At 41.3% G+C, this 144,179-nt stretch overlaps 3 long non-coding RNA genes and 1 other non-coding gene across 4 annotated transcripts; 3 read left to right on the forward strand and 1 right to left on the reverse strand.

The window, feature by feature from the left end:
- Nucleotides 1–10,038: 10,038 nt before the first annotated feature.
- On the reverse strand, nt 10,039–55,719 carry LOC116568899. Its single transcript, XR_004276774.1, has 3 exons — nt 55,467–55,719; nt 12,161–12,233; nt 10,039–10,157 (listed from the first exon to the last, which is right to left on the reverse strand). It is a non-coding gene; the product is annotated as an uncharacterized LOC116568899 (long non-coding RNA).
- Nucleotides 36,023–36,130, forward strand: LOC116569743. The gene has a single exon (XR_004277172.1). It is a non-coding gene; the product is annotated as a U6 spliceosomal RNA (small nuclear RNA).
- An 8,462-nt stretch (nt 55,720–64,181) lies between the features above and the next one.
- LOC116569304 lies at nt 64,182–73,804 on the forward strand. Its single transcript, XR_004276971.1, has 3 exons — nt 64,182–64,354; nt 67,875–67,942; nt 73,642–73,804. It is a non-coding gene; the product is annotated as an uncharacterized LOC116569304 (long non-coding RNA).
- Nucleotides 73,805–73,864: 60 nt separating this feature from the next.
- LOC116569306 lies at nt 73,865–75,580 on the forward strand. The gene is made up of 3 exons (XR_004276972.1): nt 73,865–74,149; nt 74,418–74,738; nt 75,429–75,580. It is a non-coding gene; the product is annotated as an uncharacterized LOC116569306 (long non-coding RNA).
- The last annotated feature ends 68,599 nt before the right edge of the window (nt 75,581–144,179 follow it).

The following is a 144,179-nucleotide window of genomic DNA, read 5'->3' on the forward strand; positions in this document are numbered from 1 at the left end:
AACTTTACCTGGGTTGAGTACCCTTCCTCTATATGTCCAGCACCTCACACTTCCTGTCACACTATAGTGGTGGCCTGTGGGATTGCGTCCCTTACTCTGCCAGCTCTATGGGTGACATGACTGCTGTGAGCTTGCTCACCATTGTCTACCTGCCGCTCAATGAACACAATCACATACATGGATCAAAGCAGAAACATTTGATGCTATGCTATGAATGGACAGTAGAACATCAACATGTCAAAATTCCATGTCCCTGTTTCCCAAATGTCCTTTAACATACACGTTATAGTATTTAAAATGGTTCTTGTGTGAGTACGAACATGCGAAAGACAAGAGTCAGAAGGTCAGAAAATCTTGAAAAGAAACTTTTTCCCCCTCTTTCTAAAACACAAACTGTAGCAGGGAAGCACCTGCTGTCTGCTCTGCTGGGACCCTTCTTCTAGGTCCTCTTGTGGAGGGATAGGATACAGCCATCTTACTGGTTCTTATGAAAGAGATGGAAGAAGTAACATCACTTCCTAAATAGAGAAGTGCTGGTTTGACTCCCTGCAGAGTCTGCTTCCCTTCAGACAATGTCCAGAATGTTCCAGAGAGAGGCTTATCTGTCGGCCAGGTCCCAGCGTGAGAAGAGCATGAAGCAAACTTCCCAGTCCGTGGGAAATGGACGTGTTCTATGAGTAAGCAATTAACCTTTGTAATGTGAAGTCATTGAGATTTGAGGGTTGTCTGCCATTGAATTATAGCTTAGCTTATCCTGATTGATACTCTGTGAGACAAACTTTGCTTCATTCTGCCACAAAGAGAGACAGCCATTGAGCTCTAGAAACTTGAAATCTAAGCACAGGAAAATCAGCTCTCTAAAAACAGAATAAAATGTAAATGCTCAAAGATGACAAGAGGAAGCACTTCCACGGAGCCACTGTGCGACCCAGGTGGAAAACCATATAGCCCTCTCTCCTGTGGCTTTCACTCAGAGGGGGTTAGACCAACAGTTTTGCTTAACAGATTAGTAATTGGACACAGTTCTTGAATGTAACACTGGGGCCTTCTAGACACTTCCTATTTAAGTCCAGAAGTTGTAGTATTGACAAAAAAGGATGTGGCCCATGGGATTACTTTAGCATTTTTTTTCCAGCCCTAAATGCCAGTAGCTAGATTGATACTTATCACTTTCTGAAGTACAGGCAGTAAAAATAAGAGTTGTAAATGTCAGTTGTGATGTGTGTTTTCTTACCTCTGATGATTCCCAGTGGAGGAAACCAGTAGACTCTTAATATGGAAGTTCCTTGCCTTACCCAAGGCCCTTCGAGGACCTGCATTAATTGGCAGCTTTCAGGGACTCTTTAGAGGAATGCAGCTCCAAGATCACTACAAAGTACCAAGCTTAGTGTTGAGAAAAACAAGATCTGAGCATCGGCTTTGTCATGCTGAGTTAGGATACCATGGAGCCAACTTTGAGAATTTTGGTGAATTTCTTAACTTGGACCTCAACCACCTCACTGATAAAATGCCAGATTATAAGGATTGTTGTGAGAAGTGCATGAGATAAGGCCTACGAGAACTCAGAGCTATCTAGGCTCAAAGGGATTAACATCTTCACTCCTAAGCTTCATTCTATTGATCGTGTCCCTGACTGAGACTGGCAGCTATCAGACAGCATTCGGACAGAGCTCAAACTCAACTCATTTTTTAAAAATCTCGAAGGCTGATTACCAAGCAAGGGCCATTTTGGGTGTTGGCTCAGGGAGTTCTCCCATGAATAAATGGGAACAGTCCACCACATAATCAGCCACTGGTATTCATGGCCAAGCCTCGGGCCACGAACTCTGGCAATACCTGTCACTGTGCAGTTTGGGCAAATTCTCATTGGCACCTTTGGTCTTTGAGAGGCATTGGCCCACAGCCTTCCTGGTCTTAGAGCTTGGCGCCTGCGGATGATGATGCGCCCTACCCACAACAGAGCATTTCTGCAGCACAGATGCTCGTAGGCATGATGCTCATGTTTTAGCTGAAACTTCTGGCCCTGCCTGACGACAGCATAGGAAATCATCAGTCAACTCTCATCAGGTTCTGACATTCACTGAGCCAGGCCAGCTAACAACGGTGGAGCCTTACATTTGAAGCAGAAATTGTTTCTAAAAACCGGATTTGGGATTAGCATTAGTAGGTGATGGCAGGTGGGTCTTTAGCATGTACTTCAAATCTTTGTAACTGAGTATTTACAGATACTCGGAGAGATTATCTAAGAAGAGGAATGATGGGAAAGAGACTTATAGTTTACTTTGCCCTCCTTCATAACTCTCGTCCCGAGGCTTTATTGAATCCAGTGGGGGGGGGGAGGATCTCTCCAAGAAATTTTTGTTGGGTCTTTTACATTTGCTTCACCTAAAAATTCCTATTCAAATATATTCTAGAAGAGAATTAATTTCAGGTTTCCTTTATATGTGTGGAGCAAGATAAGGAGAACATAATTTGGAATTCTCAGTCCTTACATACAAAAGTCTAGCATGTACTTATTTTTTTATTTAGAAATCTACCATTTAAAAGAGAATTTGCTTTTTATGTAGGATAGACTATTTTCTCTCCTTTTGACTTTGAGGTCCCCAGTCAGTTAAGGGGGCATTTCCTTCCCACATTTATTGAAAGCTTACTATTTGGCAGGCACTTTGCCTATGCCATCATATTCAAGACTCCCTGATAGCTCTGTGAGGTAGGTATTTATCCTCGTTTTACTAAGAAAAAAGTAGCCCAGGGAGATTAACGCCTGGGGTCACTCAGTTGGTGAAGCACATACACCATATGCTAAGTGTTCGTCTCTGTGATGGTAAAGATCATTATTCCTTATAAACACAGCGTTTTTGATCCCCTTTATCTTGATCCCCTTTATCTACTTCTCCCTTCCCTCACCCTAGGTGAATTTTATGATCAGAAAAAAAAATTGGTTTCCATTTTGATAAAAATACAAACAAACAAACAAACAAAACAGGACGTCTGGGTGGCTCATTCAGCTAAGCGTCTGCCTTTGGCTCAGGGCATGATCTCAGGGTTCTAGGATTGAGTCCTGCATGGATTTCATTACTCAGCAGGAACCCTGCTTCCCCATCTGCCTGCCGCCCCCCACTGCTTGTGCTCTCTCTCTTCTCTCTTTCTCTCTCTCTCTGACAAATGAATAAAATCTTAAAAAAAAATAAAAATCAACAGACCTCTGGGGAAAAAAAAAAGATAACCCACAATTCTAGTTTCTTCCTTGGTTTTAGACTTGGAAGGCAAGTTACTGAAGACACAAATGACAGGATATAAGTGTCTATTCTGTTATCTTATCCAAGTCATTTAACCTGGGCCTTATTTCCTTGCAGGATTATTATAGAAAACCAAATAAGCGGGTATCTGAAAGCACCTGAGCTCTCATCAGGGGCTATTACTCACTGTCTCTTTTGCAGGCTTTAGAAGGAACATTTTGTTTCCAGAGCTTAGAACTGACAACCAGAGTTTTACAACTAATACTAACAACAACAACAACAACAAAATCCTGTCCAAACCTCAATGGCTCTTCATTACATTAAACAAACTGCATGGGCAAGAATCTCAGTATTTTTAAAATCCTCTTCTAAATATTATCTCCATCTATTGAGATGATTAGAGGACAATGAACGCCCACACCCATGGCGTCTGCATTCTCCAACCCCCACTCATTTGTTCCAAAATTTCTTCTGTATCATTTGTACAATATATATTATTCAGCACACTGTTACATTAAAACCACAGTAGACTCATTTGGAATAGGAATATAGACAGAAGCAAGAAAATAGTCTCATTCTCTTTCTCTCTAAGAGCTTGTCCCAAAGTCTCTATTGATTATAAAATATTAACGTCCCAAGACATCTCAAATAAAAATAAATCTGACTTTATAACCAAACATAAATATCGCAATGGAAAAATTGAGTGTGAGGCTGTACAGATGGGCAAAAGTTAGAGCTGTGAGTCCTTGGGTGATTTTAAACTCAAAATGATCAAAGCCTTAGGTTTCTCACTCTTGGGTCAGGACTTTTATTTTGTTCCACTCCTAGATGCAAAAAATAATACAATTTAGATAGATATTTTATTTAAAATTCAACTATAGCAATAAATTTCTCTTTCAAATCTGTTAGACTAAAAGCTGACTGCCCTCTGGTGGGCTGTTACTAAAATATTTAGCACCTCTTCAACGGAATTGCTTTATAAAATACAGCACCGCACCACAAGACTATTTTACATTCAATTCATGTAAATTACAAAATTACTTGGGAAAAGGACAGAACTTTAAAAAGTGAAATACTCTTTATTAATGAAAAAGCAAACCATAACTTGCATTTAGCTCCTTTCTGACTTCTAAACTTCTTTTTCCTTTAGGTGTAAATTTATTTTCGTTTCAAGCTACAATTAAAGTGGTAGAGGCCAAGCAAACAATTTTTGGAATTTCATTTTCATTTCTGATGTAGCTGCATTTCTGAGAAGGATATTTTTTTCAGTTGTTAAAGAATGGAAAGAAAAATCAAGTGTTCACCACATGTGGGTTCTATTTCCTGTCGCTGCTTAAGTGTAATTTTGCTGTTTGAAAGAAAGAAGAAATAGAAGTAAGATAATTATATTCTTGGCCAAAAAAAAAAAAAAAAAAAGGAAAATTGGTTCAGAAAGAAAAAAAAAGCTAAAAAGAACTATGTCAAAGTGTAAGAGCTAGGATGGTTATAAATAGAAAAGCATATTTAGGGAGTATTGATAGGACATTTGGGCATTAAAAAAACAAACTCCAATGCTTTCAATCTTGTAATACAACAGGATCTCATTCTCCTCTGTTTGCAGTTCCCCCCTAACACACCAGCTCCAGTGAGCTGACATGTCAGGCATGCCAACTAACTGAATTTTTTAGTCTTCATGTAGCTATTTGGATTGTTTGTATTAACAACCTCTGAGGCATCACTGGCCTCATTTTGTCTGACCATTAGCAGCAGCTTAGAATTCCAACTCACATTTGAAATTATTTCTTCAGCACATATCTCATACAAACAAATCATATGGAGAGTATTTGAATTAACAAAGTTGTTTCAAATAGATAAAGATATCTATTTCAAACAGTTAAAAGTCAAGAATCAGCAAACTAGTTCAAAAAAGAAACTCAGAATTTTTCCAAGGAAAATGAAAAAGAGTACTGAGCAATTAATCTGGTCAATTTCATCAATATCTATAACACAGCTGGAAAATTGAATTTAACATTCTCCCCTCCCTTTCTTGGTAACACTGTTTCTTGGCAATGGCATAAAGATTAGTTTATTAACTTTCAATTTCACTTCACATTTGCAAATGGAATCTTAAAAAAAGAAAGAAAACTCTCCCTTTGTAATAACGGAATTGAAGATTGCAATCAAAATACTACATGAGGTTAATTTTGTGGTTGCAAATACCCAGGTTTAAGAGCAGCCAGAGGAGAATTTAAATACATTCAGATCCCCAAAATTCAACCTCTCAGGCAGGAGATATTTGAAACATGCAACAGAAACTAGAGTACATTTCTCCAAAACAGTCAAGACTATCACACAATTTAAAATGTTACCTGCAAGTATTTTGGGGCATGTCAGTACTTTTCAGGTTTGCTTTTAAACTGATTAACATATGAAATGGTCTTAAAATGTAAAGATGCCACCTCGTTGAGATTTTCTACCCAACCGCCCTCCCCAATCCAATACATAGAAAACGGAAATACAGAAGTGGTGAATGCCCATTAGTGAATTACTAATTACTAATTACTAATGCCCATTAGTAATTACTGAATTACTGCTTTAAAATTATAATAAAATTTACTGTTTTATAAGAGCTTGGTTTAAAAGCAGTAACAGCAAACCAGGCTATCCATTTTTTTCTTCGCCCTGCAGAGACAGCACTGGAACTAAAGGCTGCTTCTCAGTGGTTTTGCTTTCTGTCCCCCTCCCCTTCCTCACCCCCCACCCCACCTCACCCCACCCCTTCAGCCTGAGGGAATTAGAAATCTTCCTGTTCAGTTGACTTGTTGGTACAGTTTTTCATTTAAAAATTATTTAAATGATAGAGTCTTGGCGTTGAGATCATTGTTCATGCCAAGTTTTCAATTCGGTTTCAATAACATGTGAATGGAATACACCCGTGTGTAGGTGAATCTATGTCTACACAGAGTGAAAAAAAAGTCTTACCTAGGCTAGCAACTCCAGGTACATAGAAACTGAATATTTAATGTGTCTAAGTGTAAATATATATAATCCTACAACTGCCTCTGAACTTGCAATCGTCTACACTCTATCAATGCCCATTAAATCAATATTTTTATAGTTTAAAACGTGACTTTCACATCACAGATGTGTACCGGCTAATTGCAGCTTTGCGACTTCTGATCGGAAAACTGGTTGCAGCCTCTGCTGCACATTCCTTTTTCCATCAACAGAGGGCACTCTGTCGTTTGCCAAGGAGCTCAGCTATGAGAGGGGCTCAGGGCTGGGAGTGCAGCATCTGACAGATGAGGTTTGCACAGAGTTTGTTCCAATAACAGGCAGAAGCTCTTGCAACTGGTCAGTGTATAATTTATTGGAAATGCTACTGATCACTGAAACAACATACCTGAATGAAAGAGAACCCCGTGATTTACAAAAGTCGGATGCAAGTGACTTTTAAGTCACTGGTGTGTTATTATCTGAGTATCACCCAAATGGTTAGTATTAGAAATCATCATATGCATAAAACCCAGATGCAAGCTCAAATACGAGCTCACCTTGTAAAGAGAGTGACAGCTTTATTTATACTGCCTGCCCTCGCCCGTGTGCGGGAGTGTCTTTAGCGTGGTGGTTTCAGTACAACTTAAATATATTATAGCTGTTTTATATTTGATCTAAGAAAAATGAAATAATTCCTCATATGGTAATCCATCTGGGTCATAATTGACACATTAGAGCGGGTCTAGCTTTTTTTCTCTGCCACAGGTTATAGAGAAAATTTCAGGTGCTGGTGCTATTAATTTTTCACCAGTCAAAGGCACTAAATTTAAACTGAAAACTTGAAAGAATGAAAAAAGATGCACTTCAAGAAAATTAGATTTTCTCGGGCTATTTGTCCAAGATCTACATTTACTGATATGTAATTTATTAGATGCTTCAACGCAACGAAGTAATCATAACCAGGTGGTACAAGGACTGCATTTTACTCTCCGTGGCAGAAAAGTTTTACAGATGTTTTAGAGCCACTGTGAAAGCAGCAGTGAGAAATCCTAATAGACACCAAAATCAACATATTTGACAGAAGTGTGTGCATTATCACGGCCCATTATTTTAAATGAGAGTATTCTATCTCAACAACTGGAATGATACCACAAATAATAGAATAAATGGGAAGGTAAAAGTCAAACAGCATGACAGAAACTGCTTAGACTGAGAATAAAAAGAGCTTTTTAGGATACAGATGTGTTTTAAAAATCCTCGTATAAGAAAACATGCTCCATTATCACGGAAGGAAAGAAATGCAGGCTTTCTTATGCCAAATGTATGTTTATGTAATATTAAGGAAGATGAAGCAAATATTTAACAGCTAGGATACTGCCTACAGCTAACAATAATTCCTTTATCATTTACCCGACCAGAAGATAAGTGCCGTTTTCCTTCTTCAGCAAATATATTTCCCAGCAGCTGTTTCAACATTTATAAAGACCATTTCCACTGATTGCCAAATAACCATAAATTCATTTATGCATATTTTTGCGTTGGAGGCATAAAAATAATTACATGTCTGATTAAATCCACTTATGCCTTCATGTCTTACTAAATCTATAATAGATATGAATTGTTACAACGTATTACATCAAAGTGCATAAATAATACAACGCAGATGTAGAGTCCAGCTCTCCTACAACAGAACGTGGGGCAATAATTTACACAAACACAGTTGGGGTACCTTATTAAGAATAATTTATTTTAGAAATTGTTATGGAATGTCTGGCACATAAAAGTAGGACTTGAACTACAAAACTGAAGAAACTGTCCGTGTTTATGATGGCTTCACTATCCTGAAATACATATTAAATAATTACGGTGGTAAGCTTATCGTTAGAAGAGAATCATTAAGCTGAAACTCCACTTCTTAATATGCAAACGGCGGGAAATCACATAGATACTTGCGATTTTGCTGTATTCCTGAGGTCTATTAGTTGCTCCTCCCACCAACCTCCTGCCCACCCCCACCCCATCACTCCATCCTCCCCCACCCACCTCCTCTGCCACTTGGAACCAAGGTAATTTAAATGATTACAGTATTTGGAGCAAGGCTCTAAGGGACTGTTCAAAGTTAAGAATTGCAACGCTTAGAAACAACAGTTTGGTTCCACTCTTAACTCCCTGCAATAGAGCTGGAATTTTGCTTGCTTTTGATGGAGACTCAGCTTATAATAACTTTAATCACATAATATTTAACCATATTTGTTATACCAAAACACTTGGTAACACTTCATTTTGAGTGTCCCAGCATTATTAATTCATTTGGTATTCATTGTAATAACACAGATCATAATGAACTCATTTGGTATTCATGTGGATGTCTTAAGGACTTCCATAGGAATTCTATTGCATTTCAGCATTAATTAAACACACTCCCTAATTTCCTCAGGAAAACAGGAATATATTGTATTTCTGAAGTACTATGTCTTTCAAAAGCACATACACAGGACTGTTTATTAAGTTATACAAAGAATTATCTGTGCACGCCTTTATGAACATAACATTTTATATGAAGAACAGCTAACACCAAAATCAGTGTCTAGATTTTTGTGGATCATGATATTTTCTTAATATCGCCATTTCATGAATGCACAGAGAAGTAGTATTTACAATCACATTTCTTTGCAAAGGAGAAAGCAACCCTAATTTCCAGAATCTTAAAGATGGATAAGGTCTTTCTCTAAAGACAAATACACAAATAACAAATGCCCAGAGAATGAAAGCCATCTGAGCAGACGGAGCTTTGCTTAGGACCTTCCCGGCCGCACCCCCCACACACCCCTTCATTTCCCAAATCCCAGCGATGCCCATGGCTCGTGGACTTATATCTGCTATTGTGTATGCCACTTGTGTGATGTCATTTATTCAGCAAGGAAAAAATACCAGCCCTCATCAGCATCCTGAGATGGCAAACAAAGTGCCTTATCAAAGAATAGTACGAAACCGTTTTAAAGTGAGATCTCCTCCAACGTATTAACCTTCTATCACATCAACTTTTCTAAAGTTATACAGGCTCTTAATGTGTTCCTAAGAGAAGCTGATCCCCAACCCCATTTCTACCCCAGAGACCAATCGTGTTTCTCAGCCTCATCTGACCTTTTATATTAAAGAAAAATGACACAAGATTTGAGAGAATGTGAGATCCTGTCAAGAGTTTCAGCTTGAAACACCAGGGGGTTCCTATGTTAACAGGAGGGGGGTTTTGTTTGTTTATTTGATTTTGGTTTGTTTTTTGGTTTGCCACTTCTCTGGAAACTGAAATCAGGTAGCAGCGTTAGGAAGTAAACCCTTATGGGGAGCCACATTTTCCCCCCACTTGACTGCATGGTTTCCAGGTGGGTGGGAAGGGTGGTAGGGAGAATTATTTAAATCCTAAAGCATCTTAATGTGCCTTAAAATGGAAATCTCTAAATACCACTTGAACCTCGGCAACAATTGTTCGTTATTTCTCCGTTAGGACAGGCGCAGACAAATGTGGCTTAAAGTATGACATCTTTACCAGGGAAATACTTTTTCTCAATGCTGTGATGGACATGTCACAGTTCTAACACTTCTATAAGAATTACAATTTTAAAAATATTTTAAAATAACACTAGTATCGCACTGTTTCAGAACAGAAAAGGAAAAGGAGGACCCTGCAGTTAATGAAGACATCTATTTTTCCGGTACATTTAGATATAATGCCATTATTTTCAATGAAACCCCATGCAGTGAGAAGAGAGAATTCACTTCTCAATTCTAATGCAGTAGAGGAGACAGATCTGGTTTTCTTCTCTCATGGTTTGTAACTCCTGTTACATTTAATAGGAACTGTACATCAAGGCGTGGGGGAGAGACCGCCATTCCTGTTCCACAGCCTGGAGAATTACGGGCCATTCAGCATCTCCCTGACACCTGGATACAACAGGACAGGTTAAAAATGTTGCCTCCTATGGATTCTCGGCTTTTGTTCCTTTCAGCATTCAAGGCAGATCCTCCACGCACAAAAAGTACTTCAAAGGGATGCATTTATTTTTGTGTTTGTTTGTTTGTTTTCAGCTCTGCAGTTCTCTCCCTGAGAACAGTTCGTATTAATCTTTGCACTGAAATATTTTTAGTATGCCAAGGCCACTTACCTTGATGTCGCCTGTTTAATAGTGGTAAACTCTGTTTTGCCACTGGTGGCAAACAGTTTAACTAGAAACACAAAATTGCTGTCTGCTTAACCTCGCCCCCCCTGCACCACAACCCTGCAAGTGTCTCCTCCTTGTCTAAGAATAAGAAACTACCACTATAAAAATCTCTTCCTTTGAGCTGTCTCTAATGAAACTTCCTGATTCCACTTGTTTCCCTGAGCTTTCTCGGCAACAATTTATTCTTTCTTTCTAAACAGACCTTTAGGTATGTGAGGACGTTTGTAAATTATATGGTACCGGCAATATCATGAAATATCATGACTACAGTTTATAGGCAGATGAAGGGGGATGAGTTGTAACAAGAACAAATTACACAAAATACATTGGGGAGGAATGGGAGAGCATGGAGCCAGCAAAATTATTAAACTTTAAGAGGGGTACTTAATGAGGACACTAAATTAAGTGACCTCTCGAATGGACAGATATAGCCAATGAGATTCTCAGGAAATTATCTTCCATTATCTTACAAAGAAAGGAGGGGACACAGTATTGCAGGCCAAGATCGGAAAAATACAGGTGAACCAAATATTAGGATGTCAGGCAGTTCATTGAAAACAACTGCCTCTTTAGAATCTTCCTGAATGTACTGTATAAATTCATGTGCTGGTGAGAAGAACGTAATATATGGTTTTGGGCCAGACGTTTTAGGCCTAATTTTGCTTTTTGATAAGTATGTCTGGCCAAAAGCATAAAGGTGTATATTGTCTCTGTAATTAATACAAAGTTATGAAGAATATCAGGAACTGGAAAATCAGTCATGGGCTAGAGAGTCCCCGCTTCACCTGACTTAATCCTGTTGGTGAAATGGGGTGCTCATTCCAAATGACCACAGATGTGGCTGAATATAAATTAGAAAATACAGTCATATGTGTATGAATATGTGCATGTGTATGCATTTTGCTCATGGGTATCTTTTTTTTACTGAGGTAGAATTAACATGCAGTAAAATACACAAACCTTGCATGTTCAACTCAATGAATTATTGCTTATATATACCACCTTGTGACTACTACCCAGATAAGTATCTTCATGACCCAGAAAGTTCCCTCCTGCTCCTATCCAGTCCATACTTCCCCAGAGCTAACCACTCTTGACATGTCAGCAGAGATTAGTTTAGAGTGACTGTGAACTTATAAACATACACACATATATATGAAATCACAGATACATGCTCTCTTGTGTTTGGGATCTTCCAAACTCAAAATGATTTTTGCTTTGTCACCATCGTTGATTATTAAGGACTGAGAGGGTTGGGAAAAACAAGGTAAGTAACCATGAAAACATCCAACAGCCTCCTCTCTCCTTTCTTTCTTTATATTTATTTATTTTTTTTATTCTCTTCTACATCACTAGAACTCAGATGTCAGGAGTGCAGGTTCTGCCATCTCTCTGGCTTAGAATTTTAGCTCCCTCACTAACACCTATGTGAACTCGGGGACCTTAAAATTGCTAAGCCTTAGTTTTCTAATTAAAAATAATGGGATTAATAACTAATCCACATAGGTAGTTGTGAGGGCTAAGCCCACACCAAGTGCTCACTATAGTTTCTGGCCATTCAATGATAACATTAAGATCAGTCTACAAAATATTCTAAGTCAAAAAAAGAAGAGCTCTTTGTTGGGCTGCTCATGAAGAGAACAGACAGAAGGATTGTGACTTCTAGGCTTAGAAAACAATGGTTCTATTAAAAAAAAAAAAAAAATCAGCTCCAAACTGCCTTACCTCATCCAATTAGGGCAAATAAGGTTGCTGATAGGAGTTCTTTCCCAGGTACCTCTGTGTCATCATTAGTTATCTGTAAATAAAGGAAACACTACTGATAAAAATTTATTTACGTGGATTTCTACAATTACCAATGTGTATTTGAGACAACCACCAGAAAGAACGGATAGATTTTAGAATTAGGAGGAAACTTAAAAATCATTCAGTTTGCCCTCATTTTATAGAGGAGGAAACTGGAGGAAGTCAGGTGATTTACTAAAGATCAATGAATAAGTCAAGATTTCTGCCTCATACCCTGGGCAATGGTTCTCAAAGCTCTTAAAACATTAGCCACTGGGGGCACCTGGGTGCCTCAGTGGGTTGGGGCTTCTGCCTTCAGCTCAGGTCATGGTCCCAGGGCCCTGGGATAAAGCCCGGAACTGAATCAGGCTCTCTGCTCAGCGGGGAGCCTGCTTCCCTTCCTTTGTCTCTGTCTGCCTCTCTGCCTACTTGTGATCTCTGCCTATCAGATAAATAAATAAAATCTTAAAAAAAAAAATAGCTACAGCATCGTTAATGCTGATGGAGCTGGTTAGAAATGCCCATTTTCAGGCCACACCCAAGAGAAAAAGAAACTGGCTACCTTTCTGTCCCTTGAGAATCTGTGCTAGCAAGCCCTCCAGGTCGTTTTTACCTACTACCACTGGAACCTTGCTCTAGGGCTTTGTATTGTGTGGACTAGTGGAATCCACCTCACAGGAAAGCTGGTTAGAAATGTAGACTCACAGACCCCAGGTCTACTACATTCCACATTAATAAGATGCCCAGGTGACACGTATACCCATGAAACCTAGGAAGCCTTGATCTACATTAACAGCCAAGATCAGAACCATCTGAGCCTAAACTGTCTACCAGAATCTATGCTGCTTTCTGCCATCAGAGCCCACGGACCCTAGCGAGCCCCTTCCAGAGGATCTGCCAAAACAACTATATTAACACCCAAAATGAGTGAGTTCCTCCTGTGTGTCAGATCCTGTGCTAAGCAACCTTTGTGGAGACATTTATGCTTCCAAATCCTCTAATACAGAAATAATGATGTCCTTACTAATAGACTATTCCTCTATTAAGAAGAAGAACTTCAGAGTTCTTCCTCACCCAAGGTCATGCCATTAGTAGATGGATGAATTCAGGTAAAATCTTGGCTCTCCTGGACCTTTTCCACTACTCTGTTCTCCTGAGACTAAGTGGCACAGTAATTACCTAAACTGGGACATGTTTATCTTTCTGAAACCAGTTTTATTTTACAGAAATCATAAAAGGTCCAAGGGTGCCCATGGATACCTTGAATATTACTAGTGATCATTTTCTTTACACTTTTTATTTATTTGAGTCATCTCTACACCCAACATGGGGCTTGAATTCATGACCCCAAAGTCAAGAGTCGCATGCTCTTCTGACTGAGCCAGCCAGGCGGCCCCCCATTGAGTTTCTGAGAGATTAATGACAGCTCAAGGGGAGTAAGCCAGGCCAGTGCTTCTCAAACTCTGTGTAGTGAAGGATTATTCATTCCCCCTCCCACCCCCCGCCACCACAATCTGTCATATACCGATATTTTTGTAACATACAATAAAATGAACAGAAAAATAAGTTTAAAAGACACAAAACAGGCAAGACAACTTTTAAGAAGATTCAATAGATGTAAAGTTACACTGCCAAGTTGCTATAAAAATTTCTAAAGGCAGGCGCCGGGGTGCCTCAGCTGGTTAAGGAACTGCCTTAGGCTCAGGTCGATCCTGGAGTCCGGAATCGAGTCCCACATCAGGCTCCCTGATTACCAGGGAGTCATCTTCTCCCTCTGACCCGCTCCCCTCTCATACTCTCTCCCTCTCTCTCACTCTCATGCTCTCTCAAATAAAAAACCAAACCAAACAAAACAAAAAACCAATTAAAAAAAATTTCTAAATGCTTATTCTCTTTATCTGTATTATACTGTTACAGACCAGTAACAGTTTGCAGGCCCTTACGGTTCCAGAAGTACACTTTGAATAGCAAGAAACTAGGCAATCTACAAGTCAAAATTAAGCTATACTCCAGACCAGTTTTAAATAACACAAAATAGGTAAAGTGAATCCTAAGACTCTATTATTTCCATCCCCAGAAAGGTATGGAAGACCATTAATACTTTTTCTCAACTCAGCCCTACAAAAATTATTAACATTTCTATTTTGCAGCATTCATTCATTCATCCAATAAACACTTAATGACAATTGATTAGGGGCCAGATTCTTGGATTAAAAAGCTGATTAAGATCCAGTCCCTATTTTTAGGCACTCACATGGTCGTGGGTAATAATAATTCCTTTCTGTACATTGTGTATTTATCTCTCTATCCACAGGTCTATATGCTTCCTCTTAAAAAAAAAAAAAAAAAGAAAAAGAGTATGAAGTGACTTACTTCACAGGATAATGAGATAAGATAGAACCAATGAAAGTTTCATGTTGTATAGTTTTTTATTAGTATCTCATCCTAATCTTGCCTTTTTATACTGGTGGTGTAATTAAAATAGGTCTGTGTCCATTTTAAAAATGAAAAAACAGGTTCAGAGGGATCGCCTCATGTGCTCAAAACCATGCAGCTTATGCAGGGCAAAGCAGGGAATCAAATTCAGGTTCACTGCCTCCAAACCTAGTGCTCTGTTCACCGCACCCTCACCAGGGTTTGTTTTTTTGTTTTTTTATTTTTGCCTATGGTCCTTCATCCACTGTAATCCTTGGCTCTGCTTTGAATACCTGTCCATCCCCAAGGGTTATGATCTCATGACCTTCCTGGAGGTGACAAGGCTTTTATTTTACCTGGCCTTCCATCTACATTTCTGTAGCGTTAAGGGTCTTTTCTCTTTCTCAAATTCAGATTTAACTGATCTATGTCTTAGTCATTCTGGAGCTCATACTCTGCTGCATGCCAGCTCACCAAAAAAATTTAAACACATGTTTCTACCTATTGGTATCCAAAGGCGAGTTGTATTCTTTCTGTCTGGGGGAAGACCTACTTAAAATGAGGAAGGAGGGGAAGTTTGTCTTCATTACTTCTCTCTTGGTGTGGTGTCTTTATCTTCAAATCAATGACCTACGTGTGAATACCTTTGTTTTCATTCCCTTACTAAGGTATTTTCTCAGAGCATTCATTCATGTAAAGGTATAATGGCGGCTAGCCACACAAAGCATGTTTGCATTTTGTTTTCTTTACTATTGTATTGCCATAGCTCATGCCTCTCATGTGGTAAGTACTCAGTATTTATTGAATGAATATTAAATGAATTTGTTATTTGGTACAAAGAAACCTTTTTTTTAGCCCTAGAGGACTGGCAGAAACAGAAACAGAAACCAATATGTAAGTTTCCATCATTGGCACCATGTTCAGAGCTCTCGTGCTTTTTATTTCATTCATGCCTAACTCATTTCTCTCCTGACTGCTGGTCTGCAAATCTAGCCTCTGTACAACTGTCTGAATGATGGCTCTATAATGTAATTCATATGTGATTATGCCACTTCCTTGCCTTAAATGTTTTCTGTATCTTTCTATTGCCTTCTGTTTATATTCTAAAAAACTTCATCAGGTGATATTCAAGACATCAGCGGAAGCAGAAAGAGGTGACCAAGGGTGGGGTTATTTAGAAAATGCAACAGATAGAAATTGGGACCCAGCTGGATGAGGGGGTTGAGGAAGGCAGGCATTGGTAGTGATGTTAAACATTAAGGTGATGAGGAAGGTACTAGGAAAAAGCCCCACTGAGAAAAACCCATTTACGTGTCTGATCCTATTTTCCCACTCCCCTCTGCCTCTTCTCAAAATCTACAAAGCCCAGAGAAGTTCCCTGAGACTCAGCTTTCTGCATGATAAGGAAGTCAGGGGTGATAAAACATAATCTGATGTTAAAATATCACTGGGTTTCACACTGTGAGGGCAATGAGACCCTTAAAACTATGTGTACTATGTATTTTTTCTGTAAGAAGAGGGATGCATGGGAAGAAAAGTTACTCAGATGGTGTCTCATTTCTTTGTGGATGTTGGGCCAGTTTTAACTGGTCCAACCCAGAGCAATGGGTGGTGGAAGCTATCAAGAATAGAAGAAAAGTCCTGAAGGACTGTCTGCGGCCAAGGAAAAGGCACAGAGAAGTAGAAACTGTGGAGATGAAAGGCATATAATCTGGCATCAGGACCGGCTATGTCCTCTCTACCACTTATTAACTGGATGATCTTGGACAGTTAATTAACCTGTTACAGCTATAAAATGAAAATGATATTAGTATCTACCTCACAGACATATAAGTTAAATAAGATTTTTCTCAACACAATGCCTCCCTAAATGCCCAATCAATATCGACTATTACTATGATAATCACACTGCTCAACAATAGAAAAACCACAGTGGTCTCTATGGCATACAAGCAGGCTAACTTAAACTTCCAAAACACTTTGCCATCTAGAAACACTCATCTTCCAAGATTTCCACATGGGATTCGTGTTCAGTATGATCTTTGCCTCAAACTGATATAACGGAGAGAAAAAAGAAATAGTTAATATCCTTTTCAAACAGCTGGACCCTGGGATCATGGCCTGAGCCAAAGACAGATGCTTAACTGACTGAACCATCCAGGCACCCCGACAGATGTTTTCTGAAGCTCTGAGACAATGGCTTCATCTACAGAAGAGTGGGGGCCAGACAAGCTTGCATCAGAATCATTGTTAAATGCACATTTCTGGGCCTCAACCCAGATTCATGGATCTGGGGTGGGACCATTTGCAATTTTTAACAAGTTTCTAGAAGTGATGCCAATGATGCTGGTCTGGAACCACACTGTAAGAACCACTGCTATAGAACGGAGAGGTCATTCCCTAGCTAAAAAGAGTTTCAAAGTATAGGCTCTTCTGGATGAGATGTTAGTATTATTTTTAAAATGTCCTTTTCCTCTTAGAACACCCTCTATTTATGGGCACTAACATGTCAACCCACATCATCAACATATCCCTTTGCCCATTGTCCTCCTTGGCAGTTTAGTTGCCTCCATTTTTCTAGCATCCCTACTTCCCTTACAGAAATCTTGCCAACACATTTTTGGTTAGTGCTTTGGATGCTTTGTATTGTTTTTCTTGCTATGTCATATTAGAAGTTCTGCATGTTTTATAACTGAATCTTCCTTTTGCTTTTGCCTTTGACCTAACAGTTCCCCCCAGAAGTCCTTGCCCATTTTCTTATGTACAGAACATAAATATTCCTCACAGAGCTAACTGGAATGGTATACTTCATCAGCATTCACTTACCACCTAGCACACATATATTTTTAATCAAAAGGAAAACTGAAAAAGAAACTACCAGCACTCACACTGATCATTTAGGTTATGTGTAAGGAACTGACTTCTTTAGCAAGTGTGATAAAGATTTTGCTACTGACTTTGCTTCTATCAAGGGATACTTGGACTGAAAACCTACTGAAATTTTTTACTTTTTATATTTTGGTTTTTATGTAAATCTTCAGTTAGACTCTGCTATGGCCCAGTTAAATACTGATTTGCAATAATATCCCAGTGAGATCCCCCATTGTGTCCAATTTTGTCTTTTAATTTTTAGAATGGCCAAATACAATTTTTAAAATATTGCTCAAGTAGAAATATACAGCCAGTAATAAGAATCCTAGTCAATCTGCCTGCCTCTCTGTCTGACTGTGTTCGCTCTCGCTGACAAGTAAGTAAAAAAAAAAAAAAAAAAGAATCCTAGTCAAGTTTTTGCTTTAACTTGATTTTGCTCTCTCCTTTCAGTCAAGAAGAGGAAATGGGTACTTTCATTTTACTTACTACAATTGATGGTCTTTTTTACAACTGTGAAAAAATGAACAGCTTGCCATATTCATCAAAGAGAAATCATGGTGCCTGTGTGTTTGTGTGTGTGTTTGCGTGTGTCGTTAAAAAATGCTGCATCTGCGCTACGTGCTACTTAACCACAATGACGGTGACTAGCATATAATAAAGATTACATTAATTTGTGCTCTGCTTCAGAAAAGTGAGCATTTAAGTCAGCTCTACCGATTCAAAGAATAGGTCTCTTTCCTAAGAAGGCAAAGAACGGAAAAATAAAAACTCAACTCCAAAGGAGAATTAGCACAGAGGATGATCAGGTAAACTGGTTAAAAGACAAGCATAAATGTCCTATCTCTTAGCTAAATGTCCAGACAGGTGGTTTTATCCAGTCACTATACTTTGAGTAACCACACTCAGGAATAAAGACAATGCGAACTGCATAGCCCTTTACAAAATGTGGAAAAGGTGGGGGAGGATTAAGCAAAGATAACTCAGCAGAGAGAGGGTTTGGCTGGAAAAAAAGGAAAGGAAGAAAAGTTTCAAATTCCCCTTTCCTCCTTTTGGCTTATGCTTCAGATCCCTCGTGAATGAATTTGCCACCCGTACAATTTGAAAATTTTTTTTTCCACGGGTATTAAGCCATTTCAGATTATCTCAGGCATCAAACTGAGTTCAAATATTCTAAATAAGAAGATTTTCACATTTAAAAATGCTTTCCAAATGGTTGTCTTAAAAAAACATAAGGATTCCCCCATATTTTATAATATCTAGGAGCATTTTTTTAAAAAGATTTATTTTATTTGACAAAGATCACAAACAGGCAGAGAGGCAGGCAGAGAGGAGGAGGAAGCAGGCTCCCCCCTGAGCAGAGAGCCCAATGCGGGGCTCATTCCCAGGACCCCAGGATCATGACCCGAGCTGAAGGCAGAGGCCTTAACCCACTGAGCCACCCAGGCACCCCTCTGGGAGCATATTTTAACCTGTAAGTTTGGTCAAGATCGATTTTAGTGATACACTCTTTGATAAGAAATAGGACAGTTCCAGCACGCTTGTTTTCGTGGTAGAATAAACTGGTATAAATCTATGGAGAGTGGTTTATAGTAGGCATTAAGAAAAAACTGGATATATTAACATATAAATTTAAAAAAAAAGAGGAAAAAAAAGAAAGAGTTGAGCCTAATCTCTGTCTCCTATTCTGAGAGTCTAGATACCTATCACAATAGTCCTTAATAAAATCTTCCTTACTATTTAAAAAAATAAAAAAAGAAAAGAAAAAAGTGATATAACCTTTGACCTAGCAATTCCTCTTTATGCATCTAAGCTATATATACAGTTTCACATGTGTGCAAAGATACGTGTTCCAATGATATTCACTGAAATGTCATTTGTAATATTTATCACTTTGCTACTGATTATAAATTGTTTTACCCATCCAAAGGAATACTATGCAGCTTTTAAAACAAACTCCATATATGTTGATACAGAATGATCTCAAAGAGATATTCAACTAAAAAAAACAAAACCTGCATGTTTATATTTGGTTTACATATAATACCTCTGAAAGGATATAGAAGCAGGTGGTACACGTGGTTGGATCAAGGAAGGTGTTAGGGAAGGCAGGGAGCCCGAGGTGGGGTGGGGGAGATCTTGCACCATTCTCTTTGGGGTGTTTTGAATATAATATTCCAAGCATCTATTTCCTATTCAAAATGAATTAAAAATTTTATTTTGTTAGATTTTATTTATTTTGAGAGAGAAAGAGAGGGACAGGGAGATCATGAGCAGGGAAAGGAGCAGAGGAAGAGGGAAAGAGAAAATACCAAGCAGATGCCCGCTGAGTGTGGAGGAGCACACACCAGCTTTGATCTCATGACCCTGAGATCATGACCTAAGCCAAAACCAAGAGTCTGTTGCTGAACTGACTGAATCATCCAGGTGCTCCATCAAAATGAATTAAAAATTTTAAAAGCTCATGGAACCTCAAGTCACAAAGAAACCTGAAAGTGGATTAAACCAACTTATTTCAATGATTTCAGTAAACTAAGAAGTGAAAGTCTAAATCTTTTACTTATCATTAAATCACTTACTGTTATTAATTGATTACATAGAGAATGCAGAAGTCTTACCCTAGGCCAGGCAAAATCAGGGCTGAGAGGTATTTCCTTCTAATGGCACATTTCTCAAACATACATTTGAAGAACTAAAATGGACCCAGTCTGCTTTTCCTGACATGCTTAGTAAGTCTGAAGTCTGTCTGTGTAAGGTAAAATAAAGGAAGCTTTGTAGCCATCATTAAATGTCCTCATTCTAAGATTTATGGCCATAATTGTGACAGAGCAAATGATTTTTTTTTCCTGGCAGCAAAAATAGTCTTAAAAAGACTAGGTATTGTTTTTTCTTTTCCAAGCAAAGTATAGATACCCCCCAAATTACATGGTGTCACAGAGCATGCCATACTTCAAAAAAAATGATGCCCTACCTCTTCAATTTTATTAAGAAAAGTACACAGTTAACTCTTTCTGTCTCTGATGAACTTTGTTATAGAACAACATTCAGTTGGAAAGTGTTTTCTGAAACTGACTCATTTTGTAGTTAAGTAGATTCTGAAGTAAAACAGGAACGTCATATCAATAGATATAAATCCTACAACTGTGGCTGACCATTTCAAGGTTTTTTATGTAATTACTGGTGGAGGGAACAATAAGAAATGTAGAGGCTTTCTACTCTACTGAATAACTGACAAGTTGGTTATTGATGAACTAAAGGCAGGGGCCATGCCATTTTCTGCATTCCTATTTGCACACACTAACATTGTGGGGTCCATGCTTCTCACTCACTCACTGATTAGGAATCCATCTTCTTTATTTGGTCAATCAGTCACCAGCCACTGATGTTACTGCTAGGTGCTGGGAGATCCAGAAGTTATAAGGCAGAGCTTCTGTCCTCCAAGAACTTAGAGGTGAGTGAGAAAGGATGGGTGGGGGGGGCTTTGGAATGAACACAGAAAGAGATAAATGTAACGCCATGTAGTAAGTATGATAAGAGAGAAAAACCCTTCGGAGCCCGGAGGAAAGTCATCTAAATCCTCTTGAAGTATGCATGGATTTGCATGTCTAGAGAAGGTGGAGTGGAGAGGATCCAAAAAAATTATCAGGAAGCTGTGATAGTTGAAGAGTTTCAATGATATATGGAGGTTTGCCGGGGGGGGGGGGGGGGGGGGGGGGGGGGGGGGGGGTGTAAGGGAGAAGCACAAACAAAATTGTAGGGGGAGAATACAGCTCTAAAAGGATACAGAGTTAAGAAATACCAAGGTGAGAGCAGGAGTGGAGATAGCTTCAAGCAGTTCAGGACATATAGTGAAAGGCAGAAGGGAAAAGGTAGGTATGAGATGGAAGCAGGGTCCATTCAGGAGATTTCCAGCAGACAAGATGATGGAATAAGGTTGAGCCATGAGAAAAATGCAGTAAGAATCCCACACATGGTTCCCTGGAAATCTACTTACTTCAGGAACAGCAAATACACCTCTAGATGCTAACTATACAATTTGGGTTAGGAGGGGACAGCTAACATAATAAATTGAGACGATGATAACAATCAGGTTGCTTTGCTCATTAACTGGAACTTTAGAAAAGAAGAATATTTCCTTGGTAGAAACTATTGATTGGGGTGCCTGGGTGGCTCAGTGGGTTAAGCCGCTGCCTTCGGCTCAGGTCATGATCTCAGGGTCCTGGGATCGAGTCCCGCATCGGGCTCTCTGCTCAGCAGGGAGTCTGCTTCCTCCTCTCTCTCTCTCTGCCTGCCTCTCTGCCTACTTGTGATCTCTCTCTGTCAAATAAATAAATAAAATCTTTAAAAAAAAAAAAAAAAAAAAGAAACTATTGATTGTGTGGAATTGGCTACCACCCCCACAGTGTGCATCTGGCCAGCAGAGTTCACAGAAATGTCATCGGTCTGAAGTCTGAGGGTGTTATCACTAGATAATGATTTTCATTTGGCAACCCTCCAAAATATCTGGATTTTTCAAATAAAAAAAATTGAGCAAACTGTAAGTGGGAAAATTCCTTATTAATACTAAAAGTAATTGTGATAAGGGTAGGATAAAATGACATGAAGGGAACATGTATTTGTGCTTTTGATGTACTTTTTTAATTGTGGTAATATATATTCTGGTAAAACTTCCTGCAGCCTCTGTCTAAAGCAAGGTAACTTGGGCTTCCTTACAGCATGGTGGCTTTAAGATTCCAAGAGAGCACAAACTCAGGCTGTCTAAGGCCCAGGACAGACTTTCCGCTGGTCTTCATTGGTCAAAGCAAGTCACAAGGTGAGTCCAAGACAAGGGTCAGGGAAGTCAACTCCACCTCTTGGTAGAACAAGAGTGACAAAGACTTTGAGGCCATCTTCAATCTACCACAGTATTTATGTTCAAAAGTATGAATTTATGTACCTAAAAATAAAACAAAACAAACAGAAAACCACTTTCTATATCAGGTTGTCTGCAAGGATCACATGCTATTCTCAGTTTCTTCAATAAAATGATCTTTCCATCATGCTGAGGGTCGAGGGATATGGTGAGGTGGTAGCTTACTGGCATGTACTGTCAAAATGGGCATGTTTATTTTTCTCATTTTAAGCTTCCTGATGATACTGTTGTCTTTGTTTTCTATCTTCTGCTAGGTAGACAGTTATTCACCTATTGTATTTTTTTGCAGTTACTGGGAAGGCAGAAATTTTGAATTATATAGTGACCTATATTAAATTAATCCTGAAACCTCTGTTTCTCTCATTCTTGAGGTCATAAAAAATACATTTTGATTCAACATCCTCACATATGTTTAAGACCTTAGTGGTCTCTTACTTTTCTGTGGCCTGTCAGAACTCCAATTCCAAATTTTTACTTCATTTAAGGTTATAAACCCAGCTTACCTTTATACATCATTTTTTAAAAAGATTTTATTTATTTATTTGACAGACAGAGATCACAAGTAGGCAGAGAGGCAGGCAGAAGAGAGGAGGAAGCAGGCTCCCCGCTGAGCAGAGAGCCCGATGCAGGGCTTGATCCCAGGACCCTGAGATCATGACCTGAGCCAAAGGCAGAGGCTTTAACCCACTGAGCCACCCAGGTGCCCCTATACATCATTTTTAAAAGATTTTATTTATTGATTTGAGAGAGAGTGAGGGCTAGAGAGAGAAAGAGAGCACACGCAGTGGGAGAGGGAGAGAGAGAAGCAGACTCCCCGCTGAGCAGGGAGCCTGATGCAGGGCTCGATCCCAGGACCCTGGGACCATGACCGGAGCAGAAGACAGACACTTAATCAACTAAGCCACCCAGGTGCCCCTATACTATATTTTCAATTACTTGAATCTCCTGTTTCAATAATAGTTCTAGGTTTCTCACTGAAGTCTGTGATTACAACAGTTTAATTTTCTAAATTTTACATTGGTTTCAAAGAATTCTTCCAGTCTTTTACACTTGATGCTGCATTCTTGTATTGTTTGTTTGCTTATTCATTTATTTAGGTCAGCTGGATTCACCTTCAGGTATCCTTCTTGGGAAGGACATATACGGTTATGTCCTTTAACCCTTGACTGACTGTCTGCACAGCCATGCCATCAGAGTTCATATAAAATTCTTGCTTTCCAACCTTTTATAGCTTAAAATTCTATAGATATTAATTTTTTCTTCCTTTCAATCATGTTAAAAAAGAGAAATTTGAGTGTTCTTATTGTTGCTTCTTTCTGAAAATAATACATCCTTCTTGAACTTAGGTTTTAAAAATTATTAGTGTTTATTTAGATACAGGTCCTTTTTATAATTTTGCCTAGATTCTGATAAGTCCCTTTGAGTTGTGATTTTATTTCAACTCAAGAAAATGTCTTCTAATACATTTTGACTATCATTTCACAAGTATCACTCTGGTTTTTGCATTTGGAAAATTATTATGTGTCTGATCTAAAATCTCTGTCTTCCACATTTTTTCTCATCTCTCTTACTTCTTTGCATTTTTTACTCTGCTTCTGGGAGAATAACTCCCAAACACACTGTAGTGTGTCCTCCACAGTATGAATTCAGATTTGAAAATTTTTTATGCTATCTATAAACAACATCAAAGCAAATTTATACTTTCCATACTAATTTGAAGGGATACAGCACCCTGATGTTTACAGCAGCATTATCAACAATAGCCAAATTATGAAAAGAGCCCAAATATCCTTTGACTGATGAATGGATAAAGAAGATGTGGGGGGTGTGTGTGTGTGTGTTCAGCCATTAAAAAAAAAAAAGAGATCTTGCCATTTGCAACAATGTGGGTGGAGCTACAGAGTATTATGCTAAGTGAAATAAGTCAGTCAGAGAAAGATAAATATTATATGGTCTCATGTATACATGGAATTTAAGAAACAAAACAAATGATCATAGGAGGAAAAAAAAGAGAGGTAAACTGAGAAAAAGACTCTCAGCTACGGAGAACAAAGTGATGGCTAACAGAGGGGAGGTGAGGGTCGGGGGATGCATGAAAGAGGTGACAGGGATGAAGAGGTGTACTTTTTGTGATGAGCATCAGGTGTTGTATGGAGTTACTGAATCACTATATTGTACACCTGAAACTAATTATACTGTATGTTAATTAACTGGGATTTAAGTAAAAGCTAAAAAATATTTACACTTTTCCATCACTATTGTGATTTTTTTCTACTTGCACTATTTTCTTATTTTAGCTATATTTGTAGCTCTGACTTTACCACAACTTGATTTTTCCTGAGGATGCCTGCTTTTTTTCAGAGATTTTTTTTTTCTTTTTGAATTCTTTTGAGGGATTGAATAAGAATCATCTCTCATTTTTACCACCTTATTATGTGATACGTCAAGCTCTTCTTCTGCATCTTTGGGGGCAATATCCTCCTTCCCTTAAGTGGCAATATTGATTCACCTTCTTTTCCACAAAAATGATTTGCCAGATTACTAAACTGCAGCAAGAGAAAATAAAGTAGAGGCAGAAAAAGGAAAAACAAGGACAAAGACCGTAAACCGATCTAAGGGTAAAGCTATATAAAATGACTACCCCAAAGGCCCATGTTCATCTTGGTATGAGTACGCTCCTATTTGGACCATCCCTATAAGCAACAAATGGCAATACACCAGACACTACCCATAAACAGAAATGAACAAAGATTAGAAGATACTCAGTTCCTCCAGACACGAAGGACGAGGAAGAAATTATCCTGAAGGTCCCACATACATGGTACTATGCACCATAATGACCAATGTCCTCAACAGTATCTGGAAGGGTAGTACATGACCAGTGATATGAGCCTACTGACATGGGCTAACCACTTCATGCCAAAGGCAGTTCAAGTACAGAGATTGTGCTCTTTGGCAATTATATGGAGTATGATTGCTCTCTGCTCACAACTAAATTTAGAATTATACCTTTAGAAGCTCTAACCACGAATATGGTTGACATTATGAAATTACTGGCATCTAGCAAAAAACACAGGACCGCAGAAAAAGGGCACTTTAAAACTATTCTATCTTTATGAGCAGAATGAAGCCTCTTCTTAGAAAATAATTTACACCTATTTTAATGTATAGAGAAGTGGGACCAGAAGCCTCAAAATTCTACTTCTAGATCTTAGCTAAAACAATATTAGCACGGAAATCCTTAATGCAGGTAGGTGTACTCCAGTACTCAAGTGAAGCCATAAGACCAGTTCAATTGAACACATTGCTTTGAGCAAGGCTATCTCCTCATGTGTCCTATACAAAAAATTGCTGCCTAAATAGATATAAAGCAACTAAGTAAATAAAACAGAGAGTATGATAAAAAATACTTCAGTATTTTTAGTTGTCTACTTTAGTTGGCTTTAAACTAATCGAGAGCCATTTAGAGAAAGGATCAGAGAGGAGAGCCTGAAGTCCATTAGGGAGACACCTTGATCATGGCAATGAGGTCGTTCTTATCTTTTGTATATTTGAAAACTCTTTACCTTTTCCAACAGGACATTCTCCCCGAACATACTAGACAACAGCTGAAATGGCTCCCTAAATCTTTGCAGAGCTTTTGGGAGTCTCTTTTTCCTCTAACTTCGGGTTCTCCTATCTGAAACACCAGAAATATCACAAGAACCCACTGGTTAGATCGTTAGCCTCTAAGTATTCGTACACTTTCTGGTTCTGTGTTCTTGGGTCTGTTTTCTTCAGACAGATCCCAAGATCATTTGTGAAAAAGTTTTTTTTCCAAACTGCTTCAAGAAGCCTATTTGTCAATAGGCAAGACTGTCTCTCCTGAAGATTTGAAGCCATGATAATCCTGACTGGAAGAAGTCAATGGGAAAATCATCCCATGTACTTTCCCCACAGGGGACAATGAAAGACAGAGGTAGGGAGGGAGAGAGGGAGGGGGAGAGAAGAAGATATAATAGTGGACAAGGATTAAGTATACTTGTGTTTGAAGTACTTCACTGTGCTTGAAGGCTCAGTGGGTTAAGCCGCTGCCTTCGGCTCGGGTCATGATCTCAGGGTCCTGGGATCGAGTCCCGCATCGGGCTCTCTGCTCAGCAGGGAGTCTGCTTCCTCCTCTCTCTCTCTCTGCCTGCCTCTCTGCCTACTTGTGATCTCTCTCTGTCAAATAAATAAATAAAATCTTAAAAAAAAAAAAAATCTTAAAGGACACTGTGCCACCCAAGGTAGCAGGAGCAATAGGGTTAAGCTCACAGACTGAGTATAAGGCTTCCCCTACAGGCAGCTTCCTGGAGACTCTATAAAGCTAACAGCAAAGGGGTAGTTTCCCCAAGAGGGAAGCCTAATACTATTTCCCGCCGCAAGGCTCCCAGTTTGCACCTTTGAGAAATCCTTAGCTATATACGAGCACCATGATTCCACTATAGCTAACCTCGTAATAAATAAAACACCTATTTGTTTCCCCTGTTAGAATGGGGTGTGTGTGTGTGTGTGTGTGTGTGTGCGCGCGCACGTGTGTGTGTGGTAGAGGATAAAATAAAATCAGCTGATTTTTCATACCTTTTCAATTGTCAATGCAAAATATGGTAGAAGGCATCTAAAGGTAATCCAATTATCCCTTTCCCTCTCCAATGGGAAGATTGTTCCCGTGTAACCCGACCCTTGCGACAAAATGCGAATGAAATGGTACACTTTAAGGAGGCATCTTCTTCATCAGCCTGTGAGTACATGCCGGGGCTGATGAGGACCTCAGCGCTGAGGCCGCTCCCACATCGAGGGTGCTTGCTGCTTCAGGGTGTATTTCAACACTGTGAACGTGGTTCCTATTACGTGACAAGATGACAAATACCATCCAATGAACCACAACACATAAAAGGGAAAAATAACATTTTCTCACCTTGGGAGGGCTTGAAGGGTCCATCTAGCTGCAGACACCAGCTTATATTATTTTGCCAACAAGGTTTCAACCCGGAGTTGGGTTTAAAGAGCAGAATTTTAAAGGAGGAGGAGGCTGAAATAAAATGAGGTTTTCTCATGAAGCCAGCCTGGGGCACAGGAGATGAACAGTGATAAAATATTCAAAAGCTAACTTTCTAAATGAGGCTTCTCGGTTCCCCCTTCTTTAAGTGTATTTCCATAGATGCATGGGTGGAAACCTTTTCTGCAGCCAGAGTAGCTCTCAAAATAAGAGAAAGTCAAGGAGTGTTCTAACAAATAGGTCTTCAAATGTCTGTCTCTCAGTCCAAACTGTACCTGGGCATCACTTACAGGCAGATCTTTTTTTTTTTTTTTTTTATTGTTTCTCCAGGCTGCTACCAGATAAAAACTTAACCATCGTCATGATCAATAGTCATTTTGTGAGTTGGCTCCACTCACCGATGCAGGCTTGCACCGCAAATCTGTGGTCCATCAATCGAGCCCCTTCAGCATGCAAGCTTGACTGAGTAAGTGGGTTTTTCACAGCCTGATCAAACAAATAGCATCCAGAATGCTATTTTCTCCCATTTGGAGTTTGTTTAAGCTCAACAAGTGCCAAGGGAATATAATGGACCAAGTGGTAGCAAAATCAGCTACGGGAGGAATGCCTCCTTTGAAGTCCCTGTTCTTAGAAGGGGATAATATGGGATATTTGTAAACTTCAGAATAAATCTGGGGGGACAGGGCTGGTCAAATTGTATTCTGACAAAAACTCAGTACTACTTAGCAACTGTGATTTTAAAAATGCACTACTTTAGCTCCAAGGCCAGCTCTACCTCTGAGACTAATTTACAGCAGAGTAATATTCGTATTGCAGAATGATTAGATCTCAGCTGCATGGAGAGACAAGGGGTGACACTGAGCTCTGGAGGTCCCATTTTGTGATCCACGGGTAAAAGGAAATTCATGTAAGGCCAGGAGAAAAGGTTCATATTTCAGAGTGTTGGGTTTTGCCTCTATAATTATGGCAAATTCACCCATTTTCAGAGCTTTCTCTATATAGGTTTTACGTTTTTGGTTACTTCTTTGTGATTGCTTATTGAAACCTATGAAATAGTTTGGAATTCTAAGTACAGAGAAGCACTAATTTAGTGCACAGGTTCCAGGCTGCACAAATTGATACCCTGCATTTGCCTGTCGTTTTTTGACCTTGGATGAGTTACTCAACCTCTCTGAACCTCAGTGTTTGCAGCTGTAAAAAGGATCATAACAGCAGGGCCACAGAGGAGCGCTGTGACAGTGAAATGAACTGACACATGCACAGCTCTCAGCACGGCACCTGCTGTGTCAGCATCATCTAGGAAACGATAATCCCTGTGAGATGGGACAAAAGTAACCTTGAGGAATCTAGTGCTTGCTGAAGATGTGCTTCTCCCACGTGAATTAAGTAAAAACAACCTAATGGTCCAATTGCCCAATGCCACATTTTCCCCATGCTTGCCTTTCCTTGTTACTTTTCTATCATCCACCATTGCATCGATCTCCACACAACCCAGGGCAGGACGGTTCTGTAAGAGGAAGAGCAGCACGGGGAGCTGGTGGGGTCCCCTGAAGATGAGGAGAGTGAACAGATGAATCAAAAGAAACTTGTTAGCTGGCTCAGTGTAGAATGCTCAGGAAATGCTCAGATGGTGTACGCTGTTGTTTGCTAAAATACATTTTTTTCTATTATGTGAGATATCAATTATTAATTTCTTGGCCATGATTAATACGGTGCATCAAGGGATGAGGACAGGCATGTGCCTGCATCAGCCTTACTCCCCACACATGCACACCCATGCATGTGTGCACACACATGCCCAGAATTTCCCTCTGACATTAGTCTCCTTACATTTATAATAAATTCTGCCCTCAATTCTGCGGGACATTGCTGGCCAAAGGACACAGTTGCTAGGTAAGTGTCTGAGGCAGTGACAGTAGCCCCTGGACTCAAACCCCGACTTGCTGGTGCTCTGCCGTCTTCTGTGAAGGAAAGAACACGTCCTCTGCATCAGTGATTGAAAAAACTTCAAAGAAGGGGTTGGTTAAAAATGAGCATTTTAGTAAAAAATACTTGCTATTCCTCTGTCACTACTCAAGATAGGAAGATGTGGAGTCAATTTAGTGAGCTTCAACTGCAGCTGACTTTGGAAGGAATAATATACTCGTGTCTCTTCGGATGCATATCGAATAGGGAGCTTTTCCCATGGCTGGGATGGTGCAGAATGCAGCCTGGTCAGATTTCCACGAGCAGAATAACCCCTTAAAACAGGAAGAGGCAAAGCCTGAGATTTTTCTAAGACTGGTGATGTAAAGCTTCCCACTTCATCTCTAAAACATATGTGGGCGGTTCTCCCTTTTCGTCATTTTCTTGTCAAGCTCAATGCCAGGAAGAGGTATGAAAAAGGCCCAGTGTTGGGAGCACTCTTCCATTTATTAAATGGGATGCTGCCCATTTCATGAATCGTTGAAGAAAGCCAATCAGATCCTGACAAAAATTTAAAAAGTTGTTTAAAAACAAGGAAAAGGGTCATGCATGAAAGGTAGGCAAGGTATGTACGGAGATTCCAGAAGTGAGCAAAGGCCTGGTGGTGGTGGGAGCGGCTGGGGAAAGGACAGAGCAGACACAGTCTTCCTCCTCAGGGTGTGCACTGCTGGCTCTGAGATGGCAGGAAGGGGGGGGGCCCTTCAGAGAACCAGACCATAATGGCCCGCTGAGGGGGTCTAATTAAAATGAGCACCACATTGAAAAGTGTCACTCAAAGTCATTAGTTGGCTCTATTTCAGGTAGACCTTTGGAGAAATGCCCCTCATGTGCCTGAGGCCTAGACACTAGGGTATAAGGATGTTTTGTTCTCTGGGGGTGTGCAAGTAGTAAACAGACTGGGAACATCTCAAGCAGGGTACCTGAAAGGCCTCTTTTCTGAAATGACTGGTCTGTTTTCAAGGAGAGAACGTGTAACACCATTAAACAGCTCCTCTTCTTCCTAAAATTCTCATTTTCTTTCTGTATTTCTATGAAGGAATAGGCAGACACTTGCCCATCTGTGTTCTAAGGGAGGCCTAAGAACATGGTATTTGGCTGTCACCACAGCCTTTAGTTCTGCCTTGGGTTAAACAGAAAGAGAAATGAGAAAATCTTCCCCTCCTCTGGAGTGAGTATCCCATGGTGACAGCCAGGGCTTAGAGAGAAAACCTTTGGGACTCAGCAATGTGGTCAAGTGTCCTATGTGAGCCCCAATGAGCATGACTGTCTGGGCAGTTGAAGAATCCCACCTCCAGGCAGAGGACAGGAAAATTTTCAGGAATATCTGGCTTGGCAATCGATAAGGAATGGAGAGAAAATAAAACTCTGCAACTGGTCTCAGTTCTTGCCCTTGGTATGTCTATTGGAAAGCAATCAAAACATTGTGTGAAGCTTTACTGAGTGGTGGGGCTGAGTCTAGAGACCCTATACACTAGGTCATTCTAGAATGGCACCATCTTGGGAGGCCTGGTCAGGACATCAGAGAATAGCTGGCAGGTAAAAAAACAAAAACAAAACGCAGACATATACATGTATAACCTAGGGATGGAGGACTCTACCTTTTTACCATGAATATACCCTCATTGTAACTCTACTGAGTAATACAATGTAAAACATCACCCACACAGAAAGAACAAAGTCTAAAAGTTTCTTGCTGGGAACTGGATACATGAGAGAACTGCTGGTAATGTACATCAAAAGGAAAATGGTGCTCACAGGGGAAACACTGGTTTAGGGATAACCACAAAACTCCACTACTTTCAAAGCTCTCCTTCCATCTATGTCTGAACCAGTACACAGTTTCGTGTCACTCAGACTTGAAAGGAGAGGCTCTCAAGAATTGGGGGCACTGAAACATTTTTAAAGTTTTTATCTCATCTATTTGTTCAATTAAGTATTTATTTATAGCCTAAACATGTGCCAGGCACTGTCCAAGAGCGGGGGATTGTACGGTGAACAAAAAAATACAACAAAAAGAGAAATGAGAGCTCTGCCCTCATAGAACTTATATTTTGGAGGATGTCATCTGGGTGGCTCAGGCAGTTAAGCAACAGCCTTCAGCTCAGGTCATGAACTCAGGGTCCTGAGACTGAGCCCCGTGTTGGGCGCCCTGCTCAGTGGGGAGACGCCTTCTCCCTCTGTGTGCGTGCTCTCTCTCTCTAATAAATAAGCAAAATCTTTAAAAGAACTAAATAAAATAATCATACTAAGAGAAAATTTCACCCTTGGTTAGTGCTAGGAAGGAAAGGAATATTATATTGTGTGGTTGACATAGTCTGGAGGAGAAAGGGAAGTTACTCTGAAGGAATAAAAATCCAGAGGAAGGGGCACCTGGTGGCTCATTAGGTTAAGCCTCTGCCTTCAGTTCAGGTCACAATCTCAGGATCCTGGGATGGAGCCCCGCATTGGGCTCTCTGCTCAGCAGGGAGCAGGCTCCCCTCCTCTCTGCCTCTCTGCCTACTTGTGATCTCTCTCTGTCAAATAAATAAATAAAATCTTAAAAAAAAACAAACCCAGATGAAGTCTGAGGTAGGAGTTGGATTATTTAGGTAGAGAGGCAGGGAGGAAGGGAACAGTATACGGAAACTGTTTGTGGCAGGAGAGGTCATGGCCCACTTGATGGAGTGTGGAGAGGCCGGGGCTGAGGAGAGTAAAGAAGCATCTGGCAAGGTAGGTCGGGATCATGTAGGGCCTTGTAGGGTAACTATATTGTTTGATCTTAAATTAGTGGGAAGCCTAGAAATATCACCATCTTTTAAAAACTGTTAGTGCCATAAAACAGGGCATTCTTTTTTTTGTTTGTTTAAGATTTTACTGATTTATTTGAACAGAGAGAAAGAGAGAGATCACAAGTAGACAGAGAGGCAGGCAGAGAGAGAGGGGAAGCAGGCTCCCCACTGAGCAAAGAGCCCGATGTGGGGCCCGATCCCAGGATCCCGAGATCATGACCTGAGCTGAAGGCAGAGGCTTTAACCCACTAAGCCACCAAGGTGCCCTGAAACAGGGCATTCTTAAATTTTCTAAAGCTAAAGACCCCAGAAAATGCCGACTGTTTCCAGAAAACAGGCTTAGTCTCAGGGCTGCCACACATGGCCCTTGAGTTGCGTGCAGCCATCACAATTTACTCTTTTGTGACTAAGTAGGCTTCCAAGAGTTGTGGGGATAGGGCATCCTTGGTTAGATGTTCTTGGATCAGCAGACAGGGTTGTTTTCTCTAAATGGAGAATCAAAGGACACACTTGAAATTGAAAGTGGTGTGAAAGGAATCTAAATTGGTTAAATGTCAGATACATCCATGATTTATGTCTCCTTTACATCTCATTGCTGATAAAGCTAACACTCCTTTATTAGTTGGATGTGTGTGTGTGTGCGTGTGAGTGTGTGTGTGTGTGTTTGCAGGTAAGAAAAAAATTTCAGGGCAAGAAGACTGTAGGTCCATTGCCTTACTTCTCCTGGCACAAGGTCAAGGAAACATGTGACCTAAGAAAAATGTAAATTACATGCCATACACTAAGCAAACTATTTTTTTAATTATACAAGCAATTCATACGACAGAAAAAGTAGGAAGTTCATGCCACCAAAAAGGAGAAAATTGCAAACTCCCAAATCTATTAATGTTTTTTCCCTGAGTTTACATACTTCTAACATTTCTAATATACCTGTATTAATGCATGAATGACGTGTTCATTTTTAATAGAAAAACCAATTCTGGGGCACCTGGGTCATTCAGCCCATTAAGTGTCTGTCTTTAGCTCAGGTCATGATCCCAGGGTCCTAGGCATGCGAAGTTCTGGCTCACGCTAACTCTTCTTTTGTGAGAAAAGAATCTGAACTGTGGGACACCTGGGTGGCTCAGTCAGTTAAGCGTCTGTCTTCGGCTCAGATCACGATTCCAGGGTCCTTGGATTGAACCCCATGTCAGGCTCTCTGCTCCACAGGGAGTCTGCTTCTCCCTCTGCCCCTCCTTCCACTCTAAATCTCTCTCACTCTCTAATTAAATAAACATAATCTTAAAAAAAAAAAAAAAGACTCTGAACTGTGGTTATTTGACAGATTTGCATATAATGCACATATCCATTTCCCAGGGCTGCCATAACATCACAAACTGGGTGGATTAAAACAAAAAAAAATGTATTGTCTTACAGTTTAAGAGCCAGGAGTCTAACATCAAGGTGCTGATAGGATTGGTTCCTTATGGACACTCTGAGGGCAAAATCCATTCCATGTCTTTTTCCTAGCTTCTGGTGGTTGCCAGCAATCACTGGCATTCCTTGGCTTGTCAGGGCATCACCTGGGCCTCCAGTGTCACATGGCCTTTCTCCTTGCATGTGGCCCTCTGTGTCTCCTACCCAGATCTGCTGTTCTTTTCTCTTGTGAAAACATTAGTCAGGGGTGCCTGGATGGTGTTCAGTTAAGCATCTTACTCTTGGTTTTGACTCAGGGTTGTGGGATCAAGCCCTGAGTCAGGCTCTATGCTCAGCATGGAGTCAGCTTGGGTTTTGTTCTCCCTCTGCCTCTTCCTCCATGGCCAGTTGTGTGCACACACATTCTCTCTCTCAAATAAATAAATCTTTAAAAAAATAAAAATAAAAACAAAGCAACACCAGTCATTGGCTTCAGGGCCTACTCCAGTCCAGAAGGACATCATCTTAAATGGATTATATCTCTAAAGACCCTCTTTATAGAGAAGGTCACATTCACAGATACCTGGGATTAGAACTTAAACATATCTTTTCAGGGGGACACAATTCAACCCACTACACTTAGTCCCATGTGTAATAATTTATATCACTCATTACTAGCAACATATGGGAAAATTAAAATTGCAAAGCAGTTTTTTTTTTTAAAGATTTATTTATTTGACAGAGAGAGAGAGAGCAGGAACACAAGCAGGGGAGTGGGTGAGGGAGAAGCAGGTTCCCTGCTCAGGAGCCCTATGTGGGGCTCGATCCCAGGACCCTGGGATCACAACCTGAGCCGAAGGCAGATGCTTAAGCAACTGAGCCACCCAGGCATCACTAGCATATTATTTTCATTAATGATCCAAGGATTCTACCTGCAATTCTCTACCCTATACCAAAATTATTGAATACTCAGAACAAAACAAAAGGAATCCTCTCCTCTAGTATACTATGGAGAGACCCTAGGCCAACATCAAATAAAATCTGGAAAAGAAAAGGGCAGAGAACAGATTCATGAGTCCTAAGAATATTATCTTTGTGTATTAACTTATGGATGAATCAATGTATTAACTTAAGGATGAAAGTGCAGATAAGAATATCCTGTATTGAGTGAGCTTTGATTCTTAGCATTAAGAAATACCACAGTGCACATTAAAAAGCAAAACAAAGAAGTTACCTATATTTTTAATAGAATTAGGATGAAAAGGCTCATCTTTCTGGGTGGGATTTTTTTTTTTTTAAAGATTTATTTATTTATTTGACAGAGAGAGATTACAAGTAGGCAGAGAGGCAGGCAAAGAGAGAGAGGAGGACGCAGGCTCCCTGCTGAGCAGAGAGCCCGATGCGGGACTCGATCCCAGGACCCTGAGATCATGACCTGAGCCGAAGGCAGCAGCTTAACCCACTGAGCCACCCAGGCACCCTGGGTGGGATGTTTTAATATGAAGTCTGGTTTTTCTAAGATTTTGAGATTTAGTATAATTGCTGGGAGCACAAATCCAGGAAAATATACTAAGATTGGGCCTAATCCACACTGAATTCCTATATATAACTAATTTCTCTGTAATTTTTATACAAAATTTTTCAGACATTAAAAACTTTCTGTAAAATGGAGTTCTGCAAATTGAACCACCTCTGTCCCCAGATTTATACTGTACGAGATGAAATGCTATATGATGACAGCTATCATCATGGGGGGCATGAGATTAGGAGAGAGAAGACCTGTGCTATCCCAGGGGATCTCCTTCATGGATTTTCTCCTCTGACCTTGATCCTGTGATCTCTCACACAGTCCCCACTTTTTCTACCCAGTCCAGGCCCCACGTCCACTGTAGCAGAACTCATTCTATTCAACCACTTCGGCAAAAAAGTTATCGACTCTTTGAACCAAGCTCCTGGTGTCGAGAAGTGCTGCTGGGGAAAGATAAACCATGCAATGCCAGGGATGGATGGAGCTGAGCAAGTGTACAGTTTCCTCCCTCACCTAGGACTTCTGGGTTGACCTGGGATGTCTCTGAATGATCCTAGTCAAGGTGCTCACTTGCTCTACACCCGTGTAGAGAGGAGTTGCTTTTGTGCAACACAGCCCAGCACGAGAATTCATTCCCAGGTTCGCAGGATCTCTTCTCTAACTAATTCAGGTGATATTAAATAGGCTGAAATGTCGTTACAATCTACATTCAGTGATCTTAATAATTATAAAATATTCCATTTGGGGGGAGTGCTAGTAACAATTGCAGAGGGAAAGAGCTGGCAAATTCGGTCATCAACGTCGTACAGTAAATTGACAATTCCTTTTATGTGGCTGTCACAAACCGCATGTTAAAATGGACCTCCGCAGAAAAGTACTGAAAAGCCAAGCTGTGGTTTGAAAGTACCTGTTTATTGATGTTTAAAGCTGGCCTGTGCTTGCTTCAGCAGCACATACACTAAAACTGGACTGATACAGAGAATAATAAACATAGGACCTGCACAAGGACAACACACAAATTTGTGAAACATTATGTATTTTTTAACTGGAATTTAGATAAAAATTTTTTTTAAAAAAGAGAATTTTCCAGTTTGATAAGAGTAAAATAGGAACGAAAGGGAAGGAAAGGAAAAAAGCAAGCAAGCCAGCCTAAGCATTAGACTTCCAGTTTGTTTTGGGGTCTTACCATTGTTTGTCCTTATAAACAGTGACAGGTGTGAAGGAGTAAATGTCATGGAGCTGTTTAAACACACTCACAGGGCTCCTTTTCCTTTCTGATGGGCAACAGAGAAAATTACTTTCTATTGCTAGCACTTGAGATTTCACAGTTGTGTCCCCCCTTCCCATAAACCATTAATAATTTTTTGTTAGATTGCATAATTTATAGTATCAGTTGTGAATGCATAATGTAATAGTATATACTGAAGGGTAGTCTTCCTTCAAATAGGTTACTGAAAATGAAATAAATACCTAGATTAAATTTCCATACTAGGAAGAGAGAAATGAAATAATTTGCTGAGTTGCAAAAATACGTAATAGACATTGTGGAGGTAATCTAAGTTCTAAAAAATTACCTCATTGTTCTAGTCACATCAGATGGTTTCATTCTGAAAGCAATCCCTAAGAAAAATGTTGTGATAATTACTGAACAAAAATATTTTTTTAAAAATGAGTTGAAAAATAATCTCTCTAAATATTAATAAAATGAGGCCAAATTAGTTTATAACTTACAGTGTGATGTGGAAAAGTGACTGTATTTATTTTAGTGTCTGCTCTTGTGAAAGAAGGGGCCACAGAATCTTTAAAATACAATGTAAGACCCGGAAAATTTTTGTTTATCTTCATATTTAACCCTAAACTTTAAGAAAAAAGATTACCAGAGGATTACTTCAATTTCTAGAAATTTGTTGGTACTTCTAGAGATTTATTTGTAGATTTTCTGCAGTTGTAAGAAATGCAATTCATGTTTCCTATTAAGAGGCATCTACTAAAATGACTATCTGTTTTTTCCAAACAACCATCTGCTCCTTTCTTGTGCCTACTATAAATCAATAACATTATTTAGTATTTCTCCTTTTGCTATGATTATCATATTTTTCATGGATCCAAACCCCTTATTTTACTAAACTGTTGTCTTCCTGAGAAACTATCAAACTTCAACTGTGGGATTGGTCCTAGACCCCATGGGAATCCCAAATAGAATTTTAATTTTCTGTAGGCACCAGGCACCATTTGTCATTTATTCCTCCAAAATGATTCTGTTTTAATTACAGTAACAGGATTATGTTTATCAGGACATGTGTTATCTTCTTCAGTGGAAGCTTACTTTTTCCCCATTAGAAAGGGAAGAAGACAGGAGTAAAGCAAAGAGATGGAAAAACTACGTCAAGGACAGACAGTGGTGAAATTTAAGGTTGGGTTAATGACTTTGATGCTTTTAAAATAAGCATACATCGAAATCAGTAGGGGAATCTGATTTGTAAAAGTAACAAGTTTTGATGACATTTATAAATGAACTCCATAAAATTCTTCTTTTTAGAGCCACTTATGATCTTTTGAGGCTGTTTTTGATACATACATATTTACACTTTCCTCATAGTAAATGTTTTAATACCCTCCATTTGGTTAGGAGATGCTCTTAAACATACAAAACACTTTTGCCTAGATTGTTTATTTAATGTGACTTGCAGAAAGTGTAAATCATGAACTATTTGATGGTTTAACATTTTCCCTTATTTTGAGGTACTAGTAAATAACACTAACATCATCATCACCATAATTAATACCCTTTAAGATGGAACTCTAGGGGAAAAAATTAAATGCTGAATTTATCTAACTTTTTTACTCTTCCTAAACGTCAGGCTGATTTACAAAAGCTTAGTAATTTTGCTGATGTCTGTCCATGTCTATAAATTCACTCCATTTCTAAATTTAGAGATTCTTTGCTAACATGATTAAAATATTTCCTAATTTGTTCTCCTCATCTTCTTTGGGCTGTGCACAAAATAAAAGGACTACAAACCCAAGCCAGAGAACTCATTCGTAACCTTGATAAGCTTCGTAATGCTAATGTTGTTTTGATAGAGAAAACCACAAGTAATGCAAAATAGCAGCCTCCACTTCCCAGTACAGGTGTGTAATAAGCGCATATAATTAAGCCAAAGATACATAATGGTTTGTTGTTGGATACGCATTTACAACAGCTGACTACGCTCTTAATGTGTGGTTCATGAGTTAGGTAATTTTCTTATGTCTCCTCTCCTTGAACAGAATATTCCTCATGGACTCATATACAAAATGATTCTGTGCCTTTTATACAGTAGATTCCCACTGCTGCCTGTAATTTAGCGTCTTTGCCATATCAGCATTACCTAAAGATGATTAAAAAGAGCATGTAAATTCACAAACAAGTCATTTTATTCTTCAACTTAAATAATTTAGAAATGCCCCCCAAAAGGAAAGTTATCAAAATGTAAGCCTTTCGACATGGTTTCCATCTTAGTGAAATATATCAAGCGTGCATTTAATCACTGTTATGCATAAAATATGGTTTATGGCTCTGCTCTATATATCACATAAACTTCTTTGTATATTATGAATCTCAGTCCTTTAAAGGGCATAAAGCAAATAGGAAACACAAGTAAGGGTTTTTAAAAATCCGTACAGATACAAGCAACCGTGCATAAACTACTTGTAGTTATTTTTAATTCTGTACTTCCACTGAGGTTTTTTTTTAATAATGCAAAACACGTCCACACATATATTTATATAGTCCTGGGGTTTTGAATTGGGCAGACTAAAAATAAGAATGATGATTCTATACTAATAGTGCGTGAATTTCTTAATTTTAAACACTTTTCATCCTTTTTCTCCTTTCCACTGGGATTCCATAAAACATGATACTGTAAAGAAACATTATCCTACAGGCATAACCAAGGTGAGGCTTACTGCTTTGTACTGGAAATGGTCAAAAGAGTCTACCTACTGAGATTGATAATGTGGAAAAAAATAGATAATGTAAATTTGTTTTTTATTTTTAAAAAGGTGATATCTCACACACATATTGAACTATAGTGTGTGGCAAAAATGGTCAGGATAATATCTGAGCTCAATAGCATTTTCCCATAAATTACTGTGTAGGTACCATTAATCATTGTATTCAAGTACGATGTATGGCCTGCTTAATTCAGTTGGTTCTGATTTGCACATCATTTCAAAGAATGCAAAAAAAAAAAAAAAAAACTAGAAAAGTTTTACTTTCCACATTAGCTACACAGCTCATCCTCTTCTAGTCATATATCGGGACAGAAGTAAATAATCAACCTGATTTCTTTGGTTGACTTTTAAAGCCCTGTTTGCAATTAATTTTAGGCAAAAACATTACTTTAATTAAGTGTTTAGCATGAGGAATGGAATGGAATTCAGTCCCAGTACAGTCAGTTATTTCCGTTGTGGTGATTGTTATTTTGATACCTCACAAAATAAACTAGTCATTACCCCCTCTTCTTGAGTATCTGTGAATGCATGTGTGACTGTGCCCTGAGTGTGACTGCTTATATGTGTGTGCGCACGTGTGTGTGGGTGTGTGAGTGTGAGAGAGAGAGAGAGGGAGGGAAGGGGGCAGTATGTCTTCATCCTATATTTGTGGTTAATATAAGAGGCATGGAGTGTTAAGTTTCTTTCAAAAACAGAAATCACCAAAAGGGAACTCCCATACTTTTCCATCACCATGGAAAAATCCACCACTGTTTCTAGCCTCTCTCTTTCTCCTGTTTTCAAAGACCACTGAATTCAGATGTGTTCTGGTTCCCATTTTCCCCTTTTCATTCTCTAAGAATCTGGTTATTCCTTAATGTCAGAGTCTCCTTCACTCTCTCCCCAGAAATTGTGTTTTTAATCTCTCTCACTAAAGGACTCTTTCCATCAGCACTCAAGCATATTCTCATTTTGGTCAGATAAAAAAATCCACCCGACTTTAAATTTCTCTCCAGGCTACCCCTTGTATGTTTTCCCCCTCAGTATTTTCTTTTTTTTCTTTTTTAAGATATTATCTCTTTGACAGGGAGAGAGAGATCACAAGTAGGCAGAAAGGCAGGCAGCCCCTCAGTATTTTCCACAAAAAGTGATACTAATGCTTCACCTATCAATAACTTAGCAGCTAACTCTGATCCAACTTCAGCCCCTACCTTGTCACCAAACTGCCCTTAAAACTAAGCTTCTTCCTTATTCTACTGAGCTATTTTGCATGCAATCTTCTTCATCAATGTGGAAAATTCCAAGAATGGCTGAGCAAGGTATCTGATACTGGAATATTTAAACTCTAACTATATTCTGCAAAAGCCAGGCTAAGCAACAACTGCTGACAAAGACAAATACCATATGATTTCACTCACATGCGGAATTTAAGAAACAAAACAAAGAGCAAAGGAGGGGACTTGAAGAGAGGGAGAGAGAGAGAGACTAAGAATCAGACCCTTCAGAGAACAAAACTGATGGTTACTGGAGGAGAGGTGGAAGTGGGGATGCATGAAATTGGTGATGGGGATTAAGGAGGGCACTTGCTATGATGAGTGCTGGGTGTTGTGCAGAAGTGATAAATGACTACATTGCATGCCTGAAATTCGTATTACACTGTATGTTAACTACCTGGAATTTAAACAGAAACTTTAAAAAAAAATGACCACTGAAAGTTAGGGTGAGACATGTAAACGTCAAGCAACAAGAAGTTCACAGACACAAAGTTTTGTCCTTGGCAGAGGCCTCTTCATTTTGTCATTCTTGAAGGATCAGGTGGGAACTTTCTCAAAGTTTCTAGCAGATGCCAAGAATGCAAATTTCATTTCAGATTAAAATCAGTAAGCATAAATACTGATATAAAATGAAGACTGATACCAAAATAAAAGTATTTCTATTACAAACTCATTGTATAAAGACCAGAAAATACAGATTTAGGAAAAAAAAGTTCACATGATCTGTCCTTCAGCCATTCATCACTATGGTTAACTATGTTTTACTTTGAAACCTATGGTTATAAGTTTTAGCTATGTGAAAATGCAAATATAAAAAAATTTTAATAGCACTGTATGTTGCAAATGTTTTATACCTTGCTTATTGATTGGATAACTAATATATTTGAAATATTTTTCTATGTTAAAGATTCATTTTTATAACTTTTTATTATGTTGCTAATATATTTTAAAATGGAATAATATTGTCAGTAGAAAAGTATACATTATCCAGGTTTAACAAGTATTGATATTTTGTTATATTAGCTTAGACTGCTTCAGAATGACATCACAGATAGGGCTGAAGGCACTTATTTAGCTTTCCCCAATCTTTGTAACCTCCCTTACTTCCTTTAAGTGTAGATTTTCCATTTGTATTTAATTCTTTTACTATATATGTATGCATCCATAAAATATATAGTGTAGCTTTGTGTTTTTATTTATTTTTATTTATTTATTTATTTTTTAAAAGATTTTATTTATTTTATTTGACAGACAGAGATTACAAGTAGGCAGAGAAGCAGGCAGAGAGAGGAGGAAGCAGGCTCCCCGCTGAGCAAACAGCCCAATGCGGGGCTCGATCCCAGGACCCTGGGATCATGACCCGAGCCAAAGGCAGAGGCTTTAACCCACTGAGCCACCCAGGCGCCCCGCTTTGTGTTTTTAAATGTATACAATTGATTCTAGGTTTATGTACCTTTTTTATACTTCTTGCTTTTCTTGTTAATCCTGTTTTTTGTTTTGTTTTGTTTCATTTTGTTTTGTTTTGTTTTAAGAGACAGAAGGAGGAGGGGTAGGGGTAGAGAGAGAAAATCTTAAGCAGGTTTCCAAGCCCAGTGCTGGAGCCTGATGTAGGGCTCTAATACATGACCCTGAGATCATGACCTAAGTGGAAATCAAGAGTCAGACACTTACCCAATTGAGCTACCTGGGCACCCCATTAATGATATTTTTGATGTTTGTGTTAACATATCAGGATTTCATTCATCTTACCTGACTTAGAGTTTCTAGTTATGTGAATAACAGATGTTTCTACATCATTTTAATTGACCGCAGAGTATAATAAATTTAAGTGTACCACAATTCCGTAAACCATTTCAGTCTTTAGATTTTATACAAATTTGTGTAATACTATGTAAATCTTCTAAGAATATGTTTATAGCCTTACCTTTGGTTACACCTTTCATTGCTTTCTTGCTGAGCCAAAAAGTATACATATCTTAAATTTTTCTCTCTATATTTCCAAATTATATATATATAAAAGTATATAAATTTATGACTCTATTTTTACACTTATAAAACAATGAATAAGAATACGTTTTCTTTTCCAGTTTGTTGTATGACACACAGACTTATAATTTTAATTTTCACCTACTTGATTATTAAAATATAGCCTCTATCTTCCTTTTTAGTCACTTGTATATCTTTTGAAACTTCTTTGGGTATGTCCTTTGTCCATTTTTCTATCTTGTGACCTGTTTCTTCCCATATATTAGGATAATACTTATAATCTCTTTGCCCTACTAACTATGTATCATTAAGAGTTCAGAAATTCAATGATTTTTTTCCCCATCTTTTCTACCTTGGATATACCATCTTAAAAGCTGTTTCCTCACACCTTAAAAACCCCAATTTTTACACGAAATGTTCATCTCTTTTCATAATGTCAACATTTGAGGACCTCTAATTCATTATACCTGAGGCCAATATAAACAGATTATTTCCTTAGCTTTGTATTTGTTGGGTAATTCAGAAAGGATCCAGGTCAAGGTTAACTACTGAGGAAGGTAGGAGTTCCCTCATCATTTTTTCACAGCTTACTAATTATTTGTGAAGACTCTGAAGATATGAACCTGGTATTTAACCTTCTATCAGGGGAGCAACTCTTGAGAGCCAAGGAAACCAGCTACCAGGAGGTCTTGAGCACATTTCGTCTTGACCCCTTTACTCCCATTCTGTACATGCCTTTGGACTGAGAAACTTAAATAATAATAATTTCAAAAACGTAATATTTTGACATAGATAGCTTTCATGTTAGAGGAACAATTTCATAGCCTTTTTTCCTGTCTTCCTATGAGAGGGATTCAGACATAAGGAAACATTTCACTTCTCTCTCAGTCCAATAATTGCCTCATAATTTTTCAGACAAATCAGTTTATGCCTGTACATAAACCTGTCCACTGCTGAGGATTTTCAGTGTATAGAAAAACAGAAGAAATTTTTCAGAGGTAGAAGTGCCCTTTGGAAAATCAGTGGCCTTGTGACCTGTTAAAAAAATTCAAAAAGATGGAGTTGGGGTTTTAGTTGATCTTAAAAGTTTTATCAGTCATAGAAGAGCCTGAGAAGGCAGCAGAATAGGAGGACTGTAAACTCACCTCATCCTGCAGATACAACTAGGTAACATTCACATCAGTGTCGATAACCTAGAAACCAACCCTAAGACTGGCACAACAATCTCCACAATAAAAGGGAGAGAAAAAGCCACAGTGAAGAGAGAGGAAGGGTGGAGACAGTGGGGAATTAAACAGACCGTGGCCATCCATGGGGGCTGGGGAAGCCAGAGACATGGAGAAGGAAGAGAAACAGACTATCCCAATATGGAGTCCATGTGGGAAAATGAATCCCCTCAACATTTGGCTTTGAAAGAAAGAGGGGCCAAATTTCATGAGTTCTTAAAACCCGTTCTTTATGGCCTAGAACTTTAAAAATCAGCAGGACCGGCTCTGGGAAAGCCTGAAGGACGCAGGAAGCTGAGTCCCCATCCTGAGAGAGATACCATGACAAACAGCCTGTGGAGATACAGCAGAGAAGCAGCAGTTTGAGAACAGCCTGGGGCATATGAGAAAGAGAGTGGTTTACTCATTCTGGAGCATGTCCCACCAGGGCAGAGGCAGGGATCATGGAGGGACTTTTCTATGAACAAAGGAGCTGGCATAAGCCATCTCCCTCCTCCATCCCTCAGCATAAACATGGCCACCTGCAGGAAAGAGCCCAGTGAGGGAGGGAGGGCATTCACTACCTAACCGCTTACTCCAAGCCCCGCCCCCACACTTTGGCAGAACAGTTTCTCCCAGTCACGTCTGCCTTAGTCTTGGCCCTGCAAGTCCCCCGAGAATACCACTGCAAACCTTGCCAACACCGCATCTCCCAACCTGAGTGCTTTGCAGGGTTTTGGTCCCTGAGGCAGTGGTAGCAGTGGTGGTAAACCATGCAGAAGCATGAGCTGTACCTTGTTAAAAATGTGCACCCCATTCTGGCTGGGGACCAAACACTTCCCACGACAGGCAACGCCTCTGCAGATGACTGGACTAAAGGAGAAAGCAGCCAGGACACAACAGCAGAACACATGCAACCCTCAAAGAAGACAGTACCTAAAGCTCCAGGTTCTGGTGAACAGGGAACACTGCATTGCTGGGCATTAGAGGATCTCTTCTTAAAGCCATTACTTTCGAGAGTGGGAGACATAGCTGACTTCTCTAACACAGAAACAGACACAAAATTAGACAAAATGAGGAGACAGAGGAATATATCCTATATGAGAGAACGGGACAAAACCACAGCAAGAAATTGAAGCAAAGCAAATAGAATATGCCAGATAGAGAATTTAAAGTAATGATCAGGGGTGCCTGCATGGCTCAGCTTAAGCAGCTAACTCTTGATTTCTGCTCAGGTCATGATCTCAGGGTCATGAAATCAAGGTCCTGTGCTTAGCACAGAGCCTGCTTGGGATCCTCTCCCTCTCTCCTTGCCCCTCCCTGGCTTGTGCTCATTCTCACTCTCTCTCTCTAAATAAATAAAATCTTTAAAGTAATGATCATAAAGATACTCACTGGACTTAAGAAAAGAATGGAGGACATCAGTGAAATCCTTAAAAGATAACCAATCGGAGGTGAAGACCACAACAAATGAAATTAAAAACACACCAGACGGAATAAATAGCAGGCTAGAGGAAGCTAAGGAACAAATTAGCACTCTGGAAGAGTAGTGGAAACAACCACAAGTACCAAAATAGCAGTAAATACACAACTATCAATAATGATTTTGAATGCAAATGGACTAAATGCTCCAAAAGACATAGGATGACAGAATGGAGTAAAAAAAAAAAAAACAACCCATCCATAAGCCTTGTATAAGACTCATTTCAGACCTAAAGACATATGCAGATTTTTAAGTGAGCAGATAGAGAAACATTTATCATGCAATGGATATCAAAAGAAAGCCAGAATAGCAATACTTATATCAAACAAAATGGACTTTAAAGCAGACTATAACAAAAGACAAAGAAGAACGCTATCTAATCATTAAGGGGACAATCCAACAGGGAGATACAATTGTAAATATTTATGCACCAAAATACATAAAATAGCTATTAACAAAAGGAAAGGAAAGTAACTGATAATAATACAGTAACAGTAGGGGGTTTTAATGCCTGACTTACATCAAGGGACAGATCAACGCAACATAAAATCAGTAAGGAAACAGTGGCTTTGAATGACATACTGAACCAGATGGATTTAACAGGTATAATTCAGAACATTCCCACCCTGGGGCACTGAGTGGCTCCATCAGTTAAGCAGCTGCCTTTGGTTGGGTCATGATCCCAGGGTCCTGGGATCCATCCCTATGTCAGGCTTCCTACTCTGTGGAAAGCCTATTTCTCCCTCTCCTATGCGCCTTCTCCTCCCCACCTCCCAACTGTGTGCTCACTGTCAAGTTAAGAAAAAAACAAAACAAAACAAGGAACAGTCTAACCTAAAACAGCAGATTACATATTGTTTTCAAGTTCACATGGAACATTCTCCAGAATAGATCACGTAGGCCACAAAACAAGTCTCAACAAATCAAGAAGATTGAAGTCACACCATGCATCTTCTCTGACCGTAAGACTTTGAACCTAGAAATGAATCCAAGAAAAAATCTGAAGAGATCACAATCAGGGAGGTTAAATAATATGCTACTAAACAATGAATGGGTCAACCAAAGAAAGCAAAGAAGAAATGAAAAATTACATAGAAATGAAAATGAAAACACAATGGTCTAAAGTCTTTGGGATACAGCAAAAGCAGTTCAAGGAGGAAAGTTTATAACCATACAGGTCTACCTCAAGAACAAGAAAAATATTCAATAAACAACCTAACCTTATACTTAGAGGAGCTAGAAAAAGAAGAACAAACCAAACTCAAGAGCAGGAGGAGGAAGGAAATAATAAAGATTAGAGAAGAAATAAATATATAGAAACTGAAAAAACAATGTAACAGATCAATGAAACCAGCAGCTGGTTCTTGGAAAAAAATTACCGAAATTGATAAACCCCTAGCCAGACTCATAAAAAGGGGAGAGAGGGAGAGAGAAGTAGGAAGGAAGGGAGGAAGGGGACTCAAACAAAATCAGGAATGAAAGAGGAGAAGTAACAGCTGATACCACAGAAATACAAATGATTAGAAGAGAATATTATAAAAAAGTATATGCCAACAAACTGAACAACCTAGAATAAAGGGTTAAATTCCTGGAGACATAAAGCCTATCAAAACTGAAGCAGGGGGGTGCCTGGGTGGCTCAGTGGGTTAAGCCGCTGCCTTCAGCTCAGGTCGTGATCTCAGGGTCCTGGGATCGAGTCCCGCGTCGGGCTCTCTGCTCAGCAGGGAGCCTGCTTCCTCCCCTCTCTCTCTCTGCCTGCCTCTATGCCTACTTGTGATCTCTCTCTATCAAATAAATAAATAAAATCTTTAAAAAAAAAAAAAACTGAAGCAGGAAGAAATAGACCTATTAACCAGCAATGAAACTGAATTGATAATCAAAAAATTCCCAACAAATTAAAGTCCAGAACCAGATAGCTTCATAAGCAAATTCTACCAAACATTTAAGGAGGAGTTAATACCTATTCTTGTCAAACTTTCCCAAAAAATGGGAGAGGGAGGAAAACTTCTGAATTCGTTCTATCAGGACATCATCACCTTGATACCAAAACCAGATAAAGACATCACAAAAAATGAGAACTACAGGCCAAGATCTCTGATGAACATAGATGAAAAATCCTCAACAAAATACTAGTAAGTTGAACCCAACAATACATTAACAAAATCATTCACCACAATCAAGTGGGATTTATCCCCAGGAGGCAGGAGTGGTTCAATATTTGCCAATCAATCAATGTGATATGTCATATCAGTAAGAGAAAGGATAAAAATCACATGATCATTTCAACAGATAACAGAAGAAGTGTTGACAAAGTACAACATCCATTCAATATAAAACCCTGTGCAAAGTAGGTCTAAAGGGAACATACATCAGCATTAAAGGTCCTATATGAAAAACCCACAGCAAACATCATCCTCAATGGGGAAAAACAGAGAGCTTTTCCATTAAGGTCAGGAACAAGACACAGATGTCCACTTTCACCACTTGTATTCAACACAGTACTGGACTCCTAGCTACAGCAATTACACAACAAAAAGCAATCAAAGGCATACAAATTAATAAGGAAGATGTAAAACCTTCACTATTTGCAGATGCTGTGACACTATATATAGAACACCCCAAAGGGACGCCTGGGTGGCTCAGTTGGTTAAGCAGCTGCCTTCGGCTCAGGTCATGATCCCAGCGTCCTGGGATCTAGTCCCACATCGGGCTCCTTGCTCCGCAGGGAGACTGCTTCTCCCTCTGACTCTGCCTTCCACTCTGTCTGCCTGTGCTCGCTCTCGCTCACTCTCTCTGACAAATAAATAAAATCTTTAAAAAAAAAAAAAAAAAAAAAAAGAACACCCCAAAGACTCCAGCAAAAAACTACTAGAACTGATAAATGAATTCAATAAGGTAGCAGGATATAAAATCAATGTACAGAAATTCATTGCACTGCTATATATGAATAATCAAGCAGCAGAAAGAGAAATTAAGAAAACAGTGATTGGCCCCCATCCAAAGTTGAAGGCTTAAACAAAGCAAATGAATGGCTTTGGGATATCTGATATTACATATTTAATACACACATAAATATATTGAAACATGCAATGGTACTTACATCTGCCCATGTATGTTTTAAACATATATTTTGTTAGATATGTCATATCTATCAACAGAAATAGTTAAGTGTAGTCACAGAGGTACATTTAAGAAACCTTGGCTTGAGAAGCAAAGTCAGAATGCCATCAGTGCTAAAGAATCTGTGTGTCCACTTCTCAGCATCAGGATACACAAATCTTTAAATCATTCAAGACAGTTCATTTTCTTGTTCCTATTGATCTCTGGAGATGGTGGTATCTTGGACTCCTTTGGGAGAATAATATGATACCTCTAACTGTTCCCCTATGCTTGGGAAGAGAATCCTTGGAGACATGAAAATTTTCTTCAAATACATTTCTCTCCCTTTTTAAGTGAAAAAGCTCTCCTTACTCTCCAAAGTAAACTCTCCATAATTCAAATTTAATAAAAAATTGTCTAAGTTCAAAGCTGAGGGCTACTGAATTGTCCTTCCCTCCATGGAAGCTTTAGCCAGTAAAGAAAAATAATCACCACCCTATATCAATCTCAGTTTTCATCAATTTTGAATATGGAAGATCCTTAGTAATGCATTCCTCACAAAAATCCCACAACTTTCCTTGGTCAGCTGTCATGTGGCAGATCTTTAGATTTCTTGGGCATTGTTCCAATACCAGGCTATGAACAGAGGAGCTAAATCATAAGAAAGGCATATCTTCATATGAGGTGAAAGACTTACTAATAATTAACTTCAACAGCCTGTCTAAAAATCTAGTGGTCTGTCAGTCTCTGGAATTGTCCAAGCAAAGGCAGAATGATCTTACACTGAGGGTGTTGTAAGAACACTCATCGGTTAAAAAGTTGAGTGGGACAGCACTTATATTACCTTCCACTATAAGCTTTTATGACTAAATGGATCAATTATTTTAAACTTTTCTTATGAGAGCTAGCTATCTTGTATTTCTTCAACAATCCCAGTTGTCATTTATAAATTTTTCCAAATTATTTGCATATATAATATAAATTTATAACATATACATATAACTGATAAGCAACATTTAGCAAACACTATATATTTGAAGTCACAGACTTAAAATATTTGATAAAGGACCAAGAATACTCAAAGGAGGAAAGACATTCTCTTTAATAAATGGCACCAGGAAAACTGGATAATCAACATGTAAAAGAATGACTCTAGAACCTATCTCACACTACTCACAAAAACTAGTTCAGAGTATATTAAAGACTTAAGTGTAAGACCGGAAACCATAAAACTCATAGAAGACAAAAAAACCTTCTTGTTGATGATTTTTTGGATAGGACATCTAAAGCAAAAGCAACAAAAAGCAACAAAAGTAAAAACAAACCAGTGGAACTACATTAAACTAAAAAGCTAGAGCACAGAAAAAGAAATGATCAACAAAATGAAAAGCACAACCTAGGGGATGGGAAAAAAGATTTGCAAACCATGTATCTGATAAGGGGTCAAAATCCAAAATACATAAAGAACTTATAAAACTCAATAGCAAAAACCAATCTGATTAAAAATGGGACCTGACTAGACATATGTATATATATATACATATTTCTATGTATACACATATATTTATGTGTATACACATATAAATATATATACATATACATATTTACTTACTTACTTACTTATTTATTTTTAGCACGAGAGTGTGCATGCACGCCAGCGAAGGTGAGAGAGGAGCAGAGAGAATCTTGAGCCTGTTCCAGTCAGCACCAGCCTGTTGCAGAGCTCTAATCTCACAACTGGGAAATTATGACCTGAGCCAAAATCAAGAGTCTGATGCTTAAACTGAGCCACCCAAGTGCCCCCCAAACTTTTTTTTTTCCCTGTAAGTAAGCTCCATGCCTATGGCAGAGCCCAACACTGACTTTGAACTCACCACCTCAGATCAAGAGCTGAGCTGAGATCAAGAGTTGGATACTCAACTGACAGAGCCTCCCAAGTGACCCCCAAATAGACATTTTTTAAGGTAGATATACGAATGGCCAACAGACACACAAGAAAAGGTGATCAACATCACCAATCTTTAGGGAAAGGTGAGTAAAAACCACAGTGAGATACCATCTTATGCCTACTACAAGGACTATTACTAAAAGGAGGTAACAAATGGTGGAGACAATGTGAAGGAAAGAAACCTCTTGTGAACTGTTAATGGGACTGTGAATCTGTTTTAACTTTATAGCATAGTCTTTTTTTTTTATAGCATAGTCTTTTGACTGTACCTTTTTTTCATTTTTTTAAAAATTTAAATTCAACTAACTAATATATAATATATTATTGGTTTCTGAGGTAGAGGTAAGTGATTCATCAGTCTGGGTAGGGGTCACCTAATCAGGTAAGTACTTAAGGGGGACTGGGCTCGTCTTAAAATCAGGAAGCTCCATCTTGATTTTTTTTTTTTTTTTTTTTTAAGTAGACTCCTTGCCTAGCATGGAGCCCAAAGCAGGGCTTGAACTCATGACCCTGAGATCAAGACCTAAGCTGAGTTCAAGAGTCATACGCTCAACCAACTGAGCCACCCAGGTGCCCCTGCCATTTTGCTGATCTTGAAGGAAAAAACTTCATGTTTTAGAGGGAGTCATGTGGCAGGAAATGACAAGTAGCCTGTAGGAGCTGAGAATGACACCCCCCCACCCACCCACCGAAGCTGGCAGCCACTAATCTATGGAGAATTAGTCCTACAACTGCAAGGAACTCAATTCTGCCAACAATCTCATGAGTTTTGAGGAGGGAACCAAGCCACAGTGACTACAGTCCTAGCTAACTCCTTGATTTCAGGTCCCTGAGATCCTGAGCAAAGGACCCAGCTAACCTAGCTCCTGACCCAACGAAACTGTGAGCTAGTAAGTCAGGGATGTTGTAAGCAGCTAAATATATGGCAATTTATTAGGCAGCTATAGAAAACTAAATACAGCCACTCTCCAGTTTCACCTGGAAATATCCTACCATGTACCAGGACCTGGTTTAAATGTTTATCTCTTTCGTGTTTGCCCTGATTTCCCCCACCCAAAAGTTATCTTTCTCTAAATTTCTACAGGACGTCTATTTCCCCTTTGTGGCACTCCCCACTTTTCGTACAGCCATTTGTGTAGATCTTCGTTCTCCCTGGGTGTAAGTTCTGTGAGACCAGAGATAGCCTTGCCATCACATGTATGCATTATATTTTGTACAATCACTGAAACAACTACTCACTTGTCTTCGGGTCATTACTGCTCAGGGATCTAAGAGTTAAGCTTCAGGCTTCAGCCTCACACTCATTTTCTAGTGCTTCTGAGCAGCTTCACATGACTTAGCCTAAGTACAGAATTTGGTGACCTAACCCTCCCTCAAACCATCATCCAAAAGGCTAATTCTTTTGTCAAAGAGTCAACAACGTGTAAGTTCGACATATTTAAAATCCAGAGTTGAAGGTCATCAGACACAGATTTCAGAGTGGGGAAATTTACAGATAAGCCAGGTAACGCTTGGAGCCCCCAGGGCAGGGCTGGCCTGCTGCCTGCTGGACAGACGCCAGGTTTGGGGCAGCCAGTTGCTCTCTCCACACGTGTCACTTCCTTTTTACTAAAACCGCAGCTTCTCCCACCTGTGTGTGCTCACGTGGATTTAAATAAGAAATAACCAGGAACCCAGGCTCGGAAAAGAGCTTCCCCGGCAGTGGAAGCATTACGGCCAGAGTTGGTTAATTGAAATCATGCATCGAACTAAGTTGCCACTCTGATGCGATCTGACAAAAATGATCATAGGATAAAATTGCCTCTTGCTGATCCCCACCTATCTTCCATTTCAACTTGCAGCCAGATTGAAGCAAACTGCTCCAATTTACTGCTCCCGACCTGCTGATAATGGACACTTTGCCGTGCACTCTCCCTTCATTACCGCTCAGGTCAGGGCTGTTAACAGGGACTCTTGCCACTTTTGACAGATAGTCACTACCAAGATGAATGGTGGTAGCCACATGACCACTTAGAACCGGGCCTTCCCTCTCCAGCACCTTCAAAATGCCTTTAAAAAGAAAAAAAAAATAAAAATAAAAGACCGCACTTCACTGTTTAACTCTTTATTAGCTAGGAGAATCAATAGAAACCAGGCAACTGTGACCTCGTGATTCCTTTACTGTACAGCCGCAGATATTCCAAAGAAATCATTTAACAGCATTTTAAAATGAAAGTTGCTAGTGAGGCTTCCTTTGTACATTTTCCTCCACTGGGGGATGGAGACTGGGCTGTACCTGGAGTTCTCTATGTGGGGGGAGGGAGTCATTAGCCCAAAGTCTCAACTGGCTAAATCTGATCAAGAAGTGGCTACTTTTCTGAGTTAAAATTGGCTTGTTTCATAATGATAAAAATGATTTGTTAGAGCAAATAGGCTCTTTTTACTACCACAAAGACAAACGGAACCCGAGAGGCCGGTACTCTTTCAATTATTTGCAAACAGCCATTTTTGAAAACTTTTTAAGGACAACATATCTAAGTTATTCTCATATTTAGAAAGAAAAAAAAGATGAGAGAGGAAGGCATATATTGGTATCTTATTTCTTTAATAGATTACACAAGTTCAGGTAGTGTTAATGACTAAGTTTTAAGAGCACGCTAAAGGGGAATGCAGCACACGTTTTATGTTCCTTAAAGCTCTTAACTTAATTCTATGTATAAACTATATATGCAACTGGTATAGAATGCTCTCGTTTCTAATTCTTGATCTGCTCATCATTTCTCCATTTGACCAACAGTCAAATGAGAGCTCCGAACTCTTATTAGATTTGCACTGTGTTGTCTAATTCACTCTGCCTCATGAAAGCAGATGAACTATTAAATACCATAATCTGTTATCCACCATTAAAATTAATTGATTTTTATGTCACTTTAGAACTAATGAATTATTTAGAGACAGTCTCATAAACTACAAAGCATAGTGGGAAAGCTCTTCTATTCCCTATCATTTCTAGTTAGGTTGAACAGTCCTATGCCTTCGCTAGTTTTCCTTGTAGCAGAAATCTCAAAAACATAGCTGTTTTCAATAATTACACTTCATGGAGAAGAGCCACATTTATGGAAAAGGTTTTGAAGATGTGGATGATGCTTAACATTACTCTGGGAGAGGTTTGTCATATGGACAGATATTTCCAGATTCAGTTTGGTGTTGCCATCAGGATAATATAATCGGAATGGACATGCTATTAAGCAGAAATAAAACCCTAGCAAATAGTAATAATCATAAAAATAAATACATGGGTAATATTTTATTATGTTGCCTGAAAAAAATCTTACTTGATATTTTGGTTCAAAGATTGCGTAGCTATATTACGATGATAATAAATCATGGTTATGGAAAATTTATTGTGTGCCAGGCACCATGCCAAACAATTTCAACATGCATTGTTTCATTTAATCCTTAAACGTTCCCACGACACAAGCTTTATTTTTGTCCTTATCTCAAAGATAGGGAAACTGAGGCTTAGAGAGACCGAGCACCTTGTCCCAATTCACAGAATTAACAAAAGGAGTTGGCATATGAACCACAGCAGTCTCATGCCAAAGTCGAACTCCTAAATGTTCTACCCTGCTGCCTCTTTCTTCTCAATGTCACTTTATCACTTGGTGAGAGAGGTCATTAACTGTTCACCATTTTTATCTGTTTAATGTTTATTGAAAGATAATCCTTTCACTTGCAAACTGGTTCAGTCAATGACAAAAATTCTTGCTTTCTAGAAGTATTTTCCAATACTAGTAAAATTGCTCCGTGTAAATTTTAGGAAACTAACAAAGCTCTGTGTTTAGTGGCACTCCTCGTCCCCCACTGTGACATGAACAGTGGGCAGAAGGTATCGGTAGGTCCACGTGCCCTGCAGAAACCTTGAAAAGCGAGTGAAAAGGAGGACCCAAAGCATTTAAGGACGGCTATTGTGATGAGCTCCGGCTCTTGTAAGTGATGACTCACTTTCTACACCTGAAACTCATACTGCACTGTATGTTAAGTAGCTGGAATTTAAAAACTTGAAAGACCAAGGGGGGAGAAAAAAACCCAAAGCATCTCAGGCTGAGTGAGGGGACCATGTATCTGCTTTGTTTGGAACTTCCCTGTGTTTTGTTCATGGTCCTGACATAATTATTAGAAGAACCCCCTTTCTATTCTCAGCATTGTCTCAGTTTGATTAATAAGCTAGAGGGCTACCACAATTTTAAGACAGAAGTTATTCCGCTTATCAGTAAATTCTGCTGTAAACCACCTCTACCATTCCCACAGAGCTCCTCCTTGAGTGAGCTGTATTTCAGATCGGCACACCGAACATCGGGAGGAGTAGATAGATGGACCTGCTTCACCGGACTCCCTACCCTTTGCTCTCATTTGCTGGTGGTTGGCCACTGTGACGGTTTTTTGGTTTTTTTTAAGATTTTATTTATTTATTTGACAAAGAGAGAGAGAGAAAGATATCACAAGTAGGCAGAGAGAGGCAGAGAGAGAGGAAGGGAAGCAGGCTCCCTGCCTAGCAGAGAGCCCGATGCGGGGCTTGATCCCAGAACCTGGGATCATGACCCCAGCCGAAGGCAGAGGCTTCAACCCACTGAGCCACCCAGGTGCCCCTGTGACGGTCTTTTTGATACACCAGCTTCCCTAGGCTTGAGCAGAAACAGGAGTTGCTGTGCAGGTGTTTGCAAAGGTAGTTAAAGGCCATAATCATTGGCGGTAACTAAGGGAGGTGAGCCCCCCAAATCTGGGGGCACCCAATTCAATCAGCTGAAATGCCTTAAGGAGCAGATCAGAGGTTTCTCGAAAGGAATTCTGCCTGCGGACCACAGTGTCACCAATGCCCAGGACTTCCCTATGGATTTCAGTCTCACCTCGCCAGCTCCTGTAATCAGAAGCTGTAAACCAACTCCTTGCACCAAATCTCTTAATACGTCCGACCTGTGGGTTCTGCTTCTCTTGTTGAACCTGACTGATACTGATAGCCTAATGCCCGGTGAGCTCTCCTTCAAACCCTTCGCACACTCCCCCTGGCTCTTCCTTATGCCTGGGTCAGGCCAGGGGCTCTCTGCCTCCCCTCTCTCCTTAGCCAGCCGCCAAAGCCAGATAAATCTTCCTAGATCACTAATCTCATAATTTTGCATCTCATCCTTTTTAAGGGCTGGTACACCCCCAAGCACGGTACCAGACACTGACGACACAAAGATAAACAAAGTATTACTTCTGTTTTCCAGGGTCTCACCCCCGTATCACTCCCGAGCCTAAAACTTGCAAAGTTCCCTCCCTCCAGTGCTTGAAGGACAGGGGAAACTACCCAGCCTGGCAAAGCAGAGCCAGCCGACTTCCATCTGCCTCCCAAGACTCTCATCACACAAATGCCTAAGGCCTGAGCTTACCTGCTCCCCTCACGGCTTCCCACGAGGCAGGGCGTTTCCCGCGTCTTTGTTTTCAAGTCAGTGTTTTGTTGTCCGAGGGGACACCGGCCTCTTTAAAGCAGAATGAGTGTCAGAGAATGGGTTCCAAAGTGTCTGGAAGGTCTGGTGACACAGGAGCCCACGAATCGTCCTTCCAGGACAGCTCTGAGAGTCACAGCGCCAAACCGGCCCATCATGGAAGCCGCTTCCGGGCCACAATCCGGAAGACGGAGAATCCGCCGCACGGGGGGAACGAGACTTTGATCTTAGGCTCAGGAAGCTGCTGCTCGCCACCGCCACCACGTCTGCCTCTCCGCTCCGGTGAAACCAGTGGCTGGTCACGGAGAGAGCGCTACAGCGAAACCAACCTCCTCAGGAGGAACTTGCTGGCGGAAAACTGGTGAAGCAGCGGGAAGATGGCTTCCTCCTCACGTCCGCCTTCACGTCTGGCGTGAGCGCAGCGCACAGGCCCTCGGAACAGCAGCTGCCAGGGATTCTGGGAAAACAAGGCATTTAGCTTCCCAGCTGCTGGGGGCACGAGAAGGCTCGCCCGAAGGAGGTTAAGGTGAAAGCCGAGTTGCCATCCCGCATTGCCCCTCACCGTTGTTGTTCATCCACCCCGGGAAGTTTGTACGCCCATCCTCCTCAAATAAGGATTATCAGCTTTAGTAAAAAGTCTTCGGGTCCTCAGGACGTAGCGTGATTTCTAGCCCATAGAGGTGTGTCAGATAGATATCTGTTCAATAAATGAATGAAACCCACCTTATAATTTATTTCTTTATTGACACAATCACAGTGATAAATTATAGTTTATCTTAAGTAAATCTTTTCCAACAAATTATAGGAACCGTATGCCATATGGTGCCCAATATAACACATACATGTGGAAGACACTCGATAAACGTTTCTGGAATGGATGGGTCAAAGAACAGTGTCTGATATGCATACCTCAAGAAGACCTGTAAAACCCGCATCAGTGTTCCTCTAGGACACGCAGTCATTGGACTGTAAGGTAATATTCTGCATGTTATAGAAGCCCATGATATAAATGTTGCCTCTGTTTATATGTTTTGTCTCCTAAGAATTATTTTTATTGGGTGTCTCTTCCTCCTAAAATTGCAGCCTAGTGAGAACTAATTTTATACAAACGTGATATAATTTTTCAAATTAATATACTTCATTTTAAAAGACTAATGACAAGGAAGATTTGTGTAATAATCATGCTCCTGATCATTTATGTTTGCAGTGAGGAGAAAGGCGGATAAAACCTAAAATGGGAAAAGTCAGGGGCACCACTTGACATGATCGTAGTGTGACGGTCTGTATGTTTGTGACCCCTTAAAATTCACATGGTGAAATCCTAATAGCCGGATGTGATGGAATTAGGAGCTAGGGCCATTGGGAGGTGATTAGGCCATGAGGGTGGAGCCCTTTCTGAACAGGACCGGTGCTTTTATAAAAGACACCCACAGAGCGCCCCAGTCCTTCCTGCTAGGTGAGGACACATTGAAAAGTCTGATACTCAAGAGGGCCCTCGCCCAACCCTAACTTGGACTTCCAGCCTCCAGGGCTGTGAGAAACAAGTTTCTGTTGTGTATAAGCCAGTCGGTGGTATTTTGTGAGAGCAAGCTGACTGGTCCAAGACACATGTCAAATATATAAAAAATGCCAGAAAGAATAGAAAGATGGCCTTTGCAAGAATGGGATAAATTCCTGCGAGAGAGGCTTGCTGTTAGAACCCATTGCATCCCCCTGAAATTCATCCCCACACACGTGAGGTGCTTGTCAGGCACACACTGTGCCTCTGGAGAAACTTTGAACCAGCTGAAAAGAATGTTTCAGTATGGGACAGTTTGACGTATGTTGCATCTGTACTGCAGACGCTGGAATGAGTCACGTGGTGTGCCGCCCATAGGAGAACAGGCAGTGTCTGACGTTTACCTTCTGTAACCTACCAGAATGCCTCAGAAAGCCATCTATGGCTGGGTGGGTTGTTCCTGAAAAGGTTAGTGAATGGTGTTATTCCGTGTATTAAGTTAGGGATATCACTATGCTTTCCAAGAAGTCTTCCCACCAGTTCCTTAGAATCCCTTCATTAACTAAACCTATTTAAATTTAATTAAAAATTATATATTTCTTTCCTATTAAACCGAAACTGCTATAACATTATGCACATTTTCCAAAACATGTTGTGTTTGAGAAATTTTCTTTGCAGTAACTTCCCTTGTTAACATTTTCATGACCATAGACGAGTCTCACCCTTAATGCTGCAGTTTCTCGACCCTGGCATTAAGAGCATTCTGGACCAGATCAGTCCTCATGTGGGGGTCATTCTGCCTTTCGGGATGTTTAAGAGCAACCCTGACCTCTACCCACTAGTTGCCAGTCACAAATCCCTTCTCTTTCTTCTCCCTCCACCCTACTCAATGTGGATAATCAGGATATTTTATAATGTGGATATTTTTATTCTTGCCAGTGTCCCCTGGTTGAGAATCACTGCTTCACCTCCTTAAGGTCAAAGTTCTTGGTGATCAATAGCCTTTGCTAGAAATCAGAACAACCAAGGATGTATCTTCAAAGAATTAGAGAAAAATCCTTTTTCTTTTTTTCTTTTCCTTTCAGTAGGCTCCACAACCAATGTGGGGCCTATACTCACCACCCCGGCATTGAGAGTTGTATGCTGCACCAACTGAGCCAGCCAGGCACCCCTAGATAATCATTATTGCTTTTTGTGCGTGTGAGATGTAACACCCTGCATGGTTATTTAAATCAGTTTAAAGTGACATAAAACATGAATTTTTCCATTATTTTAGAAAGATAATTCTGAGTTGCCTGGGATCACCCCCAGCCCCCCTTCTTCTGCACTAGATTACTATTTAACTATAGAGATTAAAATCTTTAGAATTTACATTTCAATACTCAATTTATATTTCAATACCAAAGGTTTACTGAACTGTCTGCTTTTGATCTTCCCTTAAAACTGAGCTAACTCCTGAGGGGCCTGGGGGCTCCGTAGGTTGGGCAGCTGATTCTTGATTTCGGCTCAGGTCATGATCTTGGGGTTGGCTGTGAGATGGAGCCCTGCCTTGAGCCCTGAGTTAGGCTTGGTGATCAGCGGGGAGTCTGCCTCTCTCCCTCTCCCTCTGCCCCTCCCCCTGCTCCTACTCTTGCTCTCTAAAATAATCTTTAAAAAAAAAGCAAGGGGCACCTGGGTGGCTCAGGGGGTAAAAGCCTCTGCCTTTGGCTCAGGTCATGATCCCAGGGTCCTGGGATTGAGCCCCACTTCGGGCTCTCTGCTCAGCAGGGAGCCTGCTTCTTCATCTATCTCTGCCTACTTGTGATCTCTCTCTCTCTATGTCAAATAAATAAATAAAATCTTAAAAAAAAAAAAGCAAAACAAAACTGGGGCACCTGGGTGGCCCAGTCAGTTAAGTTTCTGCCTTCAGCTCAGGTAATGATCCTAGGATCTTAGGATGGAGCCCTGCATCAGGCTCTCTGCTCAGCAGGGAGCCTGTTTCTCCCTCTCCCTCTGCCCCTCCCCTTTCGTTTGTATTCTCTCTCTCAAATTAAAACAGACAAACAGACAAACAAAAACTTGAAGAAGAAACTCCAACAAACAAAGACTGAGCTAACTCAGGGTAGTGAGTGTTAGTTCATCTTTCAGGCTTACATAGAAGGAAAATACCACAAAGTGTACAGGAGGCTGGACCCTATTTAAAAATAGAATAGAGATATATTTAAGTTGCATTTTCTTTGCCCTTGCTTCTCTAGCTCCAGAACTAAAGATTTGAATCTCGGGTGGGGGGAGGGTGCGGGAGGTCAGTCATCAGCTTGAACAAACGTCCCAGGAGTCAGATCATTTGACCCTTAAGGGAATGGGGCTGTTCCACTAAGGTTTTCCCTCCTGGTGCTTGGGCACATTCCAAGCTGCTCATGGTTTCATGACTGTGTTCTTGGTAGCTCTGGTTAAGACTTCCCAGCTTGCCATCCTCTCTACCTTTTTTTGCTTAATCCCAATCTCTTTGTATTTTAGGTTTCCTGTCACAAAAAAGACCTCACATACTGAATCTCTATATCTTCCTTTTAAAACATGTTCCTCTCTGTTGTTTTAGAGGAGGCCCTTGTGGTTCCTTTTTCATCCATTTTCAATTACATAGACATAATTATATCACATGAGTACAAGGAACCTGTATTTTTTTTTTTTTTTCAGTGCTTCCTAAGGGAAGTTGGGGCTCAGCAGCACAAACATTCCCTAACTGCGGCCTGAGAGCACAGCCAGGAGAATGGGAGGACAGTCAACCAAAAACTACTGAAGATTCCTTTGTTTGTGCTAGAAGAGTATGTCATAACCCACTGGCCACAAGGAACACACCTGAATGACCCAATTCCTTCCTTTCAGCCCTTATAAAAGAAGTTTTTACTGTTTGTATCCTGGGCTAAAGTAGTCTATGATTTCCTGGATTCCCCATATTGCTTCCTGGCAGTGGTTAACATTCCAGCAATTTCCTTATCGCTGTGATAATTCCCACAGTCTCCGGGCCTGGACTGGGTGGGGAGTGATCTGTCCCCTGACACTGAACGCAGCTGAACCCCCTGAATCCAGGTGTGTTTAACGTAGATCTCAGGCAGTTACTAACAGGATCCACAGGAAACCCTGGGGTTGTGCCGTCCACACTGAGGCTCTTCCGATCCACTTCATCACCCACAAAGCCAGTCATGGGTCCTTCGTGGATCCCATCATGTGGACTGGCTTCATGCACAGGCAAGGGATCAAGTCTGTCTTCAACTCGTCTGGTCATCTCAAGGAGTGATGAGACTAAGCGTGGATCCAGAGGGAAAAGAAGCTGGAGGTTAATACAGTCACACACACACACACACACACACTGGCCATCTATTGCTTTTATTGCTTTTATGCTTTTCAGAGTCTCAGCTAAAATGGATCCAGAAAGAGCCCCGTGATAACATACCACAACATTGATACAGTAAAGAATAGGCTGGTATAAAAATGTCTTTGCACGTTCCCTGGCATCCCCTCATCCTCAGTGGGGCTGGGATGTTTGTTTTGTGAAAGGTTTAATTTATTATATTGACCACAAAAAAAAAAAAAAAAGTCTTTGCAAAATCCTGCATTCAAAGCCCAGAGACCCATGATCTCCAATTGTTTTTGGCCACAAAAAATAGTTTTATGCTTAGACTGGCCACAGAGCCTCAGAAACAAGGGGATTAACACTTTATAGCCTCCTGTGCTAAAGGGCTTCAAAGTGAGCCTCACAGCTGAGAGGGGTCAGGAGGCATGACGCCTGTGGGTAAGGAGCATTTCTCCAGGATGAGCTATGTTGAGGGAGGTGTGCTAATTTTTTGGGTCTTTTCTAGTAAGGAAGGTGGATTTAGATGAGTTTGGGAATTGCCTGTGTTGCTTTCTAGATGGGTTTGAGAGTTACCATCCTATGAGCATTACTGGGAGGTGAAACGTTCCCAATTCCTTTCAAATCCCCCTTGGATGGGTGCTTAACAGGAACCAGGTAACCATGGAGGCCCAAGGCTTCCTTGTACTTGATATTTAGGAAAACCCCTCTCCCTGATTCCTTAACGGGGAGTTCTTAGGTTAAGCTGATGTGGAATTGCTACAGCAAGTATTTATTGACACATACAAAGGTCCAGGTGTTAGAGATACAGCAGTGAACACAAAGAATCAACTCTACCCTCAAGGAGCTCGAATTCTAATGAGAGGGCTAATAAGGTCCAATATTTTGAGACCTCGCTATTGGTCAAGTATGGGTTTAAGCACTTTATTTGTATTATCTCAATCCCCACCACAAACCTATAATGTCAATACTATTATTATTCCCAATTTGCAGGTGCAGATATTGGGGCTCAGCAAGCTAACCTGCCCAGACACCTTGGCTGGAGAGCCAGCCATCTCAACCACTATCTGATCTTCCAGGTCAGAAGATGGGCTTAATTGCAGGAGGAATTAGAATGGCAAGGCAGAGTTGTCCTTTATGAGTTTGGAGACTGGTGCCAGTGTTTTAATGCCTAAATGCAGTCCTTTGGAGCAGCAGTAAAGATGGAAAATTCTCATGCACACTGCACCTGTGTCCACGAGAATGCCATGGAGAACAGGCTCCCTTGTTCTCTCCTGATTCAGGCCAGACAGCACTCGCTCTGCCTGTGGAAGTCAGTCCCAGTGAAACTCTTCACCAAGGAATCTAATCTGTTCATTCTGTGTTTAGGGAGTCAAGCTTTTGTTCCTTCTGAAGCCCAGCCTCACTCAAGACACCCTCCATCCTGGAACCTGTTTATCAGGAAGAAGGCAGCACGGCAGCTCATAAAGTTTTAGGTCACACAGCTCCCAGTGGAAAGAGTCCAGGAGAGAACACTCCCTAGCTAAAAAAACGAAGATTTGCAGTGACAAGGTGATGAAAAGCGAATCACATGTGCATAAACGAAGCCACCCAAACATCCACACACCCGCTTACCCATTGCCTACCCCACAACAACAACAAAACCCACAAAACTGGCCACACACAGCCAGATGTGTAAGTTTGCAGTGAGAACAAAGGCAGCCATAAATATTCCAAGGAGCCAATAAAAAGAAGAAGATGAAGAAGAAGAAGAAGGAAAAAAAAAAAAAAAACAAAAAACCCAGGAGTGGTTAGCTATCCACAGTAATGGGCTCCATAAAAGCTTTTATTGTTAAGAGAGTTACTTTACTAAGAGCTATGTGAAAAAAGTCGAACGAATGTGAAAAATTGCATGCAATAACCTGAGCTTGAAGATGATTATCAACCTCTGAGTCTTGTATTTTGGAGTAAGTCAGTGCCGCTATTAGAAGATTGCCATTGTAGTTAAAGAAAAGCTTGTTTTGTACTTTTCTCCCCCTTCTGGGTAAACAGAGAGTCAATACAGGCTTCTCCTCTGTGCTAGCCCACTTATTTGAACAATTATTTTAAAGACGTAATCCAATCTTACCATCTTTCTGAAAGTGCAACTCTGGTGAAATTTTCCAGCAGAGTTCTACACACACAACTTACTAAAACAAGAATTGAGTTATTTCCAGCCTGTATTCCTTCCCTCCCATCTGCCCTTCACCCCCACCCCATTCTTTAGCCATCTGTTTGTTTTGTCATTGGCTATTGACAGGATAGTGGGTGACATTTAAGGGAGTGGACCCATCTGCACTTCAACCATTCAAAGGCTAGCCAACTAGAATGGTAAAAAATGGATTTTTTTTTTTTTACATTATTTTCTTAGACTATCTGTGTGGTTTTTCTGACCTCAGTATGAAATACCCTGCTCTACCCTTGCCTCAGCAGATAGACGCAGTACAGCTTTCCAAAATGTTGGTGTAGGGGGTGAAATGTGGGAAATTTATTTAGGAAATATTATCATTGTGTAGATATTAACGGTTGATGTTTCTGAAGTTCTATTTTATGTCATTAGAATAATCTGGGACAATAACAGCTTTATTATTGCTTTGAGTTTACCCTGATGGAGCGTTATCGAAGTTCTAATTATATATGTCGGACATGTAACAATATGGTGTAGACTCTGGAAGTTCCAGATAAAATTAGGACCAAACTTATTTGATCAGTTATCAGGCAGATGGCTTGAGTGCCTTCAAACAACTCTTGTAAATACTTTTAAAGCATTTAGATAGAATATGTAACAACTTTCTTTCACAGGTGATCTAATCAGCAAATGGAATTCCAATAAGTGGCACCTTAACTTACCTAGGAACCACTAATCTGGCTTTTTCTTCCTATCGGGGATACTTTAGGACTCGCAGCCATTCTCAGTGCTCACACAAACCAGATCAAGGCAGGGACCCTGACGGTTAAGTTTCATTAGCTCCATAGGAAGTCCCCCATTGACTTGTTGCTTTGTGTTGCATCAACTAGAACAATGGTAGAAAGACAGAATCCATATACACCTTCCATGTGGTTGAAAGTATGTGGGAGGGAAAGACATTGATAAAGATTCTCCATCCTGTTGATTTCTTTCTACAACAAGCACATAAGAGTGCATGTGCACGGAGTCTCTTGCTTACCACAAATACTAGAAGACGGGTGAAGAAGGGGAGGTCGGTGGTAATAAGCACTCGGACTAGATCACCAAGCTCTATCAGGGAACGCAACTCTTCTCTTCCTCCCTCCTGGATCTATCTATGCATCCTATGGAAGTACCTTCAGTAAGTATTGTGCGTATCCTGGATATATAAGAAGGTAAAACCAGTAGAATTTACTAATGGTTTGAATATGTGATAGGAGAGAAAGAGAGGAGTCAAAGAACATACATTTTTTTCCCTGAGTAGCTAGAAAGCTGGAGTTGCTATTTCCGGGGAGGGGAGAGCTGGGGGAGAAAAACTAGGTTCGGGGGGAGGAGTTCCATTTTAGACATGTTTGATCTCCAAAGGGAGATACCAAGTTGGCAATTGGACGCACAGACCAGAGTTCAGTGGGAAAGGCTGGGAAAAATGGTGAGCTAGGAAATGCTTAACAACTAGTGCCCCAGGGTGGTGGTGGGCCGGGGAGGGGGGGAGGGGGCTTAGTATGTCATGTTACCAACCTAACGGTACTATCATTAAATACAGATTTGGGAAGAAAGGTGCTCTTGTGAGCTCAGGCGAGCTGGCTCAGGCATATCACAGGGAAGAGAGTCATAATGGGGGAGTTATCAGGCTGTAAAAGAGCCTTGAGAGTGAACAGTAGCTCTTGGGGAGTGAGGAGAGATAAAGTGAAGATATTTAAAACCTAAGCGGTAGCCTTAGAAGCTAATGAGGAAACAAAAAAGAGGAGACCAGGAAGGAAACTAAGAAATGTTTTAAGGAGAAGGGAGTAGACATCTGTCAAGAGCTACTGATGGGCCAGGTAAGATGAGGACTGAAAACAGGCCTGTGGGATCAGCTCTGTCACTCCAACAGCAGCAGCTGCAAAGGGGGTGGGGGAACAGAAGCCAAAGATACCCACCCTCACCTTCTCGAAATAGCAACAGCTGGAGGCAGGGTAGCTTTGGCAGCTGAACCCTGTATTAAAATCTTGAAAATGCACTTTGGGCCTTTGAATTAGAGTAGATTTCAAAATCACATGATGTCAGGACCGGAAAAAAAAATCTTGATAGGTCTCTTGGCTCAAAGTGGCTCAAAGCCTTAGGAGGAAAGAGGGAAAGGGACGAGCCTCTGTTCAATAATTTGAAAAGGTATTTTAAAATCACTACAAAGTCCTTTGAATTGTCTACTGTTTCTTGTGATTCTGTGAATAAAAACCAGTCCTTTCATTCAGGCTCACTGACCAACAACTTCATTTAGCACTGCAGAGGTGGTACAAAAGTTTGTGAGGGCATTTTTGTCTCAGAGTCTAAGCAGGTGTTTCCAGCTCCTGTGTTACTCTCATTGTCTTCTTGGTTACCTCTCATTCTTGCACAATGTTTAGTACCACAGCGATGAGAGACATCTGGGATGCATATTATTCACAGGTAAATACGGTCAGTGTTTCTCTCTTGTAGGCCATCCGTCTCTTATCAAAGCTATTTTTTTATGCAGTCTGGTTTCAGGGGTAGAACTGATTTTCTTTGGCACAGCTCTTTGCTGGCCCTCATTTGATCATTCATTCATTCAAAACACAGTGGAGTGGAGTGGTTGTGGGGGAGGGACTGGAGAGGAAACATTTTCCAAAGGAAGGCTCAGCAGGGGCAAAGATAATTCTAGAAACTAAATTCAAAGTAAGGTTGGATCATGCAGGTGTGGTATTATTGGTGAGCTGTGAGAATCAAAAGATAGGCTTCTAAGGACCGTGTACGTGATGCGGGAAGGTGAGATTCTTCTTCTTCTTACCCCTCTTCTCTTCCTTCTTTCTCCTCCTCCTCCTCCTTCCCTTTCCCCTTCTTCTTCTTCTTTAATGGAGACGTTATTTCAGAAAGAGTGAGATCAAGGGCCCTTACCAGTGAATAACTTGGGAACCATTAACCCATCCTATTATCTCCACTTTGCCGCATCTTCGAATTCCTTCATATAGTTTGATTTTAATTTTTCTTAAAAAACCATCTCCCCTGTTGCCCTTCTCTCCAGAAAGAAAGAGGTCATCAGTCCTTCAAGAGTTCTTTTTTTTTTTTTTTTAAAGATTTTATTTATTTATTTGACAGAGAGAAATCACAAGTAGATGGAGAGGCAGGGAAAGAGAGGGAGAGGGAAGCAGGCTCCCTGACGAGCAGAGAACCCGATGTGGGACTCGATCCCAGGACCCCAAGATCATGACCTGAGCCGAAGGCAGCGGCTTAACCCACTGAGCCACCCAGGCGCCCCCCTTCAAGAGTTCTTGCCAAACAGGCAAATCAAATCAGGCAAACCCACACTGGAGCAATTTTCACCTCGCCGGGTGTGTATTCTCAGGATTTGGCTGGATTTTTTAAAGTAATTGCCAAAAAGAAGGAACCTCTCTGCTGGGTCATGAAATGAAACTTCAGTCCTGGATTTTCAGATTATAGGGCTTCATCCACTTAGAGGCAAATACAATTTTTTTTTTTTTTTTAAAAAGGTCTCTGTAGACACAGCTTTTGCTGCTAAAGGGCTAAGGATCATGTGAAACAGGTGTCAGGGTAGAACTGATACATGGACAAATAGAGATGACAGGGAAAAGTCTTAGAGTTTAGCAGGCAGTCACATTCTGTTACTGATCGGTTGATTGATTGGAAGAGGTCAGACTTCACATATTTGCACAAACAGCACGATATGTATAAACTACGGCAAGTCACAATTGTGTTTCCATCTATACCTGTGCCAGACTGTGCTGTATCTGAAAACCCGTTGTCAGGCCATGGGGCCATACAAATATTGAAATGCATTATTCTATGAATGGCAGAGAGCAATGTAAAACACAGAAATCCCTATCCGTATGAACTGTCTATGCCGGTGGGGACGAAGACACAACAAACTAAGCCACTCAGTTACACACAGTGTTAGAAAATGATGAGCGGGGAAAAAAAAAAGAAAGAAAGAAAAGAAAATGATGAGCAGAATGAAGGAAAATCGAGCAGGGAAGATGACAGCGACTCAAGGGACACGATATGCAGTTTTAGCTTTTGCATACTTATTTTTGAAAATAAAGCTAGTGTGACATAGCAGTTTTGATTTTTTTTTTTTTAATTATCTCAGAAACACTTCCTGTTTGGGAGCTGTTTGTGGGGACTCCTGCATGTCCCAGAAGGGGAGCCCTGTGGCCAAGCAGGGCAGAACAGCCCTTGGCCCATCCCAAGGAGCCCGTGAAGGGCAGTGCTCACTGGGGCTGCTGGGTTTGGGGGCTGTGACCACCCTTCCACCCCAGAGCACATAGGTTGACCTTTGCCCTCAGGAACCATGAGCAATGAATGTGGATATGGACAAAACAGCCTCAAGCAGGAACAAAATCTTCACCTTTCTCTGCCTTCTCTCTGGGTCAGACTCAGGAACCTGGGTGATAATGCGTATCTTGGGGAGGGAATTTAGGGTGAGATAATTACATTATTTTAGGCTAAGTGTTCCTTTCTTTAGAGAATGGGATCCCCCAAAGCAATGGCTCTCTGGTTAAACAGCTTACAAATCACTTAGGGATCCTGCTGTAAAGGCAAATTCCTGGCCAGGTCTCCAGAGATGTTCAAGTCTGTGGGTCATTTTTCCCACCTCCCTAATGTCATCCGGACATAGGGACGCTTCTCAAACTGACTTTTGAACCCTGCTGCCTCAGGGAAGAGAGAAGAGCTCTAAAAGTCACTTTCTCCTTGACTGGATAGGTATCAATCTTCAGGTTTCCTAAGCAGACTCACCCCTTGCTTGGGGACAGAGGGATGGAGAGATGGAGAGATGGGAGGGGCAGACAGGGGGAGAGAAAGAGTGAGTTCTCGGGGAGAGGGTGGCAAGCAAGAGAAAGAAAAAAGGAAAAGTGAACTGGAATGTAGACTCAACCTCAAAGGACGAAGGGCAGGGAAAGAATGTTGCTAACTGGGACTGCCCTGGCTTGCGAGACCTAGTGTCGCACAATAAAGATGGGATTTCAGAGATAAGCAGCTTCACGGAGGTTTGTGCTGATTGATATGCTTCATTGTGTTCTAAAGATTAGAGAAATAAGAGAAATACAGCTTGATAATTAACGAACAGGAAACCTTGAAAACACAGGACAGGCAAGTAGATTTATTAAAAGCAGTCCTGACATGCCCATTTTTCAGAGTTCAGTGTTTCACCAGCAGAATATAAATTAAAAAAAAAAAAATCCAAGATTTATTTTTATATTTCACACACTTGGTTTAAATGAGAATGCTTTATACCCGAGCTGTATCTACTTGGCCATGGGAACCTGTTCCATGAAACAGCTACAAGACACTAGACCACATCTCATTTCTCCCCCACCTGATATTTTCCAGCTTACAGTCTACACAAAAGGATGTAGTAATGCACTGAAGCAAGAGATTCAAATGAACAACAATTCCAGGTAAATAAAGCCTAAGAATAGATGTATTTTCTAATCATCTTAACTTTTTTTTTTTTTTAAACTTTCTTTTGCAATCTTCATCAATCTGCTTTTGCCTCTTTTTTTGAGAGAAATACGCACACACACACACTTATTTATACACAGGTGTAAATGACTAGTAATGCTTAATATATTAAATCTCCTACAGGAGTTCACTTTTGGACACAGTTCAAGAGGACTTGTATGAAATGGAAAAAAAAAAAAAAAGATGCTGAGCAGCACGTTAAAAAGTCACTGATCTGGTGCCGGAATATTTTCTTGGGCCCAAAAAATCACATCCCTCTCTTCTTTCTCCAGTCAAGCAGTTCAATTATTTCAGCTCCGGGCTCACGGGCTCCCTCATTCAACTCATTTACAAAACACCACATCCCTGATAAGAGAAACTCTGAACTGCTTCCAGCAGACACTTTTGCTCTTCCAGGTCTATTGGAAAATGGCAGTGGCACAAAATGAAACAAAGAGACCAGTACGCAAAGAACTATGACCAAGAAACTAAAACTTGGAATCGAGTGGCTCAATAACCCCGAGAGGGAAAACTTTGAACATACCTCAAGCCCTAATGGGGCAGGAAGGCTGAAGGCTTCATCATGTTAGACGACACAGGGTCATTTGTTGCGCCACAGTCAAATATTTTGTTCATAATGAGACCTTATTGGGTTTGGTTGCTGTAAGCTTTTCAGCTTCTAATTATGGTGTTTAGAAGACAATGGAGACAGCTTAAAATAATAAGAATGCTGCTAAAACTAGTAAGATTGCTGCAGTGTTACAAAGAGAAATGTTGGCTCTCTGTGTATAGTATACATTTAACCTGTCAGCAAACACAGAGCGTTTTACAGGTGAAATGTAAAGGGATGCATTTAGGAACCATCACAAGAATGATGAGCTTTTTCATTCTGCTTTCAAAACGAGCTGCTTAAGTTATAATACTAGTTTAATATAAATTAGAGTTTATCCTTTTGAAACCACTTGCAATTTGCTTCTGTTAGGCCCCGGGTCATTATGATGCAAAGTTAAAGGTTCCTGGAACATAATGTGATTCAGGCCTGCGTTCTTGTTGCCATGTCCAATTCAGCTGAAAATGAGAATTATAGTGAGAGCATTTCCTGGTCTTTGACCCTTCCTGTGAGCTTTTTAAAAGCAGGGTTTATGCAGAACACTAACCTCATTCTCAGACATTCAGTTCCAACTAATATTAGCTGTGTTAAAACTCTTAAGTAAATTGAAAACTGTTTAAAAATACCTCATTCCAAGTTTAAAAACAGTGGGCACTTACCTTCCGATTTCCTGCCTTCATATACAAAAAGATTTGCCTGCGAAATGGAATATATTTAAATGTTAACAAGGGCCTCTCTCTTTTCTCTCTCTGCCACAAATGTAGTCAGGCGCCACAAAGAACGGTTGTTTTAAAATCTCCAGATGTAACTGACAAGGGAAAGACATATTATAGAACAATAGGAAAATAATCCAGAATGTGTATGATTTATATGCCAACCTCTGTTGCAAGGACTACAAAATAAACTAATTTATTTAATCTTGACAATAGCCCTATTCTTGGGACCCCCATTTTGCCGATTGGGAAACCAAGGAACAGAGAGGTTGAGTAACTTGCCCAACAGTCACACAGGCCAGTAACTCTCACACAGAGGGAGATCTGAATCCAGGAGAGCTGGCTCCCGAGTGTACGCTTTTAACCCCTGACTCTCCTGATGAGGATGCTAGCCAGATTCGTGGGGGTTGGTATGGAACAGAAAAGATACTTCTAAAACAACTTCCATGACATACAGGTTTGGGGACCACCCCACCCCCGCCATGAACAACTAATTCATGAAACAAGCAATAAGTTGAAAACGTTTCTTTCTTATTTTTAACTGCAGATCTAGAATTGAGCTCAGAATACACACAATTTGATTAAAATTGGGATACTGGGTCAGAGCAGGACTTTTTTCAAGACTGTAATATTACCTTAAGACCCTGGTGGGTCTTACTTAGTGATGAAGGTGGACAACAGTAAGGATCCATACAAATGCCCGCCAGTAAGTTTATATGCTCTTCCCACCCTTTATCAAACTGAGTGCATATTCTGGGGACATGTCTTTCGCAGGATGTCAGACATTGGTTGAAATCATCAACCACGAGATGACAGATCTGAATGGATTCAACTCTTGTGTTTTAAGATGCAGTCTGAAAAAAATCAGAAAAAAAGAAAAACCAAGGGTCCAAACCACAGCACACAGTACCTGTGAACCTTTGGTTCGCTAAACACCTGTCCTGAGGCTATGCAAAGCAGCTAATTGGTGTGCGTTCTGCTTGCCAATCAATCAGTGCAGAGGATTTGCAAAGGGAGGTGAAAATCCCCTGAGGCCCCGGAAGCTCCAGAACATCAAGGCAATGAATAGACCCCCAGAGGCTTTTCACTGCGAAGTGTAAAGAAGAACATTTTCTTCTCTAGCCAGTGCTGGGCTGAATGAAACGACTCAAATGACAGAGTCCCCAGGGATTCTAGAGGGTATTATAAGCCTAGAGAACACTCCCCAGAACAGGGTAACAAGGACACAGAATTACGGAGTGTCCCAGTTGCACCCATATTTACAGAGTGATTAGCTTGAGAAATTCTTGCTGTCGGCAAATAAGATGACAGAGACATCAGCCCTGTTGAAATTCTACATGAAAACCAGCTGTGGGAATCAGGAGAAAAACTAAGTGTCTAGAACAGAGGGTCAGGGATGCATCACGGGACCACCAGACATACCTCTCTGTCACCTCTTTCTGTTGGGCTGAGAGCAAAGAAGTCTTGGTGCCAAGGTATTGACACCCCCACGTGCCTGTTATTCCTGCTACCTCCCACAGGCTGCTGTAAAGAAAACATTGCAAAGGCAGACCGTGGAACTTGGGAAGAGCAGGTTTGGGGAGGAGAAAGGTCAACAGTTAAGGAAATAGACATGAGCGGTGGAAAGTGAAGCCATGAAGAGGAGAAACATTTTTAGGAATAGCTACATAGTCACACCTTTATAACTCACTTAAGTTCTCAGAACAGCCTTGGGCCAGGAGTCGGAGAACTTCAATTCTGTCCCAGGTCCAGGACTTCAGGGTGTGACCCTGAGAAAGTCACTTCACTTTTCTGAGCCTCTGTTTGCGATGAACACCATGACGATGCCAGGTAGCAGCGTTTTAAAGTGATGACATATTTTACAAATGTAAGTGTGTGAGGTTGGGTTCTGGGAAACAGATTTTGAAGGGAAGGTTATGAGGAGGAAGTTTATTGGAGAGTCTCAGGTCAATACCATGGGGGAGGCAAAAAGACAGGACCATGCCCGGGGAGGAGCTGAACTGCAGAGCAGGGGCAAGACAGACCTCGGTCAGACGCATTTGCTCTGGAACTGGGATGGCTTTCAGTAGCCCCACACTGAGGCAAGGGGCCTTGGGGGAGGGGTGCAGAAGGTAAGTAATCTGGGGAGACAAGGGCAGCTGTGATATTATGAGCTGAACCTAATCCTAACCCCCTGACCCTCTGGGCCACAGTCCACCCACGCCCCAACATCAACAACCCCCCCTCTCCTCCCATGGAAGTCCCCTGTGCCGCAAAAATTCCAACTTGACTCCTCCCCTTCACTGTTGTCACTCTCCCTCCCTCACCTAGGCTTTAGCTCCCCAGACACCTGCTCCCACCCTCACCCCTCCTCCCTGCCCTGGGGAGGAGGAAGAGGGAAAAAAGGAAACAGAACCACATCCCTCGTATTATATAAAGAGCTGCCAGGAGACAAAGGCAGTGTGGTTCTTACGCTCCACAAATCAGCCGGACTTTCCAAAGTCCACACTTTCCAAAGCCCACAGGGAAGGAGCCTCATCTTGACAGAGGTCACTCTCTGAAGCCAAGGACAAAATTAGAGAGGACTCCGCTGAGAGCTGCCAGCGGGCAGGACAAGCAAGTGGCCAGGAGGACCAGTGTCTGAGTCATAAGAGAGGTGGGAGCCCTGGAGAGGCAGTACCGAATCCAAGGCAGGCATGCAGACATTAGCATCTCCTCCTCGAGAAAGGTTTACACTGGGGGAAGAGGAAGGCATTGCACCAACTCATGACCATGAAGAAGAGGCCTTTTTAATTTTTTAAAAAAGATTTTATTGGGGCGCCTGGGTGGCTCAGTGGGTTAAGCCTCTACCTTTGGCTCAGGTCATGATCCCAGGGGCCTGGGATGGAGTCCCGCATAGGGCTCTCTGCTCAGCAGGGAGCCTGCTTCTCCTCATCTCTCTCTCTGTCTGTCTCTCTGCCTATTTGTGATCTCTCTCTCTGTCAAATAAATAAATAAAATCTTAAAAAAAAATAAAAAAATAAAAAAGATTTTATTTATTTGTTTGACAGAGAGAAAGATCACAAGTAGGCAGAGAGGCAGGCAGAGAGAGAGGGGGAAGCAGGCTCCCCGCTGAGCAGAAAGCATGATGTGGGGCTTGATCCCAGGACCCTGAGATCATGACCTGAGCTGAAGGCAGAGGATTAAGCCACTGAGCCACAGGTATCCCTAAACTTAAAAAAAACAAAAATGATTTTATTTATTTATTTATTTGACACACAGCGATCCCTAGTAGGCAGAGCAGCAGGCCAGCAGGTGGGGTGGAGGTGGCAGTGGGAAGTAGGCTCCCTACTGAGCAGGGAGCTGATGCGGGACTCCATCCCAGGACCCTGAGATCATGACCTGACCGAAAGTAAGGCAGACACTTAACCGACTGAACCACCCAGGCGCCCCAAGAAGGAGCTTTTAAATCTCAGCTTGCACTGACCTTACTTTACCTTCCAAGGCCTTGGTTTCTTTGGCTGTGCAAGTTGCTGTGAGCCGTCAAAGTGCCTTTTCAAGTCTTGTGAGTAGTCTGCTTTCTACACTGCATCTTAGAAAGATATCTACCAAAAAAAAAAAAAAAAATCTACTAGGCGCAGATAAGATCTTTGTTTCTCTCCCCACTTTAAGTCTAAGTTGTTATTGGTGCTTGTCCTCAGGAAGTGTGAGAGAAATGACAGCTTGAGGAAGGTTTAAGATTATTCAATGGGAGTATGGTTGAGAGAGTCAGGGTAATTTCTGAAGTTGTGTTGGCAGTCAGTTTGCTTAAGAAAATGTTTTAAAAATATGTCCAATTTTCAGTAATCTTGAAGAACTGGGGCTTTGTATTTTGAACACATAAAAAATACATGCAAAACAATACGTGCTCATTATAACAAACCTCATTATCATTCCTTCGAATTGGTAGTCAAATTCTCCAAATTTGAGTCTGTGGAAATCTGAACACTCTTGTCCTGGACTTCTAGATGAAATGGATGTCCCAGAAACTCCTCTCTTTGGGAGGAAAGGATTTCTTCAAGTACAGGTCATAGTGCCTTCATAATATTGTGCTTAGTGACTTAAAATTGAGCTTGGGTCACTGGCCAGCATAGGTGTCTTTCTTTCAAGTTCTCAAGGAGAAACTCACTTTGTGTGAACTTGAATCAGAGAGAACAGTGGGGGAAATTCTGTAAGAGGAACAGAGCAGAGAATGGGGGGTGGAAGGATTAGGAAACTGTATTGGGGGGGTCAGAATGAGAACAGCAGAAGGGGCCATGGACTGAAGTGATCATAAAGCAGAGCCCTGAGAAACACAATTACCTCCATTTTAACCAGTTGGTCTCCTCTCCTGTAGCTCCTTTTAGAAGAAGAGAAAGATGCTGTCAGCACCAGCCAGGACAGGTGTCGCCCAACCCATTCTGGAAACTGGGTGGGCAGCCTGCTGTTAGGCCACCCACCATTTCCCTCTGAAGCCCACACTGTTGGTCCTGGACTGAGCCAAAGACAAAACATGCCATCTGAGGCGAGAGATGAAGAAAATGAGAGCAATGCAATCAAATCTTAGTGAGACACAGCCAGGTATCTTCATCTCACCGAGATGACAGTGCAGTGCAGCAGAGCCTATGAGAAGCAGGACCACGCCAGACGTGACTGGTCTGCTCCACTGGTTGGCACAGCAGGCTTTGTCACGGACCGCAGTGGATGTTGGGACATTGCCCCATGCGCACTTTACAGCATCTTCATTCCTGATGGGGCCTGGTAATCTGTGAGAAATGAACTTCAATTGCTTTTTCTGCGAGTGCTGAAAACTTACTTTTACATCACTGGAGGGCCCTGGCAAAGCACATGTCAAGGACCTGCAGGTCAGAGGGACTGAAATAGCAGCTGTGAAATGAACACTTGATACTGTATATAAATTGAATGATCAGCTGGGTGATTTTAGAACTACCTGGGTGGAATTTATGTGTCTTCTGGATGAGATGATGGTTCTAGGCCAGTGGGAGTACCTCTGACACACAGTACAGTAATCAGTGCGACGGGGGAGGAGGGCTGGGCGGGAAGAGGTGGGTGAGTGGCTTGACCTTGACCTTGTTCTTTTTCACCCCTCTCTTCTGACTGGTCTTTTCTCAGGGAATGCTGAAACAGACGGAGCAGGTGCCTCCTTGCGGTGTGTGAGCTCGGGAGATGGCTCAGCATTTGCTTTCTGTGATGGTCAAGTGCTTCTTGACATCCAGGGCCCTGACAGTCTGGGAGATTCGGAGTGAGTTTGCCAATTCGCAGCTTTTACTTGGAAAAGCAAATCATGACCGAGGACCATCAAGAAAAGAATTCCCAATATTCACATGCTCAGCTCTGATCTTCTCATTTATATCCTGCGTTTTCAGACACAGAGAGCAAGATTAAAAAAAAAAAAAAAAGTGCCAACAGACATTGGAGACACAAGGCCAGTGGGTGAGACTGAGATGAATACACACGAAACAAGAGAGAAGGATGAGGGAGAGAGAGAGGGAAGGTATTAAGGAAGAAGGGAAGGGAAGGAATGAGACATAATGAAAACATGGAGGGCAGAGGGAAGAGGAGAGGGAGAAATGGAGAGACACAGATAAAGGGAGACAGAGATAGGGAGAGACGGAAGGAAAGGTAAGCAAGCAAGAGGGAAGAGCAGAGCGACAAAGAAGGGCTTCACCAGCTGTGGTTCACACTGTTATTCAAAATTCAAACTTTTCTGTTAAAACACTCATAACTTCCTTTCTGTCCTACTTATCTTTTTTTTTTTTAAATTTTTTAATTTAGGGGTGCCTGGGTGGCTCAGTTGGTTAAGCAACTGCCTTTGGCTCAGGTCATGATCCCAGAGTACCAGGATCGAGTCCCACATCGGGCTCCCAGCTCCATGGGACGTCTGCTTCTCTCTCTGGCCTTCTCCTCTCTCACTGTCTCTCTCTCTCAAACAAGTAAATAAAATCTTAAAAAAAAAAAAGACATGGGGAACATTTGACAGAGATCACAAGGAGGCAGAGGGGCAGGGAGAGAGAGAGGAGAGGCAGGCTCCCTGCTGAGCACTCGATCCCAGCACCCTGGGATCACGACCTGAGCCACCCAGGCGCCCCACCTACTTATGTTTTCTTACTCTTTCCTAATCAGTGTTCAGCTGCCTTTTGGTGAGAATAACAATTCTCAGTTTCTCGGTTATAAACACCAACTTATGACAACACAGCATTGGAACTATATTAAGATTGAAAATAATTCTTTTTTTTAAAAAGATATCATTGGAGAAAATGGAAAGAGAAGAGAAAATGGAAAGGATATCTCAGCAGGTTAGTCCTCACACCTTTGGAGATGGCTTGTAGATAATAAATCAGATTTCTCCCAGAATGTTTAGATACTTCTAAATAATCTCAGCATCCAAATTTATACATTGCAAACAACCTTGCTTCATCGCACAGTAATACCCCACTGGATCAGAAGTGTAAGGGGAGAATGCTAATTAGGAAGGGGCAGGATGACCCAAAATTAACTCCAACAACGGAGATTCAAAGTAGCCACAGCCCAGGGCAGGAAAGAGATTTTTGTGGGGACTCTTCTCATTGGAGTTATGTGTTTCAGCTACATTATGTCATCTTCACCCCTACGTTACCCATGTGGTCCCGGTACCTCTTCTGAGCTCACTGGAGAAGGTTAAGACACACAGAGGCACACCCTGGTCTGCGGCCATTATTTGCCCTACCCTGTGGCATGGGTTCCATGCTCACTTATCAAGTCATTTACCAAGAACAACATACAAACAAAGCATATGTAATCTTTACTTCAGTCTCAGACAGTTAATTCCATGCATCGGAGAATAAATTATTGAAGCCTGTTAATAAGTTGCTAATTTCCAAGTACAGGGAAGAGATAAAAGACAAGTTCAAAGGGGGGTTTAGTCTGCTTCAGGAGGTGGAGATTCTCAGGCGTACCTCAAAAGATGAACCGGAAACGGGCTCCAAAACTAAATTTCAAAAAAACACTTCACACTAATGGGGAACATTCATGCTCTCAAATTGGCACAGGCCAACTGGTGTTTGCTGGCATAAAGTTAGTACTCGCGCTCATCATTACTTAATTTGCATGAACGAAAAATATTTCATCGTCCTGTCCTACTGGTCACAGGCGAAAGTGGTGGATCTTGGAGAATCAGACTCATATCTAATGAACTCAAAGTTGAGCTCTTCTATTTTACACAAATAACAAATTCAAATCTTCTGGATGACATAGATACATTCCCCAGGAATTTTTTTTTTTTTTTCCAACCCAAGACATTGGGTTGCAGGGACAGGCTGCTGTGATTTGCTCAGCTGGAATCCGCATCAGAGAGGAAATTAGTTCATTTGTGAATTATTCATATTCTATTGCATCCACACTCCCTTAGGTTTTGCATCAAATAGGTCAACAGCAGTAGCAATTCTTAGACAGTGCTTTTCCTGTAGGGTCATCACTTAAGGCGACTATTCCAATTTCATCCCAGGGTTAAGGAAGATGCTTCTTATAAGGGGCTATGGCAGTGAGCAAGGTTTGAACAGGGGGAAAGAGCAAGACTGAAGAAATTTAAACCTGAAGCCTAGGCATCCGGATGTAAAACAGGTAGAACCCACCGCTAAAGAAGGTTCTTCCGATACACAGGTAAGTGGAAGAGATACATGTGTCCGGACACCACGCGGATGCCCGAGTTACAAACAGGTCACATTGGGGCTGACATTTTGGAGTTTTCTTTTCTAGCGGACAAAGCCGTGTTTGGGCCTAAGGTAACCATCTCCTTATGTCTCCTTGAAGTCCTGCTTGCCCACGGAGAGGGGACTTTCACATTTTCATCTGGCTCTGATTCCAGCTCGCAAACCTGCCCCGGGGAGGCCGCCCTGCTCCTGTGGCCTTCCAGTACAGTGGCTTCACGGAGGCAAAAAGAGGGGGAAAAAAGGGGGGGGAGGGGGGAGATAAGGAAAAATAAATAGAAATCGTCGGCTGTGGAACAAAATCAGATCATCCATCTCCACAATGCCGAAGCGCGGGCACCACGGAGAACGCAGAGCGCGGGATATTTGGCTCTCCCGCAGGCGAACCCCGCATCCGAGGATTTCCTCGGACGAGCCGTGCAAAGCTGATCGCGGTCACCGCGCTGCCCGCCCCCCCGCTCCCGCCCCCAGCCCGCAAGTAATGAACACACAACGCGGCCCTATCTCAGCGCGGTACATACCTTTCTCCGAGCACTTTTAACTTTTCCCATGTCCATTAGGCCTTACAGCCTAATCTCGCGCTGCCAATTGCTCCCATGGTGAGATCATTAAGTAAATTATTTTAAGATCAAACACCCTGCCGTGACAATAGCGTCCCATGTAAGGTAAATGCTTCAAAGGCCCCCCTTTCAAATTACAGCTCTCCGGAGTTATTCATCACCTCTCCGTAGGGCTCGGCCCGCCATTGCTTGGCTTTCTGCCGCAGGCGAAGGTAGCGCTGCTAATTGGCCTCTGTAACAAAACTGACCTGTGGACAGGATAAAACTTGTTTGGAGCTTAGAGACAAAAATTATTCAAGGTTAAAAACACATGAATGCCCCAGCTACGTCACCAAAAAAAAGAAGTGAATGAATGTCTTCCCCTGCGGTTCTTAATGTGAAAGAATGCGCTCCCGGCGCGCCTGGGTCAGACAAAAGCTCCATCAGGTAGCAGGGCCCGACCGGGCCCTCGGGGACACTTTTCTCCTCGCGGGTTTTCCCCAGTCCCCTCCCACCCCGCGCTCTCCTCTTGGTCGGGTTCTCTTCTTTTTAAACTCCAAGACAAGGAACTCCATCCTTTGCCTGCGTTCGGGGGCACCCCTCCCGGGGAGGGCCTTTGATCTCCTGGGATCGTGGCAGATGGAACAATTTAACTGCTTCGTACAGGTGCAGAGTTTACTTGACAGGTTGGGGCTTTTATTTCTAGCACATTAGCCGGGCGCATACAAATGGGTTTTTGACAGACTCAAGCAGGTAAAATAGCAACGAGGTTCGCCAAAGCGCGGTCACACCTGCCGGGATGGCACAATTTGAAAATGCTGCATAAATTAAAGACAGGTAAAACCTCGGAGTTACCTGCTGAGTGTTGTTTTTTTCCCCTCTCTCTTTTTAACAACTTGGGAGGGTGGTAAGTAGCAGAGTGACTCTCCAGTGAGTAAACAACAAATGAGCTTCTCGATCTCCCCACGTTCCAAAGAGGCAGGGGCTGCAGCAGGGGGATTTCAAACCCGCACTCCTGCCCCCGGGCCCCTAACGCTCCATTGATATTCACCGACTACTAAAGAGAAATGGCAACCTTAGAAAGGCCCTTACAGTATTCCCCCTTTTGCTCCCTCTAAGGTTTCTTGTCTCCCTCCTGCCCTGCCCCTTGTCTGTTTCCTGTTCTCTTCAGGTAGAAGATTTAATGAACAAACAAAGCTTACTGCATCAGGAGATGCCCTTCCATTGAGAAAACTTTGGTAAAGATCACATTCCAGGGATGGTCAGTATGGCTGTTTAAGACACTTGTTGGGGAAATGGGAAGTACTTTTGTTTCTACGAACATAAAAGTTGCTTTGGTGACTCTCAAGTCCTTGCCCAGTTAGCCCTGTTTTTCTAGAAAAATAGGTCCTGTAGGATTTTTGGTTTTTCCTCTTCCAGTTGAGTGTGTCAATAATTTTCTTACAACAAAAGTATTCTGGACATTCCTTTGTGAAATGGCATGTTGAGGGAATTAAATGATGTTATTTGGTCATAGCTTTTCCTTTGTTTTCTTACTTTACATATGCTTGTGATGATATTCTGTTACCAAGTTAGATTATAAACCAAACATTTGGAGTTGAAGCTTTCCTTTTATCCTTTCTATTCTTGTTTAAGTTTCCAGGGCATGGCAGTGCTGACTTTTCTCATGCTCAATAATCTTAGTAGGCATTGCGGTCAAAATTTACAGTTTCTTGGGAAAGGGAGGTGATCCTTTCTTCACTCTGCTTCCAGGCCAGTACGATTAAACCTTTCTTTTCTTTCCTTTGCTCCTCACTAGTGAAACCAAAGTGCCTGTGTTTAGAAGCAGCATTTACAAAAGGGGATAGATCTAGTCCGATCTGTAAAAAAGGGGGGCTCCCATTAAAGGTGCGGTCTCTGAAAGCAACAGCCTTTACTCCACCTTCTTGGAGTGAACTTTGTACTTACAGCCTACCAGTCCCTCTCCCACCAAGGTCACAATCTTGGCCCAGGACTGCCTAAAATCATAAGATTGCAGAGAACACTTGAGCCACTCTCCAGGTTTTATAGAGAAACTGTAAATACAAGATGAGAAGCTGAAGGTCAGAGACCCAAACTGAATTACTTTCCACAAAATAGATGGCATTCATTTGCCCATTTAATAAGTTCCTCCACATTGTTGAGTGCCACAGCATAGAAGGCACTAGGGGGCATGCAAGTGTGAGTAAGGCAATCATAATGAAGTCCCCAAAGGCCCTCCCTAGCAGAGGTGTGTGTGGGGGTTTGCATACATGCACATGTGCACATGTTGGGATTCTGGGTAAATAGATAATTAGCATAGGGTATATTAAATATTTGTAGTCCATAGAGTGCTACAGGAGCATAGAAGGTGAGTAACTATCTCTAATAGAGGGGTTAGTGATAAGTTCACAGAGGAGGTGATTCTGAATCAGCAAAGACTCAAAGACACAAAAGAGTTCCAACTGTTTAGAAAATAGTGCCACAATGTATATTGGTGGGTTATAGGATGTCTTGGAGGAAGTCACAATAATGAGCTTGGGGACAAAACTCCCCCTGGTATTTGACACTCAATGCACGTTGTAGGTAAGGTCAAGTTGAGCATACCCATTCTCACACATGGCCTGGTAACACTATCCTAAAACCTGTACGAACTGTGATCATAAGGTAATCGTCATTCACTGTTTGAACAAGCATACTGGAGCTTTTTGAGCCACGTAAATGTCTTTTCTTTGAGCATCTTTTCAGAGCTCCTAACATACCTTAAGAAACTCCTCACCTATGACCCATCTACATTTTGAAAACGATTTAGAAAACAGTGAAAACTAATTTGGAGCTAAGCCTGAGGAATAAGAGAAGTATTATGACTTTTTTGGATGGACTTATAGTTTTCAGAGAAAAACTGAGTGGTAAGTAAGAAGCAGTAAGTGAGATATTCTTACATGGGATGTGAACTGTTTCTAACAGGCAGTTACAAAACAGAAGATCCAGAAACATCCAGAACAATAATAATTTTCAAAGAGTAAATGTGCCCAAAGTTAACTAGTTTGAAAGTAAATAATTTTTTAAAAGGATTTTGTTTATTTGAGAGAGAGAGTGAACACAAGCAGGGGGCGGTGGGCAGAGGGAGAGGGAGAAACAAACTCCCCACTGAGCAGGGAGCCCAACCTAGGGCCCCATCCCAGGACCCTGAGATCATGACCCGGGGCAAAGACAGACACCCAACTGACCAAGACACCCACGTGCACCAAAAGTAAATATATTTGGATGTAAAAAAATCTATTGTATTTCTTTAAAATGTGTTTATTTTACTTCATAGTCATACCTTGACATGTCCATGGGACATAGGTTACACCCTAAATGGGCTGCACCATCATAAGTCATGGCTGAGTCTGAGTGGTCCCCATATTCTTTCTTCTCTTCTTTGATGTATTAATACAGTAATTGGAAATCGTTACGATTTTGTGACTATGTTCTACCCAACAGAATATGGATGGAAGTGACGTCTGTAATCCTCAGGTTGAGTCCACAAGGGATGGCATGTTCCCTCCCCTTTCCTTTGTCCCTTTCCCACTAACTGGAATGCCCACATGATGTGAATGAGTCATCTTGCACTGGGAAGATGGGGCCAAAAATCCAAGGAAGACAGACAGAATAGAGAAAGCCTAGGTCCAAAACTGTGGAACTGCCAGACCGGTCCTAGAATACTAATTCTGAGATAGTTTCCTAGGGGAGAGATCAACTTCTATGTTGTTTATGTCCCTGCATTTTGGCAACTTGAGTGTATATCTTAACTAGTAAATAGTAGTGGACTGAACAAGAGGATATGAAATGCTCAGAACAACTGCTACCAATAGCAGAAATGCAATGGAAACCAATGGAAATTTCTTTTCTAATGAGGGTGGATTTGGTGGCATCTACGTGAGTGTGAACTATCGGAACCACCCATGCTACTTCTCTTGCCATCTAGAGGACTCCATGAAATTGCCATCAGCCTTTTGCTCAGCCTGAACTTTCCTTGTTCTTAGATTTCAAAATATATTTACAGTGTTGCATTTTTCCCCCCTCACTAAAAGTGAACCTGTTCTGTGTCTGGGATTGTGATTTTAGACATGAGGAAGGCGTGCTGTGAGAGAAAGATCATAGAGTATCAGTCAGCTCTAAACCCAGAATGTCAGAATCTGCTCAGCCTTTCTTATGGGGAAGGAGAAGGAAGGAGATTCCTTGACGCTTGGTGAGGTCCAGGGGTGCTCGAGCTCTATGTTCTCCATGAAGAAGCTAAAGCCCAGAGAACCACACAGCTTCAGCAAGCTCAAAGATTTGAAACAGTTTGTCCAAGATCAGACATTGAGTAAGTGGACAGACTAGAACTCAAAGTACTCTGCTGTTGACTCGAAATACATAGGTTGAAATCCTAACTCTGCATGTGATGTATTTGGAAGTAAGACCTTTGGGAAGTCATTAGGTCATGAGGGTGGAGCTCTCATCAGTGGAATTATTCCCCGTATAAAAATGACCCCAGAGAGCTCTCTTGCCCTTCTGCCATGGGAGAACAGAACAAGAAGAAAGCCATCTCTGAACTAGGAAAAGGCCTGTCACCAGAGCTCCACCGTGCCGACACCCTGGTCTCAGACCTCCAGCCTCCACAACTGTGAGAGGGAAATTTCAGTTGTAGCAGCCTTAATGGTCTAAGACACGTTCTGTGATGGGACTCTGTCACTAAAACACCATCTCCTCTCAGTAAATGCTTTGATCAAATAGATTACCTAATCACATGACTCACACATTTGCAATGCTTGTTCAAACCAAACTGATGTATCCCTTAGTCATTCACAATTTCATCACTTGATTGTATGAAGTGCCCTTTGTTTCTTTCTTTTAAAAAAGATTCATTTGAGAGAGACAGAATGCTTGTGTGCAGGTGCGTGCGGGGGAGGGGCAGAGGGCTAGAGACATCCAAGCAGACTCCCTGCTAATGCAGGACTTGATCTCACAACCCTGAGATTAGCACCTGAGCCGAACCCAAAAGTTGGACACTTAACTGATTGTGCCACCTACGTACCCCTGTCCTTTGTTTCTTACTCATTGTCTCCCCACCAATGGAGTATAAGCTCTGTATCCAATTCCCTGCCGCTCTGCCCTCAGTTACCAGAACATTGCCTGGCATGCCCTAGACGCTCAATCACTGTTCGTTAAATAAATGGAGGATCAAATGAATCCAAGAAATGCCATCACCACAATGGAGAGTTCAGAGCTGTGATGGGAGTCTCCACCTCTCTTTCCTTCCTTGTGTTAGCTATCATAGGGAGGCCAATGACCTAGGGAGGCTGTGTGCATGCTCGTATCTCAGAGTGTGCTATGAATCTTTTCCTAATAGCTTGATTTGAACACCATTTACTTCCCACCAGTGCCTTTGCACGTTACTTTTCCGCAATCTAACACATTGCACTAAACAAGAAGCCCTACATCATGGCTTTAGTCCCTCAACTCCAGTCATGTGCCTTGTTCACTTAAAATGAAAGTGACTGCCTGGATCCAGGTGGCTGACACAGGTATGTTCCTAAATTCTGCCTGGGATGGTGACTCTGAGGAAACACACCCATTCTCGGCCTCCCCTAGAAGGAGAGGACCCTGAGAGGAGGAGGGGCAATGTTTCGTGAGGAAGGGCCCCTACTTGGTTCAAGGGCTTCTAAGCAGTTAACTCAGGCCTGAAGGAGAGTTACATCCAGTGTAGTAAGAGTCCATGGCCATTTGGGGCTGGGAAATTGTGTTTCACCAAGGGGAATTAGAGCAGTATGTTAAGAAATTGCAAGGAGATTGTTCTTTTCATTAGAATACATTAGAAATGTAATAAAATGGTCAAGATTTTTACAGTGAGTAAAGATCACTTAATTAAAGTCTATAAACCTTTCCCTCCTTTCCCTTTCACGTTCTCAAGTACCATTAAATATTTAACCATCACTAGGTCAATTTCTTCCCCCTTCTACCCAACTTGAGTCTGACTTACATATTTCTTTTTTAAAGATTTTATTTATTTATTTGACAGAGAGAGAGATCACCAGTAGGCAGAGAGAGAGGAGGAAGCAGGTTCCCTGCTGAGCAGAGAGCCCGATACGGGGCTCGATCCCAGGACCCTGGGATCACGACCTGAGCCGAAGGCAGAGGCTTAACCCACTGAGCCACCCAGGTGCCCCTGACTGTTACATATTGAAATTACTTATGATCTAGGCCTTTTAATGCTTATTTTCACTCACTTAAGGCAATTTTATTCACTTGCATAATTTCAACTACTATCTATGTGTTGGTGACTCATAAATTTATATTCTCTACTTAACCACCTCTCGTGAGCTCTCCCTTCCATGTCAACCATCTGCCCGATGTATCTATTTAGATGTCTTACAGAGACTTCAACTTTGAATCTCACCTTGCCCCTCGATCTGCCATCTGGTGTTTCCCAGTGCAGAGATGGCTCCTCTAAGCAACACGAGGCTCAAGCCTAGAATCCTAGCGGTCATTTCTGACTTCTCCCTCAGCCTCATATTCCTCATTCAAATTAGAGTCCAAATCCAAATCCAAATGTGTCTCTTATGTGCCTCCTTAATCTACTTTGTTTCCACGTATTGGTCTCATGATGTCATCGTTCAGGTAGACCTGCTGTTTCGGGTGGACTACTCCCCAAACCTGGTTATTATTCTCCCTGCCAACTCTCTTGCTCTCCTTAAATTTGTTCTCCACCCTGTATCCAGGTTCTTTCTAACATGCAGGTGGGTTTCAGTCCCTTCCCTATTTCAACTCCTCATCCCTTTCACTGCTCCGAAGTTTAAATTCAGAGGCTTTGGTGTGTGTCCCATGTCCTGCAACATTGGCTCCCACCTCCATGGAAGCCTGAGTCATGGCCATTCTCCTGCCTAGTCTATAGATTGGCCCTTCCATGATGTTTCTTTTGTTCTGATGTTTTTTCCCCCTTCTCTGTCTAGTAAAATTCTGAGCACCCTCCACATTTCACCTTAAATACCATTTTTCTCAGGAAAGCTGTGCCTGACTGGGATCCCAACTAAATTAGATCCCTTTTGTGCTCTCTGTTCAGAACTTTTGTCCCCTTGTTATCATTATGTTCTCATGCCTGGTTCAGTGTGCAGCCCTAGAAAAGTCTCAATGGCATGCAGTGTAAGAAAAAATAGACAGTGTGAATTATCACAGACTGGGCCTGGAGTAAGCTGGACCATTGCTATATCATATTTTTCAAGAGAATACAGGAAAGTAAAGCTAGAGGGATATGTTTATGCAACTTATTGGTATATGTTGGTATCTGCTATAACATGGTAGTATGTTATTAAATAGGGCTGGGAAAAATTAGTAGGATAAAATAACCATTGAGAATATAAATGGGGGTGCCTGGGGTGGCTTGGTGGGTTAAGCCTCTGACTTTCCAGTCATGATCCCAGAGTCCTGGGATCTAGCCCCACATCAGGCTCTCTGCTCAGCAGGGAGCATGCTTCCCACGCCCTCTCTCTACTTGCCTCTCTGCTTACTTGTGATCTCTGTCTGTCAAATAAATAAATAAAATCTTTTTTTATTTATAAAATAAAATTTATTTATAAAATAAAATATTTTTATTTATAAAAATATAAATGGGTAAAAAAGAATCCCTTTTGCACATGTGCATGCACACATACAGCGAACCAAAGAAATATATGTAACAAGAAATATGTAGAATCAGGTTTTTTAAAAAATCCTTCAAAATCAGAAAAATATAGGACATATAAGACTATGTGATGGACATCTGGGTGGCTCAGTCAGTTAAGCATCTGCCTTTGACTCAGGTCATGATCCTAAGGCCCTGGGATAAAGTCCTGCATCGGGCTCCCTGCTCAAGGGCCAGTTGGCTTCTCCCTCTGCCCCTACCCCCTGCTTGTGCACTCTTTCGCTGGCAAATAAATAAAATCTTTAAAAAAAGAATATTTGAATGATTAGAGAGCCATACGAAGCTCCTAGATAGGTATCCATCTAGTAATGTTGTTATTCCTCCCTAAATTTATTTACACGCACACACACACACACGCATATATATATATACATACATATATATATTCCCATCAAATAAATGGATGTTTTGGGGAAGAAATCCTCTAAAACTTACCTGGAAGAATTGAACAGGCAAGAGTAACACATAAAATATTTTACAAGAAGAATGTGGTGGAAAACTTGCATAGTCAGATACTAAAACAGAGTCCAGTACCAAATACAGGCATTCCCTGGAGGTATTAGAGATTTGGTTCCAGAACATCACACTAAAGTGAATATCACAGTAAAGCAAGCCAAATGAATTTTTTGGTTTCCCAGTGCATATAAAAATTATGTTAACACCCTACTGTAAGTATGCAATAGTGTTATGTCTTAAAAAAAAAAAACCCCAATATAAATGCATTTATTTTAAAATACTTCATTCCTAAAAAATACTAACCATCATCTGAGCTTTCTGAGTCATAATCTTTTTTCTGGTGGAGGGTCTTGCCTCCATGGTGATGGCTGCTGACTGACTGGGGTGGTGGCTGCTGAAGGTTGAGGGAAGGGGGCTGTGGCAATTTCTTAAAATAAGACAACTGGTGCATGCAGTGTTTGGTAACCTTTAACCCACAGCACTCTCTCCTTAAGCCTCATGGACCAACCTCTCCTGGCTTCAAACTTTTCTTTTCTTTTCCTTTTCCCTTAAGGATTTATTTATTTGAGAGAGAGAGAGAAAGAGAGAGGAGGGGGAGGGGCAGGGGGAGAGTGAGAATCCTCAAGCAGATTCCCCTATGAGCATAGAGCCCAATGCAGGGCTTGATCCCAGAACCCTAAGATCATGATTTAAGCTGAAATCCAGAGTTGGCCGCCTAGCCAGCCGAGCCAACCGGGTGCCCAGCTTCAGACTTTTCTTCTGCAGCTTCCACACCTCTCTCAACCTTCATAAAATGGAGAAGAGTTAAGGCTTTGCTCTGGATTAGGCTTTGGCATAAGGGAATGTTGTGGCTGGTATCATCTTCTGTTTAGAACTTCTCCATATTGGCAATAATGCTGTTTTACTTTCACATCACTTGTACATTCACTGGAATAGCACTTTTAATTTCCTTTAAGAACTTTTCCTTTATATTCACAGCCTGGTCAACTGTTTGGTACAAGAGGCCTAGCTTTCCCCCTGTCATAGCTTTTCATATGCCTTCCTAACTAAGCTTAATCGTTTCTAGCTTTTGATTTAAAGTGAGAGGCCTGCAACTCTTTCTTTCACTTGAACACTTTGTGGGGTTATTAAGTGGCCTGATTTCAAGATTATTGTTGTGTCAGCGAATAGGGAGGCCAAAAGAGAGGGAAAGAGATGCTGGAAGGGCCTGTTGGTGGTCTTTCCAGTTGGTTGTGTGTTCAGAACACACACAAAATTTATCAATTACATTTGCTGTCTTATAAAGGTGCCACTCCTGGTTCCCCAAAACAATTATAGTAGTAATTCAAAAGTTCATTGATCACAGATCCCCTAATAAATACAATAATAATGCAAAAGTTTGAAACATTATGAAAATTACCAAAATGTGACACAGACACAAAGTAAGCAAATGTTTTTGGAAAAATGGTGCTAGTAGACTTGCTTGACGCAGGGTTGCCACAAACCCTCAATTAGTAAAAGAATGCAATCTCTACAAAGCACAATAAAGTGAAGCACAATAAAACGGGGTATGCTCATAATTAAGTTGGCGAATTAGTATGAGAACAGACAGATAGAACAAAAGAACATAACAGACACCCCTGAGACAGAGCTGCATACATACAGCATCTTATCGCATGCTTACGATGACATTTCAGATTGGCAAAGGAAGTAATTTTTTTTTAGTAAATGCTACTGGGTAATTTTTCCAATCACTTGGAATCATTAATATAAGATCCTTATTTCATTCTATACCAGATTATTAATTGTGAATTAAAGATGAATTTTGACTTCAAAGTCAGAAATTATTAAAGAAAATATGGACAGGTATGACTACAAAAATGTTTTAATCTTCTCAAAACGCACTGTAAACAAATTTCAGCATCCAATAATAAACTGGAAAAATACCTGAAACACATATGGGAGCCAAATGAACAAAGATGTTGTTACAAAATTTACAAAAGAAGAAGTGTAAAAATCATAAACAATAAATGCAATTTCACTAGATATCACAAACATACAGATGAAAACAGATACCTTTTGCTTGACAAATTTATGAAGATTAAGTATAATTCCTGATAGACTTATGAAATGGAAGCTATGTATTACTTGCTTCTAACAGCTGTCCCCCATGCCTAGCATAAGCTGGTATATAATAGTTATTCAATAACTATTTTTTTAATGACCGAATACTTTCCAATTTACTTGTGTGTTTCAGGAAATAGGTACTTTTAAAAACTCTTGATGTAATTAATATGCTTTTTTTGGATAACATTTAGGTAATAATTATCATATGTCTTAAAAATTTCTATATGTTTTAAATAGCACTAGCATATAAGACCCAATTTACCAGATGTGCCTGGCTTACATGCCTATTGTCTTAGTGCAATAATGGAGCCCCATTCGCTATGAGAAATCCTGTTGGGATGGTAAAGTATATGGTCATCATACTCAGACTTAGATACATTATTACGGGAGTTTGTTACAAAATCCTCCTGAAGTTTATTTTCTCAGAATTGCATCAAATTATTTTTTTAAAAACCGGAAATGACTTCAGGGTCTAGGAAAAGAGATCATTTCAATCAGTGTTGGACATCACTGACCGAATATTAGAATGGCCCAGGAAGCCTTAAAAAACGACTGATACACAAGTCCTTCCTGGACTGATTGAATCAAATTTCAGGAAATAAGTCTTGGTCATCAGTATTTTATAAACTTTCTAAGTGATTATAATGTGCAGCCAGAGTGAGAACCACTGATTTAAATAATCGAAAGCACATATCCACAAAATGGAGTATTTCACAGCCAATAAAGATGATGCTCTTAACTTGTATTGATCAATATGGAGAGACAGTTGTACTATAGTAGGTTAAAAATCAAGTGACAAAGTAGCATGTTCTCTAGGTTTTTCATCTTATTTAAAAAATATTTTTGTTGGGCGCCTGGGTGGCTCAGTGGGTTAAGCTGCTGCCTTCGGCTCAGGTCATGATCTCAGGGTCCTGGGATCGAGCCCCGCATCAGGCTCTCTGCTCAGCAGGGGGCCTGCTTCCTCCTCTCTCTCTGCCTGCTTGTCATCTCTCTCTGTCAAATAAATAAATAAAATCTCTAAAAATATATATATATATTTTTGTTAGGCTAAAATAGACATAAGATTTGCCATTTTAACCATTTGTAAGTGTATAGTTCAGTGGCATTAAGCCCGTTCATACTGTTATGTAACTATCAACACTATCTAAAAACGTCTTTAACTAAATCCAAGCATATTTCATTATACTCACTATATATTATACATAATTAGATGTGATCGATTTTTTTCAGAAGTGTAAATCTCAAAGGATGCATACCAGAGGTTACATGAGGAATGTAACCTTTTGTTTGTTTGAATGTTCTACACTTTCTGTAGATGGTACATTGCTTTCATATTAAAAGCAGCTGGTTTTTAAAATTCTGTAAAAATGTTGTCCTCAATAGATTTTAACATATGTACTTTAGCCTTGCTTACCCAGAATTTAGCTTAATATAGAACATCTTTGGGCCCAGTCCACCAGTTTCATTTATGAGAAGAGTAAGAAGTTCAAATCTCACCTTTAATGTGGTTCCCCAAGGAGGAGTCCTAGCACAGCTTTGCCAAAGACTGGGTCAGAGTGGGGTCTACCATCTGGAGGTTTGTAGTGGGGAAAACAAATAAGGAGCTGCTTTGCTAAAATGACCATGTTTGGTAAAATATGGAGTTCTGCCGATCTGACCAGTCCTGTGAATATTAATCAGATATTAGGTTATCACTCCCAAATATTAAAGGTGCAGTGTGAACTGTCTGTCTGTTAAAACACATCCCTAAGTTTGAATGCAGGGACTGTTTATGAACGTGTTTAAGTTTCTATTCATTAGGTTTGCACGCTGAGGAATAAAATATGCCTCAGGCAGCCATATTTCTGTTAAAGCTACTACAGGTTTATGGGAGTGCTAAAATGGTGCAGCAAACATGGAAATTAGTGTCACCGTCTAAGACTCTTTATATATCGCTCTTATTTTCGGGAAACATATGATGGTTATTTGGCACTTTCGGATAAGTAGGTTTGTTTTTCAAAATTTGAATTCCTGTCAAATCCACAGCCAATCTATCAGTCTGCTTTTCCACAGTCCCTTTCAGAGACAAACACTGTTCAGCACTTCAGAAATATCAGATTAACATTAATACCCAGTGGATTAGGAACCAGACAAAAGTGGGCTTAGGAAAACACTACAAGTGGAGTTTGAAGGTAGATGGACACCCTCTCAGTTTCCTACAGGCTTGGCTCTCAGAAATTTGAGGGGCAAGAGGCCCACTTAAAAATGTTTGTCATTTTGATGAGCCTTGGGGGGCTGAAAGTGTCTGAGGAGAAATTAAATAGCGTGCCCAAGGCAGCCTAAGAATCTCTTCCCTGAAAGGGCTCAGGTCCCCCATTCCAAATGGAAGATTTCCTCTTTTCTTTCCTTTGTCCTTCTCAACCCAACTTCCTTTCTTCCTCCCCTCCCCCATGTATTCACTTTGATTATGGATAGGGCCGTTGCTCCCTAATGCAATGGAAAAATCCTCTGGCTCGCACTCCAAAAATACTAAAATCATTATACACTGACAGGGCAATGACTTTGGCTTATAAGTGTGAGAAAAAAAGAGCCCATCATATCAGCTATTTAACACACAAATGGATACAAGGTGAAAAGGCAGCCAATACACGCACTTGTCTCAGGTGTCATTCGGTGTGTGAGTTTATGACTTCCAACAGGCCTGAGGCATATGTAGATAATAAAATTGTAACCACGAAGATGGCTGAATACTATTTACTCGTGTATAAAAATTCCTCTAAGGACTGTTCATCTGCCCTCTTTGAAAGTTTCTCGGCTCAGCCTCCTGTGAGGCAAGAGGGACTCAATTCTTAGCATCCATGATAAGCTCTTTGCTATAGAATCTAAATTTGCCTAGGGCACATCTCATTTTCTCGGGCAACTTATACATATTGGGTCATGTTCTTCTTCTTCCTCTTCTTCTTTTTTTTAAAAAAAAAGCTCACAAGGACTCTTACTGGAATTTAGATAATTAAAAATCCCTCAGATCATTATTCCTATATTCTAAAAAGGCTGCTCAAATCAATGGTACATTATTTTCATTTCCAACAGTTAAGAGTCTATGGGCTTTTAGAGGTAGAAAGTGTAATCTCTCATGATTCTGAAGTAGAAATTAGTGATGTAGTTGTTTATTGCCTTAAACACTGATATGTGAACTATTGTTCTATTTTAGATAAGAGAAATTTCTAATCCATCACTCCTGGAGGTATTACCTATTGCCCATTTTGTATCTGTGAGAATGTTCAAGAAAAATGTTGTGTAATTGGTCATTCCTTTTATAAAGAAAAGAGACTGTTCCATTCTTGGCAACATTATGTTGCGAAGTATGGCTTTATGGTTTTCCTACTTTGTTTTCCTCCATTATTTTAGCGACCTCACCAGTGATTTACGATGAGAAGACAAGGTGCCTTAATGGCAGAATCAAGAGAGAAGTCAAGATACTGAACTGCAACTTGATTTCACTGCAGAATGGAGCAAATTGTTTCACTGCTCTGGTCAGCAGTTTCCTTCCAGAAGCTATAAGTCTGCTCGGAGCGCACTCATCCCCTGCTCAGTTACTCATCCAGGGGAGCACTCTCTGTGCTCCCTGGAGCACAGCTGAGAGGGATAGGTCTACTAGCTCACTCCAAGTCCAAAATAGAGTTTGCGGAATCCAGGCACTAAACTGTGGTTGTTTTACCAATAAATGATTCCTTGCTCAAACCTGTTTCTCTGGGGTGCCTGGGTGGCTCAGTGGGTTAAGCCTCTGCCTTCAGCTCAGGTCATGATCTCAGGGTCTGGGATTGAGCCCCACATCAGGCTCTCTGCTCAGCAGGGAGCCTGCTTCCTCCTCTCTCTGTTTGCCTCTCTGACTACTTGTGATCTCTCTCTCTCTGTCAAATAAATAAATAAACAAAATCTTAAAAAAAAAACCCACAAAAAACAAAACACCTGTTTTCTCTTTTCTAAAACGCTACTCTGTTAAATTGGGTCTTACAAGCAGGGATGTCAGCTTTTCAGCCCTCTAGCAAGTTTGAAGTCCTGTAATAGGTGCTCAAGAAATAATCATTGATTAAAGAAACTGAACCAAGGAGAGAGGGTGGGAGACAGCTGCTGGAAGCAGTAAGAGCAATAATAGTAACAACAAGTAAGAGATGGAAGAAAGAACTGTTACTGAAGGTTTCGGCGGGGGTGGGGGGTGGAAAGTACTGCTATCTGTTTCACATTCAATGAAGGAAGAGTCCTAAACACCTTTCCAACTCTAGAGTGGGTCAATGTTTTATAGAATATATAATGATCTGGACATCACAGTGAACTCCATGCACCTTGTAGCATAAAGATTATCTTCAGGATTTGTGGTCTTTAGTTACTTGGAAAATTAAATGAATGAGAATCACTATTTCCAGTAGTTACCTGTGAGACCTAAAAACACCGAGGACAAGTATGTGTAAGGGTCATGACTTCAGCCTGACAGAAGCAGCATTTAATTGGGTCATGAGGGGCACCTGGGTGGCTCAGTGGGTTAAACCGCTGCCTTCGGCTCAGGTCATGGTCTCAGGGTCCTGGGATCGAGCCCCGTATCGGGCTCCCTGATCAGCAGGGAGCCTGCTTCCCCCTCTCTCTCTGCCTGCCTCTCTGCCTGCTTGTCACCTCTCTCTGTCAAATAAATAAATAAAATCTTTAAAAAAAATAATTGGGTCATGAAAGGATATGGAGGGTTTCTAGAAACTGAGACTGGAAGGATGGCTCTTCATATATATATATATGTATATATTTTTTTAAGATTTTATTTATTTATTTGACAGAGAGAGAGATCACAAGTAGACAGAGAGGCAGGCAGAGAGTGAGAGGGAAGCAGGCTTCCTGCTGAGCAGAGAGCCCGATGCGGGACTCGATCCCAGGACTCCGAGATCATGACCCGAGCCGAAGGCAGCGGCTTAACCCACTGAGACACCCAGGCGCCCCGGCTCTTCATATATTTAAATCAACATTTATTGAGTGCTAAAAATACAAGCACACATGGGGGGGGGGGATACACAGATTAAAAGAAAGACATGATCCCTGACCTTACAGGTTGATAATGGATGTAGAAACCAGCTAACTAAACAGGAAGGCAGAACAACATGAGGACCATGACAAAGGAACAAATAAATACTATTCCTGGAAGAAGGAGCCACTGGAGAACAGGTCTGCAGGTGAGAAAGGCAAGTCCCTTTGGAGCCACGAGTGGCCCCCGCCAGTGCCCAGCTGCTGAAGCCACTGGTAGGCAGACTGTCACCTAGCAGAGAAGTAAGGCCTGGAGCAAGTGGGGGAAAGGAAGGAACAGGGTTAGTAAAAAGGGCAAGATTTTGGTCTAAGGCCTCCTCTGAGAGTCTCGGTGCTGGAACTCTGAGGCAGTATAAAGTAAAAGCCTAGTGACAGATCAGCATCTGTAGCAGGCCTGTTCGCCCTACACCCTGTAGACACAGCTCTGTGCTCCTCACACGGTATGAGCTGAGCAAACACCTTCTGAACAAATGAAGGAAAGACTGCATGAGGTAGAGCTAGCATATATGAGACTCCCAGGGAATCTCGAGGGTCCAGGCAGATTCCTGACTTCCCTCAAGTCCCCCCAGTCCCTCCTGACCAGCTGGGGCCCTAACATCTCATTTTACTCCTTTGGACATCTTAAAAGTGGATTTAAGTTCACAGGAATCTCCTTTTGAGGCAAATCTTTCTGAAAAGCACTCTCATTTTGAACTCATTTTAAAGGTAGATAACATCTCTTTTGTCCTTTGGGGGAGATCAGCGGCCACTAATGGAACCAGGTTTTGATGGGTAATAAAATGTCATTTTGGATCTTAGGTCCCCCACAGGAGGGCAAAACCCGAGGACACTGCTCAAGAGCAGGAGAACTCCTGGTCCTGGAAGGTTTGGGCCTCAGAGCAGTGAGCTGGGGCAAATGGACTTCTTCAGGTTGTGGGATCTCAGAGAGCTCCCATATTTAATGGTCGTGAGCTAGAAGCCAGCTTGTGAAACACCATCCTTCACTGACATGTTTTGTCTGCCCAGTATAGTATCTAAGATACGTTTAATTTGTTGCCAAGGTTTAAAACTAGGGAGAATCCAATAAAAATGGGGATTTCTAGATTCTCCGGAATAATTGGAAGATCTGACTTCACTGCAGTTTGGCTTGAGGTGAGTGGGTGGCTGCTCTCCTCAGAGGAGCCTGCTCTGTGCAGTGGACCCTGGGCTCCACCTGTCCCCACTACCCAATTTAAAATATTTTATTTATTTATTTGACAGAGAGAGAGATCACAAGTAGGTAGAGAGGCAGGCAGAAAAAGAGGAGAAGCAGGATCCCCACTGAGCAGAGAGCCCAGTGCGGGCACTTGATCTCAGGACTCTGAGATCATGACCTTAGCCAAAGGCAGAGGCTTAACCCACTGAGCCACCCAGGTGCCCCCTATACTACCTGATTAAGTCAGCTTATTTAACTTCCTGGTTCTTGGAGGCAACTGAGTTTGTGGATCACTGACCATACCATTCTATTTCACCAGTCTGCAGTTAACCAGGTGAACCTTCTTGGTATTATTGGCATTACGGTTGTCTTCCCATGGCATCCCAGGAATGGATCCAGACCCCATGGGGCTGAAACCTAGACGATAGAGGACCATCTTTAAACCGAGATTTTGTGGTATGAAGTGTCTGTGTTCTTCACATGATATACTGCCTCACACTGAATTTAGTTCATATAGTCAAAATTGCAACTTTAATTAACACCAGGAAAATTACTGTACTTTCCTATTCTCTCCTTATTTTCAGGAAAAACATGTGTCAAACACAGAACCTTTTTATGGGCTCCAGAGCAGCTGGACCCAGCGTCTGCTGGGAGTCCTGGTTCAGGTCAATGAATTACACAGTCTTGGTATAGGGAATTCCCAGAGAGTTTTATATAGGATGGCAATCTGGTCCCTGTATTTATTTTCAGATTCTTCTTCTACAGCTGGTGAAAACTCCTACCCTGATTTATTTTTGGACATAAGTTGAGATCCTGGCTCATAATGTTTTGTAGCCTTGTGGAGAGGATCACACACACAATAAAAGACAACAGCTGTAGCCACTGAGCATGTGTGAAATACACAAAGAGTGCTTGCTAATCCCGCCCAGTCTGGGAAGGGAATTCATGGCTCGACGATGCGAGCACCCGGCTGTCACGCTCAAGTCATCAAAGGAAGGAAGCCAGGTTGTCCTAGACTTGATGTAGGTAAAGTACAAGTCCATCTCAACCCCAGGGGCTGACTGAGATTGGAAGTGGTTACAAGAGTGAACCTACAATAAAGTCTACATCCAGAGAACACTCATTATTCCTGAGTCTGTTTTACAACTGAACCTCGTGGAGACATGCTAGGAAACAGGAAATACACACGAGGACTCTTTGAAATTAATTATGGGGATCCTTGATAACTCAAATATGGGCTGTGTTCATAACTTGGACCTTACAATGTGGAGTCCACATGTATCTCCCTTCACTCTCTAGAACCTTCCATCTTTCTGTTTCCCAGAGTCTTTGACCCCCTTCTGTTATCACAATTACAGGTAATTTTCATATTTTTGTCTTTACTTTTCCCTCTCAGTTGGTTCTTAACCTTAATCTCTTTTCAACCTTAATCAGCTGCTACCATTCTGAGGCTTTCTGCTCAAAGGAAGAGTACTGATGCCATCAGTCAAGGCTTTGTCTTTCAGAGCTCCTCCTTGGTCATGATCTTCTGTACTTAGTACTACTCATTTTTTGGAAAACTGGCTCCTGGTTTGGCTTGCAGAACCCCACACTACTCTAGTTCTGTCCCTCTGTGAGTATTCTGTATTTATTTCCTTTTCCTGGTCTTTCCTTCTTCCTCCTGTCCCCTTGACAAAAGGCACAGTATTCCAGAATTCCATTTGGGGCTTTCTGCTATTCTTGCCTTTGCGTTCTCTCTAGCAAATCATTTCTTCCTATTTCACTGCAGAAGACTCCCGTATCTCTAGTTGTTCGTGATTTTTAATCTAAGCACGGTCCTGGATTTTCAACCATCTCAAGAGCATTTCAACATCAGTATCTCACAATCAGCTCAAACTCAAGATTTTCAGAACCCGACAAGCTCTCCCGCCATATATGTATTTTGTCAAAGGCTTCCTTTTTTACTCCACCAAATTCAAAATCCTTAAGTCACCTTGATGATTCTACTCACTGTTTAGTTTTTAAATCTTGTCAAACGTTTCTTTGAAATGCTTTCCACGTGTCTTTATCACTTGCCTTCTCAGGGCCTCCATCCTAGCCAAGGCCCTTATGGGCTCATTCCCGGATTACAGAAGCAGCCACCTATCTGGCCTCCCTGACCCCAAGCTTTCTCCTCTCCAAACTCACCTTCGTGCCACTGCCAGACTAATCTTCTTTAAATGCCACTTTCATCTTGTCACTGTCGGCTCAGAAGCCTTCAACAGCCCTTTAATCACACAAGTGTGAGCTGGAAGAGACCTTGGAGTCCATCTCTCCCGACCCCACTCTTTACAGACAAGTAAACTGAGGCTCAGCGAGAGTAAGTGGTTACACAAGGTCACCACTAATAAACCACAGAAGTAGGATTTAAAGCCAGCCTTTTCCTTTGAGGACAGTTCTCTTTCTGCTCAAGCAGTGTTTCCCAAACTGCCATTCACATACCGCCTTTAGGACGTTCGTCATGTCTGCTTACCTACTGTTCCACACATTGTTAACTGTTCTGCTCTTCAGACATGCTGTTGCCCTTGTCAAAAGAAAACCATTATCACTTAATGGAATTAGAAGATAGTCTTAAAATTAACACAATGGAGACACAACAATGCTATCAATGGATAACTTTTCCAGCCAAAGGTTCTGGTCCCGGGTCTGTTTTCTCTTTCTCTGCAAAAGAAAATTAACACGTGATAGAGGATAAAGTTTTACTAGGATAACTAAAGGAGCCGAAAGGGTTATAATTTTCTCATAAAATGATCTAATACTTCTTAATATTTAGCCTAAAATTATCTTTTGGACCACATGTTACAAGCTTTTTTTTTTTTTTTTAAAGATTTTATTTATTTCTTTGACACAGAGAGAGAGCAAGGAGCCTGATGTGGGACTCAATCCCAGGACTCTACGATCATGACCTGAGCTGAAGGCAGATGCTTAACCGAATGAGTCACCCAGGTACTCCTAAAAGCTTCTCAAACTCACGGAAGCATAGCAATTCAAAATGTTTTCTTTTGGCTACTGTATTACACAAACTATTTGATTTCTGGTGTTCATATATCTGATCTCACCTAGCCATAGTGAGTTACTAGCATATGTCTCCATGCCAATAGTACAATTCCCTTTTCTGCCTGTTGACTCTCATATTGACTCTCTTGCTTGAAGATCCTAGTGCTCTCTTCCCATCTGGTCAAACTTTATATTGTTTTCAAAGCCTAGTCCCCATTCCTATTACAGACTCCATAATTACTTCTGAATAGTCCAACCTGCATTGATTTCAGGTTTTCTAAATTCTACAACGTACTCTTCAAACTCCATTTTGGAGTCAATTATCTACTCTCTTATATGATTAATTGTTTTGCATGTTAATTTCACTTTCCTAACAATGATGTGCTTACTTGAAGGCAAACATCTTTTTAAAAAAAATTTTTTAAAAGGGCCACCTTGGTGGCTCAGTGGGTTAAGCCTCTGCCTTTGGCTCAGGTCATGATCTCAGGATCCTGGGATCAAGCCCTGCATCAGGCTCTCTGCTCAGCCAGAGGCCTGCTTCCCTCCTCTCTCTCTGCCTGCCTCTCTGCCTACTTGTGATCTATGTCAAATAAATAAATAAAATCGTAAAAAAAAAAAAATTACTTGAAGCTTAAAAAAAAATAGATTTGTAAAAAAATTTTTTAAAGATTTTATTTATTTGAGAAAGAGAGAACACAAACATGCCTAAGTGGGGGAGGGGAGGCAGAAGGAAATGAAGCAGCAGGCTTCGCGCTGAGCCGGGAGCCCAACAGGCTTAATCCCAGGACCCTGGGATCATGACCTGAGTCAAAGGTAGACACTTAACGGACTGAGCCACCCAGACACCCCGGGCAGATATCTTTTCTTATATGACTTCCATGTCCCATGGTAGACCTGGTTTTGTTCCAGGAACACACAAAGTATAATACCAATTGACCTATGGCCATCAAGTCCCTTAAGGTGCTCACCGTGTGGTCAGTTCTCAATATGGGGCTCACCCATATTGTATTTAAATATTATCAAGAGCTTTGGGTCTTTTGAATGGGAAAGAGGCTACCTGTTATATTTTCTGCAATTGGATGAGAATTTTCATTAAAATAATCATCATTGCCTCAGTAGAGGAAAAGAGAAACTATTTGTATGGAGATAATCCATAGTTAAGTAGTCGTCACAGGAACAAATAATGAGAAAAAGGATGATGACATTAAAATCATTTAGTTCAGACTCAAATTTGACAGATGAAATCTTTAAGATTATAGATTATATCACTTTGCAGGTGAAGAAGAGACTCATAGTTAGGAGGCTAGTTGCTCAGAGTTTCAAAGCAACTTAGTGGCAGACTTGATGGTCACTCTCAGCTCCTCAGTGATCCTACTTTGCCTGGGATGGTCCTGGTCTCAGCCTCTTGTCCTAGCCTTTCATCACTAGTACCTCTCTCTACTTAAACATGTTCTCCTACTTAACCACTCAGCCCAACATTCTTTCTCCTGCATTAAATTAAAGAACACCTTTCTTTCTTTTTGCACGTTTTTATATATAAATGTTCCTCTTGAGGATTCCTGACTATGTTTCTAAACCCTGAATGATCAGTCAATGTGGGGGAAACAAACACTATTTTTCTCCAATTATAAAGAGATTTTCTATGTGCACAGGTCTTCTGAGCAGCTAAATTTACATGGGCAACAAATGAATTTTCAACAACCCCATTTGGTTACTTTAATAGAAATAGAGGTCTGGTGTGTTATTACTGTTCCTGTAGAAGGTGAATGACCTATTACAATTAGCAAGAGAACCGTTCACCAGAATTTATGGATTTTGTTCTTTTTAACCTAATGAGCACTGCAGCATATTATCACTTATATCACTCTAGATTGCCCAATCACCCTGCATAATATTCCTTCAATCCATTTTGAAATAGGCCCAAATTGTCATTTTTTTTGTTGGCGTAATGATCAAGTATTGATGTTTCTTGAGTTCATACAAATGGCTACAACCTCCTTGCACGCAGCCTGGTCAATAGAGTCTGATGTTCACATTAGGGATTTGGAAATCAATGTAGTTTTCCTGTTATTCTTTTATGATTAAATCAATTGAAGTTATTTACTCATAGCAGAAAATATGGGTGATTGCCAACCCTATGGCTTAGTGAATTGCTTTCTCACCACTGCTGCCCTGTAATGAGAAGGTACATATTCGCTTCAGGGGTTGACTAAAACCTGTTCATGTATAGCAGCAATTTGAGATGCAGAAAGTGTTTATTATTAAAGGCTAAGAGTGTTGAATGCCAAAGGGCATCTTTATCACTTGGCATTGCATTAACATTGACAAAGGAGGAAAACACACCCAGAAAACCCCTCGGCATTGGTCAAATGGCACTCAATTATCGATGCGAAGCTAGACATCAGCCAATGGGTGTTCCCGCCGCGTCCTTCCCGGTGTACACTGTTATGCAGACACCCTAGTTAAAGACAATGGAAATGTCAATTAGGCTGAATGGACAGGGCCTATTTGTTGATGGGTTTTCTCTCTTTAGCATGTGGTGGGTGACCTACAGTGTTTCGATGCAAGAATAAATAATGGCTTGTATAACATGGGTTGCATTTAATGTGCTTGAATGCAAAATAGTATAAGGGTAAAAGCAAATGGAGACGGTGGTGGGAATGACTGTGGAGGCGGGAGGAAGCCATGCAGGGACACTGCACGGAAGTGAAATCACTTACCAGCCGAGAGGAATGTCATTTGCGCTTGTATTCTCTATCTGAAGTGAGTAATAAGCAAACAATAGCAGAGTCATTTCATTTTTAGACCAGTTCTGTGCAACCAGCTGCACTGGACCGTGCTGATGCCAAGCCCTTTATCGTAACTTGATCTTTTTGTCACGTTTGATGAGAAGAGTGCAAAAGTGGGAAATAGGGGTTGCTTTGGCTAACTTCTAAACATTAGGGATGGCCCTTAATGTCTTTAACTTCCTTTCTCAGTAAAACCTGCTTGTAGAAAAGAAGTACGGACTCTGACAAATCCTTATCTGAAATTTGACTTTAAAGATTTGTCATCTGCGGGGCACCTGGGTGGCTCAGTCATTAAGTGTCTGCCTTTGGCTCAGGTCAGGATTCCAGGGTCCTGGGATCAAGCCCCACATTGGGCTCCCTGTTCCGTGGGAGGCCTGCTTCTCCCTTTCCCACTCCCCCTACTTGTGTTCCCTCTCTCACGGTCTCTCTCTGTGTCAAAAAAATAAAATCTTAAAAAAAAAAAAAAAAAAAAAAAGATTTGCCGTCTGCTCTTGGGAAATAGTCATGAAGCCATCCATATTTTGATGAGAGAGGTCCTGGCTGGCCGGGGTGGAAGTCGTTTTCCTCCCTCCGCCTAATTTGCCAAAAGAAATCAGGGCCTTTCAGAAAAGTCCTCAAGCCACGTCTATGTTTGAGGTTCTAGAAAGTAGGCACGTCTTTTGACGTGGAGGAGGGTGGTGAGCGGGGAAGAGAAAACCAAGCCAAATGGCAAAGGACTCCGAGGCACTTAAAGAAAACAAAGGAAAAAGAGAGCAGGTATGAAAACTGGGTTCTGACCTGTCTTTGTATTCCTCAGAGGAGAACGTGGTTCTGGAAGGGAGCATAACAGGTTTCACTGAAACCTATACTCCAACCCGTTGGCATGTGGGTCAAGGGAGGCAGAAGGGCAGAGCCCTGAGCCTCACAGCCCGACGACCCAGGTTCCAAACCTGGCTTTCCCCCCTTGCCAACCTCCAGCTAGTCTTCGCCCGTCTACACTTCAGTTTTCTCTGCAACGTGGTGGTGCTAGTGATGGTGGTTACCTCAGAGTCTTTGTGGCAGAGAATTGAGTGAACGCATGGCATGGTGCTCAGAGCGACCTGTGGTGAGCTTGCAAGACATGTTAGCTCTTACAATTACTGTCACAGCTTACAGGTAAATGGGAAGAACTCACACTCCCAAACACCGCCGAGTGCTGGGCCACCTTGCCGCCATCCCCTCAGAGCAGAGTATGACACACAAAGGGGAATGGCGAGTCCCCTCATAAGGTACCATGGAGGCAAGGCTGCCTTCAGCACTCTACCCTTGAGACTAAAGCAAGCGGCCAGGAGGCAGGGTGTGGTCTTGAAATCACAGAGTGGAGGACCAGGCTAGGTGGGCTTCCGGTTAGCTGTGGCAGTGGCGGCAGCGAGCTGTGGCTTATCTGTGGCAGAGCTCTGGCTCCAGAGGGAATGGCTCTGAGGCCTGTGGTGCTGGGAAGGGATGATAAGATGACAGTGGGATCATAAATGCAAAATTCTCTTCAGAATTTCAAAACAACCCCACCCCCCACCCCCCCACCTCCCCACCCCCGCTGCCAAAACAAAACAAAACAAAAACAACCTTGCCAGGAGGAGGAAGAGATATGGAGGGTGTATTAGATCAAGGTTTTTTAAAATAACCTAGATGTGAACTACGGATCTAATGAAATCTGTGATTCAGTCATGGTGAGACCACACTGGAGAGCATTCACTGGGAGGCCCAGGGTTGTTTGAGGTACATGTTGTGGGGTTCCCCTGGGGTTATTTGAATCCTGGATCATGTCCTTCTGTACCACGGAGTAACTATTCTACTCTAGGGAATTAGAGCTTGTTGATGTGTTTGTTCAAACTCCTCCTCAGGCATGGATAGCTCTTGTCACCATGTTGAGGAGAGAAGGAAATATGAGTGCTGTCTTCTAGAGCTTGCTGAGAATGTCAGTTTTCCTTCTGTCCCTAGGAAGATATAAGGAAAGGGGAGCAGTCCCTAGAAAGTGAGCTGTCATTCCTCTAATATGGGTAGAAAATTTTTTTTTTAAGATTGTATTTATTTATTTGACAGAGAGATATAGTGAGAGAGGGAACACAAGCAGGGGGAGTGGGAGAGGGAGAAGCAGACTCCGCATTGAGCAGGGAGCCCAATGCAGGGCTCCACCCCAGGACCCCAGGATCATGACCTGAGCCAAAGGCAGACACTTAAAGATTGAGCCACCCAGGCATCCCATGTTAGACAATTTCTACAAGAGGGAACTTTTTCCTGGCAGAAGATGAAGTGGCTGGTGGCCGGCATGGCTAGCACCCTCATCTGTAGTAACAGCCCTCCTCTACCTTAAGCTTAAGCATGTCCCTGGCCCCGAATTGTGTCCACAAACAGGGTGAGATGGTGAGGAAGCAGTTCGATAAATGGAAAGAGGAAGGCATGGGTAAGACGTCTGGCACAGGTCCAGTGGAAGGGCCAATGTGGCCAGCCTCAGAAGGGACAAGGAGAAGGTGGTAGGAGGCAAGCCTGGCCTGTGCAGGTGTCTCAGGAAGACTAATCTGGTGTTCAGAGGTGTCCCAGCTTTGCCAGTGCCGTCCTAACACCTGCTGTAGGCAAGCAGGCAAGTTTCACAGGTGCGGTGGTTACAAACCTCTTTTCAGAAAGGGCTCTAAAACAAGATGTTCTGCAGATCTGGCCAATCTCAAATAGGTTCCACTACTATCCTCAGTAACCTGTTTTGAGACAGGCTTCCCATTTCCTCCGGGAGCAGGAGGCCACTTTCAGTGACCCAAGAGAGAATTACAAGCTGTTGGAAAGAGTCTCAAAATTCCTGCCAGTCTTTCAGTGAGGAGAACAGCTGGCCATTCTGTCCCTCAGGGCGTGGGCCCATGCAATTAAAGGCCACTGTGATTAGAGGAAGCCCCTCCCCACCCCAAAAGATAAAATGCTGAGACTTAGTGAGATAGGCCTGCTACCATTTTGTTTTCATGGAGAGTAGTTTTCTGGTGGGCCATGGCATTGCCGAGAATTAAGTCTTACGGCTTTCTAGGAGGGGTGAAAGATGCAAATGGTATTTTCTCCCTCTCAAATAGTTCGGGTCAATCTGGGAAAAATTCTTGGAGGAGAAACTGGAAACTCCAGGTCGACCATCAAACAAAAGGGGAAGGGAAGGCATGGGGACCAGCTACACCTTTGTTAGGCAACCACCACAACTTAGCACTTGAAATGAAACTTGTATCGAATTTTGCCATTAACACTCTGCCTTCCAGAGTAAGGAATGGTGCAGAGGGGGTGTCTAAATGAGGACAGGGGCCACTACCCCTGGCTATGTAGAACCCAGAGACCCAGAGACATCCACTGCAAGTTGAAGAAGACGTAACTAGAGACAAGGGCTGTGGAATCAGCTTGCTCCTCTTGCCAAACCTCAGTCTCTGTCCTGCTTCAGCAAAACTATCTGTTGGCTTCGGGTTGCACAGAGGATAAAAGAGCTCTCTGGAAACAACAGAAACTTTGCTGAGTGACCACTGCAGAGCATGGAACTATGACCAGGGAGGAGCTGAGGGTAGAGGTGGCCCTAGAGAACTGCCCTCCAGAAGGTTCAGGTTCCCAAAGAGGAGACTTGGCTCCAAGGAACACTGGCTCAGTCTGATTCACAAGTACATAGAAGGGAGCCTCAGAGACTCTTGAGTAGAGTCTCTTCCCCCACAGTCCAGGAGCTGAAGTCCTACAGTTACCAGGTAGGAGAAAACAAGTTTGATATTCAGGCTTTCAGGTTGATTACTCACAGGAGCCCCATGGAAGTATGGCAGATTGGCCTCATGCTCTCTCCTAGCTTCATCCAGTGGGGGCAGACATGGAGAGATATTTCTGAACCTGTGGGGTGGAGAAGCCCTCAGCATCCATCAGAATGATTAGTGAAACCAGAAACTCAGCACTGTCTCCTTTAGCCTCATCTGGTACAAACCTTCTGGTGACTCAGGAAGCTAGAAACAGAAAGGCCAGGAGTGCTGGCCCTGGCAGCCCAAATGTCAAGTGCATTTCCTATTTTATATTTTACTGTGGAAATATGTAAGACAAATGGAAGGACCTAGCTTACTTCCCTCCCTCTTCCTTTCCCCCTTTTGCACTTCCTTCCAGTAAGTGCTTTTTGTGCAATGACTAGGTACTGAATTGTACTGAGATTCTAGATGCTCACGGTCTAGGAATAGAGATTAGACAGATGCATAAATAACTCTATATAATAAGACCAAAAGGGATAAGAACCACACATAGTGTGCAAATGGTGCCAAGGGTTTTCAAATAAAGGGCCCCCATCTAAATTCAGGTCAATTTTCAGCTCTTTTTCAGTAACATAGGGATCCACTTAGTGTAAAGCCAGATAAAAATAATCTAATGGCCCCATTACGGTTTGAAAGAGCAGTTCAGTCCCATTTGGTTACTTACAGAGTTTAAAAATATACTACAAAGCCATAAAAATGGCAGGTCTCCTTTTTAAATGTATGGTGTGTTTTGTCTTATTTTTGTTTTTGTGTGTGGAGGGGATGTTATTTGCTGACCCACATGTTCTGTTATGTGGCCCTCCATCACTGCGTGTGGCTTAGGTGGCAGACTTAAGGGAGGGACAGGCAGAATAATTGTTCCAGTCCTCCAGAAGCTCTGGAATGCTCCATGGGACACCAGTGCTGGTGGGAATGCTTCCCTTCTGCTGCGGGGTCACAAAGGTTTGGGTTGTGCAGGGATATAATTCCCTGTTACTCTTTGATATCATTGCCAGTGCAATAGGCAAAGTTGGAGAGGTGGTTTGGGGGGCCTACGATACTTCAGGGTAATGTGGAGACTCCTCACTTTTATAATGTGGTCGTCTCTGTGCTGAACATCTACTTTATTGTTTGTCAACATTATCCAATTAAAAAAATGGGGGGGGGTGCGGAATGTGCCGAGATCTTATACCCAGGACAGCCTGAGCACTAGTGTTCTGTCCACTCCTGTCTCTCTTTCTCTCACACAGGTAAGAGAGTTACAGGGATTTGACTTCTGGGTCTGATATGCTCCTGTGAGGAAGGTAGCATTGAAAAAAATGGACTTAACCATATGTGCTTTCCCAGAAACAGCTTACTTAAAAGGTGGAGGAGAGCCCAAATCGTGGTTTCACACGAGTGTGAAGCCCAAACCTTCCAACTGATTACTTTAAAAAATGCTTCCGATATCCTCCCAGCCAACGAAGGAGTCTGCATTCAGCAATAAGTCACCCTGAACAGCCCAGCAGCGTGATGTGCAAACCAGCTTCCGTTCCTCCGCGGGGAGACCACAGGCATTACTAGACATGTGTCAGCCCAGTCCTGTGCGGGAGCAGTTAAATTTGTTTTACTGGGAACAACAATGGAAACTCTAACAGGGTAATCATTGGGAAATAAAAATAGTCAAAACTTTTTAATAAAATAGCTTTCCCCTAAACATTTTTTTTCTTCCTTCCTTCCTTCCTTTCTTTCTTTCTTTCTTTCTTTCTTTCTTTCTTTCTTTCTTTCTTTCTTTTCCTTCTCCCTCTGTCTCCCACTCTTCCTTCCTTCCTTCCTTTTTTCTTTATTTCTCTCTTTCTCCCTCTCTCTCTCTCTCTTTCTTTCCCGTCCTTCCTTCCTTTCCTTCTTCTTCTTTTTTTTTTTTTTTTTGTCTCTGAAAGACATTGGCAGCTCTTAAAATTTTTAAGAAAGAATGGACTTGATCTGTACTCCTCCACATTTTTAATTTCCTACAGTATTAGTTTGTATTAGTTTCCCATTGCTGTTGTTAAAAAATGACCACAAACTGAGAGGTTTAGAGCAACGTAAATGTGTTCTCTTATCCTGCCTGAGGTTGGAGTTGTTAAAATCCAAGTGTTTCCTTTCTGGACCCTGTAAGGGAGAATCCGTCTGCCTGCCTTCTCCAGCTTCCGGAAGCTGTCCGCATCCCTCAGCTCATAATTCCACATCACTCTGGTCTCTGCTTCAGTCTCATCACCTTCTCGGACCCCAGACCTTCCTGCCTTACTCTGTTAAGGACCTCTGTGATTACAGTGGCTCTATCAAATAATCTAGGAAAATCTCCCCCATCTCGAGATCCTTCATTTAATCACACCTGCCAAGTCCTTTTAGCCCTATAAGGTAACATATCCACAGTTCCAGGGATTCGGATATGGACATCATCAGGAAACTGTTATTCATTCTGCCACAGTACTTTATCCTGAGGAATATTTCTGTCTATATATGGGGTTCCTGGTGAGTTTTCTTCATATTCAGATTTTGTTATATTTACCCACCTGGAAATGCAGCTACAAAAGTGACATGTTCATATCCTCTTTTTGGAGAAATATCTGTTCATGTTTTCTGCCCATTTCTTGACTGGGTTTTTTGTTTTTTGGGTGCTGAGTTGATAAGCTCTTTATAGATTTTGGATACTAGCCGACATGTTCATATTCTCTCTAAACCTATCTCTCTCTCCCCACACCCTCCCCATTTCAAGCACAACTGAGAAAAAGCCATATATATGGCAGGTTGCTGGACATTATTACCCCAAATATGCTGTATTACATGATTCTTTAGGCTATTTATACACAATTATACTAGCACATAATTTATGGCATCTAATGTAATCATTACGGCTAATTCTTGAAAATGCAGCATCAAGTTTATAAATCAGTCATGTGAAGAGATTTCTTATGCCCTATAGCGTACTTTTGTTCCAGTGTATCATATCTGTGTTTTAAATTTTAAAAACAATTGATGACTTTATTGAGGTGGAGAAGTAGCCTCTTTGTTCTTTTAAACATAAAAGTATTATGAGGAAACTAGTATTTGGGAAACAATATAATTTTATGCTTTTTATGAAAAGCGTGACTAGGCGTTGGATTCAGGCATGCCAAGTTTCAGTCAAAAGTAAATTTTATGGCTGTGTGTTCGGTCCCTTAAAATAGGGGTATGTAATGGAAATTGTGACAGGCACTTAATTATAATGATGCTACTCAGTGTGGATATAATAAATGTGCCGAGCTAGTTCATAAAACACCCTAACACAGCCTGGAAACCTTTGAGTAACAGGCACAGTCACCAAATGGCCATGTCTTTTGGATTCACTTTAAGAGCAAGTGGGGAGAGAGTCTGTCTCACACATTCCACTCCGTTCTGCTCCCTGACTCACAGCTCCCTGACATGGGGCCTTATGTTCCAGCAGAAGGGCAGCAAGACATCACCTCTCAGTGGCACAAGTCCTAACTGTATCTTACACTGAAAATCTTCTTACAAAGAAAAGCCGATCTCTTTAGAAGAGGCTGAAGAGAGTGAGCGTTGGAGCAAGCGACACTGTCTGATGGGCAGCAGCCATTTGAGCACAGTAAACCCCCCTGACAGAAGTTTGCAGAGGGAACAGTTGGGAGGGAATCTGTAGTAATTCTGTAAGCAGGCAATAAAGGTATGAGAAAGTGTCAAAATATCTGAAGGAAAGTGACAGAAGCCATCTCCATACATGTTGGTCAGGACCTCAAGGAATGGGATAAATAAGATAGCCTTTTGCCAATGGACACATGTGTGTCACATTATTAGTGAAAGATACAATATTTGGTCAAGTTCAGAACGGGAGGACTGCAAAAATCAATAGAGGTCACATTTATTTAATGGACATGACTTCACTTCCTCAGTTGATAATAGAGCATGAGATATTAGGTGGCAAATAAATAATCCTGGGTGAATCCTGCAGGACCAATGGCTGGGCAGGTCAGCGTGCTGAGACAGGAGAGAAAATGGAGGGAATTAAGGAACACCAGAGCTGGAAGGGATTAGAGAGAGCGTTAGATGCGTGCTACTCAAATTTCAGCATGTATGTGAATTGCAGAGGATCTTGTAAAAATGCAGATTCTGAGTCAGTAGGTCTGTGGAGAGGCCTGAGCTCCTGATTTCTAAATCTCCCAGGGGATACCGATGCTGCCAGCGTGAAGGCCATGCACTGAGGAGCAAGGATTTAGAGAATTCCCAGTATAGGATTCATGGCTCCCAGGTCTTTTTGAAGGTAAAAATGGAAGTAAGTCAAGTTGGTTTCAAAAACCTTAAGTGACGTTGGTGTTTGGATATGTATTTTGTTCAGAACAAGATGATGAGTAATAAAGATGCAGGATGGCCTTGTCTCTGGTTGACAATTGGGATCTGGCCTCAGACTGTTCATCTTTACTACATTCTGACTAATAATATCTTCAGTATGTTTCAGAATTCTCTGCTTTTATCTCACCACCTGTAAAAAGGGACTGACGATATAGCCCATCTGGTGAGAAAGGAGAGGGAGAGGAGAAGCAGGCTCCCCACTGAGCAGAGAGCCCAATGCAGGACTTGGTCCCAGGACCCTGGGATCATGACCTGAGCTGAAGGTAGCCGCTTAACTGACTGAGCCACCCAGGCACCCCACCTTCCAAAACTTAATCATAAAAGTAGGTGAACTATAATTTGCAGTCAAAAATTTCAAGGAAAGGGTGCAATTTCTATTTTCTGACCATTCGCTCTTTTCCAAAATTCTTAAAATCTGGCCCCATCATGGCCAGACCCAATGGTCTAATAACATCAGCCTTCCGTACTCTGGCCCAGTCAACCACTAGACCCTGTAACCTGCATCTCACTGACGTGCTTCTCTCATGATCTCAGGAAGCAATGTTACCTTGACCCTCTTCCCACATCTCTGATTGCCACATATCTCTGCCTTCCTGTCTCTCTCTTCACTCTCTTTCCTAATTGTAGAGCTGCCTTACCTGCACCTTCTGTTGTTTATACTCTCGCCTTACCCTCTGTTGCTGGTTCTAGATCTTTCCTCCGACAGCCAGCACTAGAAATCATGTCTTCCGAGACAGGTGGCACAGGATAGTGCGGAAGGAGGACGGGCTCTGGAGTCAGTCCATTGTGCCTGCTCTTTGGTCCTGCGGCTTATTATTTGCCCATAATCTAATGGGCAATCTAATGAATCTTCCCATGTCTCAGTTTCCACCTTTCTAAATGAGGTTATTACCATCTAATGCATAGGTTTGTGCTATGTTCTAGAAAGTTCCTCCCTAAGGACCTGGTGTGGTGGAGGGCATTCGATAATACTGTTTCCTCTCCTCTTCTCTCTCATGTATAGGCCATTTCCCACTCCTTAGGAGATGACTCTTGGATATTTATCTCAAGCCCTGAACTTTTGTTGAGCACTCACGGCCTGATGGGTATCTTCCTTTGTGTAATTCACCATCTTCTCAAATTCAATGTCTTGGACTGAATTCATCAAACAAACGAACTGTTAATATTAACATTTTGCATCATACTTTTAGTTTTTACATCTCTCAAGCACATTCTTTGAACTACCTCTAATTCCCATTTACTCTGTTCTACTCCCCCAGTCAGCCAATCTCAGCTCTTCACCAATCCCGTATAGCTTTTGCATGTCCTCTTCATCACCCTCCTTTTGGGCTTATAATGTCACTCTTCAAGTAATGACATGTAGTCATATTGGGCTCCCACCTTCACCTTCAGGATTCCCAAGCCAACCTACACAGCAATACCAGTCCAAACTTCCAGAAGCCTAGTTTTGACAACATCCGTCCCCTGCTCCAAAAGCCTTTGGTGATTCTTCAACAAATCCTCAGTGTTCACTGAAGACTTTCTGTGACCTAGTCTGTGAACTTTTCTTTCTAAATTTGCCTTCAACCACATTTACATTTGGTTACATTTCAGTCAAAACTACTATTCATTTTTCTCAAAATCCCACTTTTCTAACACTAAACTTTTCTTTTTTTTTTTTTTTAGATTTTATTTATTTATTTGACAGAGAGAAATCACAAGTAGACGGAGAGGCAGGCAGAGAGAGAGGAAGGGAAGCAGGCTCCCCGCCGAGCAGAGAGCCCGACGCGGGACTCGATCCCAGGACCCTGAGATCATGACCCGAGCCGAAGGCAGCAGCCTAACCCACTGAGCCACCCAGGCGCCCCTCTAACACTGAACTTTAATTTAAAAAATTGTGCCAAAATACACACAACATAGCTTACCATCTTCACCATTTTTAAGTGTACAGTTCAGTGGCGCTAAGCATATTCACATTGTTGTGCAACCAACACCACCACTCATTTCCAGAACTCTTTCCATCTTGCAAAACTGAAACTCTGTAGCGATTAAATAATAACCGCATCATTCCCTCCTGTCCTCAGCCCCTGGCAACCGCCATCCTCCTTTCTGTCTCTATAAATTTGTCTCTAGGTACTTCATACAAGTGGAATCGTACAGTATTTTGTTCTTTTAGACTGGCTCATTAGCATGATGACATCAAGATTCATCCATATTGTAGCACGTGCCAGAATGGCCTTTCTTTTTAAGGCTGAGTGATATTCCATTGTATGTATATGACATCTTTTGTTTATCAATTCATCTGTCAATGGACACTTGGGTTATTTCCACATTTTGGCTGGTGAAGATAATGCTGCTATGGACATGGGAAGGACACATCCTACTTCTGAAGCTTTGCTCATGCTATCTCCTCCCCGGAGGAGATAGCTTTTCTCTTCCTCATCACTGATTAGAATTCTCTTAAAACCAAGGTCTGGGGCGCCTGGTGTCTCAGTCAGTTAGGCACCTGATTCTTGATTTCAGCTCTGGTCATGATCTCAGGGTGCTGGGATCAAGCCCTGCATCAGGCTCTGGGCTCAGTGGAGAGGTTGCTTCTCTCCTTCTTCTTCTGTCCCTCCTTCCATTCTCTCTCTCTCTCTCTCAAATAAATAAATAAATCTTTAACAACAAAAACAAAAACAAAGTTCAAGGTGTAGGTTGAAGTAACATTGCCTGAAGTTGTCACTGTCACTGGAGATATTTAGAGAATGCTTGCTGGCACTTGTCGTGTGCACCCTCATATTTCATTTTTGTTTTCTTATGTGAAAGTTTTATAAGCTTTTTGAGGAAAAATATAATGGGAAATCAGTTAATAAGTTACTACAGAACTTGATTTAGAGACATAGAGTAGGTATATAATTAATAAATTTTATGAAGATGGTTATGGGGAGGAGGATATAAAGAAAGTGGCAAATCAGCAGAGACTATTTTCCCATTCAGAACCTGAGGAGTAGGGGTGCCTGGGCAACTCAGTGGGTTATGACTCTGCCTTCGGCTTGGGTCGTGATCTCAGGGTCCTGGGATTGAGCCCTATATCGGGCTCTCTGCTCAGCAGGGAGCCTGCTTTCCCCTCTCTCTCTGCCTGCCTCTCTGCCTACTTGTGATCTCTCTCTGTCAAATAATTAAATAAAATCTTAAAACAAAACAAAACAAAAAGAACCTGAGGAGTATCTATCAGTTTGGGGCTTAGATTTTCTGTTAATATATATATTGTCCTTGTCTTACCCTGTCATGGGCAGAGGTAATCTTCAAATCTAACCTGAGAATTTAAAATGGTTTTGATAAGCTTGTAATATGGCTTAGAATAAGCAGAATGAAAATTCAATGTGAATGATCACAGCTGAGCAAATTGCAGAAATGAGCTCTAGACATGGTCAAATATTCTGTGCCGCAGGAAGATCTTTTGAAGCCAGTTGACCGCAGGCCACACATGGGTCTGCAATATAGGAACATGATGCCATGGTTAAAAGATGGATTTTGATAGGATATGATACAAAGAAATATAACATGAATTACCTATATAGTATTTTCCCCCCAAGGGAAAAAAAGGTGGGCCATTATCAAAGAATTGTTTTTCTATAATTGTGGTTTATGATTTGTGGATGTATCTTGAGAATAATAACCATAAGTATATATAACATTTACTGAAATATTTATTAAATACTTCTTATGTACCAGGCATTAGGGCAGGGTTACAGGGTAAAGTACAGTCCCCATAGAAAAAATATAAATTGCAGGGGAGCCTGGGTGGCTCAGTCAGTTAAGCATCTGCCTTTGGCTCAGGTCATGATCCAGGGGCCCCAGGATCAAGCCCCACATCAGGCTCCCTGCTGGAGAGTTTGCTTCTCCTTCTCCCTCTGCCCCCCATTCATGCTCTTTTTCTCTTTCAAAATAAGTAGATTAAAAAAAAAAAAAGATATATGGGCCCCTGGGTGGCTCAGTGGGTTAAGCCTCTGCCTTCGGCTCAGGTCATGATCTCAGGGTCCTGGGATCAAGCCCTGCATTGGGCTCTCTCCTCAGCGGGGAGCCTGCTTCCCACCCCTGCCCCACCTGCATCTCTGCTACTTGTGATCTCTCGATCTCTGTCAAATAAATTTTTTAAAAAAAGTTTTCTGCTTTAAAAAAAAGATGTAAATTACAGCTTTAGAGATAGGCAGATTAAAGACAATTAAAATTCAACAGAGAGATATATCACAAGATACTCAAGCAATAGAAAGCGGAAATGTCTAAACGTGACAAGGTTGCAGGACTTGGCCAGGGAAGTCTTCCTGTCTTAGAAGTGAAGCAGGAAGAGATGATGGTGGGGTGATCATTTCCCATACATAAAGCCACCTGAGCCATGACCCACAAGCGAGAGAAAATGTGGCTGGCTCTAGCTAGTCAGGACAGAGATATAACCAGCATCACAGATGTGAGCCTGGGCAGTGGTGGGAAGCAGCTGGTGAAGAAAGTATCTCTCAGGCCGTAAATGAAGGGCTTTAATTTTAATCTGTAATTTAGTGCTTTATCCCTTGAACAGTACTTGACCTGTTGCAAACATTGTGTATTTACTGTTTGGACAAATAAATGACTGTGTCACAAAGCCCCTGGGGAAAATGGTAGAAAACAAGGTATTTGAACCTGAAGACAGCCAACCTCTAAATGTTATTTTACGAGGAATGCTATGGTATGTTCTCGATCTCGTCTTGAGGATAGCACCAAACATAAGAACAGAAACCAACAGAAGCACATTAAGTTCTCAATAGGAAAGACCCCGCTGACTGTGGACAAGTCACCCAGCAACAGCTTCAGTGTTCGAACTCAGGGAGGCTGGGGACTCTTTCTTGGAGAGCACCCAAACACAGTCACGGCCCACTCTGGGGATACGTGTAGGTGTGCTCCTGCCTAACTGAGCTGCTGAGAGCCTTTGCTGTGACCTGGGGAGCAACCTCATGCTTCGAGTACATGAGCAATAGCTCTGCATCCAAGCTCAGCGTTCACATAACTTCTTTCTTCCTGCTGCATCCTGACTGATGTGATTACAGTTTTATTTTGACTGCTTTCAAGGTAACCTTTTCTGCCCTTTATGTGTATTCAGGAGAGTTGGCAGGTAGTGGTGCCCAAATTGCTTTATAGTCACCTGTGGGGGTGGAGGGAGGGGGACAGAGGACATTTAAAGAAAGAGCAGTTTGCTGTGGTCCCTCCGGAGACCCTCCTGCCGACACCCCTCATTACCTTTATCAACATTATCAACATTCTGCTTTTGCACTGTAGCTATAACCTGCAGCCTGGAAAACCAGCTGGTAGGAGCACTCAGGGTCCATGCCTGGAAGCCCCTCAGAGCACCCCACAGTGTTTCCTGCCCTCCAAACCTCAGCCTGGCCGCCCAGCCCTCAGTTCTGGGCTGGGGTGGTGGGGCGGGGTCGGGGGGAGGATCAGGAAAAATCGGGAAATCGCCCTATTCCAAAAAGGCTTTGCCAGGTTAGAGCCAACACACAGGAACACGCAGTCTGATTTTCATGATAAAATACCATTTTGCATATGAGAAACATGCTTCCAATCCTTGCTAAGGCCACTGGATCTCCAGTGCCATTTTTGCTGGCCGGATCGGCAGCCTCCTGGACTGGGTGGTAGCCGCAGGAGTCGGGGAAAGGCTGCCTTAGGGCTCAGCAGCCAGGATTTGCTAATAGAAAGACAATACCTTGCCCTGAAGGCAGTTTCCAGCTGCAGCCCCGAAGCACACACGTTGAGAATGTATCACACAGAACTGTCAGTCAGTACTGGAGCCAGAAAATTGTTGTTTCAAATGTTACAGTACAGGAAAATCGCCTCTCTGCACTTGCTGCCAAAAAAATGACAGCTTAATTTATGCCACACTGAAGCTACATTACAGAGCCATTCAGCCTGGCAGTGAAGTACGCTCCATGCTCACGTCTTCCCCCTGTGCAAGAGCGCTGGGGAGAAATACACATGGGCTATAATAAGGACAATTGGCCACAGGACTTGCCATGTCAGTGGAACTAAATACAGGTGAAACAGTATCAGCCGTAAGATACATCACCCCTACCTCATTTGCAAAACCCACTTCTGCCTGTGGGTCAGCAAATATTCAGGAAGGCTTGGTGGCAACATTGTTATGAACGGGGTAGATGAAGGAGAGAAGCGCTGGTGTCAGCCCCCTGGGTTTTATGTTGAGGGGAGGTGCTGCAGTATTACCCTGTGACTTTGAAAATTATGTCAGTATCCTTGATGCAGACCTTCAAAACTTGGCAGTGTTTACCTTTTCTGGAATTAAAAATCTGACAGTATTATACTGTAGCCAAGTATCTGTATTTTTTGTCTCCAGGTACATTAGAGTATTAGAGATATGCTTAATAGTCAAATTAAAAAAAAAACCACACACAATCCAAATAATTATCACCGAGGTTGACTTTGACGCCCATTTCTGTAATTTTCACACACAATGAACCACCATGTACTTGAACAGCAAACAATATGACTTCTTTGGGCAGCAATGTCAGAAAAGTTAGAGCTCAGCTAGAGGGGTTCCTTTTTTTCACATTCTCAGCCATGAAACTTCTGTAATGTTATCCTGATCCTAATAAATGAATGTCTATTTTCGACTGGCATTTCAGATGAGGAATCAAAGTCCCCTCAATGGAATCACATCTGAGGACACCACGGCCACTTAATAAAGGAAGCCAGACTTTGGAGTCACTTTCCTGAATGCCCTCTCTCCCAGAATGGCCCTATGGAATTGGAACATTAATTGGGCTTCCGAATGTTTTGCCAAGAAACGCTTTGTAAATGATAGCAAAACATTTATAAGACAACCGTTGTAAACCATCCCTGCTCGGAGAAGGCAGGTTGTCTGCAATTGGCTTCTCCCTGCTCAGTAAGCCATTCATAATAAAATGAGCGGCCCTCAAAAGGGAGCAAATGCATTTGCAATGGCTCTTGATGTGCTATAAATCATTCTCAATAAAACGACTTGCAGAGATAAATGATACATATCTATTTAATAATCCATTATCCAAAATAAATATTCTACCTTAAAATAAAGCAAATGCACTTGCACTGGTTGTTGATGGGTTAGAGCCGGTCAGGCTAATGGTAACATGATGTGTAAAGTGGAACTCTGGTGTTGGGTTGTGTCTTGCGGGCTTGGGGGAGATTAATATCTCTTCATAACTCATCAATAAAGATGCCTGAAAGTAAAAGCATCAACCAAACGTTCCCATATTTCTGTAACCATACTCGTTTTAGCTTTGTCATTGGGTGCCTTTGTTTTCAGAACACAGGATTTTATAGAGAATGGTTTTGCCCAGGGACAAGGTGTTACCAGACTCCGAGAAAGAACACCAAAGAGATATACCTCTCATCTCCAGGAGTTTATCATGGGAAATAGGTGGTAGCTACAGCAGAATAGACACTAAGCAGTAAGAAAAACACTCACGTTTTTAAACAAGCAGGAGGATAAGGGGCTATTCTAAAAAGTTGAATTTTCCCAGATTTAAAGCCCTACTGACCTCAACATGGGGTGTACAATGTACACAGCTGTTCTCCACCCAAATACTGTACTCACGGCTCCTTCTTCTAGCATCCTTTGGTCTGGGTAGCCCTTGGCTCAGTTGTCAGCCCTGCAGATCCCCAAGCAGGATGACTTGGGACAAACCAGCCCTCTGGGTTTGCTTGCTGGTGGCTCTCAAACCAGGAGCCTCAACTGTACCTGATGGGCAGAATTTCCACAAGCTTTAAAAACCTTTAATTCTTAACATTTTATTTTCTTTTTAGGTTTGCATTAGTATTTTCATTCTTTTGCCTATCATTTTGGTTCCTCCGTCCTGAAAATTTGAACTCTAAAACCTAATACCATTACCCACTTGGGTTAGAGCCTAAAAGGATGACTGCAATCATGGTACTGGGTACATGTCATATTCAATTTATTGAATTTACCATTCAAATATTCCCATGTATCTCCTTGTACAAAACATGACTCCTGCCTTCCCCTCACCATCCGGAGTCCAACACAGGAGAACCTTACTTGTTCGGTGGCTTGTAGCTAAGTGGGGTTCTCTGTTCTCATGCCTGTCTACTGCTCACAGCCTCATCTGTAATCTGGGCTACCTGCCACAGGACTCTTGCCCCAAGCTGAATGACAGGTGAAGTCAGCTGTGATTAACTGAGAGCTCCATAAGGCCTTCACACACTCCCATGTCATGCTAGACATTACCCACTCATTTGCCTTGCTTTTTCATACTCCTTAAACTGGAATGTTTCTGTTGCTGCTGTATCTTATTGAGCCCGACTGAAAACATTCCAGGCAATCAGCACCTGATAGATATACTTGCCACGAGTCATGGGCCATTCTTTCACAGCAATTTTTTCCCCTTAGAGTTGTAGTGGTCAACCAAAAGAAGACCAAGTTGGAACAATAAACTGTATTATTCAACAGGAAATTATTCAATGCCTACTATGGGCCATGTTTTAAGCAGAGCATTAAAACTGACATTATCTTTTGCCTCAAGGAATACATCTATAGCTAACCTTTTATTTTTAATAAAAATCTCTCATCACAGTGCACTTTGATGCCCTTTTTTGTGAGGCAGGGGGATACTATGTAAGTCTTCTCTTTATAACAATGGAGCACATATGTCTTCAGGATTGTGCCTTTATGTGCCTGTGGCTCTCCGGAGAAAGAGCTCCAGAAGGCAGCAAAATACGGCTATCGCTAAGCCAAAATTTCAATGGCAGGTTTCTCACTGAATTATACTTGCATGAAGGCAGGTCCCCACATCTTTGAGAGCAACTGTTCCCCAAACTATGGAAACAACAGGTATAATTCCCATCAATTCACCCGGCAAGTCATGCTGCTTACCTGCTGACGGCCACCTGCCTGACTGCCGGATGTTGCCCTCCTGCCGGCTTCTGCATGGCTTCTTAATTTTACTCTGGAAAAGCACCTTCCTTCTTCCCTGCCTAAACCGTTTTTCTTTTTTAACTCAGGAAGTTAACTTTTCTTTATAACTCCTAAAGAAAAAAGTAACCCCATGAGGTGGTCCTTTCTAAGGAACTGTGGTACCTCCAGTGATGAGTCAAAGGACTGAATGCAAGATGCTGAGACACCCAAAGAAAAATGGCTTTGGACAAATCTAAATGAAGATTGAGCCAAACCAGCTGGCTTTTAGAGTATATCTGAAGGTCAACAGAAGCCCCTGTCCAAGAACTGGAACTTGATTCATTCATAGCTCCATTGGTAGGGAGCTTACAGCATTCCCCATAGATGCTTTAAGCCATATTGCTGCGTTATGGGCTCCACTATGTGAATATGATGATGTTTTGAAAATTTCTACAAGCCCTTTGTACGAGACCTCCCCAGTAGCCAGCACAATGTGCAGGCACACTGAATGAAATCTATGTCTATCGCAGCAGGACAACGTGACACTCTGAGGCAGCCATTTTGATACAAGGTCAAGACTTTAGTGATCAAGAGTTCTGTCCCCAGATATTAATTGTGACTAATCACCCATAACTCTGAATACTAATTAAAAGTAAATAGAGGGTTATTTATCTTTGGGGTCCAGAGGAAGTGTGAAACTATCTTGCCTTAGCTTCTCTCAAGCCCATTTCTATCCCATCAAAGGTCACACTGACAGGAGAGTCAGCCCCATGGTTCTGTCTAGTGTCTGACCCTCTAACCTAGACCAAAACTCTAACATCAGGAAAGCATATCCTGCCCTGACCCTTTTTAATCAAACAAAGCTAAGGGAGGGATGTTTACAGGATCTTAGGGTCCGAGCTGAGTGATTTCCAGGTGGGACTTGCAAGTGGGGGCCTTATTGGGACTGGGAATTGGTTATGATCCCATACTTTTAGACTGATGGGCAGAGCTAGGAGCCTTGAAGCAAGTTTTGGTCAGCAAGTTGCTTTGGTTAGGTCACAATCTTATGTTCTAAGAGCAAGTATTTCCTGGAGTAAGTGGCTAAGGTTTTTTTTTAAAGTCCGGCCCCAGCATTTCTTAATTCAGGAACAGGGAGTAACATTCGTTTCAATTCTCAAGATCTGCACTTGCCTAGACTATCAAAGAGAGAAGCACCCCAGAATTTCTCAAATACACATGCTTAGATGAGGAAACCGTGGCAGCGGCAGGTAAAGTCCAGTGCACATGGTTATATCATGAATTGGTAGGAAGCTAGCATTTGAACCCAGGCAGTTTGGCTCCAGAGTTTCTATTTACCACCATACACAGCTGCCTCAACAAAGAAACATAAACCATTTTATATGGTTTAGGTTGTAACACATTTCGACGTGACTGAGAATTCAGGATAAGGTGAGACTTACTTGAACAGCAGTTAGGGAGCAAGGAGTTCCCAGAGGACCTCACCAAAGGTCTGTCTCTCAGGCCACCTTCTCTATTTCTGGGTCCCAGCCAAGCACAGGGCCTGGAACAGTAGAGGGGATGATTAATGTCCTAGGGTATGGAGCTGATGCTCGGAGAATGGGGATCGGCCCTGCCATCTCTGACATGCCAAGCCTTTTGGCACAGCTCGGTGGTTAAGGGCATAGGGTCCAGAGTTGGGCTTTCTTGGACTTAAATTCTGACCGAGGGTTATAATGATGCCAATGGATACCTTGGACAGGGGTGATGGTTATGGCCCTCTAAACTCCATCAACCACTGCCACCCAAAATAAACCTCTGCTCTTCAGCAGAAATAGAACATTTGCCTATAAATGCAGCTTTAGGATGACTCTCCTGGCTCCCACATGATCCTCAGCACCCCTCCCAACCAAATGGTCTCGCCAAACCCTTCCCATGTCAAAGTTCCGCAGCCCTGCTCACCTCTAAGGGTGGGCAAGGTGTCTGGTCTACTACACCCTCAGCTTCTACACCTGAAAAGTGGGAATTTCAGGAAGGATGAAATACAATCTTTACGTAAGTAACTTAGTACAGTAGTTGACACATATAATGTACTTTGTAAACATTAGTACAACCTGGGTTCCTTTTATAAGTGAAAAATTGGGATTCACAAACGTTCATCAATATTTCAAAGGAGCACTGGCAATTATAGATCCATCCTTAGAAAGACTGTATAGACTAAAACAGGAAGTCCCTTTGTTTTTGATGGTGTTATAATATTGTGACATTTGTTACATGCCCCTAATTAAAGAGTGGAAAAACAACTGCATTAAAATGCAGTTGGAAGGCACCTGCATGGCTCAGTTGTTGGGCGTCTGCCTTCAGCTCGAGTTGTGATCCTGGGGTCTTGGGATCAAGCCCCGCATTGGGCTCCCTGCTTAGCAGGAAGCCCCCTTCTCCCTATCCTACTCCCGCTGCTTGTGTTCCCTCTCTTGCTGTCTCTATCTCTGTCAAATCAATAAATAAAATCTTTTTAAAAATGCGGTTGGTATATACAAAAATTAACTAAGCTTTCTAATTTACACAGGCTACATATTAAGGATTATTAATGAAAGTAATAAAATAACAGTTCTATATATTTTTAGTTTATTAAATTTTCATTATTAGCCTCAAAAAGCATTTATTAGATACTTATGAACTTAATTCAGAATTTAATAAGTACCTGGCACCATATGGAAAGAAACATGTTAATACAACCCATATGAACATAAAATCTTCTTTTTAAAATTTAAATTCGATTAATTAACATACAGCATATTATTAGTTTTAGAGATAGATTTTAGTGATTCTCCAGTTGCAGAATCTTCTTTTTATTATTATTATTTTTTCATCCTTACCAGACTTCAGAATATCTGCATTTAAAAGCCTACTTCACTGATTCCTTAAGGGTTAAAGTCACATCTTCTAAGAGAACAGACTAATTTATTAGATACTTATTTGTGTTGGTTCTGACTCTATTATTTATCTTCCTCTTCCTTCAAGCAGGTTTTGTGTTCCCTTTTCTGGAGGTTGGAAAAGGGACCTGTTTTGTAGGAGGGGTGATCATTGTGCATGGAGAAAACGGTAGCTAGTTGGAGTGAACAGCACCTCTGTCCTTTTCAAGCCTAAACTCAATGACAATACTAGATGTCCTGCCATGCAAGAAGGGAGAGGAAGGTATCCCTCCAGTTGCAAACAAAAGAAAGGAAGAAGAGATTTCCTTCAGGATGGAAAGAGGGAGGAGGTCCATGACTGGACCTACGCAATAGATTTATTGGATTGCAATAAATCCAGTTTTTTTGATTTGGATAAATCTATGCAATAGATTTATTGGATTGAAATAGTTCTAGACACCCATGCAGCTTGGCATCAGCACCCCAGGTGCACCCCAGCACCTCTTGGTAAGTTCTCAAGGAAACAGCTGTGTGTACACTTCAGGCACTGAACACAGGCTTCCATCCTCTGCAGAGATTCCCTTGTCCCACAAAAACATGGCAATAAAGAGCACCAGTTACAATGTGGGTGGCAGCTTGATGGCCCAGAGGTTCCTGATGTTCTAGGTACCATGTAATTCTTTAGCATTTTTGGATGATCTAAAGAGAGATGGCTTTGAAGCCCTAAAGCTTATTTTTTTTAGGAAGGCAGTTCAGAGTCAGATTGAAGTTTATTTAGAAAATAAACTTGAAGATTTTATCATTTGTAAGCTAACAGTCCTACTACCATGCATGCTTTCAGCACACTGCTTTGCACATATTAGGTCCCTTGTGAGCTTTTTTTGAATCGGTGTGAAATTGTAGGCGGAAATATATGGTAGCAATGTTAATTGAGGTTTACACAGTAATGTAGACACTCGCCTCAACAGAGATGCGAAACTATCTAGAAAGCCATTACTTCGGTGATTAACAGAGATGTTGCCACAAGGCAAGTGTATATTATAGAATACGTAGAAAAGGGTAAACAGAATAGTGCCAGTTCAGTGTGGCAATCTTTGTGTCACTTGCTAGCTGAAAGGATGAGTTATGCCCTTGTTTAATTTGTCAGCATTTCAATTAAAACATCATTGGTGACCCTTCCTCCTGACACAGGCTATTTTGTTCTTGCAACAAACTTGGCCATTGGCCACATTTTCTGTTATTGATGATGTGAATTTATGTATTGCAGATATAAATGATTTAATTGCATATATAAATGATTTAATTGCAGATTAGATAAATATGATGTAGCCATTCCCAATCACATAATTATTCAAAAGATGATAATAATTTTGTCCCATTTGTCAAATAATGTTACTGCATTTTAATTTACATTTTCAGAAGATTTAATTAACCAAGTTCTAGGAATTTAGACAGGAACAAGCCGTCTTAAATCCTTCCTGGAACAAGGCAGGATATAAATAAATAAACAGACAAGAGCAGATTGTCCCTTTTACTGATATGATTTCTTTCCTCTAAAGATTCCTTTTTTTTCCTCTCAGAGAAGAATGTGGTGTACTCGAAGTGACCCATCAACATTAAAATTAATAATTATAAAGAACATACAGCAAGTATATCCCGATTCGGGACTAACATTTTAAGATGTACTTCTTTTGAAGTTCTACTTAGGCATTAACTTAGATCAGGGATGCCTAACTAAACCTGGGGTCCTGGGAATCCTTAAACATGGGTGGGCAAACAATTACATCTTTATTTTTCCTGTAATGAAATGTAGCCTCTTCTTCAATTATAAGTGTAGGCAACAAATCGTAGATGTATTTGTAGTACCTGTGATGTCACCCCACAAATTGTTAGATCTGACTGAGCCACCCAGGTGCCCCATATATTGCTTTCTTAATCAAAAAATTATTAAGGGCATGTGGATATATTCTCATCTTTTCAAGGCACATTTTGTATTTAAAACTTTTTTGCCAGGTAAGGAATTCTTCAAATACCGTTTTTTTGTGTGTGTGTGTTTTAAGATTTTATTTATTTATTTGTCAGAGAGAGAGAGAGAGAGAACAGGCAGGCAGAGTGGCAGCAGAGGCAGAGGAAGAAGCAGGCTCCCTGCTGAGCAAGGAGCCTGATGTGGGACTCGATCCCAGGATGCTGGGATCATGACCTGAGCCGAAGGCAGTCACTTAATGAACTGAGCCACCCAGGCATCCCTCAAATACCGTTTTTAATAATATGAATGTATACACTGTATGTTTTCATATTTCCCACAAATCATTTGACTTATATGACAGAAGAAAGTAAATGATTTAAGAGTTTTGATGTGGGACGCCAGGTGGCTCAGTCAGTTGAGCATCTGACTTTGGCTAAGGTCATGATCCCAGGGTTCTGGCAGCGAGCCCTCCTATACTGGGCCCCCTGCTCAGCGGGGAGCCCGCTTCTCCCTTTCTTTCTGGTGTGGGGGTGGTGGCCTTTTCTCCTACTTGTGCTCTCTCTCTTCCTCAAATAAATAAAATCTTTTTTAAAAAGGCAAAGAATAGCACTTTTCTGCCATGGGGAATGGGGCATTAAAGGGAAGAAAGGAACAGGGAGAGAGAAATTCCAGAATGAAGATGACAATAGCTGAAGATCCGCCACCACAAGCTCACTGAGAGATAACAGAGAAGTCTTGAACAACAGAACTTGGGATTTAGTGAGTCTGAGAACCCAGCCCAGCTCTCACACTTCAAGAGGCACTATTATCATAGAAGGAATCACTTATCCCTGTGATACAAGTATGGACTCCAAAGAAAGAACTATGCAAAAGAGACCAGAGACTTTGACCACAGTCCATTTTGGTTTCAGGGGGGAGAAGCAGGACGTGTCAGGTAGGTGTTATTCCATATATATGAACATAGTCAACTGCTCTGTGAGTGCATTCACTTAACTAACCTAAGCCCTCAATTCAAGATGTCCTTCCTTAGCTGTGAGGATTCTGGGCAAGTTCAGCCAAAAACCTGGTCACAGTTTGTGGAGTCTGCTTGGCGTTGTTTTTTTCACTAACACCAGTTTCATTCCAGATGCCTAGATATTTCTTGGTGATCCATTTTTAAGCCTTCACTTCATAAAACAAATAGCTTTGGACCAAGGCATTATTTCAACACAGGCTCATTAAGTATAATCTCAAGACATTCGGTTTGAATAGATCATCAAATGACTGCTAAAGATTTTGTCTGTTTTGAGAGAATTATACGTCTTCATAATCTTGTTTTCACTAGCACCTGAGGAATGTTTCCCTCAATAAAAAGCATTTCAAAATGCATCTAATAAACTATTGGAAACTTGGTACACTATAATCTGGCCTCTTGAGATCCAGATATGTGCAAGTTTGCTTAAAAGAATTTGACAGAACATTTCTGATTCCTTGAGAAGTTTCTAAGAAGGAAGATCAAATATTGATCATTATGTTAAAATGATATCACAAACAGCTCTGCTTGGTTTGTATGTCACTGCTGGCAAAACACCAGTGTTTACAGTAGAGAGATGGTGAGACAGTCTCTGTCAGGATCTTGAATACTCTATTTGGAAAAGAATACAGGGGCAGATGCCTTGGCAGGACTGAATGTACACCAAATACAAGCAATAGCCAGCAAAATGCTACTTAGGATAGATTTAATTTGTAGGAGCAATTGATCCTTTTAAAATGGTAAGTGTATTTCTGGTCATAACAGTCTAACTTCTGAAAACAACTGAATGCATTTCAGCAGTACAATTTTAAAAACAATGACTTGCTGTGATCATTTTTAACTTCACAGTGGCACCCCCTTGAAAGGAGACCCCCCAAAATTTAACAATTCTCTCCCAAACTAAGAGTTTTGCAAGAAACAGAAGGACGTCTAGTTCCTAAGAAACCTATCTCTAACATGACCACCCCTGATAGACAAAAGCCTCAAAAATGCTTTCTAAGGGGTGCCTGGGAGGCTCAGCGGGTTAGGCCGCTGCCTTCGGCTCAGGTCATGAACTCGGAGTCCTGGGATCGAGCCCCGCATCTGGCTCTCTGCTCAGCAGGGAGCCTGCTTCTTCCTCTCTCTCTGCCTGCCTCTCTGCCTGCTTGTGATCTCTCTCAAATAAATAAATAAAATCTTAAAAAAAAAATGCTTTCTAATTTTTTTAAAAAAAAGTTTATTTATTTGACTGACAGAGATCACAAGTAGGCAGAGAGAGAAGAGGGGGAAGTAGGAAGGGGGAAGCAGGAAGGCAGAGAGAGAGAGAGGGAAGCAGGCTCCCTGCTGAGCAGAGAGCCCAAACGGGGCTCAATCCCAGGACCCTGGGATCACCAAGAGCCACCCAGGTGGCCTTATTTTTGGATATAATTATGATAGAATTTCACTTCTATTTTAACAATATATCTTACCATATATATTATTTAAATTCCTAATGAATTTGTTATTTAAGCATTTAATTGAATAAGCACATAAATTTGAATCTGGGCAGCCTTTTCTGAGTCTCAAGAGAGAAAATAAGGCAGATAAATTGAAATGCTAGCATTACAGTACAATAGAATTGTTTGTAACTGTTTCCAATCCATGGCCCTTGGAAAACTAAAAAATGAAACAGTAAGTTCCAAGCAACAGGTTTAAATAGAACACACTTTGTATTGACTCACTTGTATTGTCCGGATTTTTGACCACTGTTTACGAGAACGTGGCTTCAGGCCAGCTATAGAACACCCAAAAACAAACCTTTAAAGACTCAAAGGATATTTTTACCAAGGAAATCAAACACCTAGCCAAAGGGCATCATAAATAAATTTGATCTCTTTAAAAGAGGGGTCCCCTGCCCTCAATAATCCATTAGAAAGCCTCTTTTCAATCCAACCCATCTAGAGAGGAAACGAATTAAATTCACTCCCAGGTAATGTTGATGAGGCTGGAAGAAGAGCCTGGAGCTGGGAGGCAAGGACAGAAACACTGAGCTATCCCAGCTATCCAGTAGAGAGAAATCTGTGGGGAAATTCGGAGGAATGGACGTAAAACTGATTCAATAGTGAAACTAAACCAAGCCGTTGAGAACCCGTGTCTTTCTGTGTATTAGGTTAGAGGGAAAGGGCTACTAGCGGTGGCATGCCTTTTTGTACTGCATCCATTTCATTTGGAGAGCTGAAAGTTTAGGGACAATTTGGTGCAGGGCGATGCCTGTATATAATTATTTATAGAGCGGATTAGCTTTTGTCTTGGCTTTTGTTTTCTAATCTTTCAAGGACGGATACGTTTATAAAATACAAGTATATTACTAAAATAGGAAAGAACAAAGCAAAGACCATTTCTAAGCCTCTTGATCTCTTATTATTACACTCAATAGGCATACCATTACTCTTCAGTTACGCCGAAATGTCTGTAAACACTGATTATTCCCAATTTCTGGACTTAGCTCTTCGCAGCCTAGCAAGGGCCTATAGACCATGAGGTCTGGACCTAGGGCGACACAAAGACTTTTGCATCAGACAGACTTATGATTAGATCCCGTTTGTCATTTCTTATCTGAGTCACTTGGAACATTGTTTAACTGTGTATAAGAGCGTCACACACAGAATCAGCATACACTCCCAAAACTTACGAGGATCATGTACAAGATCCATTTTGTATATGTGAAAATACTGAGATACCCCTGAATTCCCGAATTTTTTGCTGCCACCTGAAACTGATATCAGAAGACAGATCCTTTCCAGTTTTCCTCGTTTCTGTTGAGGAGTAATTTTAGTTCATCACAGACATTAAGGAGGTCAAGGCTTGCTAATGAAGCATCTCAGGAAAGGTCAAAAGTGAGGAAGAATTGTTTCTGGTTGGGGAGATTAGAGAAACAGTCTAATAACAACCACAACAGCAGCTCCCATGAGTGACTCAAGTTCCCAGGTGATGTCTTAGGTGACCTCAGGCTGACCTGAGGGGACAGTAACAGGTAGTGAAGAACTCAGTAAATATTTACAGGGTGGTTGCTGGAAGAATAACTTTCTGAGTTGACAACAGATGTGTCCATGAGTGGAAACAGGTACTACGTTATTTCTTATTTGATACCATTATTATCTTACCATCTCAGGCATGCCATCTTCAAGAGTCCTATCATACACACCAGCCTACGTGCTGGGCCAGCAGTTTTCCAAATATTTTTAGCCATGAAACCTACCTTGAAATGCCATCTTGAATTGGAAGCCCACTGTATAAAACAGATGAAATCACGGTTGTGTGGGTTGAAGCAGAAGGAGGAGAAGAAGTAGAGTTTTGTCTATTTTGCCATCCAGATTCAAAATGCCTAAGGCAAAACAAAGCACAGCTGGAAAATCTTTGCCCTAAAATTCTACTGCCTTCCATGGAAAGTCCATAACAATGAGGCAAATGAATGGTCAAACTGTTAAAAAAAAAAAAAAATCAGTCACCAGGTGTTCTTCTCATCTATAATAGCAGCTGTTGTCTTAGCTTCTGTTCTCCATTGAGACATCTCTGAGATGTTGACACTCATTGATCCTGCCTGCAGTCCACTATGCTTAGACTTGCACGAAACCATCTTCTCCCTATCTCTTCATCTCCTTCCTTATCTCTGTGAGTTCTACCTCAACGTCTACTCCACCACACACTGCATACTTTCTTATTCAAAAACCCCAAACAAACTCAACCCAAGGGCTTTGCTGTATTTCTGGAGCCTGAAGGGTATCGTGGACAAAGAAAGGTTAGACAAGTTGTACACCTTGTTTCTTCCATGTCTTAGTCTTTAACCTTTTCTAGTTAGAGTGTCTAGGGTACCATTCCTCTTGCCAACAACTGCATCTGCATCAAGGGAATAAACATAACATTACCATAACTGGACTTGTATCTGTTTCTTTGGGGGATAAATTCTCTGTAAAATTCTATGTCTACAGGTCCTCAGAGTATACACGACCACTTCAGGTTCAGTTATGGGTAAAGGCAAAGTTTATAGAAATCTCATACATTTAGGGATTTGGTTGAATTTTTCTTTTTCTTTTGGAGCTCTTGGTTTTTAGTATATAACCATAATAGTTCTTATAACACAATTACCTCATTAATAAAAGTAAAATCAAAATGCTATAGTTACATGAATATTCTAGAAATACACAGATGACAGCTTCATTGTGTGCATTCAGGATAAATTATCTCTTCAGATGAATAACATAATATAGTCCTTCCATAAGTCATGCCAGCTATGTTCTACAACTTTACAAGACAGTAGGATCTGAGTCAATCTCATACTCATGTTTTTAATCCAAAATGTTTAACCTTGCCCATTTACAATGACATCCTTTAGAAGCACATAGCAAACAAAATTCATTTCCTTACTTAGACATTATCTTTAATAATTTCTGAACTTGCTGACACATAAACAGTATTACTGTCAGTCTTACAAATAATTCTCTTACAGAGAATTTGTTTATGTTCGGCTGGAGATACAGAAATCAAATAATAAAATATTAGGCAAATCAACTGATGTCTTGAAAAGATACTTCTTTTCTTTCTATTCAGAATTTGGGAAGACAATTAAAGAAAAATTCTATTCATCCTCTGAGAAATTTTTTTATATTGCTCCATATCAAAACCCATAATGTTTTCCATGGAATATCAATAAGCTGTATCAATTCTACAAACCTTATCTTGATAGCTAACTAATTAACTCAAAAGAATGGTTGGTGGCCAACAAATTTAAAATAGAAACAAATACCCAACTGTGAAAGACGGGGATTTTTAGAACTGTTCTTCAAATAAACTTGCTAATAAATATGCATTTCTTATAGGTGATGAGAAAAGCAATGTGACACTGAACTACAAAAGACACAACCATACTGTTGAGCAAGGCCAAAGACTGTTGTGCAGCCCGTAGGTGCTGAACGGAGGAAGCTAATGAGAAAAAGAGTGATTGTGACAAGCAATTATGTCACCTATGTGAACAGCTTAATTTTCTAAATTAGCCACTTTGATAATTATGACATCTCATTTGTCTTTTAATTCCATGAGCCCTGAAGTTTACCTTTGATTTTTTCCAATCAGATGAGAGTCTTTGATAAGCCAAGGGTCTATTATGTGTCTGAAAAATTCAGATTTCAGGCTGATTGGCCTTGCTGACTGCTTCAGCCGGAGCAAATGGCTCTCTCCACAAGGGCCCTCAAGCCTCGCTTTCCTCACTTCTGTTTGCAATAGTGATAGAAAAATGGGGAGGGGGGAGAAATTGCAAAGCAAATTAATAGTGTCAACAGGACTGAAGAGAAAACTATTCAGCCTACTTCAGAGGAAAGACAAACTGTTTTTCAAGCACATTAAAAATCACTTTAGCAGTGTCCACTTCGCATGCATGCCCCCAAATTACCAAGTTAATTACAAATTATTCTGACATACTCACTGAGGCACTTACGAGATCTTCGGAAGATATTCTTGTTTGTATTGCACCGACTTAGGAGCTTTACAACCAAGCTGGGGCACATGTAGAGAGCTAGGTATATTAGAAAGACAGATTACTTCAAAGAAGTATCTCAATGACCACTGCCAAATGGATTTCTGGATCAGAGTTACATAGAAAATGACGGAGAAGACTGATTTAATCAATTTCAGGAACTTTGGTAATCAACTGGCCCCACGACCTCTCTTACTTGAATATGTGTCTACTTGGTGGGAGGGAGGAGGCCAAGAAATGCAAAGGTAACTGGTTTATGCCTTTGACAAGGATATGCTCCCATGTCCTTCAGAGGTAAGGGCATAAAATGGGGTTCAGATCATTCAGATGCTACCAGGGAGTGGATACTCTTGGAGAACTCAGGAAAATGGTTTTAGCCTCTCACATTAAGGCAGTGCCATGCATAGTTTGTGTCACAGGTAGGGCAGTGGCTTAAGGAGGTGGTCCTCAGGAATAAGAGATGGCCTGACAGTTCACACACACTCACACACACACACTCACACAATCTTTGACAAGATTTGACATCTGTGTGTGAGTGTGTGAGTGTGAATGTGTGTGTGTATAGGTAATAGATAGATAGATCCCTATCTATGTGTGTATGTATCTACCTATAGGTAATAGATAGGGGTGTGTGTGTGTGTGTGTGTGTGTGTGTGTATCTGTCTATAGGTAGACAGAGAGATAGATAGATCCCTATATTCCACCATGGCCTGACCAGACACCATCAATGAGTGGATGACATTTGTATTTTTCATGTATCCTGAAGGCTGTCTGTTATACTTTCCTACTCAGGGCTACTCTTCTAGTTTATCTTAACCTGATCTCCCCAAGAAAAAGAAAGTTTCTGTGCATATCCATGCTATATATCAGGAAAAGTATTAAATTAATGGATAAGAACAAGTGATTCCCAAACCTGAGTAATCAGATTCATCACCTACTTCCTCCACCAAAAAGACACCAGGCATAGTCAGCCTTAAATGGGGGAATCTTGGGCATCTCCACGGTGGTCTGCAACCCTTCTGAGTGTTGGCACTGCACCTCAGTGTTCTTGGGCTGATGCAGAACTCTACACCAGTGACTATACAGAATATAGGAAAGGTCTTGGTGTTCAATCCCCAGCAGTATAGGGCAGGACTTATTACCATGGGTGAGGTCAGAATGAGATTCTCTGCTAGAAAAACAGTCAAGAACTATGAGTCTGAATGAGGAATTCTTTAAAAAAGCAATCCATTCTCTCCCTTTTTAATATATTGAAAGTATCTATAGAGTCTCTTCATAAAGACATCTGTCAAGCTTATCATTAGCTTATTTACCATCGCTTTTTTGTAAAGGGGTGGGTTCTTAGCCTTCTTTATGAAGATATAATTTACATAGAGTAAAATCTGCTTTTTAAGGTGTATAGTTCTACAAGATTTGACAAACGCATACAATTATATAATTACCACCACAATCAATATCTAGAACAGCTCCATCACCCCTCTAAAATTACCCCATGTCCCTTTGTAGTCTGTCTCTTCTCACACCACTAGTCCCTAATAACCATAGATCTGTTTTCTGCCCCTGGAGTTTTGCTTTTCCCAGAATGACATGCAAGGGGAATCATGTAATACATAGCCTTTTTGACTCATTATCATGAAATTGATATTCATCCACACTGTTATGTATAGCAATAATTCATTCCTTTCTATAGCTGAGTATTATTTTTGTGTATTGCTGAACTATAGCCAAAGGGACAGTCATGCATTGAAGGACATTTGGGTTGTTTGCAGTTTTTGGAGATGTCATAGAGAGCCACCGCAAATGTTGACATATTTCAATCAGGATTCATCAGGGATTCAGCTTCCAGATTCTAGGATCAGTGCTAACAATTTCATAGGCGCTTTTCTTGCAGAATGGATCATCTCGGCCCCTGACCTCAGCTTTCCTTGGATACCAGATCCTCCAGGTCTCCAGGAGAAACTTCTCTCACTGCTTGCACAAAACTTAAAATCTACATTAGAGAAAGGCTCGATATCTTTGGTTTTTCCAGTCCTGGAGTCTCTGCATGCTAATTAGTAAAGGATTTGAGCAAGTCCTTAATATTTACTCATTGCTACGTTTTCAAAAGAACTTCTTCCTTACTTGTTGAGGATCCCCACATCTGCAGCTCGCCTTTCTTCCTTTTTCCATGTGGTGTAGGGTGGAGCGGGCTCTTGACACTTCAACAGGTGGATCCAGAGAGAGGCCATGAGTTCCTACTTTCAGTTTAGTGTGTTTTCAAGTTCCAGGGAGTATGAACATTTTACTGTTTCTGAAAAATCACATAAATGACAGCTAGGAGGGAGAAAACGTCTACAGAGAGAGCTCATGGATACTCGGGGAGATTGTGAGGTCAAAGAATTTATCTAGCTTTAAGGAAAGGCAGTCGGAGAAAATTCCAATGAAGCAACCATGTATTTCAGGTTCTGGAGAGTCACTCCATAATCATCACGTCTCTCAGAAAGCATTTACCGCAGCTTTCCATTTGGAAAGCAAACTCTCTCGTTCTTCCAGTGCATTTAAAATGTCCCCCTTCAGCCGAATATCTATTGCATCAAACACGACAAGGCACGACTTCGTTTTTGATGCCAGCTTTATTTTATTGGAGGGCAATGACTACCCGTCCTGGATGTATTTGGGAGTGGAGGCTATGCAGGGCAGTGGAAAATAGTGAGGCCTGTTAATTTTTTCAGGAGATCATTTTTTCCCTTGACGTGCAATTTGATGCTTAACAATTTTTCTGAAAGTCAAAAGGAATACTACGTTCCCTAATTTTCACAGCGCTATAAATAGCCCCTCACAAAGCATAATTGTATAAAAGAGATGACACTTCTTTATGAAAGAATTTCCACTGGAAAGATAAAAGGAGGTCAGAACTCTTATGTGAGACATGTATTTTCAAGTATTCATAAAAATAGAAATCATCAGCAGTGGGAAAATTCTTCATGATAGACAGTCACACATAAGATACCGGAGCCAAAGCCATTTTCACAGGCGCCAACTGTAGTTTGAATGGAACCCAGCCAAGAAGCGGCTGCTGGGCATTTAGCTCAAGTGCCAATAAAAGGGAAGAGTACACACACACACACACACACACACACACACACACACTCCAGCTTGTAGAGGTATTTGCCAGAAACGTTTTCGGGCCTCTGCCATCTGGGTCCTGCAGCCATCAATCAGGTCCCGTGGTGACTCCAGCTGCTGAGTCCTGCTCCTAGAGGTGGAATAATGTGGGAAAAATGAAAGAGAAAAAATGAGGAGAGCACCGACAGCAGCTGGAAGGATCAGCTAGCCCGCATTTAGATAACATCAAGACTCCAATTCATTCGTAATGACTTTGATGCTATGAAAATTTTAAGATGTCTGCTCGTCTTGAAAGTGATTACACATGCATTTTAATTGTTTTTATTATTTATAAATCACCAGAGGTGTATAGGATGATTTACAAAACACTGAAAAGGACCAGAGCCCTGTCCCGCTAGGTTTTGGGGCTTGCAAAAAGATATATATGTGTGCGTATATACATACATACACAGACGTATATATACAACATACCAGTATAATTGTTTCAGAAATCATTGGTGGCGGTGATATTGACCCACCACGTATCAAGTCTTTACCATGTGCCAGGCACTAAGTGAGGTCTTCCATAAACTCTATATTTTAACCCCATGAGAAAGTTATTCTCAGCAGCTTCATCTTAGAAATGACTGAACTGTCCTCCGTGGACAGAATGGCTTGCACCATACCCCATCACTGGTCTGAGACAGAGCTGAGACTTGAATCCACGTTGTGCCCTATCTGAAAGCCTGCGTTCTTAACCTCTGCTACACAGCTTTCTGTGCAATTGTGCTGAGTCAGTCCTGCACACCCCCCAAAAGTTTCTGTAACCTGCCAATATTCTGAACTTACAGCACGGGGCTGATGAAACAGTGGTGCACTGATGGGTCGTTCTTCTGGTGTTTCCCATGTAAATAAGTCTCTTCCCCGCAATTCCACGGGAGATGGCTCTATTCTACAGCCTCCTGGAGGGGCCTCCTCTGTCCTGTGATGATTACGGGCCCCAAGCTTCCCACATTCGGCGGGATGCGGACAACGCATCCAGCCCTCGGGTTCTCCGGGAGAGTGAAACAGGGCTGCGCGCTTCTTTTTTCATCCCCATGAGGATGCGTGGGAGAATGCGCAAAGGTTTTAAGTTCAGATTACTTACTTGGCAGCGCGTGTTGTTCTCTTTGCTTCAGGAATCTGTGCCCTCTCCGTTGATTACTTCCGGCCACACTCTCAGTTATCACATGTGACAAAATTGGGGATGGGGAGGAAGAAGAAAAACCCATGTAGGGTCTGATTTCCACTCATCTCACCACTTGGTTCATTTCTTCCAAGCTCAGAACTCCCTCTGTCATCAGGCAGAAAGGGAACCCCGGGGAAGAGCCAAGAGGACCGGGTATGCAGTCATTTATAACCATGGGCAGCTAGGTCGTTTTGCATCAAAATGGAACTTCCTCAAAATCTCATCATTCATACCAGAAGTATTTTTTCTCCGTTTTATTGAGGAATAACTGACATACAGCACTATATGACTTTAAGGCATGTGGCATGATGATCTGATCTACATAGACTGTGAAATGATCACCACAACACATTTAGCTAACATCTATCTTCTCATCTAGATACAATTTTTAAAAGAAGAAGAAGAAGAAAAGAAAGGGAAAAAATTTCTCCTTGTGATGAGGACTCTCAGGATCTACTCTCTTAACGACTTTCCTGTGTATTCCACAGCTGTGTTAGTTAGAGTCAACATGTTGTACATCACCTCCGAGGTCTTGTTTATCTTATAACTGGAAGTTTATATCTTTTGACCACCTCAGAAGTATTTCTTACGGAGTAATATTCCTGTGGCTTACAAAAACATCGTGTGCAGTTGAACTTGCTTAATCTGTGATCATTTTGCCTCTCTGAAGACTTGAGGCAAGGGTATTATGCCATTATAATGTTAAAACGCATCAGTGACTTGATCATTTGAAATGCTTTAATAAAAAAGAATTCTGTTAGCTGATTCTGATTATCCACCACCAGAATTTATATATAGGCTTTTAAGACATTTTCCAGTTGTCAGATTTTTTTCTGTGCGACATTTAAATATTTAGATTCCACTCTTTCTGGGTACTCCAAATATAGGAAACAGATATCTTAATAGCAGAAATATTAACAGAGTACTCTGTGGACTGTCTTCCCCATCTTGACTTGATTATGTATCAGACCTTTTTGCTTGAAGTGAAGTAGCAGGTAGAGACCCAGAATTCAGTTCTGTTGAGGCTAGGTGTCTGTTAAAGAAATATATTATTATGGCCAATTAGACCACAATGCGGCTCACTGGATTCCTTCAAAAACTTCTCCAAGGGCGCCTGGGTGGCTCAGTGGGTTAAGCCGCTGCCTTCGGCTCAGGTCATGATCTCAGGGTCCTGGGATCGAGTCCCACATTGGGCTCTCTGCTCAGCAGGGAGTCTGCTTCCTCCTCTCTCTCTCTGCCTGCCTCTCTGCCTACTTGTGATCTCTCTCTGTCAAATAAATAAATAAAAATCTTAAAAAAAAAAAAAGACTTCTCCAAGACTAATAACTATCAGTAAAGAATACCCTGTGTGACATTAAAGTCTGCACCTAAATATGGTGTTTATCGTGCATTCCTTGATCTGTTAAGCAAAATTCATTTATATAATATTCATATATGCCAGGTACACACACACACACACACACACACACACACACATTTTCATAGTAAAGTACTGGGAATCCTGCAGGTAGAAAAAATAATTTTAATATATTAAGCTATTTATGTTTTATATTACAAATATTTTCTTTTTACCCTGGGGCTTTTCTCCCATTTTGGCTAGACTATGAGGAATCACTTCCTCAGGGGAGGAGGTCTTACCATAGTCAAGGAGATAAAAGACATCTGATAGTCCAAAAAGAAGATTCAGAGCATGAGTTAGAGGAAGGCTCCCTGTCCCCCCATCCCCACCCCTAAGGACATATAAAAATTCATGGGATAGAGGGAATGCAGAGAAGAGATGTGAAGGGAATTAGATCCAGTGGGTCTGTATAAAGAGTAGCACAATCAATACAGAGAACGTCCCCCCTTACCCACCATGACAGGGCTAAAGGGAATTGTAGAAGGGGAAAAGTTATATATCAATATCTTTCACAGTACTGTTCCCCCATTTTTTGAACATAGGCGGCACTTCCATTTCCCACTGGGCCCTACAAGTTATATGGAAAGAAAAGCTCTTTTTATACCCTAACCCATTCTTTGGTGTTAGCCAAACTAGCCAAACCTCATGCAACATGACTGGAACACATGTAGACGTCTGTTCAAGCCCTAACAGCAGCAGAAGGCTCTCCCACCACACCTGCATTTCAATATATCTCTTGATGTTTCTTTCTGGAGCATTAAGTACTATTGAAGAGTATTTTATTTCTTGGTAACTTTTTTTCCCTCTAAGGATAAAACATGACTTGTCCCCTACTTACCTAAAACAAATGTGTAGAAAATTAGTGAGATCTCAAAGCCCCCAAATCCAACACATTGAAGGATAAAGTCTGAGGATGATTGATGGATCAATCAAGATAATGTTTAATTATTGAGCATCTATGATGTACCCAGCTTCCTGGGAGATGTCTGAAGTGGGAGGGATGAGATTACATGCAGTCTATTAGTTTTCTTTTGCTGCATAATGAATAACGATGAATCTACATATCAGCTCAGTTTTTGTGGGTCAGGAGTCTGGGCATAGCTTAAGTGGGTTCTCTGCTCAGGGTCTCACAAGGCTGCAATCAAGGTGATGGCTAAGCTACGTGCTCTTCTGAAGGTCTGATTAGGGAAAAATCTGTTTCCAGGATCCCTTCCATGGTGAGCAGAATTCACCTTCTTGTGATTGTGAATTTCGGGTCCCTATATATTGCCTGCTGGCTGCTGGCTGGGGGCTGCTCTCAGGACTGGCCACCTCTGCAGTTCCCTGCCAATGGCCCTCTCCCTAGGCAGCTCACAACATAGCTATTGGCTTGTTCAAGAACCGGATTAGAAACTCCCTCCTTCATCCCATCAGCTCTACTGCATCTGTTGGCTGAAAGCAAGTCCCTGGCCCCACCCACACTCAAGGGTAGAGGATTAGGAGGATACTGGCCTGACATGAAGAAGCAGTGATCTCTGGCGGCCTTAGAATTCTGCCTACCACATCCAGGAAAAGGCGGCCATGCTTGCGTATCAGCGAGACAAGACTAACACTTCCCAGTTACTGAGACATGAAACTAAATGCTTCTGTGGCTTCCAGGAAGAAATGCCATACCCCACCCCACCCCACTCCACCCCTCTTTTAATGATTCTGATAAGGATTAACCAAAGAATAACTGTAAAGCATGGGGCCAATTTGGAGGTCAACAGTAAGTAAATAACTTAGTCGTTTGTGCTACCAGATAGCTAGGGATAAATGACCTACTCTGGTGCAATAGATTACTTGATTTTTATTACTTAAAAGAGGAAAAGCTTCCCTCTTCCCCTTCCCTATGCCCAGGCCCAGGGACCGCTCCAAAGGAAGCCAAGTGATGCTAGTATTGCCTGCTTCTGCTCCATAGTTGCCCCTCTCTACAACCATTATGGAGAGTATGAAAGAAGGAGCCCACCTGCTCACTGATGCTCAGTGGGGACTTGGAGCCAGCCATCACCAGAGAGACTTCATCCAGCACTTGGCGGAGGCAGGTTTGGGACGGATGGGATTAGAACTCCATTGTCCTCCAGGAAAGATTGCAGCATTCCAGAAATGCCATGACAAGTGCTCAGAAAATGGAGGAAATTCCTGAGTAGTAAAAGTGAAAATAAGCTGGAATGTGGAAGAAAGGAAGTAGGGGATATACAAGGATGTAGAAGTTCACATTAAAGATGTCATTTTCGGGGCGCCTGGGTGGCTCAGTGGATTAAAGCCTCTGCCTTTCACCCAGGTCATGATCCCAGGGTCCTCTGATCGAGCACCGCATCAGGCTCTCTGCTCAGCAGGGAGCCTGCTTCCTTTCCTCTCTCTCGGCCTGCCTCTCTGCTTGCCTGTGATCTCTGTCAAATGAATAAATAAAATCTTAAAAAAAAAAAAAAAAAGATCTCATTTTCCATCACAACTGAATCTGGAGATCTGTGGAGACTAGAATGATTCCCAGGAATGGCAATGTGTTTCTGAGGTGGGGTAGCTTGACCACACTGATTTAAATCTCACTGAACAGAGAGAACTCTTATAAAGACAAATCCTTCCATATATAGGCCACTCCTCAACTCAATTACTGCAGTATAATTTTCTTTAAAAAAGTGTTTTCAATCAAAGAATGTATGCTGATTAAGTCACAGAGGGTTTTCAAAGTCCATCAAGTCAGAGAATTATTTAAGCAAAAATTGGAACATCATTTAGTTTTTTAGAGTACCTTCTATTTCTATTGATCAATCAAGGAACTTGTCCAAGATTCAGTCCATCCTGGTACCTTGTAGACATCCTGGAATATTATATAGGAAATGTATTTAGCAACACATGGTATAACTATAATTTATCTCCTGCCATGGGAAAGAATGCTAGGCAGACTCTGGAATAATACCCAATGGAAAAGGATGCTATTCCTTACGTAGGCCATGTTGTAGCATAAAATGCGTTCAGGCAGATTTCTCCATCTTGTTTTACCTACAGAAAACCCGGCACAATGACACTGTACTTATACCAGCACCCTCTAGAATTTTTAACCTTGCTCCAGAGGTATCTTGGGTCAAATTTTCATTCAGAAGCCCTCTGGTAAACTTTGCTTCTACTGCAGATTAGACCTTATTCCTTATTTTCACTCATTCAGTAATTGTTGAGTATTCTTTATGGTCAAAGCACAGTGCTATTCAATAGAAAAAAATAACAAAATGTAAGTATGAATGGGCCCCACCTTCTTACAACTTATATTTTAGACAAAAGCAACATTTTGCTTGGTAGTCATCTTTCTCTCAAGTCCTGTGCGATGGAACGTTTAAATGAAGAAGTCTGCTCATACTTCAGGCATAAACACACACCTCTTCATTCAGGAGTTGTCATAATGATTCTTCCTCAGGTCAACTGCTAAATCTGAAAACTTACTGGTTCTTGTTTTATATTTTTGTGATTTTTCCTTATCAGCCCTCCACTTTCTTTTGCAGGGCTGAATCAAGCATGATATTCTTTTTATTTGTATTTTCACTTTATTGTCATCCTCTTAATATAAACCTCTTTGATTGCTATCAACTGTAAAAAGTGTTCCTGGCTAAATACAATAGACAGATCTCTGAAGCATTTCATGCAAATTGAATTTTTGTAAATTGAATCACATTTATACTTAGACTATAATTTTAGAAGTATAGTACAAAAGAATGTACATTGCTTCAAGAAATGGTCAAATAAGTTCTGATGCCTACTAAGAATTATTAAATGAATATGCCTGCATCACACTTTATGGAACATACAAGATAGGATCAATAAATGGGACACAGAAAAAAATCCACTGTCTAACATTTTGCCTGAATATCACATTCCCACCCCCTCACCCCCCCACCCGGAAACCTTACCTGCATTTTAAACGGATGCTCTATTTAAGTTGTTGCTCTCTCTCACTGTGGTTGATTCAATTATTTTGCTCAAAGGGAAGAGGCCTGGAGCCCAATTCTCTGCAAATTAAATTTTGCCATTAGGTTAATTTGGCAAATTGGGATTATCATGTGAAATGTTTCATCTACTTCTGACCTTGTCTGACACCTTGGGAGAATTTCCAGTTTTCTCTTTTCAACACGAGTCAATACAGTTCAGGATATAAATCCTACTGAAAAATTCAAAGGAAGATGGATATAGGTGCAAAATGGAACCGACTTTTGTTGAGTATCTTCTATCTCAAGTCCCAAGCCAAGTACTTTAGATATATTATTTCTCATTTCATCCTACATCAATGCTAAGAAGAATTTTAGTGTATCCATATGACAGTCGAGGAAACAGGTTTTGAAATATTAAGTAACTTGCCTGAAGACACTCAATAAGAAATGCAGTGCAGTATCTGAGAAGAACAGAGATTTCGGAATCAATCAGACCCTGGATTTGAATACTTGCAATGCCACAGGGAAAGGTGTTTAACCTCCCTAAGTCTCAGCTTCTCTATCTACAAAATAGGCCCAATGATACCTCTTTCTAGACTCACTGTAGTTAAAAATAATATACATACAATTCTTAGCATGCAATAGGTGTTTGACACATGACAGTGATGGTTACATACCGAACTTAAGCCTAGATCCAGATTCCCAGCCAGTGTTCTTCCCAGACTCCATCACTTAAAGTGGTTCCCTGGTTAAGGAAATCTAGAAACCTCATAATAATCCCATACAGAATAGTACTCTTGAAAAAAGTCCACGAAAAACTGGGGTATCATGGGTTTTTTCTTTTCTGATTTCTCTAACACCAATCAGCAAAAAAAGTGAGCAAGGTAAGAGCCCTGATTTCAGCATAAGCAGCCAGACCTTGGGCAAGTCACATAATCCTCTGAGCATCAGTTCCCTGACATTAAAATGGCAAAGCTGGATGAAGGAGATGACCTCTAAGATGCCTCTGGCTCTAAAAGTCTGTGATTCTCATTTGAGCAGGACCTGGGAGACCAATCCCAGGTCTTCTTTGTGTAACTCTTCTCTTTAATAAGTCTGTCAGGCAGAAACTAAACCCATAGAAGTGAACGATCAGTTGACCATTTAAAAGCCCATTTCCTCATTCTCTGTTCCAGTTTATCAAGAATCTTGTCATTGAACCATGCATGTAAGCTGGAGCCACAGAAAGTACCTACAAAAGAGCTGCTTTCAGCCAAGATGGGTTGAAACCAGCCGAACAAGATGATGAAGAGAGATAACCGCTGGTCTGCATGTATCGTAGACCATGTTACTCTTCATGTCAAATTAAAAATTGCAAAGCCTCTTTGAACAAGAGCAGCTTTTCTGTACCTTCAGCATCTGCCATCAGCAAACAAAATTAACCATCTGAGGGCCATTCAATAAGGGACTCACCCGCTATTGCATTTTGTCAGGTCCACAGATCTGTGTTGTAATGGATATAAGGATAAATCAACATCAGCTCCTGTTTAAAACACATGGCCCAGTGCTTTCTTCCAATGGACCTTCCAGCAACTAAAGAGTAAAATTCATGAAAATTATCTCGATTACTTATTAATCCTCTTGGTTTCTATATTTTCAAGCTGTATCTTTAAGAAAGTATGATTCAAAAACTCAAGTCAATAAATATTAATTGAGTACCTGCTATTTGCCAGGGTCTAAGATAAGCATTGTGGAGACCGAGCAAAGACAAAGGATTTTTAAATGAGCAACACATAATATCTGCCTTAAAGAAGCTAACAGTTTAATAATTTCCAAACCACAAGCTATTTTTTTAGCCCTAAGACTTCAACATGGAAACTGAGCTAAAAAAAATTTTTTTAAGGGTTTGAAATGAATTTTCCCTGAAAGAAAAAAGCTGGGCTGAAGAAAGCCCAGCCCAATGGGCATGATGTTGAGGGGTAGGAAGGAGGGAAGAGGGACAGTCCCTCCTTGTTCTCTCTCCCCACCCTCAAGTTGGATGATTCTTCCCATGTTTCTTTGGGGTTTGTGATCCCAAACAGGGCATAGAGGAGAGCATGGAGCCAGTGGGTTGGACAAAGTTGGCAGTTAGTGTTGTTGTCTTTTAAAATGCCTTGCACCTCGTTCTAATTTATATGTTTGAGAAGAAATACACAGTGTGGAAAGTCTTGTGCAGCCACGTAACTCACAATACGGCTTTTGCCATAATTGAGGAGTCAGAGAAGGGAGAAGCAAGGATGAGAGGTGGGAAATCGTTTCTCTCTGTGTGCTGCTCTCTCACTCATGAGGGGAGAAATAGGCTATGGCATTTTGTGATCTGATTTGATGATGAAAATTTAATTTAAAGGTAGATATCTGTACATTGAGATTTGTGATGCTAAAGATTCTACTCCAAGTACGTTATTTTACTGATTCATACAGTTTATAATCAGAAACTTTGATTAAATTTTAGATATGTTTTCTTTACACATTATTATTGATACACTTATACACAAATCATACACAGGATACACATTTCACTTATTCATATTACATGCAATGAAGAGAATGGATGCTGGGTTATATGGTTTAAACTGAATGTATCTCATAAGCTTTTAATATTACTCTTCAAAAGACTTAAACATATCAGAACCTTATCATGTTCTACATTTTGAGTTTGCCGAAGACAATATAGCATTTTTTTCCCCTATAAAATGCAGTAAGAAATAGGAAACCTTCAGGAAAATACTTGTCAGCATCTTGCAACCCCTTTCTCCTTCCCCCTCCGACTCCCATCCCTGTGGCCTCTGCAATTGTTTCCTTTTTCCCCCTTCGAGGCCCTCCCCACTATACCTACCAGATTCATCGTCATGAAATTCCACATTCTTTGTAACAGTCACTTGCATCGTCTTCAATGTCTCCCTAGTACTTGTGAGACACAAATTAAAACATACGAATTTCACACTCAAAACTCAACTGGCTCCAGCATACCAGTTCAGCCTTCCTTTGGCTCAGTAAAGCTGGGAATTCAACATGGAACTTTCATCAACACTGTTCCTTCCTGCCTAGAATGCCCTTTCTCTCCTTTGTCATTCTTTATACCCTACCCATTCTTTATAGGGCTTTTCAAAACTCCCTCCTTGATCAGTCCAGCCAGCAGGAGTCTCAAGGATGCATGGAGTTGTGAGTTGAGATAATCCTCCTGATTCACTATATTGGAGTTTAACTCATATCCCATAGTCATGTAAAAAGCCATCCTCTCCTGCCTCTTCATGTCCATCACATTTCTATTTAACTTTATCTGGCTTATGTCTTTATTTTTTTCTTTCATGGCTTATGTCTTAATTCTGATGGAGACAGGAACTATGATTATACTTTCTAATGATATAGTTATGCTATATATTTGTATCATATATATGTGTATATACATACATATATATATGTAATTCTAATTATACTCCTTTCTAATCCCCACGCATCTAGGAATGTAGGAGCTTTGTTCAGTTTGTGATTTGAAATTTTTTTTACCTTGACAATTTTTTAAAGTAACCAAATGATCTATTGTTAGGAAACGACTCTAAGCATGCTTAATCAAGCAGAAGAGCAACAGTATCAGTTCCCAGAAAGTCAAAGTCAACTGTTTTTCACCATACTGATAATTGGTTTAGATATACTTGGTCAGTTACTAAACACACAGATCAGGCATTGGCAAGATTTACATATCATGTGCCCTTACTGGAGACACAGCAGAAGTGGTGGCAGCTCCTCACATTACCACTTGTCCTGATGATACCAATTTCTATGGGTCTCCAAAGGAGAGCTGTCCTGTTGCAGGGAAATGAGAACAGTTCTGTGAGGTCATCTGTATGGGTTAAGTACGAACGGGACCTGCAGAGCACTAAACGAAATAATAGCAAGCATTTCAGGGTCGGCAATGGAGTTGGAAAAAATGGCCAAGCAGGGAGGGGTGAATAAACTCTGCAGTCCTAAAACTCAGAGACTTCTGTTCACTTGGGAAGTGTCTTTAATGATTATTGCTTCCTCCAACAGAATGGCCTCAGGGGTACTATTCCCATTTTAAAGCCCCAGCTCAAGCAAGGATAAACCACCCTTTCCTCCATTGATCTTGCTCTTTTCTGTAGAGCTGAAGGATGCACCTCCATGTGGGCGTAGGAATTCTTGCCTTAGAGGTTCTTCCCTTTGATGGTCATTCTTCCTTCAACACATGTAAAGGAATGCATCAACTTCCTTACACTCGCTGTTCAGGATTGCTAAGAAGTATCTAGAGACAGAAACATCCTGAAGGACAGAAGGTATGGCTCCTTCTAGCATATAGGGAAATTGGTTGCTCACATCTGGATATGAGTTAAACTTCAATATAGTGAATCAGAAAGATTATCTCAACTCATATTTTCACAAAGAAGGGAATAGACTTTCCCTCATTCTTCCCATATTGAGTTCTTGATATTCATTTTAAAATTCAGGATATCATTTCCCTAACAAAGTAGACCATGAAGTTTAGACCAGAAGGAGACAACAATGTAATTTTTCTTAAAAAAAAAAAAAAAAAAAAAAAAAGTCCTGGCTTCTGTACTCTTAGAAATAAACTACATTTGAGTAAGTTATAATAAGGCTGGGAAAGGAGGAGTGCTCATCTTAAAAGAAAGATTTTGAAAAGAGGTATGTATATACTTGCTCACAACACATCCATGAGTATTTTTCTTATAAAAGATACAGATGTGCAGTATAGGTGTTATTAAGCACTGGTGCCTATAACCATACCTGGCAACATGGTAGATGCTCAGTAACTATTTGTGGAATACATACCAGACTACAGTGACATAGAACTAAGATCATAATGACTACCACTTGGGGACTTAGCACATGTTATAAACTCTCTATATGACCTGTAATCCTTATAAGATTAGAGATAAAAGCATTATTACTCTTAATTTTAAAGACGAAGAAACAGAGATATATTGTGGCTAAATAAGTAATGTTGACATAGTTAGTGGTCCCACAGCTAATGAATGATGATGTCAGTATTTGATTTTAGTGTTTTTACTGGAAAAAAAAAAACCCTTTTTTTCCCCCTACCACACCAATGATGTAGGGGGAAAAATAACGCCTCTAGTATTCTTACTATGCAGATGCACATTCTTCTCTGTAACAAACTTCTGCTCCCACTCCCTGCCATGATATCACTATGGCCAGAGCCTCAAGAGTTTGACTGGCTCAAGACTTCAGAGTCTAAGAGGCTTCTGGATTCAAAGAGGCTCACAGCTAAAAATCTAGAGGCAAAAGTATTTGGAGCTCAGTGCTGAAGCTGCTAAGGGCTTGGAAGGAGTTTTCAAGGAACTTAGAAATGGTGGTCTTAGGGTTTGCCTTGGTTAGGAATCTTTTGACTGCAAGTAACAGGGAAATAATGAGGAAATTCATCTCAAAAGATAGGAAATTTGATGGTAGAGAAAACTGCAGGCACATTACAGTCAACTATTCAATATTGCCATCAAGAACCTACTTCTTTTTACCTCGCATCTGTCGTTCTCAGGCTTTAGACTCAGCTGTTTTCTTGTAAATGATGCAAGATGGCTGCCAGGGGCAACTGAGACTGGACATTTCCTTACCTTCAAGAGAGACAAAAAGAGAAAGAGGGAGAGAAAAAAGGGGAAGGAACCAAAAAGTACAATTTCTTTCCTTCGGTCTAATTAGGGTGCCTTATGTCACATACCTTTTCCTGGATTAATAGTAACTGCCAGGGGAAAGCCATGTACTAGTCTGAAGGTAAAAATCTGTGAAAATGGAGAGTTCTGTTAGGAAGATAGAGGAGAATGGACTCTGAATGTACAACATTAAGGTGCCATTATCAGTGGTGGCTCGAATGATTAAAAAAAAAAAAAAAATCAGGTCGCGGCCCATGGTCCCATGCGTAGCCACACGGACTATAGCCTTGAGGCAGATCGTCCCCAAACAACTCCAGTTTGAGGAAAGTATATAACACAAGTATGCATATATTTTCAGCTTTTCACAAGAGTCCTAATGTTTCAGGCATTTCATTGGCACAACTCTGATAGAGAAGATGTTGTCAGAGGTTTACAAAGAAAAGAGTAACTGTGTGAATGACCACATGTCCCGGCAGATAATGCTAGTCACTCAGAACAGTTTAGGTAACTTGGATCATTCTGTAGTGGTTCTGTGTAAATCTCTGACAATATCCCACTTAACACACACGCTCCCTGAGAGACAGCTCAGGGGGCTGGGTTAGAGCGTGGGCTTGAAAACCAGGTGATCCGAGGCCTCCACCCTGCCCCCTCACGCTAGATAGTCTCGGGCAAGTCACCGGACTTTCTGTGCCTCAGTTTCCTCT

Source organism: Mustela erminea, chromosome 11 (assembly GCF_009829155.1).
Source record: "Mustela erminea isolate mMusErm1 chromosome 11, mMusErm1.Pri, whole genome shotgun sequence".
NCBI lineage: Eukaryota > Metazoa > Chordata > Mammalia > Carnivora > Mustelidae > Mustela > Mustela erminea.